Source organism: Prosopis cineraria, unplaced genomic scaffold (assembly GCF_029017545.1).
Source record: "Prosopis cineraria cultivar Desert tree isolate PC_DT_omini unplaced genomic scaffold, ASM2901754v1 PC14, whole genome shotgun sequence".
NCBI lineage: Eukaryota > Viridiplantae > Streptophyta > Magnoliopsida > Fabales > Fabaceae > Prosopis > Prosopis cineraria.
The window spans coordinates 9,477,600-9,621,778 of record NW_026555345.1 but is presented as its reverse complement, the minus strand read 5'-3'; the positions used below and the strand labels follow the sequence as shown (position 1 = coordinate 9,621,778).

The window sequence follows — 144,179 nt, the reverse complement described above, 5'->3', positions numbered from 1 at the left end:
TATAGTTTAATTTTTATTCCTTTAAATATGATATAGAGAAAAAATATGTATAGTATCCTTCTAGATAAATTTAATTGATGATAATAATGCCAAAAACTAATAAAAAAATTTGAACTTGATAACCAATCAAACCATCCTAAAGGGGAGAGGGGGTTATAATTTTTGCCATCTGTCGCAATGCATCTGTAATACTTTAAAGTTCATATCTATTTTTCACAATTTATGTAATTTCCTAAACAAATTTACATATTAAGCATATACCATGGTGGAAAAGAGTCTATTATACTAATAAAAATTAAAACTTACTTTTCAAAATACTATCATAGTAAATAAAGCTTTACATGCTAGAAAAGATTTTAGATAATATTTTAAAACCTTACCGCGGTAGAAAAAGGGTTACTATGATAATTAAGAGTCAAAATTATTTTTATAAAAGCATACCATGGTATAAAAAGCTTTTCTTACAAACAAAACATTTTTCAAATTAGGCTATCATGATAGAAAAGGTCCTACCATGGTAGAAAAGATTAAATATAATAAAGTAGAACTACTATGGTAAAATAGGGAAGTAAATAATTCAACTAGCGATGGGAATATAACATTAATAAAGTGTACCTTATAGGATCACATTAAAAACAAGTATTTAAATCCAATAAAATTATAGAAAAGGTAATAAAAGTGAAGCATGATTTTCAAGGGGCTAAACTGTTAAAAAATAAGTTTATTAGAGGAAAAAGAGTCCAAAAGAACCATTTTAGGAGTTAAATTATGAAAAATTTTACATCTTATGCCACAACATGTGATACAGAGAAGAAAATCCACCCTCTATGATGTATGTTATGGCATACATAAAATATACCATGTCTACACAACACATGTCGCGGACACACGATGCTGCATTAGCAAAATGACAACATAAATTTCAAATGGGCAAAGTTTTCTTTACAAATATTCAAATTAAGTGATTTAAGTTTTTATACAAAGTTTATGAAATAATCTAGCTAATAGATTTGGTTTGGTATAAAAATTCTTCCATATGAGAATTTTATCCACCAATTCCCATTATGGGTCAAAATACATTTTTTTTTCCGAACAAACACCCTTACAAAACCAACACCAAAGTCAAAGCCCAAGTGTGAACAATTTGACAACACACCAAACATGTTAGACAACACATAAAACATAGCCGTGCACTTAATTATATACAAACTCTCATAATTGAGTTATGGTCACCTAACACAGTTAAATATCATAACTTGTCATAAGCTAATAATTTATTTCAAGCTTATTGTAAAGCATTTAGTCATACTAAAATATGGCCACGAAAGTCAAAAACTATTTCACGGCAAATAAGTATGAGTTTGATCAAAAGTTGGAAGTTACATGCTCAATTACATAAATTATTCCCTAAGGTTGGCAAATACACATAATCCAAACAAAAAGAGGCTAACTCAATCTAATGGTTTCCATACACACCAACTACCTCTTGGGTGCTTTTTCAATTGGACCTTTTTCTATAAAAATTTTAGCCATAAGGAATAAGACACAAAGGTCTCAATAACAAAAATTGATATGCAAAGATGCATGTGATACAACTAATCATGCAATTGCTAAGTAAGCATATAATATTATTTTCGAAACATATGTCATTCAAACAATCCAAACAAAAATAATTTGCATGATTATACCCTTTTATCTATCATGCCCAAAACCAAGTCACTTGACCAAATGTGAGTTAGTCTAAGCTACGAGCTACTCATTACAACCAATGATGGCTTACCATATGGTAGATAATCTCTAAACAAAATCCCTAACATTAATATTTCAAAGCAAACTCGACAAGTCATGTGTATTTCAATCATTTCTACATAAGACATATCCAAACAAAAACATGCTTCCTCACAATAGTTATACCAAACATAGTACTCATATACAATTCATCCTACTTGACAATTAATTTTCCAAACAAGAATATGTTTTTTCCACACATAACATAATTTACCTAGCATAATAAAATCACACATGATCAATCACACACAAACACCCCATCACATATTAACAACAGTTATCTTAGTTCCTTACTAATAGAGCTATGTAAACAAGTTGACTATCACCTCCAACGGTGTCAATATTACTATCTATAAACAATGTGACACTAATTATTATTAATACAATACTAATTATAACTAATTAAAGTGTTTACATACTAGTCACACTCTAATTCTAGGGTTATGTTGTAACCTTTCCTAATATCTACTCGATATTAGGAAGGGCTAACTTAATTACTATACTAAAATCACCAAATAGTAATTAAATAATTTGTTTGAAAAGCTTGAGTCCAAGATTTGATTTGTAAAATCATCTAAATCATAACACATTAGAGCAACACGCAACAGAAATGACTTATATGCATTCATATCAATCATTGCATGCATTTAAAATAAGGAAATAAAGTCAAATTAAGGGCCATATGCTGTGGCGATTAACACATGTAATGTGGCATGTGGCACAAAGTCATACGCCTTGATCTTCTCTATGATATGCGTCGTGGTGTGATATGCCATGTATCGAGGCCCACAAACTTGTTTTTGCTATTGTCATTTAACAGCATAAATGATGAACCTTTAGCATGCACTATTTTCACATATGATGTCTAATTATAGTGATTCAAGCTCCCACACAAAGCTTAACTTATAAGCTAATAATGAGACAGGTTTAGACACGATCTAACGTTTCGATCAAAATTTGAATACTCATGGTTAAAAAGTTACTTTTTTTGAGAATTTTCGCACCTATGCGCTTAAATCGATCCCATTATCTCATCAAACCTTTTTAGGCCTTGAACCAAATCCAAAAGGACCTATTACACTTAATTGATCAAGTTATATAACTTATACATACATATGGTACAATTTGGCCACTTAACGATCCATTTCCACAAATATAAAATTTTCACCATATAGTACAATAATGCACTTTAGGCCACAATTTCCACAATTTCTCAACAAATTCACCTTATTTTTGCCACTAACACATCTACAACATATATACAACTAAATTTTAGTCTATATTACTTATTTCACTACATATTCACACAAATGGGCTAGGATTTACACAAAATCACTACAATTTCAATAGTTCACAACTCAAAACATGCATGCAATTCCCTATGAAAACTTATCTACACAATACTTACAAGGTTTAGATTCATTACACAAATTTTACAATCACACGATTTTAACAACTCTAAGCTGGTCCTAACTCTTTCCCTCACTTGGCTCACTATTCCATCCTATAAAAATGTAACCACGAGGTGAGATAATAATCTCTATAGCAAAATAACTCTCTACTATCGACTATCACATGCAACTATATGAAAGTATAGCATAGTTTAAATCAAACATAGCATATAACATATAATTTACTTGAAATCATATCAATAAATTATTTTGTCTCTTTTACAACTTCATTTTCCACAATTCACCACGTTTCTAACAAATAGTATGATTACTATCGACTAAACCTCTAAATCACCTCAACTGAAAACCATAAGCTCGCCTTAGACTAATATTTACTCTTATGGGCCCTAAGCTCTCCTTCAATGATAGAATCACTTGGCCAAAAGCATTTTATCTTACTTTAAGACTATGGTTTCTCCCAATACAAATAATGGAGTGTTGTTGATTCCAATTCTGCACCATATTGATACTAAGAAGTCCAAATTCGCACCTCATTAGATACTAAGAAGATAATCTCTAACACCACACCCTGAAAGGCACTAAGAAAATACAAATTCTTCGATACCACATCCCATCAAGTACTAAGGAGAATGATGTCATATGGTCTTTTACTACACTCCACACTATGGGTGAACTTCTACCCTTATAATTATGTTTTCACATAAATCACAACATTTGCATATTATATACCACCTTATACCAATATATATATAAATATAAATATAATATGAAATGTTCAAAGTCATAAGTTCAGTTCTTTACAAATTAATGCCATGCAACAAACATTTAGTTGGCAAACATGCGTATTCTTAAATCATTTCGTATAGTAATACTCATACTTTTAAGTAGTTACAATAGATAATCAAACAAAGAAAGTTATTCGGCTACTACAACCCTTATATCACAAGAAAGGTTAGCCATGTTACTTTCTCAATTGTTACTCATCTCTACCAAGTTCTTTCTCAACTCTACACTTAAATTATGCCAATCTACACACAATTGGCTCAATTAGTCAGTCGGTTTAATTGATTAAAAATACTTAATTGTTACTTAAAGCTACATTTAGCCATTCATTCCTTTCCACTTAGTTAATCTAAGTCCATTATCATCAATCACCACTTCCTATCACCTCAAATGCCCCCATTTCACTTACAAACAATTCCATCCCTAATTTCCATTAAATTAGGGCCAAATTTGAGCTTATAGGTTTAAAGCTCTATCATTCAACTCTAAACCAATCACAAAGCTCTAATTTAACTCTTGAAAATCTTTTTATTACTATAAGGTAAGAAACAAACCCCTTAAATTTCATCAATTTGATTCCTCTATGACTCATCGTAAGAGAAATTATAGTAGAAGCAATGGTAAGGGTTATATGAAGCTTACCTAATAAGTTACTAGTCAAAAGTGCCTTCCAATACTCTGAAATCTCTTGCCTTAACAAACCTTGATCTCTTCTCTTCTCCTTCTTGTGTTTTCTATAATGTCCGCCTTGACATTACTAGGATAATACACTTACACACCATTGTAATAACTAAGATTAATTAAAATTTCAAGTAAACATTATCATAATCTAAAGATTTAAAGGTAATTAGTTTAAAATATTAGGATTCTAAGAAAAAATCTTTTTTTAAAATATTGTTTGAGCCCAAACTAAGGTTTAAAATTAATCAAATCTGATAACAGAAGCATAGGTAACAATCATTACTTGGAAACAAGTAAAAAAAGATTGGAATTTTTTCAAAAATTGGCCCGTCCACAACGGCATAGGCCATACCCGCCATAGCTGATGGCACAGAGGGACGAGCCCCTCATTGAGCATTGTGCCGTGGCACGCACTTGCTGTCATGACAGCACTTTAAACTTTCAGAGTACACTATTTTGCCATTTGACATTTAATTTAAGTAGTTCAATTATTCACACAAAGCTCTTCAAACCTTCTAACTAATATACTAGTCTCACACTTAAATTCTCAACCATTAAAAAGATGAATATTTGAACCTAACATGGTCCGTTTTCATTTCAAAACACAATCAAAAGTGTCCAAATCACACCACCAAATGCCATTAGCTCCAAAATTACTTTGACCAACTCAAATGGACCACACACAATATACTTGACTAATCATATCACACAAATAATCATCCATACTCAAATTGACCACCAACCCCCAATTCTTAATAAAGCAAAGGGTGGATAAAATTTGACTAACATATAGTTTTAATCAATTCAACATATAAACTAATACAATTATATCACTTGTACTAGTATATTGGCTAAGCACACTCATTCAATCATAATCACTACAAGCTTAGCCCAAGATATGCACGCATTCAACAAATCCTCATATAAGTGATTACCAAAACAAATAAAATGCTTTAAGCTGGTATTATAATATAGGTTATTCATTATAAACCTCAAAAGAGGAAAGGGAAGAGCTATATAATATTGCTCTTCAATCTTCAATCGCCCCTTCCTTCTCCTTGCCCTACTGGAGCCTTCACCTGTAAAATATAATCACAGGGTGAGATAAACATCTCAATAATAATAATTTGCTGTTATCAATTAACATGTACAACCAAAAGTGAATAAAGCTTATATACTTCAAAACATACTTTTAACATAGTTTAAGATAGTCTTTTTCATAATCAATATTTATTTTCACTTTAGCATGATCATTCTACCATTTAAGCCTCCATATCACCCTCGACTAGAACTGTAGACTCTTGGGCCAAGTTTACATTCACAATGACCTAAGCTCAACTTCAGCAGTAAGATTGTAACATCCCAAAAATTTTAAGACTCGGATTTATTTAAAAAAATAAAATAAAATATTTATAATTAAATTAAATTTAGAATAATTTGATAGAAGTCCAAAGTTTGAATTTTTCTCAGTAAAAGTTTGGTTTTATTTGATTTTTAACTATGGAAAAAATATTAAAGTTGACCCGGGCTTTTGTGCTATAATAAAAAATGTTGGGCCCTTTATTGTAATTTTCCCCAAAGCCTAATATCAACAATTTAAAGAGCCAAATGCACACAGAAATGTAGAGAAAGAAAAAGAAAAGAAACGAATGTGAGAGAAGAAGAAGAGAGAAAGAGAGGGAGTTAGGCTTAGGTCTAGGAGGCTTTACGACCGTTGTAAGCTTGGCTACACAATAGGTAAACTTCCTACTTCAATCCTCTTCCCTTCCTCTTGATTTTCTTCAATTTTTGGAAGAGAAAATTTTTAGATTTTGATCCCCAAAGGCTTTATTCTTATAAGCTTTTGTTTCTTTGGATCCTAGGGAGAATGTTTTGAGTTTCTATATAGTGATCTAATATTTTGAGTAGATAATTAGATGAAAAGAGGTGTTTTGGGCACAAATTAAACCTTAAGAGATTGGATTTTACTCCTCAATGGTTTAAGCCTATTGATTTAGTTATAATTTTTCTATTTGAGCCTAATAAAATTTAAATTAAGGTTTGATTTTCATTATAAGGGCTAATAGTAAAAGTTGGTGACACTAAGTGAAGGTTTTTAATTGATTAAAAATTATATAAATTGGAAATTAGCCTAGTGATGGCTAATAAATGGTTTTGGTAGTTAAGTGATACTATATAAATGGTTGGTTTAATATATGGACCATTGGGATGGATTATGGCTCATAGACCCAAGTTGTGTGGTATGAGTTATAGTTTTCTTTAATGCTATTTGACATGATAAGTGATGTGGATCACTTATATATTGTAGGAATTGTTGGTGAAATTTGTTCGGAAGTTAAGGAACAAGTCAAGTGCTATTTTGTACAAGATAAACCCCTTTGGTACCAAAGGGTTGAGGTAACAAGAGAATTTATTATTCTTATTGCTTTTGTTTAGCTATTTTTGAGTAGATAATATTATCTAGCATGCATTACATGTTTTAAACAATTGAATGCAAATAAAAATGTGTTTTAAAAGGGTTTATAGAGTATTGCTTTAATAATAATGCATCTATGTTACTATTTAGTTAATAATGATGTTACTTATGGAAATAAGACTATTAGCATGCATTGTGATCATAAAAAATAAAGGAGTTGCACTTAGGAAAGTTCAACTAAGTTTGGTACCTTAGATAAGCTAAGGAACTGCTTAAGGGATGAATATGAGTGTTATACTACCTTGAGTGTTGAAGTGGTCAATGCTCGAAAGTCCGAAAAGGTAGAAAAGGGTAGCATGATCTCAGTGGGAGTTTGCCAATAAGGAGATGTGTGGTCTTGTGATATTCTATGGCTTACTGTCAGTACTTAGTGTTTCCTTTTGTATTGTGGGCTCAATACACTAAAGTGGTTAGTGGATTGAGTGTTCGACACCTCTCAGTGGGAGAGAGAATCCAGCATATAAAGTGTAAGGTTGAGTGCCTAGGCTAAGGTAGCCCTCACATGGAGAGTAAGTCAGGCTGGCTCTAAGAGGGAGTTAGCTTTGACTGCTCAGGATTCACGTCGAAGGGGCACGGGCGGTTCGGTGGATCATATCATGCCTTAGTTTATATGTTGTTGTGCCTGTAGAGGTACAGTGGGTACAAGGTTTACCTATAAGTTAAAGAGTACCAAAGGGCATTCTGTTGGTCAGGAAAAGCTATATCGGCCTATCTCATGCATTCAAGCATTTTTATTTAGTTAATTATATGTTATTTTGAATCTATTATTTATTTACTTGACCATGGCTTTCCTTGTAATAAGGAATATTGATTTCTCTGTTATGAGACTGTGGTTGGTCCACTCTTTCTTTTAATATTCTAGGTCCAGGCAAAGGAACCAATGGAGGATAGGGAAAGGAGCAGAACTAGGGGTTGTTTGTGAATGTAAAGAACTGCAACCCCTTTCTTTTGAGCAAATTTATTGTAATGTATTTAGGATTAGGGTGCCATAGAGGAATTAGATATGATTATGTATATGTGCGTGAGTATGTGTGGATTGTATGGCTTGTGTTTGAATTTTTGTTTGCTTGTAGACTTATGGCTAAGAAACTTGGCTATGGTATGTGGTTTGATGATGGATTTATTTAATACCAAGTTTCCACTACAAGAAAATATTTTTTTGGTATATATGTGATTCCACAAGCAAATGCAAGTGGTTGCATTGCAAATAATGTGCTATGGTCAAACATATACCTTAGATAGAGAGAATGGGTGCGTGGGCCTCATAGAGATCTCTGAGCTAAGTGAAAATGTTTAGCGTGTGTATTCATATGTGATATGATATTTTGGAATAGTTTTTGGCCACTCTTGTGTGATTTGTGCATTTTGGGGGTTTAGGGTCCATTTTGAAAAATGGCACCTGAGTGGTCAAATTTTGATATAAAGAGTTTTTTTATCATTTAAGTGTTTTATCAGGTGTTTTTAATCCTATTTGATGTGTCCAAAGTGTTCGAACAATTTTTTGACCATTAGAATGAGATTTGGACAATTTTGAAAATGGTTTTTTTACCAAAAAATTACACTTTTGCATCTGGGTGTCCAAATCTTAATTCGACTATTGGATTTCTCTAAAATTTGGATCACAAGTAAAACCTTTTACAAGCTTCGTGTGGGCTTTAGAATCACGTCGATCGAATATCAGAGGGAGAATGACGCACTCTAGAATTTGGTCCGGAGGAGCTATCATGACAGCAAAAATACTATCATGACAGCATAATTGATAATGTTGCAACATGCAAGAAATTCAATCCGTCCGTTGATCTTTCCAAAATTTGATATGTTAATAGTATTATTTAAAAGTGACAAAACTTATTTTCATTTGCTCTTAATTGGGTGGATGACTGAAAAATTTTGCTGATATGTTCTTTTAACCATCCATTATTGCAAGAATATGTTGGTTTCAAGCTTGAAATTTACTATTTGAATGCTGGTTTTGCCCACTCCCCTGAATTCCTAGTTTATTTTATCCTTTATTCCTTTTGAAACATCCATCAACTACTGAATATATATATTTCATATTTCAGGGGTTTACCCTGGGATCTCATGCTAGCACTTCAAGGAGTGTGCCTGAAGCATCTCTGGTTCCTAATCTTCCCCTTCTATCAAGGTATCTCCGATTTCTACCACAAATGAAAATAAGGGCGTTAGTATTATCGGATCTCATGAGGTTACTGGAAAATCTAGTACAGATGGGTCATCTTCAACTACTGGAAAAAGTGGAAACATCTCTCTTGATGCCTTAGCTAAAGCTAAGAAAGCTTTGCAAATGCAGAAGGAGTTGTCAGAGAAGCTAAAGAAAATTCCGCAGGTAATGTAGCCATTATCTGAAATCTGCTCATTAGTATTTGCTTTTGGATTGATATTTGCCCGTCAATCATTCTCAGACACTATCGTACTCTTTGGGAATTAATTTTACATATCCCTCTGAATGCATTAATTAGTATGCTTTTGGTTGTGTAGTTGAACAAGAGTTCTACAAAGGCTGAAGGAAGCACACAATTAGGTTTTCAGGATGAATCTAAGATGCCTTCTGTTAGTGCTGGAGTGGCAGCTAAAACTGCCACACCAGCTTCTGCAGGGCCTGTTGCAAACATTTCTAATTTTCCTGCAGCTGCAGCTGCTGCAATGCCACCAACTGCAACCGATACTGCTCCTGCTGGTATTGGTACTCTACCTAACTATGAAGCTGTGAGACGTGCCCAGGAGCTTGCTGCCAGAATGGTTTTTCGTCAGGATCCACAATTTGCTCCTCTCATAAACATGTTTCCTGGGCAGATGGTAACAGATGTTGCTGTCCCCCAGAAACCTACAAGGCCCCTGTTCTTCGTCTTGATGCTCAGGGAAGGGAAATAGATGAACATGGAAATGTTGTTAATGTGACTAAGCCAAGCAACCTTAGCACACTTAAGGTTTGTGGTTTTCTCAATTTTGGAGTAGTTAGCTTTTCTGGTTGGATTCATGTGTTAACGCTTGGATGGTTTTGCACTTTTCAGGTCAACATCAACAAACAGAAGAAAGACTCGTTCCAAATACTCAAGCCTGTTCTGGATGTTGATCCTGAGTCTAATCCCCATTTTGATGACAGAATGGGCATCAACAAAAAAACTCTTGAGGCCCAAGAGGATGACGTTCCAGTTTGTCGAGGAAGGAAAATGGTCAAAAGATGCTGAAACAATTAAATTGAAGGTTCCTCTTCCACCCTTTTTTGGTCTATAGGAAATTTCCCTTCGTTTTTTAAATGACGTATTAGTGAGATCCTGTGAATATGCCTTTCAGAGTAAATTTGGAGAAGCTCAAGCAAAAAACACAAAGCAAAGCAAGCGCAATTGGCAAAGGCTAAGGCAGCACCTGATATAAATCCAAACTTAATTGAAATAACAGAAAGAGTAGTAATCAAAGAAAAACCCAAGGAGCAAATTCCAGAAATTGAGTGGTGGTAAGTTGGTGGATACTTGGACTATCTGTTTTTAAAAATTCCTGTCTGAGAAGTCTAGGGGTTGTGTGATTTGTTAAGTACAGAAAAAAAAAAAAGATTTACGTGTATGTCTAGAGTGTTATTCGACCCTTTCTGATAATTATTTGTTCTTGTTATCATTGCGTATTATAATTATGGTTATGATAATGACTATGAATTCATGATTATATAAGTTGACAGGCTCTTACAGATGAGTTTTGTCCAAAGCACCTTATGCTGCCACAGCTGGGTATTTTAGAAGGTTGATTTGCTGGTTTTGTGGCAATGCTGATGATACTTAGTAAAATGAGAGTAAAATGACCCAATGGTGATGGCTAAAATCAACATTTCTAGCCAATCGGTTTGCAATTGAAATAGATACTTCGTGCAGTAAGAGATCTAAAACTTATATCTAAAAATGCAATGCCTATATTGAGTCTGTTCTACTGTGTGCGTGGTGTGGGATGTCAGAACAAAGAGATTAGAACCTAGAATAGTCTTCAGGAGCAGCTGGCTGGATAGAGAGTGGTGGCTGTGAGATTAATGCATTTCTTGGTTATTTGGATTCTCTTATCACGTTCTCTTTTTTTCTCTTCTTCATCCAAGAAAGCAGGACTATTATTTTGTCCGATCCTGTAAAACTGTAGGTCTTATTCTAAACTCCACACTCACATGAATTGCTACAAGGCTGAAAAGGTTGCCTACTTGCCTGAAGATTATGGATAATAAACAGTTTAAACTAGATATTGTGATATTGAATCCGCTAATCCTATTAAAATAGCATTGTATGTTAATCTTACAAGTCATAAGTTTTGATGACCATAGACGTCGAACTGCAAATTTAAAGACTACTGACAGCACAACACAATGACCCTGTAGAATAACAGAAATTGCTGTTTGTGGCACAGTATAGTGATTGCTTCAGTAATGGAGTTGTTGTGGTCTCCTGCCGCCTCACTTCAGCACCTTTGTGCTGAGGCAAGCATCTTTCACCACATTGAGTTGTTGGATGATTTGATCTAATGAAGATCAAATCTTGAATGGCCCCCTTAGTAACTGCCACCTTATTGGTAGTTTGTTCTTTTTGCTTAATTCTGATTCTAATTCTCCTGCTCATTTATGGTAGCATGCTACATGCCTGAGTAATAAACGGCTTCCCTTTCAAGGTTTCACTACATTGCAACCCATAAAACAATCTGCTTTATTTATGCTCAAACTGACTAGCCCCCTCATGGCTCCTGTTTCTTGCAGATTCAGTAGCACATTTTTCACTTTCTCCCTCACCCTATTCAGATATAACCATCTTATTCGCAGCTCCCCTGTCATTTGTGCAGCACATTTTTCTGATAGATCTAGTGTTCTGTTTCCTGCACGTATTATTTTTTATGTTCATGCCACTCTCTGACTTTAAGTTTACATGGAAGTATTATTTGTGTAATGTATTTTAGTTATATCATGTTTGCATTGTTTCTTGTATTTGTCCCACTTTAATGATGGGCTACATGGCCTCTATTTGTTGCATCAATGTGATTTGGTGCTAGCCCTCAACCTACTTTTAAGCTTGTGGAAACCTGTGGAGCAGGCAAGCTCTGTCTGGGAGTGCATGTTTGCTTTTCTTATTTCTTGTTTTTATTAAATGGTTTTTGGTCATGTTTCAGGGATATTTTTTAGAAATAGGCCAAGAAGTTAACTGGGCATTGCAACTAGATAGTTAAAAGTGGAATGTCTCCTTTAGGCACTAGACAATCTAAAATGCCTTAGTCAAGAGGCTTTAAGAAATTGCATGTCCAAGTGATACACATTGGTAAGGTAATGAAGTATGTGCTAAATATATATATATATAATATATATTTTATACCCGAAGGCTAGGTTGGGGTTGGGCTTCTGTGGTTGGGATTTATGGATTTCTATTTTGTCTGATCATGATGATTTTATTATTTGATTGGACTTGTTGTAAGCTTTTGTTGCTTGTAACTATAGAGGCTCTTGGGTTCGTGCCTGCACCTTGAACTTAGAAACCGAGCCAAAAGGGCTCACCTTATGGCCACTTAATTGAAGGCAGTGCCTCTGATGGTGTGAAGAGGTGCCGGACATAAATAAAGTTTCTTTAACATCATAAACATTAAGGAAAGTGCCTGACATCATTGGATTAAAATTGATAAAGTTCTTAAAAGCTGAATGACCCTAGATTGCTGAAAAGAACTGAACAACTGTGAAGGCTTGTATGTCTATTTTGATCACAGGCAAGGACATGAGTGACTGTTGGTAAATTAATTATTGCTGGGGGAACCTCGTCTCTTTTTCATCTGATCCTTAGAGAAAGTAAATATGTGCTATTGATGCTAAAAGATTTATAATTAGAAATGTGATTGGAATATTTAATTTTTGTTTCTTCCTGTTTCATATGTTTAATTCAAGATTCACTTAACTTTGTTTATTAGGGACACACTTCTTTGCGCTCTGGAAATTATGGTGACATTGCTGATGGGTCCATAAGTGAGGATAGTATAAAGATGGAAAAAATCACCATTTATGTTGAGCATCCTCGTCCAATTGAACCACCTGCTGAGCCTGCTCCCCCTCCGCCTCAACCTCTAAAGTTAACAAAGAAAGAACAAAAGAAACTCCGTACTCAGAGACGTTTGGCTAAGGAGAAAGAGCGGCAAGAGATGATAAGACAGGGTGTCATAGAACCCCCCAAGCCAAAAGTGAAGATAAGCAATTTAATGAAAGTACTTGGCTCTGAGGCAACTCAGGATCCTACCAGGCTTGAAAAGGAAGTTCGTAGTGCTGCTGCTGAGCGTGAGCAGGCTCACATAGACAGGAATATTGCTCGCAAGCTCACTCCTGCTGAGCGCAGGGAAAAGAAGGAGAAGAAACTTTTTGATGACCCAAGTACTCTGGAGACCCTTGTCTCAGTTTACAAGATCAATGACCTTTCACATCCTAAAGCCCGCTTCAGAGTTGATGTCAATGCTCAAGAGAACCGTTTGACTGGGTGTGCTGTAATCTCTGATGGTATTACTGTTGTAGTGGTTGAAGGTGGGAGCAAGTCAATTAAGAGGTATGGGAAACTTATGCTTAGACGCATAAATTGGGGTGAATTTTCCAAAGAAGATGAAGAAAATGAAGAATCTGATGATGATAAACCCGAGAATAAGTGTGTTCTAGTGTGGCAAGGGAGTGTTGCTAAGCCAAGTTTCAACAGATTTTTCGTCCATGAATGCATGACCGAAGCAGCCGCCCGCAAGATTTTTGCTGATGCTGGTGTTGGCCACTACTGGGACCTTTCGGTCAACTATGTAGAGCAATAGAAGATCATGTATCATTTTGAAAGCTGTACAAGCAAGCACCTTGTCTTCTAGCTGCCTCGACTAATTAGTGGTGAGTGATCGTTTTTAGAGTTATGCATTTCGCAATATTATATGAAAGACAATCCCAAGAAATAAGACAGTTGCTAGTGCTCTCTTGTCTCTGAATCCCAATGATGATTCTAGATTTGGTAGATGTAATGTAAGTGTTGTTCAGCGATTGTGATGATGTCCATTCAAGATCTTGAGGATCAATTGATCATGTAGGACGTCACTCTCACATATTCTTCCCATTCAGGACTGGCACCCAGATGTTTCCCAATCTGTATAGCTTCTTGAGGAATATGCTAATTTTCTTTTGATCTGCCCGTTGTATGCTCTAACATGATCAGGTTGGCTATGTCAATGAATCTGTATCTTGTATTTGGTCAAATTTTAGCCCTTTACTAGTCATGAATAATGCAGTTAGATACCGTATTACTTGTGGCACAACATGGTAAATCTTTTTTTCTAACCTATTTTTGCCCCCCTTTTTGTTTTTACCCTGAGGTGGTGTTGGTTACCAGTAGATCGAACGATAGTGAAGATCTAGAATTGAAAAGAATTTCAACATTAGAAGAGGACAGCTCTGGAAACCAGAACAGGTTCTTATGTTGCACGTAACTGAAAAATGAGACATTGTTTTATGTTTTATAAATAAGACGGGTTTTCTATGTACTGCACGCACACATACTGAATTAATGTATGATATTAGAGAGGGAGAGTGGAAGTTAGGACCCTAAAAGATTGACTTAGGGGAGATTAGATTCTTGATAAAAATCTAATTATAATTTGAGTTACGTTTAGAACCTTAATGTTTTGTCGTTAGTTTAAATTTTTGAATTGTTTAAATTGATAGTTTGGACTCAATTTTTTATTAGAATTTAATTGTTATTAATCCAACATTTAGAACTTAGGGAAAGTATCATTCAAAGATCATTAAAGGTATGTAATATCAATTAAGATTATGAAATATCACTATTTATTGGGGATTGATTTGAAAATAATTTTAAAGAAGAAAAGATTATAATGTCCTGTTTGTGTTTTTTGAATTGACAAGCAGCTATTCATGAATTAATAAATGTTCATTTGCATTTAACAAGAAACAAGTTGAATTTAAAAGAATTTAGTTGTGGGAAGGAATAAATGTAAATTATGTTTTAACAAATAATTATTGTCTCCCTCTTTATATATAAAATGTTTTTTAAAAGTTTATCTTTAAATAAAAGGGTTAACAATGATATTTTTGAATAATTTAACAAATTTATCTTTGTTTTGAAAAATGAAATAGATCATTAATTGTATATTTTCTCCATCATTATATTAATTATGATTTAAGGGGTAAAATTGAAAAATTATTATGTTTTTATGTGAGTTCAACTAAATGATAGGCTTTTATTGGTATGTGAGATTCGGTTGAAAACACATTATATATAGGAACATAGGAAGTATTTGTTACTTAATAAGTATTTATACATATTTAATAAGAAGCTATTCATTAGTTGATAAGTTTTTTTTTTTTTATAAGAAAAGTAAAGAGATAATCTTTCTCATCTAAATTATTTTCAAATCAATCCTTTGATCATATAGTGATATTTTAATTTTTTTTCTAATTTAGGAAAAAATATCATTAAGAACCACCGAGAGTATTTAATATCAATTAAGAATTAAAAGATTATGAAACATTTGTACTTCTCCATCCCAAATTATGAGAACTTTTGGGAGAGATTTGACATTTCAAAATATAAGATACTTTAATAAAAAATATTTATTAATGATGTACTTTTAATATTATCCTTTATATATATTCTCTCTCTTTAATATTCTTTTACAAACAATATATTAAATGATGGATATTTTTAAAATTTTATATTTTATTTTAAAAAATAAAGTTGTAAAATATATTTTATGAGTTTTATTAATATATATAATTTTATTTAAGAATATTTTATAATTTAAGATGGATAGAGTAATATTTATTCACTCTGTCATTAACTCTGCGGATATTTTATTATTTTATCATGGTTCGTCTCAGTCCTGAACCTAATAGTTGTGAATTCGGTGGATGGTCGGTCTGTATAGCTTGAATTCACTGTACTAACAGAAATTGAACAATTTTCAATTTCTTGTTTCATTTATCTTGTCGGGTCACACTTCCACGTGACCAATTTTCACAACACATAATAAATTAGCACTTTATTTAATCTCAAAATGTCTTCTTAATCAAAGAAATTAAATTGGAATGTGTGTGTGTGTAATGCTTGAGTGTTATTTGAACCAAGAGTAGATTAACGTAGAAGAAAAAAGTGAGCCAATAAAAAATGGGAAAGAAAACATAAATTGGATAGTGAAGAAAAGCAAATCAAAAGCCAGTGACATGGTTGACCAAAACCAAAATGACCTAGCCGGGAGGTAATAAAACTTTGAAAGGCTTGAAGATTACTTAGAAAGTAGAATAAAATGGAAGCAACCAAATCAAGTTGGCGAGCACCGTACGAGCTTTCATCTTGTAAGGAGAGCGATTGAATGCCGTTTAATCCTTTTTCTTTCTTTTTTTTTTTTTTTGTGAACAAAACTTAGTTGGAACAAAACTTAGTTGGAAATTCAGTACCTCCAGAGAAATGAGTTTGAATTATGGAAAAATATCAATGACTAGCCTCGTTTTGAATCAAAGCCTCTAAATTTTTAAAATATTATTATAATATAAGAGTTTTAATTTGATATTAAATTCTGAGAAAAATGATAAAATTGTCCCTCATATAAATTATATCAAAATTGTCTTATTTTACTTGTTTATTTACTTACAGAACATTGTTCGTTATTTTACTTCACTTGTTCATTTTTTTAGAATGAAATCAAATAAAAGTCTGGCAATGAACAAATAAAGTGAGGCAATGAATAACAGTTTATAAGTAAATAAATAACATACAATATAGAAACTAACAAGTTGTCATTAGATGATTTAAACATTTGGAATAAAATTAAGTGAAAGAAATGAATAACATTTCGTTAGTAACTGAACAAGTGAAGTAGGGCAATTCTGATATTAATATAAAGGAGGGGCAATTTTATCATTTTTTTTATAAATTTAATATCAAATCAGGACCCTTGAATTGTAGTGATATTTTAAAAAATTAAGAAGTTTTGATTCAAATAAGTCTAGTCAAGTGAAATTTATTGATATTTTCCCTTGAATTATAGGGGAAAATACTCCTAATGTCTGAATTATAAAAGGGCAAGATTTTGGATATTTACCCTTATACTTTTATCTGATTAAATCAAGATGAGTAAATTTTATCATGTTAATAATATAATAGCAAGAGTTAGTTGTATAATAAATAATTTATAAAAAATTCACATGTCTTGATTTAATTGACAGTTATTATCTTAAGTATATAAGGCTAAGTATATGAATTTTTTCTAAAAGGAAATACTTCTTTGGTCCTATTAATAAGCCATTCCAATATGTTTTTATCAAAACTAAGAAAATTTTAAAACTCATTAACTCTTTCTAAAAATTCAATACAATTTTAACTTTATCCTTATTAAATATACATCTTCCAATAAAATATTTTCGTTCACCAATATTTAATGAAGGGCAAAAATTATGATAAATGTGACTTATAAATAAAACAAAAAAAAAATTCTTGTCTCCATTTTATAAATAGAATCCATAGGAGTAGCAAGTAAAAATATACTCCTCTGATTTTATTTTTAAGTCACTTCCAACATACTTCACCGGAATCAAAGAAAACCTTAAAACTCATTAACCCTATCTTAAAATTTATAAAGTTCTCAACAATGCCCCTATTGAATATGCATATTTTTTTTCTTTTCAACATTCAATGAAGGGTAAATAAAAAAATCTGTGTTAAAAATTTAACGAGATAACTTATAAATAAAACTAATAAAAAATCTTTTCTTTCTGTTCCATAAATAGTTCCAGGGGGGAGAGAGGGGCAGAAATGAAGGTGAGATGATATAGGCAGGCAAGTGACAGGGACGGATAACAAGAAGGGAAGGGGAAAGAAAACAAAAACGTTTAAAAATTATAAAAGAAAATGAGAGTGAAAGTGAGGGAGGCAAAGCACGCAGGAGCACATGGTTGATGAAATGCTGTGTAGTTTGTATGAAAAGGCAAAGTTAAATGCGTTGGTTGTGATTTGACTTTGTCTTCTGCCAACACTTAGCTTCTCATCAGTCGGTGCCCCTCTTGCCCGAGGTAGCCCATCTGCATTAACTACCTTCCTTCATCTCTCATAAAAGAAAAATAATAATAATAAATTCATTTAAGAGTTACATTCTTGAAAATGTGTATAAAAAATATTGCTTAAGAAGGGACAGTTTCTTATATGATTCTAAGGTTTCTGGTTATGAGGATACTTTGGATTGAAAAAAAGAAAAAAAATATTACATTTATGTTTAAGCATTTTGGACAAAAGGAAAAAATCTGGAGGAGGGAGGAGGAATTGAGTGGACTTAAATTCAAATTAATTAATATTATCGATTGCTCCATTCATTCAATATTATAAAACACTTTTAGTTAGATTACACTTTTAATAAATTATTTAATTATTTTTAAAATTATATACTCTTTTATGTTTACTGTTATTTAATAGAGTGTAGAAATTAATTTCACGCCCTACTTAAGGGTATTTTTGGAAAAATGTCATTGACTGTATCTTAAAAAACCTAAAATATCTTATATTTTTAGCATCTTGCTTTAGAAAAAAATGATTATATTGTTTTTAATGGAGGGAATATTAAATAGTTTGTTTAAAAAATAGAGTAGAATTTATGATTAAAAAAATAGGATAAAATAGCAAAATGACTCGTAAATTATTAGTTCAAGAGTGTCTGAGACTCTAAACTCATTTTTTATATAATATTTTTTTTTCAACTTTTGAAAGCAATATAATCATATTTTTATTATTAACAAAAGTTAACTTTGACTATTAGTTGATAAGAAAATAATACAAAATAATCTCAAAAATTACAATAAAGGAATTACAAACAATAACAAAAAATTATAGAAAATGATCAAGAAAATTTTATTGGTCCTCAATAAAAAATTGTTCTAAATAACCAAAAAAAAATTAGAATATCTTTTTGGGTTTTCGGTTCTATTCAATTAGAAAACCAAATATTATAGATTGGGTTTTTTTTCCCTTTTTTTCTGGTTTTTTTTGCAAAATTTCTTATTTTTTTTTCCTGGTTTTACATACCTTCCATGAACTTCCTTCTCGTTCTTTCTCTCTCAAAAGTCAAAAACTACTTTCATGTTGGATTCTCAATAAGATTTTCCCCCCAATCAAGGCATCTTCTCTCCCATTTTTTAAAGTTTTACTTTTCTTTTCTAGACTTATAATTTCATTTTTTTCAATATTATTAAAGGGTTTTGAGTGTTGTTATTCAAGGATCAAAAGATATATTGTAAATTTTAAAATATAAATTATAACATTTTTATAAGACCCACATTTTAAAAATGTAAAAAATGACTTGAAAAAAAATCTCCCCAAGTGTGAACTCATTTATGTCACGCTTGACTTTATTTCATATAACGTAGGAAGGTTAGAAAAGAGAAATAGCCCATAATCAGTTATGTAAGTTAGGAAAGTTTGAATTCATAAGTAGATAGAATAAAAAATAGGCCTCTTCTTACTTTCCATGATTGTGTGATAAAGTCAAACTTAATATTATTTAGGAAAAAAAAATTATTTAGATAGAGATAAATTAAAGTATGGGCAAATGATTTAAATATCTCAAAACTTGAGAGATACAAATTAAAAAAAAAAGTCTTTCAAATAATAAAAGACATGTCAAAATCCCAAAGATGAAATATTTACACTTTTAGCCTAAGTTGAATAACCTTTTTTTTTAATTTTATTTTTTACACATTAAGTGTATTTATCCATTCATTTTATTAAATTGCATTATCAATTATAGGTATGTATCTACTATGTATTTTTCAATTTAAGGTTCCTCTCAAATAAAAATAAAATAAAATTATAATAGATGAAATTAAATGAATTATGATATAAGGATACAATGAAGTTAATTAATTAAAAAATATTTCATTTGTGAAAGGTTAAATTAAATAAATAATTATATAAAAGATTAAATAAAATAAAAAAAGATTCCAACACGCATCAAAATCAAAACAAACTTTTACGCCTTCGCGAATAATTTTAAGCAAAATTTTGGTACGCATGAAAAAGAACTGCTGGAAGGAAAGTGAAAAGAGAAATTCTTGCATCTCATAAACTTCGTTTACATCATCTCAGCCTCTAAATTCAACGTTTCACTTTCTCCACATTGGAAGGAAAAGAAAAGAAGATGAAAATGATTTAATTTCCAATTTCGTGATGGTTTTTTTAAAAAAATTATAAAAATTATTTGATAGATGTGTAATTCACCACAACAAAACAGAAACTTTGCGATTCAATCCCAAATTCATCAGTGTATTTGTCTCTGCTATGGAAATTTTGCAAGTACATCATAAAATCAAGGCTAAATCATACAAATTTTGTTCTAAACTTTGACTCGTGCAAAATAAACCTCCTATCTTATATTATTTTAGTGAAATAATGGACAAATTTAAAAAAAGGTGAGTTATTTGTATAAATATAAAAGTTTATCATGTTTATAGTACAATTTTAAAATTAATTAGTTAGAAAATCTATCTATACACAACCCAACTTTAGGGGAGTTAGGAATAATTCAGCATAAATATTGAAAACATTTTGTGACAAATTTATCCGGGGCAAATTTTTCTTGAGTTTTGTTTAAAATTTCATTTCATTTTTGCTTGTAATAATATTGTTTCATTATTCCTTATTGGGTTAAAGAAAAAATTTTCCTTGAAAATTTTCTAGAAGGTGTAATTTGTATCTTTAACTTTTGATTAATATAATGTTACCTAAAAGTTTAAAAAATGATGCATGTTATGCTATAATAATAATTGACCAATGTTAACAGTTAATTGAACAATTTTGGAGGTTAAAGAGCAATTTTGTTGCAAAAGTTTGTTTGAAGAAACAATTGGTATCCTAAACCTTTGATTAAAGTAATTTTGCTTCTTGTAGTGGATGAGGTAAGGGTTGCCTTAAAGAAATTTTCATAGAGCTCAAAGTAGAATCCTTTATTGACAACTTAAATGGCAGTTATTGTAAATATAAAAATTACCTTATTACCATAATCTATAAATATTAAGTCAAAATTACCTTAACAGAGCAAGTTTGTATTTGCTCATGGTTAAGTCCTTGCAAGCCTAGACTTGCGCATAGACACATGTCTAAACATACAGTTAAAAGAAGGGTAAGCCTTGACTTTGCTCAAGGGCAAGTCTGTGGAGTATTTAGGTATAATTGGTTTTGTACTTAGTTAACTTTAGGTAAGGCCTCTAGTCAAAATTCAGAAATACAAACCATATTTTAACATTGATAATAGGTTGTTGAGTTGTTCTTTTGATTTGAATGTTGATAACCAAAAAATATTACTCTAATTAAAATTTTATGAAACAAATTGCTCTTTCAAAAGAACTTTTGGGTCAAAATTGTTATTTAACTCGATCAAAATTATTCAATAACTATCAACATTGGTCAAATATTAATATAGAGTGATATTGTATCTTTTTTAAATTTCTGAGGTTACATAGGATACTAGTTCTATTTAATATAACAAACTTTTAGAGCAAATTCACATTTTAACCTTTCTTTATTTCAGCTTCTATTCCTTCATAGAGAAATTAAACACTCCATTTTAATTTTGTGCTTACCAAACCAAACGTAATTTTTTTTTTTAAGAAACAACGCTAATACAAAGTCTCTTTCTAATTCTCTTTGTTCTTATATTTTCCTTTGAAATAATTCCTTCCTCCCAAATGTAACATTTTGGTTTTTTAAGGGTCAAAGGGAAAATTCTTCTCGAAAATTTTTCTCTCTGTGTAATTGATTTTTGATTGGCACAATGTTATCTTAAAAGTCTTAAAAATCGTGCAATGTGTTCTTATGATAACATTTGACCAATATTAACCATTAGTTGAATATTTGTAAGAGTTAAAAGAGCAATTTTATTTTAAAAATTTGTTTGAATGAGTAATTGATATTTTAAATTTTTTATCGGACAATTTTGTCCCTTACAGTGAACTAGCCGTGAGGGATGCTTTAAAGTAATTCTTATCGACCATCAAGTAGAATTCTTTGCAAAGAAAAAAAAAATAAAAATAAAATATTTCTAAATTATATAAATGATAATTTGGTCCCTTGAAATACCATAATTTCACTAAAGTTCTTAGGGACTTCTGTGTTAATAAATTTTAAAGTGAAAAAATTATTTTACCCTTATTGAAAATAACAAACCTTAATCAAAACTTTTATTTAAGGAATAATAATTTTTGTTCTGTGAATTGCAAAAATTGAATAAGAAATCGTAACTTGTTGAGTGTAATTTTCATTATTAAAAAATAAGCCTCAATCACAACCTTTGCTTAAAGAATAACAACTTTTGTTTTGTGAATCGTAAAAGTTAAACAAGAGATCATAACTTTTCAAGTGTAATCACTACTAGAATCCCTCGCTAAATGCCATTTTTTGTAGCTAAATTGTATTTTAGCTACGAACTTTGTCCCTTTCTAAATTCGTAATTAAAAAAGGGCTCGCTAAATTTAGCGAAGAATTATATTTCCCTCACTAATTAGTGAGGGACTGAATCCCTCGCTAAAATTAGCTAGGGACTGAATCCCTCGCTGAATATGCTTATATTTAAAAATAATTATGCCACATCACCCACCATGTGTGATGTTAACTTGTGACATGTCATCAACAACCTCATGCTTTGTCAACCACCATGTCACCTACCATCTCGTGCTCTATCACCCACTACATATGCGATAACTCATGACACATCATTGTCCACCTTGCGCCATGTCACTTACTCCTTACCATATCATATATTCATCATGTTTATGTCAAAGCCAAGGTTTGAACCCTTGACCTCATACCTTCCAAGCTTTATACTTTCCTTCTTTGTCAATTGAACTGAAAGGCACCTTTAAGCATTATATAATAAATTAAATATATATAAATATATATTATTTAATTACATAAATATATCAAATAATATATTATAAAATACACACATATACATATTAAATTTTATTTTCAATTATTAATATGTTAAAAATATTTATATTTTATTTAAATTATTCTTTATATTATATTTTTAATAAAATATTATTTTATTAATGAAAATCAACTTAAAATAAATAAAATATTAAATAATTTTATTATAAATATTTTAGTTAATTTTTAAATGAAAATAATTAAATGTATAATTAAAAGTCATTGTTAAAAAGTAATTTTTTTTGTAGTAATTAGCTAGAGATAAAATCCTTCGCTAATTATCTTATTTTAGAGAGGGATTGACAGTCCCTCACTAATTTCCTCGCTAATTTTAAATCAAACTACGAAATCAACATCCCTCGCTAATTTCCTCACTAACTTGGTATTTTAGAGAGGAATAGATGATCCCTCGTTAAATTTCCTCACTAATTTATATTTTTCTAGTAGTGAATTTTTATTATTGAAAAGCAAGTTTTCAAAATATAATAAACCCTACTCACAACTTTTGTTGAAGGAATAAAAACTTCTATTTAAAAAATCGTAAGAATTGAATAAGAAATCACATCTTGTCAATTAGGATAAAATTATATTTTCAATTTAAAATTTTTTTACATAAAGGTTCTAGGAATTTTAGTGAAATTATGACATTTTGAGAAATCAAATTGTTATTTATATAATTCATGAAAATTTTATTGTTATTTTTTTTAAAAAAAGAAAACTTTAATAAGTAGTTGGGTATTGTAACTGGACTTGCTAACGAACAATTCAAAAAAATTCATTTCAAGATGCTTCAATTTGTCAGTCTATATTGCCTACAAGTAGATCTGTATTTGTTTACAATTAAACATGCACAAACTCAAATTGTCTCATAGACACATGTTTGAACTTGCCCGTGGAAAAAATAAGGGCAAGTCCAAACTTTCCTCGAGAGTAATTATGTGGAGTGCTCAAGAAGAGTTGATTTCGTGTCCAATCAATTTTGAGCAAGGACACTAGCCAAACTTTGAAAATACGAACTATTTTTATCATTGATAATGTATTGTTGGATTCTTCTTCTTCACAACATTGATAACATAAAAATATCAAAATAATCAAAAATTTAGGGTAACAATATTGTTCCTATAAAAAACCTTTTCGAGTAAAATTATTTTTTATCTCTAGTCAAAATTATTCATTTAACTGTCAACATTAATTAAACGTTATTATATTGTACTGTTCTTAAACTTTCAATATACCATTGTGCTAAACCTTTAAGACAAATTTACTCTTTAATCTTTATTTTTTTAATACAGAGGCCATGAAAAACCCACCGAAGACAAGAAATTAACCATGAGCACGTCGCTATTTACACAAATCAGCCAAAAGAAATTTTCCACACCTTAAAAAGGAGTGTACGGTATCCGATATTCAATCTCAATTCATACGATCGCTTAGCTTATTGTTGGGTAATTGCCAGTCATACATATTACTATTAGACCAATCAATCCAAATATATCATTAATTAATATGAGCTTGACTTTTATTTACATGCATTCCCATAATAGAGAAACTTGGAGAATTGAGTTGGAATCATAGAAGGTGGGTATCAACATCATTCAAGCATGCTTACTTGACAAGAAAGATCCTTCTGGCTTTGAAAATTGAGCATGTCATAACCAATGCTTCACATGCCAGTTCATCAACTTCAATGTTACATATTACATATAAAAAGAAATCTTTTTTTTCCCCCCCTTAGTGTATACGTCATTTAGGGCATGAATAATGTTAAAGGGAAAAAGTTTTTTTTAATTAAGTTTAATACTTGAGTTACAAGGGGAACATTGCATTAATTATAAAGGTTTTGTTGAGAAAAATATTTGGCTTTTTTTTTTATATATAAAGCTAGTTCAAATAGCTTATGAAAATAAGTTTTTTCAATGTTAATCTGTTTAGCTTAAATTCTTCTCACAACTGCTAACTACTTTTTCAGATTTAGTTTGATTATTTTTTTTAAAATTTTAAACAAATTGGCTCTCTTAGCGTTTTTGTATCAATTATATAGATGTATTAGGATGATCGCCAAAAAAATCTATTCTCAACAACTTTGAAGTTTTTTATACTTCGAATCATTCCATTTATGCTTTACTTGAAAATTTTCGCCATGGATTGAACCTTAATTTTTATAATTGTACTTTGATCTTCTTACTGTATATAAAATATTTTTTTTCTTCTCAAAAAAATATATGTATTCTATCAGTGTCCTACATATACGAGATGCGTAATAATTTAGAAGTTTCCTAAATTTTACGTTCATTTTTTTAACGTTAAAACTTTATTAAAATATATAGAGAAACATTGACGAAATAAACAAGGAAGTTGCATGATTCCTAAATATGAAAATAGGCTGGTTCGAGTCAAGCTTTGGCTAAATAGGCCTGAGACTACATAATAAATTTGAGAACTGACTGGCTTGAAGCCTGTATAAGGCTGGTCTCATAGCTCAAGCCTAAATCCACCTAAAATCTAACCTAGCATGAAAGCTTATTTAAATGTAAACCTTTTAAATAAGCTCGTATTTTATTTTTAAATGTCTCAAGTATACTTTAGAACTATTAATATAAATCTATAACATGATTTATCAATTACAAAATATAATAATTAAAAGGACTTAACAACTACAATACAATACAATAATAAAGTAATAACATTAAAGTCAATAGTCCAATATAATTGAAAACATAACTAAAATTAAAAAAAATAAATTGATTAAAAATTAAATGGTGAAATTAATGTATGTGTGATGTGTTGTAATATACATACATACATACATACATACATACATATATATATATATATATATATATATATGTAAATAGCCCAGCTTATTAGGCTCGTAGGGTAAGCTTTGAAAAATTAGGCCTGACCTATCCAATTAAATAGGCCTAATTAAAAGCTTAAATTTGGCCTGAGCTTATCTAATAAATAAATTAAGATGGGTTTGAAATAAGCCATTGTATAGGCTCTAGATGAGGGATTGACCTATTCTCACCCTTAATGATTCCCAATGAAATTTAAAAAAATTGAAAAAATAAAATGGTGGGACATCGTATAATTGTTTTTACTACTACTTTGTATCCAATCGATATGTCGACACACTAGTGAATTAGATTCAACAAATGGTACTTTTATAAATTTTACAGATATTTTACTTTCGATGCAGTTAAGAACGAACAAACCACATTTAAGTCTTATTCTTTAGTTCAATGAATGAAGCTCTTTTTCACTACAAATTTGTCATGCTGATATTTTGATCTTAATAATCAGTTTCAAATTTATGGTTTTAATAATATTTCTGATGTGACAAAAAAAATTAATTATTTAGTCCCTATAATTTTAATTCAATTATAATTTAATTTTTAAATTTAATTTGACTCATTATAATTCAAATTTTATAATTTTGACTTGACTATAACCTAGTCCCTAAGCTTTAATTTTTATAGCTCAATTTTTATGGTTTTAACCATTTAAAATATCAGTTGCTATATTTTAAAGAAGAAAATTATAAAGATTAAAACTACTTTAAAATGTTAATCGTTATAATCCTTACAAAGATTAAATGGGTTTAATAACTGATCAAAATATTAGTCTTACATTTTAACTTAATTTTAATATTTATAATTTTATTTTTTACAATATAGAGATTAATATTTTAAATGATTAAAACTATAAGAATTGAATTGTAAGAATTAAAGTTTACAGACTGAGTTAAAATCAAGTCAAAATTATAAGAATCAAGATACAAGAGTTGAATTATAATTTAGTCAAAATTACAAATGTTAAACAATTAATTTTCAAAAACAAAAAACAAAAAGTTACTCAGGTTTTCTCAAAAGAAAAAAGATACCGAGAATATAAAAGTATTCTTAACATTTTATCTTAAATAGCTACATCGCTTGGTTGGAGCCTGGAGGCTCTAAAGGAGGACGGATAGAATTATTTTCTAAAAAATGAATAAATTTTATTTTTTTAGCTCAATAAAAGGATTTTAATTTACTTGAAAATTAGGCCTCTAACTTCTCTCACAAGCAAAATAATCTGCTGAGTAGAGTTTTAAATAAGTTCAGATTTCCTAGTTTTATTATATATTTCCAAACTTACCTTTAAAAATATGAAATTAAATTAAATTAAAATTGTATTTTTTTAACATTAAAATACTATATATATGAATTTTAAAAGAATAGTTTAGACTTCATAATTTTTTTGAAAATAAAAAAAGTAATCAGGTATGAATTTTTCAGGAAGTTTTATTTGCTGAAACATTTGACTTTCGGAAATATTTGATGAATCCAACCAAGCAGCTGTAAAAATATTATTTGTATTGCTTCCAGGAGAAGATAACATTCCATTCTTTGGGCATGAAATTGACAGATACCAAAAACTTAATCGGCTAAGCAATCCAAAAATAAGTGATAATCCATGTGTGTGCCTATGTGTATGTAAACACATATAATATAATCTGTGTGTGCGTGTGGTTTTAATTTACTCTACAATCCATATGTGCGTGCGTGCGTGTGTAAATATATATAATATAGTGTGTGTGTGTGTGTGTGTGTGGTTGTAATTCACTCTCTTATTAGGTACAACACAGGTGATCAGATATTGAAATCAACGCATGCATAGTACACAGAATAGGAATTTTCTGGTATTTAAATTTGAGTGCCATTATATATAATATGTTTAACTCATCAAAATTTTTGAGTGTCCTGAATGATCTTATCTAGTGAGTGTTCACACTATTGTCATAGAATTTTATCAATGTTTAAAAATTTATACTTGATCAAAAATAAATGAAATGGTGAGTCAAATAAGACTGTATGAGGATGCACTTCAACTATTTCTTTACAACCATATGAATAATTGAATTAAGTTGTAGGGTATAATAAAAGGTAGACTTGTGATTTTGTATTTTCTTGGTATTTTGTACCAATATCTTTATCAATGGTTTGATTGAATCGACAATATCCACAGTGCTATATAAGCGATACTCATTGAGTGAGAGGGTTTGAGACACTAACATAATTCAGATCTTTTTAACTTAGTTATATTTAAAAAAAAAATTATAGAAGCTTGATGTAATATGTAGATTGGAGTAACAGATATTTAAAAACGTGATTTTATTAGATATCTTACAACTAAAATTCTTTTTTTTTCTGGTCTAATTCCTCCATTTATTTTGCAAAATTAAAATAGTATTTGATATTTTGAATTATTATTAGGCACTAAATGCAAGCACTATTCTCAACAAGGAAAGGACTAACCCTTCTGCTGTTAGTTAAAGTTAAAAGTAAAATATTATTGAACTTTGATATGATATTCTTACTATCGTTTTAAAGTTTTGAATCTATTAAATAAATTTGCAAAAAAAAAAATAACTAAATTTATTATTTGACATGTTAATTTCTTTATAAAGTATTTTTTTTAATCATAAACTGACATTATACTTAAATTCACTGAACCCACTTTAATTGTTTTTCCTCTTCATTTCTTCTCACTTTCCATTATTGTTTTTTATTATTTATCTATTAAGCCTTTTTTCCTCTTTTTTATGAGTGAGTTCAAACTTACCAATGTTTTCAATCTTCAATTTTCAAAATCTTGAATAAGCTCAATCAAAATTTTGAATGTATTATTGATCGAGGGTAATTAGTTGTTATAGCATGATATATACCCAACAATATTTCTATAATTTCCTCTAATAGTATACTGTTTTTTTTACAATATGAACACATTTGTAAGGACAATTCTTTTTTCTTTATATACTCAGAACTATCAATTAATTTAAATTTGAGTATTGTTGAATTTAAATAGGACTACATAACTCTCTCAATATCATTTTTCCCACCAACAAGATTTAAATATCCATGATCTTGCTTAAAGATATTTAACTCATTTTCTTCACATTTATTGTAACATCCCAATAATTTAAGGATGAATTGATATAATTGAGAAGTTTAATTAGTTAATTAAATAATTGGGAGTTAATTAAGAAGTTTGGATAGCCTTTTGGGTTCATTGAAACCTATATGGGGCTTAGATTAAGTCCTAGGAAGTTATTAGGCTGTTTTGGCACACAAATTAATGGAATTTAGTAAGGTTGTCATTTTGGACAATCTGCTGTGGTGGATGGTGTAATGTATCATAGTGAATGCAATGAATTTTAAATTCATAGAGATGCTTTTGGATAGACAAAAAGAGAAGGAGTTTGAGAGACAGAGTCTAAAGGAGGCATCCATAATTTTGTTAGGGCTCATAGGTTATGGTGATTTTGGCCTATTTAAGGGTGCTAGTCTTTTGGATAAGCTTCCTCTTCTCTTCTCTATAATCTTCTACGAGTTTTTCTAGAGTTTTCTAAGATGGCGAGCTTAAGTCCGAAATTGTAGTTACATTCTAGCCAATCATATGAGTTCTATCAAGTCTAATGATGGCTATCTACACTTCTAATATTGGATTTAAGCTAATGTAGGTGTTTAATAGTGGTAATGATGGGTTTAAGTTTAACCCTAATACTAATTAACCTAGATTAAGGTAATGAAAAGAGTTAACAATGTCTATTAAGCCTAATGAGGTTAAATAAATTAACAAAACTGAGAAATATGGTTGATTTTCCTTAATCACACTTAACAAAGTTTTAAGGCCTTAATTATAATTAAGGTTAATTAATGACAATTGTTCATTAATGTAGTCTTTTAATTATTAATTGGAAATTGATTGCATTGGAGCTAGTCGTGCTTGTTAGGAAGCTCCCTTCGAATTCCAATGATACTTTTGAAGGTAATAACTGAGGGTGAAGGTAACTGAGAGTTAAATTTTTACAGATAATAATTGTTTTCATTTACAAGTTGTTTGTTATTGATTGCAATGAATTTAATTATATGAATAGGAAAGTATGTTGACATTGGTGATTGCGAATTTTATGAGCAATGATGAATTGAATTTCATAATTGGGTTGTAATATGTGTTTAAGTAAATGTTTGGTATAATGATCAGTATAAACCATGATTAGTCGAGTGTCATAATCAAGTGGTAACATGTGCTTAAGTGGATACTCAATGTTATGACAAGAATAAGCATAAAGTTTTGGCATGAGATTAAGTATTGGTTTTATATTCTTGACTTGATAGCGTATAAGTTCATCAAGTTTGCATTATGACATGTTGTTGAATAATATGAGTATGTCACATGATCATGGATGGGTGTGAGTTCATTTGAATTAGCAAGGGTGTTATGAAATCCACTATTGTAGCTTCCATCAAAATTTATACATGGTAGTTGGCATATTTGATTATGGTGCATTTATGTCCATTATCCCTTGTGGATGGTATACGTAAGCACATTGCTTGGGATCATTGGTTCCTTTTGGGGACAGGATGAATTAGGCAAATATTGTACTCCAATAATTCAAGAAGGGGAAATCTATAATTTAAGAGTAGGGAGCAAGTGCCATGGCCAAGTAACTCCTATAATTGGAGAGTAGGCCTAATTTGGTCATATAGGTTAGTCCAATATGATTTGATATCTTATGAATTTAGTCAAAAAATATAAGGAAATGAATGAGGATTGAATGCAAATGCTCATGTATAATTGCCGTCATTAAAGTAGATGCTATGTGATTAATGAATAATGGTATTATGATATATGTTGAATAGCAATAGAATATTAAATGTGAATATTTTCCTTCATACTTGTATTTGCTACACTTTTATGTACTTGAATTTATGTGTCTTAGTTATTGATATTGTATAATCTTACTTCCATTTATTAACATTTTTACTAGGTGACATTAAGGGCAGAGCAAGCAGGAGAGATTCCAAGCTAGGGATGCATAGCTTTTGTTGTAAAGCCTCTAGCTTGTTGTGCATATGTGCGCTTTAAATACTTATTTGCCAACTTAGGGATTTGTCATATTGTTGACCAAGAATGCAAATGTATGTTTTGGAATGATGTTTCATTATAATGACACAATTTGTAGTTATGAATTAGTATGAGTTATGCATGTTAGGAGGAAATGCTAGTGGCTTGTTAGAGGAGAGATACTTGGTTGATGTGTTGTTTGTGTTAAGAAATTTTCTAGCCCTAAGTATTCGGAATCCTTGTTTGGTATCCGATTAAGGTGAAATTGAAGTATTTATTTATCTATGTGTGAATGCTTGGATCACCATAATTGAAGGTTTGAGCTAAATAGTAGGTACATTAAAAGTTAGAATTAATCTATTGTCTTTTTTGTGTTATTTTGGCCTATTGGTAGATGGATGAGGTGGATGACATAGTGGTGTGTCAGCCATGGTGGATAGAGGGTTTAGCCATGGAGAAGTTCCTTGATATAATTAGCTATGGTGGATTGAGGCTTGGCAGAGGTGAGTGGCCTTTGTACCAAAAGCCTCGGTGGATGCCAGCATAAGTCACGGTAAACTACATTGTTTTATGAAACGATCCTTTCATCTCTATTTGATCTGTTTCTAATGCTCTAGCTATTTTTCCCTATTTCTGCAATAGTACTTACTTTGATTTGGTTCACTTTCATGATTTCAACTTCAGATTTAATTTTAACGCTAAACCTCTTTTTCCAAGCTTCTATAACCTTATGTGTTGTGATTTTAAATGCCTTCAAGGGTTTTATCTAATTAATTAGTTTTAAGTATTATAATTAATTAGTTTTAAGTATTATAGTTAGGTTTTGATAATGATGGAAGTCATTATATTTATAGAAAAATTCTTTTTTATCTAAGGGCAAGACTTGTATACTTAGCTTTATATGCTTAATATACTTTCATTCAATTAAATCAAGACATGTACATTTTAATATGTTAAAAATATTAATAACAAGAATTAATTATATAATAAATAGTCTATAATACATACACATATCTTCATGTAATTAGAAAAAAGCACTTTAAGTATATAAGATTAAGTATATATATTTTTTCCTTTATCTAATTATCTATTAATTTTAAATTTGAGAATTGTTGAAATTAAATAAGACTACGTACTCTTAATTAGCATAGAATTTTTCCCCCTCAAAGACATTTAAACCTCTGATCTTTGCTTAAATAGATTGAAACTCCATACGACTTTAGTCGAACGTACATTGCTTACTTTATAGCAACAAATTTTTATCTAAACCTCATGAATATTATAATATCAAACAATAACAATAAGAATATACTATTTTCAATTAAAAGTGATTATTAAATTGAATGGAAAGGTACTTGATATAATGATCGATATCTATCAAAGAAAAAAGTATCGTGCGTGTTCAAACTTTTTAAACGAATGGATCACATTGAAGGATGCAGGACTAGCCGACTAGGTAACATTTAAATATACGAATTGGTTGCCATAAACAAATTATTATAGAAAAATAAAAACATAACAATATACTTTTATAATTCAATAAACCAAATCATTGTTCGCTAATAGGATTGAATCTAATAGAAAGAACTAATATCTCATAAAATGGCTAATCCTTGTTGAGAAAAGGTATTCGTATTTAATAACCGACCTTGTCTCATGCCTCAACATCATTGAATTAGGGGGAAAAAAGATTTTAAACTACTCTTCCTAATATTATTTATAAGTCACTTATACCATATTTCACTGGAATTAAAGAAACATTAAACATGATAGTTTTATCTAAAAATTTAATAGGTTTTCAACTTTACTCCTATTACTCTCTTCAATCCTTATTATATTTTCAAACAAAGTTAATGACTTATAATAGGAATCAGAAAGAGTGTAAATACTTTAAAAATAAAATATTTTGACATTTAATTAATAATTTTTCTAATATTTAATAAGGGGAAAAAGATAAATATAGACACAATAATCATTAAAGTATCCATGAAACCAAAATAAATACTCTTTACACCTTATAAATAAGATTATAGGATTATATAATTATATAATAATTTTAAAATATTAATGATGGCATTGATTATTCAATTTTATTGCCAAAAACACAATCACGTGGGTGTGTATTGCAGCAATTGGAATAACAAGCTATTTCGTGATGGAAAACATATAACAGACTGGAATGAAGAGCACAATCCACCTCTCATCAACTAAGAAGCCTTATAAGTTAGGGAATCAAAAAAGTTTTTTGCTTTATTATTAATGGTGCCATCACTCTCATTCTTCAATGCCAGGAAATACTTTTTTTATTTTTTATATACTATACGTTTTTCGAAAATTATATATTCATTAATAAGTCCCAATTAATTAGATTGAGTTGAGTTAAACCACATTAATTAAATTAGTGTAAAAATTGAACCAAAGATCTTATTTAATAAAAGTAAGTGTCATATTACCTGAACAAACTCTTGTTGATTACTTGGACATTATCTAATGTAAATGAACTTATTAGTTGAAGTAGCTAGGAATGAGAAAATAATGAAATATTAATTATATATCTATTTTAATTAATTTAATTAATTATGTGTTTTATATATGGTAACAAGCTGGTTTGATTAATCGGATTAATTAACCAGGGTATAGAAAGGATCTTTTATTCAATTCTTTGCTCAATGAATTGGCGAATGTGCATTGTATTCATGTAGTAAATACTTTGATCAATTCTTATAATGACTTCTCAACTAAAAAATGTATCATGAAAGTGATTTTTTCTTTAAAAAAATAGTAATATCTTCTCATGTTTGTGATTACGATCACTACTATATATATATATATTATTGTTATTGTAATTATTATTATTTTATATAAAAACTGCTCCCACCGTCCTATTTTATAAAACATTTTTGAATGTGGTTTGATATTCCAAAATATAAGAAGGTTTTGAAAAGAAAATAAATTTTTATTAATGATAATTATTTTAATATTACTCCTCATTATTCACTTGTTAACTAAATTTAATTATTTTCCTTTTTCATTAATCAAGAGTGTTTTTTGAAGTTTATAAAAAAATTATGATTGTAAGCTGTATTTAATAAAATTTATTAGTATGGTTAATTTTGTAAAAAAACTTATAAATGAGGGGGTATTAATGTATTATCATTCATTGATTTCATTCCTTCTAATTAGTAAATGAATCCCGAGGCTAAATTGGCTGCCATGGTCATTATGTTAACCTAACACGGTCTAATCCTCTCTCTCTCTCTCTCTCTCACAAAATTTTTAACGTTGTAAAAATAATATGAGCTCCATACATTATGCATAAAAATTGGATTTCATGCATTATTTTTAGTGGGACAAAGAGTATCCTCCACCAATAGTCAGATATGTGTCTTGAACTATAGCAACTTGGTTAATTGGAAGAAAATCAAGACACATATAATAAATATGTACTCCTATATGATATCAACATGGGGATTTTCTATATTTTATATAATAAATATATTATTATAAATTGTTGTTTTGCAGTGATTTGTACAAAACTTTTTGTAAAGAATTGTTTTGTAATTTAAATGAAAAATGGAAAATAAGCCAATTAAGAAGCTCACTAATAAATCTGTCCCGACATATTTTCTGACCGAATTCAATTTTAAAATAAACTAGGAGTATTCGTTCTATTTGCAATTGCACGGGTGTTTTGTGTTTCCCCACCGTGGGTAAATTAAAAAATTAATATAATATAATAATTCATAAATACTACTCCTCTCTTAAAAAATATAAAACATTTATGAAGTAAGATATTAAAAATTAAGACCTTTTTGATTTTTTAAGGTATAATTAATGATATTTTTAAAAAATATTCTTAATTGAGATTTGTAATTAATTATAATATTTTTTAATTGAGACACCTTTTTAAATAAGAATAAATATAAAAAAGTATATAATTTTAAAAATAATTAACTATTTTATTGGGTGTGTGATTCAATTAAATGCCTTGTAAAATGTGATATTGAAGGGAGTATAGATTTACTATTCTTATACATTTTGTATAATTAAATATTAATTAATATATAATATATAATTTACTAAAATCAACGTATTGCAAATTGGACCAATTATTAAATCAGATAAAGAACTAGTTTAATAGTTAATGATCAAAATCATAATTGATTTATATTCAAACTGATCATAAATAAAACATTTTATTATACATTAATCTTTTTTAATTTTTTAATACAAATATTATATTCTAACGAAAATGCAGTACATTTCAATTTGAATATATAATATTGTGAAAAGAATAATAAATGAAGTCCAAATGACAAGTGGATTATATTGTACAACAACGATATATTCTATTTTATTATATGTAGATTCAACTCGTGTGCACTTTTTATGTTTATTATATTTATCGAAACAGTCTACTTAATTAAAATACTCAATTTTGACAATATAATAGTTGGTAATAAAATGTGAACTCTGTATAAGATTATTTATGTGATAAAAATAATGAGGAAAAGATATAAATTTCAATTAAACAAAATCATAGTCAATAGTCAATAATTATTAGTTCATTACTAAATACTTTCTTTGTTAAAAAATATAAGGTGTTTTTTGAGAAGTTGAATATTTAAAAATGTAAAGTATTTTTAATCTTTTGAGGTGTAATCATTACCTTTTTTTAAAAGCGTCTCTATTGATGAATGACTTTATAATTATTGTGGAGTGTTTAATAGGGATAAATATAAAAAATATAATTAGTTTAAAAGTAAGTAATTACTTTATTAAGAGATGAGATTCGATTAAAAATATCTTAAATTTTTAAACGAATGAAATATAAGTTTTTTTCATAAAAAGAACAAAGATTATTGTGCAGGCTAGTCTCTATCGACATTAATATACACGTTTTCACTAACACCTATTGAGTATCGAGCAGATAACATAATTGTACATGGCAATGAAGTGATGAACAATTAATTGTTAAAACAATTGAGGTTGATTGGCCAAATTGAAAACCCCACCAATCCCTTCAATCACCGGCCAAATCTGTGATTGCAATGTTCATGATTTATTATAAATAATAGTACTTCGCTTGATATGATTTTTAGATCTTTAAGTTAAAAAAAAGTTTAATTATCTCCTAATATATAATTTCATTTTAGTTCTTTATAGTGTTTCTATTTTATTCCTTAACTTTTAAAATATAATCTTTTTTGCCCAAAAAAATGTAATGGACATGAAGTAGCTTATGAAGTTGAATTCCCTCCACTGAAAGACAGTGTGGAATTGGGTAGTCTAGAGATCCATATTTAAAATATTATTTTTTATAGTCCCTTTATTAAAAAATATAAGGTATTTTTTGAGGAGTTGAATGTTAAAAAATATAAGACATTTTTAATCTTTTGAGGTATAATCATTACTTTTTTTAAAAGCACCCCTATTGATGATCAATGATTTTATATTTATTGTAGGTTATTTAACAGGGATAAATATGAAAAGATAGAGTAAGTTTGAAAGTAAGTAAATACTTTATTGGAGTTGAGATTCGATTAAAAATATTTTATATTTTTAAACAGAAGGAGTATTTATTAAAAATTAATTATAAAAAATTTTAATGAATGCTTGATCACCAATCTATATAGTTCAAATTTAATATGAATGATCCAAAGTTAATATCAAAAAAAATTAATTATCTAAATATATTTTAAACAGTGCAAATTTAACATTAAAATTATAAAATTATGAAAAAATTTATAATTTTTATAAATTAACTATCCAAATATATTTTAGACAATGCAATTTAAAATTAAAATTATAAAAAAATTTAAATTTTAAAATTTTTAATCTTAAATTTAGACCATCTATATTAAATCTAGTCTATCCAAATCAGTTATTATATTTAATAATTTTTTATAATTTTTATAAATTAACTATCCAAGTATACTTGATGGTACATATTTAATATTAAATTTTTAAAAATTTTAATTTTTAATATTAAATTTAAATTATTTATATTAAATATGTATTATCTATATTGGTGATCAGATTTCATAAGTTTTTTATTTTTTATTTTTATTATTTAAATAAATATAAAATAAAAACAAAAACATTTAATCTAGAACTTGCAGATTATATTTAAACAGTCCAAATATTCTATGGGGCAGGAAGGAGGAGCAAAAGGGGAAGGAGGGAAGTCGAATATGGTAGCATGCATAGATAACGACTTGTGAAGTGAATTTTGGCTTTTTTAAGATTTTGACAATTAATTTTTAAGTTTCAAAAATATTTTAAAAGTAAGAAAAAGTTAAGAGCAAAATGAACTTAACTCCTTTTCATTTTACTAGAATTACATGGAGCTCCTATTTACACTTTAATCTAATTTTTAACACTGTTAGTAATATTCTGTTAAAAATTTTAAAATACATAATTTTTATTTGTTTTTATGTTGAAATTTTTAAAATTATTAATTTACTCTTCTAATCTAATTGTGCACTCTCCCCCTAATTTAAATAACTTTAAATAATTAAGCAAGTTTAATATTTAAATAAATAATTCAAACTATTGTATTAAAATTATAAAATTTAAAGAAAAGTCAACATAAGTTATATCATCCAAATTTTCTCTTATTATTGAATAAATGAGTAAATTACGTCATAAACTTTAAGTCCAATATTATCATAAATCCTAATACTCATTTATTGTGCATATTATTTTCTCAACTTTTAATAACAATACAATCTAAATCTTGTCCTTCACAAAAGTTAATTTTGATTATTAATTAACTAAAAAAATGATAGAAAAGGAGTTTAAAAATTACAGACAAATATAATAAAAGACCCAAAATTATATACAAGGACTCAAAAAATTATAGAAAATGACAAAAAAGTTTGATCTTTTTTATAATTATTGAGGTCACTTTCTAGTACTTTATGATTAACTAATAATTGAAGTTAATTTTTACTATTGGTAAGGGCAATATTACATCATTTTTAAAAGTTAAAAGAATAATTTACACAATAAACTAATTCAAGGTCTATAATGCTATCGGAGTTAAAGTTCAGTAGGTAATTTACTCACTTTTCCTTTACTATATTCAATTCCAATTTTATTAATTTTTTATACACATGTATTTTAAATATTATTTTAGTAAATTTATAAAAAAAATACTCAATAAATAAACTAATAAATTTAAAATGTGAACATAATAAGATAAAAATACATGCACTAAATTAATATTTATGTTTTAAGAGAGGTATTTTGATTTAATATACATGATTTAACGGTTAATTAACAGTTGAGTGGCTGAAATGAAATCATAAAAATATAATTATTCTTGTTTCATAACTATTGATTTTAATGGAGGTTGGTATATATTTTATAATAATATAAAAGAGTTATATGTAATTAAGGAAAAATGAAGAGGAGGTGAATGTATTTTAAAATTAAGCTGGACTTTTTTGTTTGGCTGAATTGTTTTACTGTTAATTTAATTAAAGGTGTCAATGAAGTGGAAACTTTTAACTATATATTGAAAGATATATAAAAAATATTAAAAAGAAACTTCATAAATGGTTTTCTCTTGTATTAAAAAAAAAAGAAACTTTATAAAATCAAAGGACTAAAGTGAAATTCCACATGTAAACTTAAAGGAGTAAAAAAACATTTTTGTCTTTACATTTCATATTAATTTGAGTAAAAAATTTAAAAGATAGCTTAAATAAAATAAATTTTATTAAATTAAATGAAGTCAATTTTATTTGTATTTCACGTATATATATTTAATTGCTCATGAGCTTCAAAAGTATTTCTCTACGATAACTTACCGTTCAATTATTCATCAAAAGTGTAATAAATAAAAAAGCAGCCAAAGACAATATTTTGAAAAGCTAATATATCTTAAAAAATTATTAAATTTTTTCCTGTTCATAAGTAAAGAATAATATAATTTACTATCAGATACTTGGTTTAATTAGTGGTGAAAGACTTAGGCCCCTTTGTTAGCTATATATATGTATATGTATATGTATATGCATATTAGGTGTGCTTGAGGATTATTAATTTCACCAAAGTAGTTTAAACAACTGAGTTAAACATATATTAAACTTTATAGGAGTATATATTTTTAATTTACTTTCTAATTAAAAGATGTCAGACTTATTCTATAATTTTACCTCTACTACATTCTCTCTATTTTTTGATCTTTTTTATTTGGGCTTGTACTTTTTTTAATTAAAGATCTCAAGTCTTTTACTCTTTAATTTTTTTATCTCTCTATTTCTTTTTAATCTATTTTTCCCCTTCTTTGTCTTCCATTCTTTTTTATTTTATTTATTTTATTTTCAATTTTTTTGTTTTTATCCCAAATGAACGAGCTCTTGATATCGTGTTAGTTATACACACACATATATGTAAGGTGTGCTCAAAAGATGATTTATTTTGCCAAAATAGTTATTTAGTTAAATATATCTTAAAATTTATATATTCCTAATATATTTTTAGAAAAAATATAACTTTAAATCTTTGCATTGTGCTCAAATTTTGTTATACATTCTTACACTTTTTTTAATATTTTAGATCTCTATACTTTTATTTTTTAATTATTTAGGTTCTTATAATACCACTAATAAAGGGACCTACCTATAATATAAAAAAACAATTGTAAGGATTTAGAGCACTTGAAAAAAATGTAAGGACTTATAGCAAAACTTAAATAAAGTATAAAAATTTAAAATTATATTTTTTTTATTTTTTATTTAGAAGATGTGAGACTTTTTTTCTAATAGTCTTATATCCTTTAATTTTTCTTGCGTATTTTGACATAGTGGACCAATCTCTAACCTAATCGTGACCTCATCAAAACCTGACATTTATAAATTGAAATTCTTAACTAAACATGCATAATATCGTCATGGTCATTATAATATATTGAGATGCTTCATATTTTTTTGACCAGAAAAATTAACTTCTTTCAAAGGTTGAAAGTTCTTTTTTAATAATACTTTCTAAGAGTCATATTTTGAAAGTAATCTTTGTGTACATTAACATGTTTAAAAGAAATTTCTCGTCTGAGGTCTAATCAAGTTGACCTAAATAGCAACTAGCTAGATTAACAAATGCTTTTAATTATTGTACAGATTAAACCTATATTAAAAGATGTCTACTCTTTTTATTTTTCATATTTTAAAGAAGATTATAATCTACACTATAGGCCGAAGATACTCCTTTATTTTTTTAATTAAAATTCATGTTAGTACTAACTTAGTGAAATGGTTTAGACTTATTAGTAATTTATTTTTTATTATAACATTTAAGTTATAACTTCTTTTCAAATATCAAATCTAAATAATTCATAATAATCAATTAGAAGAAGAGAGAAAATAGAGAAAGTGATGAAGAGGGGAGAATCGAAATCATCTTATATCATTTGCGGCTTATTTTGTTAGTTTATTACTAATATAAACGTGATTTCAATATTTTCTTTAACTTCCAATGTTGTATATTTCAATTTAACATTAAACATAACATTTTGGCTAACAAAAAGAACGTTCAAGTAAGATTTTATATATATGTGTGTGTTCATTACTTGGCATGACAATTTGATACCAAAATTCTTAAATTAATAGCCAAAAAATTCAAATATAAGCAATTGTTAATATTTAATAAATTTATACAGAAACCTTTTTATTGGAAACACTTATGAATAAACTTTTCTTACAGCACCTTTGAGAAGTGATTTTACACAATATAATTATTTATATAAATATATAGATATATACATACTAACATTTCAAACTCCGAATAAATTGTCAATGAATTCTAATCATTAATTTAAATGATATGTTTTTTTTCTTTAGCATGATGAAATAATACACACACACACTATTGATGATTATCATAATAATATCATCGTTATTTTTATTTGTGACATATTATATCATGTCCTTTACAGGATGATATAAACAAACTTTTGCAATTGTGAATTATTCAGTGAAAATTATTTACCTATTTCTGCAAAGTTTTACTTTCGCTTCTTTGTGTTACTTTTTGGTTTCTTCGTAGATATCGTGTATTTTTATACACGCACGCATTTTCTTCCTACTATATAACATACGATCATTACAATAGCAAACTTGGATAACTTGGTCCGGTTGTGTTTGGGTTCTCTTCAAAATAATTTACTATACATGAGATTATCAAGGTTAGATATTTTCACTACATTAATATATAATTAATAATTAATAATTTAATATATATATATATATATATATATAGTGTTACAGGCAAGAGCATTATAAAAATTAATCTAACCCGAGACCCCATATCTATGATTCACAATAAAATATCGTATCCGTCTATACTTTTAATTTTTTTAAAAAAATATAGGAAATGATGCATATGTATGATATATGTATATATATTTATATAAAATTCGTAAAACATGCTATATATATATATGTTAATCTAATTATTTTGTTTTAAATATTAGTTCTCTCATATTATAGAATATTTTGAAATAAAATAAAAAATTACAAACTAATTTACAACCTAAAATAGAAATACATAAAAGTAAGTATTAAAATATATATTAGCAAATAAATAAAATACTTATTTATGGAAAAATAAATAAATAATTTTTTGAATAATTTGAAACTTTGATTTTAAAAGAAAATCATAAAGAAGATATTAGGAATAAAAAGATTAATATGGAGATATTTAACAAAATTTAATTTTTTAAAAATGTCAAGAATATCGATTTTGAAATATCAGCTCATAAATTAAAAATATCGGATGCAAATTAAAAATTAAAAATATTTTTAATTATAAAATAATATTATAATACTTTACAAATACGTATAAAAAAAATTATGCTTCATATCCCCACATACATGTCGTTAAAAAAAAAGGAAAATTTTCTTTTCATCCATCTTTGCTCCATTTATTTTATTTTATTTTGTTATGCATACAAACACAAGCCATTTACAGAATCAGCTTTTGTGTATTTATTGAGGGGATCATGATAGAAATGATTATTTATTGACGATAAATGTTCACTACCAATACATTAATTTGTAAATGAACTACCTTTGGATCTATTTATACGAAACAATTTAATGTGATTGATCAGTAGAGAAGCCATGCATGTCTAACCCGATGTCCTCATCACGAACACTTGCATCGATAAATCTGAAATCAAAATCAAAATTTGAGCTCCAATTTAATTATTTTCTTCCATCTGTAAGATATCTATTTCTATTAATATTTATCATATCTTGTGTGGTGTTGACAGAATTTGGATTTGCCAACATATTGATTTTATTGTGATTGCACTAACAACCCAACTCTTGTCAATTGTCATGCTGTCACTTCTATGTCAATATCCATATAAAATATGGCATTGTTTTTAAAATCGAACCGAATCGGCTGACCGGTGAATCGGTGACCCGGCCATGTGTCCGGTCTAGTTTTCCTTTTTACTGTGATTTAAGTTAACCCGGGTTAGATTAACCTGCCCAACCCCTCGGTTCAGGCGGGTTGGGTGGGTTGAAATTTAAAAAAAAAACTTGATAATGATTAATCAATATGTATATTTATTTTTGACATGATAATGATTAATGATAGGTCAATAGGAGTCATAGGGTAAAAAAAATCATACTTATGTCAGATGAGGGCACGGAAGAAGCAAAAAGAAACCAAAAAGTATAAATATATATTATATTATATTATTTTTTAATTTGAATTATTTAAATAAATAATTTTTAAAATATATCACTTTTATTTATTATCTTTTATTTTAAAATAAATTTTTATTTCTATTATTTTAACTCATTGAAATTTTTTTATCATTTAGTTAACCTTATTTTAAAAAATTATAGAAATGTTGTTATACTTTATTATTGTTAGAATTATTGTTATATGTTATATGAGATATTAAGACTTGGATATGTATGAACGTATTGAGAATTAATATATTTTTTATTTAAATTATATTATTTTATTATGACCGGTCTAATTCCAGTTTGACCCCCGGTTGAACCCATGACCTTTGACCCTTGAGTTTGGCCGGTTTAATGACTGGTCCAGTTTTCAGTACCTTGAAATACGGTGAACTTCATATGCATTGATTTACATATATACCAAACCTTAGGGGAAAAAAAAAAGTGATAGCAATAAATATGTAATCAAATACTCTCTAGATCACAGTACAGGACTTTAGTAATTACTTTACGTTTTTAAGAAAATTAATTTGAAACCTTAACCTGTTAAATTTTTTTAATAACTTTTTAATTATACTCTGATTAAATATTGTATATTCACTATAAAAATTAATTTTTGGATACAAGTTTTAGCAATGACTGAAAAAAGGCTACATCCAAAGGTAAATTTTTAGTGACATTTTTTGAGGCCACAATTAAAAATCACTGTCAAGCATGCTGGGGCCAAATTGAATTTTATAAAAACATTAATACGGATTAATTCTTTTAAATTTTACATAAATTTAAAAAGATTAATATTATTTATTACTCATATAAAATATGAAAAATATCATTTTAACTAACTACTTTAATACGAAATATATCACTTTAAAATATTTTAAATAAACCTTGGTAAAGTTGAAATATCAAATCAAAATTCAGGAAAAATTAATAACTTGCTTCCTACAGTTTTCTTTTTTAGTAATATAGTTCCTATAATTTTAACTCAATTAAAATTTAGTCCTTAAATTTTTTATTTGGCATAATTCTGTCTCGATAATTTTAAGAAAAGACATATTTACAGGTCTTTATAGTTTTACTTAATTTTGAATTAGGTTCTTGCAATTTATTCTGTTTTAATTGAGCCTTTATAATTTAATTAATTAAATTTTTTAATCTCTAAAAGTTAAAATCCTTACATTTCTCCTTTAAAAAATAAAAATAAGAACTTTATATTTTTATTAAATAATTGTATGACTTTAGAATAAATTTTATAACTCAAAATTTATATAATTAAGTTGTCTTCTGAATATTTTTTATACGCATAGAATTTTTATAAAAAATATAATAAAAATATAAACAGTGAGTTAAATCAAAAATTTTATTTTAGCTAAAAGTATTAAATTAAATTTTCTGCAAGCTCCAAAAGTATTTTTGTTTTGTAAAATTTAATAATCCATTATTAATTTTTACTTTTAGAGGTCAATATATGTAATAGATGAAATTATAAGGGTTTGATTAATATAAAATAATGTACAGAGACCTAATTCAAAATTGAGTAAAATTATAATGACCTGCAAGTATATTTTTCCTAATTTTAACTCAAGTTAAAATTCAATTATAGAACTTTGATTCTTGTAACCCTTTTTTTAACCAAAATTTTGAGTCTTGTAGCTCAATCTTTATAGTTTTGTCTAGAGAAATTCTTGCATAGATGTGATATACCACATCATCTATAATTTATCTAATAAAATTTTACTAATTTAATTAAATAAAATATTGTATGTTATTATTTTTAATAATTTATTTTTAAAATAGAATAATTATTTATTTTTTATTTTTTATCTCTCTGTAGTAATTAATGACAGGATAAATTTATATTTACAGCTAATTAACATAACTTGTTTTTATTATATAAGCTACAAATAATGTGATATATTATGTCTATATAAAAATTTCTCATTTTATCTATTTAAAATATTAGTTTTTATATTTTAAAAAGTAAAAAAATAAAAAATAAAATACTTTTGAAAACTAATATTTTAAATTACAACTAGTGTGGTTGAATTGGGTTAACTTATAAAAAATGTTTTAGGGTATGAAACAAATTTGGCAATCTTAAGTATCTTCCACTGTACCATGCATGTGCCTTTAATGTGAGAGTACGGCATTAGAGCTATCCCAATCAATTTGGCAGATCGACGTATTTACTGCACCAACACGGCAACACCTGCATCAAAGAGAAATTTATACACGCCCAAAAACTCTTTTTCTTAACCCATTTTCAACTATTTAAAAATCACATTGAAATAATCTAAATTGATTTACGATAAAGTCAAAGAAGACAAAACTTTAATAACAAATTTTTATCATAGTTGCATGGCCAATGTTTCAATCTAAGACCAATTATAGTTGTTGTTGTTGTTGCTGTACAAATCTTGCTAAAGCCTCTTAGTTTCCAATAAATTTTAAGGTTAATGAATATTTTAAACTCTTCATTATTACATGAATAGTATTTTAGATACTGAACTCTTAAACTTTACAAAAGTTTTTCTTAACTTTTAAATTTTGAGCATTTGAAGTCTTACTATCAAGTTGTAAACAATGATAATTATTTTTAAATATCAAAATGAGTGCTATATCAATTATCAGTGTGCAACTAGGCCTCATAACTAAAAAGTAACAGTAGTTTTTTCCAACTTAATAATAAAGTTTCAAGCATTTAAAATTCAAACGTTGATAAAAGTTTTTGCATATTTTAAAAATTCATAACATAGGATACTATTCATTTAAAAGTTTAGAATTTATGATGCTCATTAATCCTAAATTTTTAATCCAATCTTACTAACCTTTTGTATTCTCTTTGTCCACCATAAATATACTTAATATTACTAGGGTGTTATTGAAAAGAATTATTAATTTTTTTGTAGATTTTTTTAAAAAAATGTCTTATAAATAAGATTATAAAAAATTTCTACAAGATGATCTATAAACAAGTGGCAGTAATAAACTAACACAAGTCACACTAATTAAGCTACCATCATATCAGTTAAGAAAAAGGAGAAAAAATTATTCCCTTCATTCAATATTATAAACCATTTTTTTCCAAAAAATCTCATATTAAAAACATAAAATATTTTAAGTTCTTTAAAGTGTAATTGATAAGATTTTTCTAAAAATATGTTTAATTAAATAGTGTGATTGTTGGTCAAAAAATAAATAGTGTGATTAATAAGATTTTATAACAAAGACACCCTATTAAATAAAAATAAATATGAACAGATTATGTGATTTTTAAAAAGAATTAACTAACTCATTAAAAATATAATTTCATTAAAAATATTTTATAATAACGATAGGAGGAAAGACTTAATAACTCGTTTGCTTTGGGCATATATTAGATTTAATATTAATTATTTTTAGCTTTTTTACAAATTTTTATTTCAGTAGATTTTTATAATAAAAGTATGAAGATATGATGATGTTTTAATTTTCAGTCTCCTAAAAAATAAATTTATTATTTAAAAATTATAGTAAATTAAAAAAATGTAAATTAGCTCGTCTAAACTAAATTTAATCTAGATCTATTATCTATCTCCTTGCCATAAATGATACAGCCACAATCGCCTCCCCGGCCTCCCTTTGAGACTTTATGTGAGAGAGAGAGAGAGAGAGAGAGTAACAGACAAAAAACTGAACAATTAGGAGCTGTGGGTGACCTCTCTCACAGCTACCTCAACTACATTACCAGTCAAAACCCACCTTCTCTCTCTCTTTTCTTCTTCCTATTCCCACATATCTCATTGCTTCTCAAACATCCTCATTTCATATCCATATAAATATGTAAATACAGAGAGTCACACATTACAATTGCAAGGCCTATCCCTACTCAACCCCATTAAACTCTCCGAACTACATTTTCTGATTCACTGTTTCCCTCCTTTCACTAATTAAATCCTCTCTCTCTATCCCTCCCTCCCTCTGAGTATGTCTTCTCGGATAGTTGCAGATCCGGAGAGCTCGTTTCCGGTGTCGGATACGACATCTTATCTCAGCTCCGTCGAGCTCAGCAGTTCTACAAGTCTTCCGACTGATCATTCCCCCACGCTTGGCCAACTTCTCAAGCATGTCGGAGATGTGCGCAAGGAAACCACCGGAGACGGCGGTGAGACGCCACTGCATCATGCACTTGACCTCGGTGATGGCCATGTCGGACTCGGACCTCGTTCCCTTCCTTTCGTGCTGTCTTTTAGTAATCTCACTTATAGCGTCAAGGTTCGCCGGAAAATGAACTTCTCGGCGTTGTGTTCTCGAGGAAGAAACCGTCTTGGTGCTGCTGCTGTTGATGATACAATGGGTGAAGAGAGCTTCTTCTCGAGCACTAAGACCCTTCTGGATGACATCTCCGGCGAGGCTCGCGACGGCGAGATCATGGCTGTGATGGGCGCTAGTGGTTCCGGCAAGTCTACTCTCATTGACGCCTTGGCCAACCGTATAGCGAAGGGAAGCTTGAAAGGAACAGTGGCTCTGAACGGCGAGGCCATGAACTCGCGGCTTCTAAAGGTGATTTCAGCTTACGTAATGCAAGACGATCTGTTATTTCCAATGCTCACCGTTGAAGAGACTCTCATGTTCGCGGCGGAATTCCGATTGCCTCGAACCCTCTCGAAGTCCAAGAAGAAGATGAGGGTCCAAACTCTGATCGACCAGCTCGGCCTCAGGAACGCTGCAAATACTGTCATCGGAGACGAGGGCCACCGTGGGGTCTCCGGGGGTGAACGCCGGCGCGTGTCCATCGGCATTGACATAATTCACGACCCCATCATCTTGTTCCTGGACGAGCCCACCTCCGGACTGGACTCTACCAGCGCGTACATGGTGGTGAAGGTTCTCCAGAGAATCGCTCAAACGGGAAGCATCGTTATCATGTCCATACATCAGCCCAGTTACAGAATCCTCGGGCTCCTCGATCGTATGATCTTCTTGTCGCGTGGGAAAACAGTCTACAGTGGCTCGCCGATGCAGCTACCGACCTTCTTCTCCGAATTTGGCCACCCCATACCGGAAAACGAGAACCGAACCGAGTTCGCCTTGGATCTGATTCGCGAACTCGAAGGCTCACCAGGTGGTACCAAGAGCTTAGTCGAGTTCAACAAATCATGGCAGAACAAGAAGCATATTGAAAGCAAAAGATCTGATATCAGTCATGGGCAGAGTTTATCTCTGAAAGAAGCAATAAGTGCCGGCATTTCTAAAGGGAAATTAGTTTCAGGCGCGACGAACACTAACACAAGCACAAGTTCGTCATCTTCATGGATGGTTCGAACATATGCGAACCCATTTTGGATCGAACTGGCGACACTGTCAAAACGATCCTTCACCAATTCTCGCCGGATGCCGGAGCTGTTGGCGATGCGACTTGGCACCGTTATGGTCACCGGATTCATCCTCGCCACCGTGTTCTGGCATTTAGATAACTCTCCTAAAGGAGTCCAAGAGAGGCTCGGCTTCTTCGCATTCGCCATGTCCACCACCTTCTACACCACCGCCGACGCATTACCGGTTTTCCTTCAAGAGCGACATATCTTCATGAGAGAAACTTCTCATAACGCTTACCGGCGATCGTCGTACCTCATCTCTCACGCTCTCGTTGCCTTCCCGCCATTAATCTTCCTCTCTCTAGCATTCGCCGTCACCACCTTCTGGGCGGTCGGCCTCGACGGAGGATTCTCCGGCTTCGCCTTCTACTTCGCCATCATCCTCGCCTCCTTCTGGGCCGGAAACTCCTTCGTCACCTTCCTCTCCGGCCTGGTCCCTCACGTGATGCTGGGCTACACAATAGTGGTCGCCATCTTAGCCTACTTCTTGCTCTTCAGTGGCTTCTTCATAAACCGAGATCGCATTCCGGCGTACTGGATATGGTTCCACTACATATCTCTGGTGAAGTACCCATACGAAGCTGTTCTTCAGAACGAATTCAGCGACCCATTGAAGTGTTTCGTGAAGGGGGTTCAGATCTTCGATAATACGCCATTAAAGTCGGTGCCGGAGCTTATGAAGATGAAGCTATTGAAGAGCATGAGCGAGACGTTAGGGGTGAACATAACGAGCTCGACATGCTTGACCACTGGTTCAGACATATTGCAACAGAATGGCGTGTTGGATTTGAGCAAGTGGAACTGCTTGTGGATCACTGTGGCTTGGGGTTTCTTCTTTAGGATTTTGTTTTACGTCATGTTGTTGGTGGGAAGCAAGAACAAGAGAAGATGATTAGATAATAATAAGGTAATAGTAATTAGTTAATTAATTAATTAATTTGTTTATGGCTTGTTAATTTGGCTGTTAATTCAAGCCTGCATGCCGTGGGAATTTCAATTAATTTGTGTTTTTTTTTATGTGGTTGTTAATGATGATGATTTTATTCATCAAGATATATAAATATATATACTTGATCAGTCGTGTAATTTGTGACAGAAAAGTAAGGTTTTCAAATGCTTATATTTTGCTGTTTGCATGAAAATATATCGATGATGTATATGAACATGCACGCATGGTATCCTCAGTGTTGGAGCCAGAAGCTAGACTGTCCCTCTTACTTAGTTTGTTTTGTTTGTTTTTTTTAATTATTATTACTTTTAAATATTCTGTGTGCGTGTCTGGGTATTTTTTGTATGATTAGCGGGTTTGGGATTTTTGATTTGTACCATCTCCATATTTTCTCTAATATAAAGCATATTTAGTTTTTTAAAATATAATTATTACTTTCTTTTAAAAGTATCCATATTGATAATAATTTTATATTTATTATAAGGTGTTTAATATGGATAAATATAAAAAAATAAGATTAATTTAAAAGTAAGTAATTATTTTATTGAGAATGAGATTCAATTAAAAATATTTTATATTTTTGAACGGTGCTTTTCATGGTCAATATCATCCATCAATCTATTTAATTAAATTCATTTGGTTTTACCGTGTAAAATTTTGACTTTTGATATTAAACTAAATATAACATTTATTTAATTATTATTGCAAAGAAATATTATGATCATGTTTTCAAAAACATTTAAGTAATAATAATAAATAAAAAGCCATTAAATAAAATAAGTAATTTAATTGATGGATAAAATTGAATATGAAAAGAGATATTGAGAGAATATGAAAAGTATCAATAGATGTTGGTCATGGTGGGAGAGACTACAGTCACTAAAGCATAGAGTATCGAGTTCGAATTTATATTAACGAAAAAAACACATTTGAAAAAGTTAATTTCAGTTAGACTTGACAATATTCAAATCTAACTAAATTAGATAGACTTATAAGAAAAAATATCAAGAGGATACAAATCCACGGGATTTAATTTTATAATGTACATGTTTAGAATATTTATTGCGCTAGTGAACAAAATGGACGTAAAAGTTGGCAACCAGTACCAATCTCGTTTATATAAGAAGCATTTATGTGATTTGATAACCTAACCTTATAATTGGTTAATGTTTCAATTTTTTATTTTTTTTAAAAAAAATAGTATGCCCACAGAAAAGTTGCCTGCTTGCTTGCAAGAGGAAACAAATTTAAAAGTTCCCCGCAATTAGGGAAAGTAGCTCTATAATGTCTGCCCTTCTTTCACAAGCTTCGGTAGTTATTGATAGAGTGGAAAGAATTAATTGTTTTGGCAAAATAAACAATGCGGTTTTTTTTGGTACTTGATGGGTGCTTTCTTTTTAATAAAAATTCAAGTAATAAGTTGAATAACAAATCAGATAATTAGGTTGGAAAATATTTTTGTATATGTCTTTGATCCAACTCTAAATTAAGAGGTTGTGGTTGATTATTGATGTTTTCGGCTAGTTTGGTCCTTTTGTAAACCGTTGTTGTTTGTTTATGAATGGATCCAATTCCTATTCAATCCAACAAAAAATACTTGATGCTACTAGTCAACAATAACGCCTTCACATCAATTGGCAAATATAACGAGCTAGCCATTTGATTGTTGAAAATGATGGGTATTGGATGCACTAAAAAAATTAAAATAAAAATAAGCTAAATTATCTTTCCCCCTAAGATAAACATGGAAAAACTTAATATCACATACTAAAAATATGATAATCGTCGTTCGCGTATCTCATAAATCATAACTCTGAACCTCATTAATTAAAGTATCCTTCTTCTTTCATGAACATGGTTGACCTATATATCTCTCTTCCACATTTTGATCATTTTTTGTATCTTATTTAGCTAGCAACTAAATAGGCCTTAAGTGTTGTTAAGAGTGTGCTAACATCAAGTAATTTAGTTCTTGGCTGTGAGTTAGGTTTGTAGCATTCTAGGAATTTTAAGTTTGATTAATTAGAATAAACAAAGGTAATATGGTAAATTAAATGGGTTAATTGTGATTTAGATCACTAGTGGGCTAATTGGATCCATTAGCAGCTTTAGATTGGGGGCTATAAGAGTTACTAGGCCGTATTTGGCCCAAGGGGATGACATAAGGTGAGTTGGGCCCTCTTGTGCCATCCTTCGTGAAAAATGGTCCATGTATCAAGGCAGATGGTCATTTCAAAAAATAAACCTATCGCAAGATAGATGCTGAAAGGGAAGGAAAAGAGCGGTGAGCAAGAGGGAGATTGTGGTATTTGGTAGAGGTTTAGCACTTGGAATCATCAAGGTAACCTCTCTAACTCATCCTCCTCTCTTCTTATCCAAATTGTAAGCTAGGTTTTTGGTATTATGATGAGCGATTTTTGACTATGTAGGGATTACGGCCAAACTCAATGAATCTAATGAGACTATTGGAATGTTTTTTTATGTCTCTAAATCTATGATTAGGGTTTTAATGGGGGTTTTGCATTTGGGTTTGTTGATTTGAGCAAACCCTAGACTTAAAATTGATAATGTGAAGACTAAATAAGTGGAAAATGGGTTTTGGTTAGGCTCATTGGAGTCTAAAGAGACTAATGGAACTAATGAATATCAACGTTAACTAGCTAGTGAATTAATTTTTAGGATTTTTGAGAGATAGATAATAGGAAATTATGAACTATGATAGATAATTGATGATGATGAGTTGTCTAAATTATAGACCAACTATTGTGAGCTCTTTGATTAAGTGGGAGCTTGGAATTGGCAAGTGTCCATGAGTTGCCCCTTTGACAACTCAAGGGGGTAGATGCAATTGGCAACCTAAATCCCTCATATACTTGTTTATGTATTTTTGATATTGTGAAATTATGAAAATGTATGCTTATATATGGAAATGTTATTTTATGTTTTAGAGAATGTTGTCAAATGGGTATGTGAATGGTTTGAGAAATTGATGAATAATTGATAATTGAAAGTTATGATTTGAATATTATATGAATATGCATCTATGATATGGATTGAGCATGAAAAATTATGGCATGAATGTGAAATGAAAAGAGTGGGAGTTTATCTTAGAAGGAGAAAGTAGTAAAATAGACCACGTGGCATTGTCATCATTTGGGTGACTCTAGTGTTATATTGACGCTTAGTTGTGTCTATCTTCTCATGTAAAGTAGATATAGTTTTGGCAAAATATGATATCCATTGGGATTCAAGAAAGGGGGAGTCCACAATCTTAGTTTGAGAGTAATGACCTTTAACCGGGTTACCCCTCAAATAATAGAAAGTTTGAGCTAGTCTAGTAACATAGATTAGTCAAGTTATAAATTATACCTCATAGACTTGATTAGAATGAACAATGAGGAGATAAAGGGGTAATATTGATCATGCACTCATATATCATGGTAATATATTTATATAAATGTTCACTCTCTTTGCACACACTTAAATATTTGTACTTGTATATGTTGGAGATTAGAGTTCTTAGTTAATAGTTACTAAGATTATTATCTTACTCTATAATTTAATATTTTATAAGTGATGATTCCATTAGTGGCAAGGAAATGGAACCAGAGGCCAACAACTAAGCATTCATAGTATGCAATGCCTCTTTAATATTTTGTGTAGATGATTAGGGACATATTTTCAACTAAGGACAATTATCTAAAATTTAAATTCAAATCAACCAATCCAATTGCTACATAATTTAATTTCCATATGCTCTCTTAGAAATCATAAAAGTAGGGAAAAATGAATTTCAACCCATGAATTATATATGGCCTAAAAATTAAACACTTATTCATTATGTGCCCGTTTGGATTTCAATTGGGTATAATATATTATGAAAATAATTAATTAAATGTTAGATTTTAATCATAATTAATTATGTTATAACGCAATTTTTTTAGATACTTTTTTTTCTAAAATTAATTTTAACAAAATTAAAAATATTTGGATAATTTAATCAGAATCAATTTTAGCTATATAAATTACTATAAAGAACATTGTTTTTCAAAATTAAATTATTAATATATTTTTATCTAATATTATTAAATTTTTTAAATTTTATTGAAGAAGTAAAATATATTATTTAAATTACATATCTAATTAATTATAAAAATTTAAATTATATTAATATTAAAAATTTAATTTATGTAAATAAATAATTCAATATACCTTAGTTCAAATAAATTTAATAAAGAGAAAAATTTAACTCTTAAATACCAAACGTTAATTTTACAATAACTAATAAAAATGATAATATACAAATTAATTTCTAATGACATTATAGATATGATCCACATCTGATGAAAATATTAAGCATTGCTTTAAAATTTTGGCAATATAGAAAATGTAACAATGTCATAAATGATGCAAAATCTCTCTCTGAACTTTTGCAACAATTTTTATCATGACTCTGAATTTTAAATTATTTTTTCTCTATTAATTAATATTTTATTTAAAATAGTTTTATAGTAAAAGGCGATGGTTGACAAGAAATTATGTTAGTAACTTTTTTAAGAATATAAAATTTAAATTTTATTAAAAAAAAAAGAAGAGAAGAGAGTTTATTTTATTTTTATTAAACTATGTGCTTTCTTTATAATTTTTTTTAGACTTTTCCTTATAATTTTTTCCAACCTTTTTTTATGGCTTTTCCGCAAAAGCTCAGATTGGGAGCTGCCAGAAAAATCGATTTTTCCTCCAAAAATCGATTTACCAAAAAAGTGAGTGTTTGGGTAATTGAAGTAAAAATTGATTTTTTTCTTCAAAAAATCGATTAACATGCTTATCCAAACACACACTATGTAGGCTCTGTTTGAAGTCACTCCAATACCAGACGAGACCTTGACATATTTTTTAAGACACTTTTATCAAACTTATTTCTTTTGGTAACACCGTACCGTATTTGACGTTTTGTGACAAAAACATCATTGGTCTACTACCACCATCATTTAATCAAAAAAGTTGGTAATAATTAGAAAACATATATTATTAGAATTATTATATATTTTCCAAAAATACATTGGAAGTCATTCACTTGGTTTGGTGTGGTGGACCCGACCAGCTGAACTAGATTGAAAAAATATAATAAATGTGTCAAGTAATGGAAGGCTCGTACACTACTGGAGAGGATAGGTGCGTAGCTTTCACAGGGCCACAGCCTTAATTAAAAAGTAATGGGTTCATTTAATACCACCTGAACCCCCTGGCCCAATTGAAACTTGCAAGTTTAGTGAACAACATCTCATTTAGTTCTCCCTAAAGTTTTTTAAAAAAAATCTGTCAATCAATCTATTCTTGATTGTTACAAGTGTTAAGTGACGAATAAAGACTCTCGTCTCATTAATAGCTAGTTAAAATCACACATACAAATGTTAGAAGACTTAACATGAGATTAGATTAATTTAGATCGAGTAGTGATAGACCTTTTATTGAAATATTTTTATAACAAAGAGATGTTTTATTGAAAATTTATATTCCTTTGAAAAGTTATATCTTTATAAATTAAGAAGTTATGCCATTATAAATTAAAGAATACATTTATAAAATATTATATAAAGAGTAATAATCACTAAGGTCATGTCTCTCTAAATTTTAAAGGCACTTTTGGAGGGTTATAAAACTAAAATGTGTCACTTAGTAAAATAAAATGTATTTTAAGAAAACGTTATATATTAAAAGGAGGTTTCTTTTCATAAAAAAAGTTATTATAAATAACCATTAGTTAATATTAATTATTAAATTATATAAGTTCATAAACTAATTTTGGCAATGTTTATGAATTAACATAAGATTGTTTACGAACTAATATAAGGGTTATGAACCATATTAATTATAACTTTTAAAAAAAGTTTTATTATTTAAAAGGTATTACCTTAAGACATCAATTCAGTATCTATAAATACACAACACTATCATTCATTTGGGACATAAAAAAAAGAAGATCTATTGGTTAAACTCATTGCCTTTATTCTTTGAGTGCACCAGAGATAAAATTAAATTATCACTTTATAAAAACTATTATTGTCTTGATTTGTGTCTTAATAATGCAAACCATAATCAAAGATCTTCATTCTATCTTGAAGGAAATTCATTATCAATCCAACTTGCACCCAAAGATTGTAATAGGTGGGGGCAAATTAAACTTAAAGAAAAATGCTACCCACGCCTTGAAGATAATGTGCATAACTTTCTTTTTCATCTCTACTTTTATTTTTCAGAGAGCTATCCCCGCAACACCCTTTAAGGCAATGGGTTCTACCACCAAGTTTTAATATTGCTATATTTTCAAGACTCAAATTCAAAAGCACAATTAGAACACGAGCTTTGTAATTCATTTTAGGGTTTAGAGAAAATAAATGCCACGTTTCAAAAGCATCTTTCCTATGTGGGTTCCCTTTGTACAATCTTCATTGCTTTCCAAATTCCTGTTAGTCAACATTAGTCAATGGATGGAAAAGGGTGACATTGCTCCCCTTTGAACACTTCCGGCATAGCATTACTTTTTATGAAATGTAAGGATACCTAGTGCTCTTTTGAAAAAACTTCCGAAGCGTATTTGACCCTTAACTCTTTTTCATTCCCAGGTTCATCGTTTCATCTTTGATTGGGTTTGATTAGCAAGAGATAGAGAGAGATGATAGATAGAGATGAAGGCAAAAATGATATTATTTTGGTTTGACTATATATCAAGTTTTCACATTACTAAAATGAACTTTTTTCTTTAGTTTTTCTCTATAAGTAGCTATGCATCTACTCCTTAATGATGAGTTGTCACAACAGCAACCTTACCTCCTTCTCTTGAAAGAGATTTATTTTGAATTTTAGCCTGATATTAACATATTTGCATTTGTATGTGTGTACCTCCTTTTCTTATAGGAAATAGCTAGTTTAGGACTAAATTTCATATGGGGAATTCAACTGAAGAAAAAATTAAAAAAGGAGGAAAAGATATTAAGTAAGATGATTTTGCTTACAATCAAGATCACTAATAATGTCAATTATTTTGATTCCCTAAATTAAAATTATTACCCAACTATGTGCACATAATCAAATGATGAAGCTTAGATAATCATTAACCATTTAATACCTCTCTCTCTCTATACTCACACATACCTCCAAAATTAATAAGAAAAGGATGCCACCAATCTCACCAATGGCAATGAATGTGTTACCAATAGAGATCACATATTGAAGCACCACAGCAATGCCAATAGCCTTGTGACTTGATGCCTTGATACTCTCATCTTTGGTAGTGCTAGCTTGTAATTAAGTTTGATAACAAATTTAAAAGTTCAACAGGTCAAGGTTTTCCCAGTTTAACTTATTAAATCAATGGTTAAACTTATGACATAATAATTAAACAAAAAATAATAGGGAGAATAATAGTTAAGTTCCAGAACTTTTAATTAATAACAATTAAGTCCACGACAAAGTTTTTTAAAAAATGAATTGAAAATATTGATCCAAATAAATGCAAATTTAGAAGTTTCAATTGCAAATAAGTATTTAAATATTAAATGTAACTTTTAAATTGTAACAGGAATTTATGTCTGTAACTATTTCAATTGATATTTATAACTCATTTTTTTTTAAATTTTGTCAAGGATTTAACTGTCATTAATTCAAGATTTTGGGACCTGATTGTCATTCTCCCAAAAGAATATTTATATGTATATATATAATAAAAATACTAATAATATCATTCTCCATTCAAAGTTGTTTATCCATAATATATTAGGTTTTAAATTTCTTTTTTTTTCCCCTATCTATACTTTTCAATTTTTCTACACTTTAATTCATATAATGTCAATAAACAGATCATGCACTCAAATTTTTACTATAACAACCATGAAGTAAATTGGCATTAATATTTTAAATTGAATAAAGTTTTGTCACTACAATAAGAGTTAAAAGAAAAAATAGTTCAAAATAATATACTTGTTTCATGTTAATTCTGGTTCTATCAAAACTAACCTATTCAAAACGTGCCAATTCTCAAAACAGTTTAATAAATTAAACCAAGTCATTTTTGTATCTAAATGGTGGTTAGTCTAACCATCTAGATCAATTTGGGTCTTAAAAAACCAATTAAAAGAGATCATATTCGAGGTAGGTTAATTATTTTCTTATTTTCTTTGGGGCCATTGAACATTCGAGCAAGTTGAATGGATGGTCATAAAGTATATAATGGGCCTGACATACAATTGTTCAATTATGTGGCCTAATAAATGTATTTTTGATATCCATCATTTTTCATTTGATTTAAAAACATAATAAAATATCTTCACCATCATTGACCTTCAATATTATCATAGCTATTGAGACCTCTCTAAGTTGGATTAGTAACAAGCCCAATAGCCTTATATATATATATATATATATATATATTCTTATTCTAAATCCTACAATAACTCATCAATTACTCTCTATTTTTACAAGATTTAGATCCTCTTTATACTCTATCTCAATACATTTTTTCATACACAATCCTATCCATTTATTTAATTATTATTTTAGTTTGATGGTTTGAGATTGCTTATTATAACATTAAAATAAATATAGTATTCATTTAATGGTTATCATTGATTAGCATTGTGATCTTATGTTCAAAAAGCATTTAAATGATGATAGAGAATAACCTATTTATTTTAATGCCATAATTAGCAATCTCACACCATTTAATCAAAACTATAATTAAATGAATGGATGAAATTGGATATGGAGAGATGCATTGAAAAAGAGTGTACAAAGGATCCAAATTCATATACTTTGACTCAAGATAATTTTCATTAACATATTCTTTTTTTTTAATTGAAATTGGCTAGCTAACAGCTAGAGGAAAAGGTTACAAAGCAACAACAAAATCTTAGAATCATAATGGTCCAAAACTGTCCAGCTGTTTTGGTTCCGGGTTTATTCCATGTCTTCAAAACAGTTCAAAATGGGTCAATTGCTAAAACGAGTTAATGAATCAAACTAAACCGCTTTTCTATTGGGGGGCGGTCCGATCATTTGGGTCGTAAAACACTTGAAAGGACGTAGGAATAATCTTATACGATTCATTTAAAATAAAACCATTGACCGACAACTTTATTTTCCCATGAATCATCTTCCCTCAACATAAATTCTCATTTCTCAGAATTTCAAGAGAAGAAAACATATTTTCTAAATATTTTTATTCAATTATCACCAATATAGCTATCATCAACTTCACCGAACAATATTCAAGATTTAAGAGAGAATAGGGAAAATGAGAAAATATGAACTGAATCTTATTATTGATAATACACATAGGCATGATATACATACATTGTGTAGTGACTCAAAGAACACGTGTGAGGTAATTCAAGAGAGTAAGCGAGTGGTTCAGTAATTATAACAGTCTAATTATTCTCTAATAGCCTCCCTCAAACTCAAGGTGCCCTGAAATTTGAGTCTGGACTTGAGAAGATGAAAGTGAGGACTCGAAAGTGGCTTGGTAAAAATATTTGTAACTTGTCGAGTTGAGGGAATATGATGAACTAGTAATTGATGCTGTAAAGCTTGTTTGACAAAGGAGATATCTAACTCCATATGTTTTGTACGATGATGAACTGGATTTCTGGATCAAAAAAAAATTATATTAAGGTTATCAGAGAACTTGAGGAACATGACGAAGCCTTGGAATCTTTAATGTAAACAATAAACTGTAGAACCATAACAATTTTACAGTAGCGCCTGCCAAAGCCGATACTCTACTTCAGTGCTTGATCGAGCAACAAGATGCTTCTTAGCAGCCCAAGAAATTAAATTGCCACCAAAGAACACACAAAAACCAAAGGTAGAACGCCTTTCGTCGAAGTCACTACCCCAGTCAGCATCACAAAATGCCAACGGATCAAGAGTAGGTTGTTTAGTGAAACCCAGTCTATGAGTAATAGTGCCTCGTAAATATATGAGAATGCACTTAAAGAGCTCTCCAGTGACTTGCTTTGGGAGCTTGCATATACTGACAAACCATATCAACATTGTATGTAATTTATGGACGTGTAATAGTCACACACTGGAGGCCACTAACTAATTATTGATAAAGCTAAGCACTAGAAAATGACTCAGGATCCTAGTGAGTGAGTTAGGCTGAAGTAGTCATGGAGTTGGGACACCCTTGGAATTCAACATTAATACATTTATGTTGTGATAAACTAAGGACACTAGAATCATGATGTTTGACCTCAATATGAAGCTGACCTAGATTTTTTAGAGCAAATTCAAAATAAAGCGATTTTTTGAGTTGCTCAATATAAGAAGAATTAGTACTAGTCAACAAAATATCATCAACATAGACCAAGATATAAGTTGGGTAAGAGGAGGAATGATGAATGACCAAAGAAGGATCACACTTGCTAGAGAAAAAACCCTATTTGTGAAGAGCAGAAGCTAATGTGAAACTAGGTTGGATCCCTGTTTAAGATCATAGAGACTCTTGTGGAGACAACATACCAAATGAGGATTTTTAGAGATAAAAACAGGCGACTCATATAGACTTCCTCTTCAAGAGTGCCATTTAAAAAGGCATTATTAACATCAATTTGGGAAATGGACCAAGAATTATGCAATGCTAGAGTGAGAATAGTACGAATTGTGGATGGTTTAACAATAGGGGAGAATGTCTCATTATAATCAAAACCATAGGTCTGGTGAAACCTTTTTGCAGCTAAGCATGCCTTATAATTGTTTATAGTACCATTAGGATTTTCTTTTGCAGCTAATCATAGGTTTGTCATGAGGAGGTGAAACAAGGGTCCAGGCTTTATTGTTAAGGAGGGCTTAATATTCATCAGTCATAGCTTTATTCCAGTGTGGAATTTAGAGGGCTTCATGAAGATCAGTAGGAATATAAAATGACGGAGAAGGTTGAGAATCAGAAGAGGCTTTAGTAGTAGTAAAAGAAGCTTGAGGATAAGTAGGAACTTTGCACTAATTTTTTCAAGCTGATTTTTCCTTCTTCAGGTGGGGAAAATTTTGCTTGGGTTAGTTTGGGCATCTCAGGTTTTTAGGCAACCTACTTAGCTCTAGTGGCAACCTTACGATGATAGCATGGGTATTCATGACAATGGGGAGGGTTTTAATATGTAGGAATGGAAAGGGAAAATGAGAGGAAGGGGTCTAAGATGGGTTAGATTTCGTGCGAAAATAAAGACAAAATTTTTTAGAATTTTTTTACAAGAAGCAACTGATATTCTTACCTTTTTATTGGTGCAATATCACCCCCTTCTTTCAAAATTAGTGCACAGCTGACTTGCCATTAAAATTGGAGGACATTGACCGTTAATAGGAAAAGTTCAACTAAACATGGCATTCTATGTCAGAAAATTTATTAATAAAAAATAAAAAACTAAACCTCCTTTCTCCATTCTCAAAACAAGACATTTTTTCCTCTTCCTCTTCAGTCTTCACCTGCTTCAAAAATTTAATGATGGCGTCACCCTCAGCAAGAAATAGAAGATCTTCTACAGGTCATCGTCAACCTTCCCTTCTAAACCTTCAAAACATGAAAGGAAATACCCCCCAGAGAAATTTCCCTATTTCATTTCAAGGTCTCTTATGCAAAATCCCATCATCGTCTCCTCAAGCCACACCTTTGAGTGCTTTACTAGCTTCTTTAGACCAATTGTGATTTACATAGTGACTCGCTCAAAGGTGTAGCCTAAGTAGATGATGACAAGATCTGTCAAAAGAGACAGTACATTGTAAAAGAATAGAACATGCAAGTGTGAGTGTATAGGATACTCACTACTGAACTTTTTCTCATCAACAAAATCTCCGACCATGGAAATCGATTCCGATCCTAATACCTGTGCACCTCTTGTAATCTCCTTCTGCCATATGACTTCTGCTTCTTATGACAATGTCCTTTTCTTCTCGGAAAGCCACAACTTCAACTTATACACCACCCTTTCCTCCTTCTTCAACAAAAGCAGTTTTCTTCCACATTTTCCTTCATTGGCTCCATTGATGCCTTCTTCGGCTTCAGTGGATCCTTTGTAAAGGACGACCGCTCAAGATGTGGATCCCAAGGATCCTTCTGGAATGACTGTTAAAGGAACTCACAAGCTTTCTAATATGAAACGGTGTTAAGAATTAAAGGTTAATTGGGCCAGTATTCTTGCAACCTAATATATGAATATGGGTTGTTAATGGTTTTTGGTTGAGTTCCTTTTTGGGCACGCGTGCCTTGCTTCCTTATTTTCATTTTATTGTATTTTGTTTTTTTTTGTTTTTCTTGTTTTCTTGTTTTTTAGCTGGGCTATAATAGTTTAGTTTGTGCCCAGGTTTAGTTAGAGTATGTAACAGAGGCAAATGCCTGACATTGTATTTTTCATCCCAAAAGGCTTGAATGAATGAGATTAGTATTATTCAAAAAATTCAAAATTATTAACTTCATAACATCATACTCGAGCCAGGTTTGTTTATCCTAACCCGATTCTTCATCAACCCAATACCTCTCTTCCCTAGCTTTGAGATTTTTCTTTCGTCATTCTTGATGTTATCGTTGTCTTCACACCTACTCTGTCAATTCATCATCGATCATCTTTTTCTTTCTTCTCACTGGACACTGTTACTTCTTCCCAAGCCACACTATGCTTGAGACTAGAAACTCAATCCTTTGCTTCCATGCTAGATCTAACTCACCCACTTGATCTCCATCTATTGAACAATCAAGCCTCTACTCTTATCGTTCAGTGGCTTATCGAAACAACCAACTAGGGGATCTGGAGTAGTGAAATACGGATAATGCTTAATGCGAAGAACAAGATTGGACTGTGGATGAATCTCACAATTGAGAAGGTCAAAACAAGCAGTTTCAAGATTAGTGGGACCACTGTAAGGCGTCGTTCTTTCCTAGATAATCAACTCAATCTCAAAGAGATTTTCGCAATTATCACCTTTTCAGAAAACGCACATCATATTTGGGAAGACTTGCACAAGTGTATTAATGTTTTGAACAGAATGAAGAATTACAATCTTCATTTTCTCATCAACTCTCTTAGTCAAGGTGGTATGTCTATTTCTAGTTATTTTACAAAGCTAAAAGAGTTATGGGAAGAATATGCCACCATTGATCCCCTTCTATGACATGTAAATGCAACTCCTCTATCAAGTATGTCAAGAACACTCAGCAGTAAAACGATTTCAATTCCTCATAGGGCTCCATAATTCATACCAACCAAAGAAGTCAGATTCTCCTCATAAGTCTTCTGCCTTCGGTTAATCAAGCGTATTCAATGATCTCACAAGAAGAGGCTCAATGATCTATTTCCTCATCGTCTCTCTAATCTTTTGAGTATTTTGCCATGACTACTAGAGGTTGTTCTAAAGGAAACTACTCCAATGAATGTTCCTATTACCACAAACAGGGACACACAAGGGACAATTGTTTTCAAATTGTTGGGTTCCCCTTAATTACTTATGAGGAGGAGGGTGTGGTACTCAATTTAGACCAATTAATCATGTTGAAGGCTTTGCATCTCAACATGCGTCCAAATCACAGTTGAATTCCTCATTTGAATGCCAACTATTAACCCCCAAGGACTATGAGAAAATTATAGAGAACCTGAAGAAAGAATCAAGAGCCTCTCAGTTGAAGCCCTCACAATAAGAGGAGCACCTTCTAAAGACCCAGGATACTCTTCAGGTTTGGATACCTTTACTCTATCCTCTTCACATCACACTTACGCATAATGGCTATTAGATTTTGGAGCCACTTGTTATGTTGTGAACACTTTAGATTTCCTAGATAATTATGAGAAATATACTAGACCCCCTTTTAAAATTAAAATCCCTAATGCTGTAAAATTATCTGTCACACGCATCAATAGTGTTAGGCTTTTTGATGATATTTTGCATAATGTTCTATATGCTCAAGGAACCTATTATGATTTGATTTCTATATTTCACCTAACAAAAGAACTGCAATGTGTTATGGCATTTTTCCCTAACATCTGTATGCTGCGAGATCTCTTTAGCAGCAGAACCAAAAAGATTAGTGAAATAAAATCAAGGCTATATGTGATGTATGGCAATCTTCCTTCATCTTCTACTATTTTTCCTAGTAATCATGTTTCCAATAATCATGTCTTTGAAACACCATATGGCATTTAAGACTTGGACACCCCTCAAATTCTATACTTTGGCATGTAACCCCTTTACAAGACAAATTATATTCTCTTGATGTTTCTAATTGTGATGTTTGCTATAAAGCAACATAATTGATTGCCTTTTCCTTCTAGTCAAACAAACATGACTTCTTGTGTTGAGTTGCTTCATGTTGATGTTTGGGGTCCATACAAAGAGCCAACCCATCAAGGGTACAAATTTTTCTTAACAATTGTTGATGATTTCTCTCAAACAATATTGATTTATCAAATGCATAACAAGCATGAAACTTTTTACCATATGAAGAATTTCCTTTGTCTCATAACTAAGCAATTCAATACTAAAATCAAGCACATTCATAGTGATAACGGTACTAATTTTGTAAATCATGATGCTTCTACTTATTTATTTTAAAATGGTATCATTCATGAAACCAGCTGTCTTTACACCCAACAACAAAATGGGATGGCTGAAAGAAAACATAGGCATATACTAGATGTTTCTAAGAGATTAATTTTTCAAGCCAAAATCCTACTTAAATTTTAGGGGAAACTATTAGAACTGCTGTTTATATAATAAATAGACTCCCTTCTACAGCTTTGCATTATAAAACTCCTTATGAGATTTTGTACAAGAAACAACTTAATTTATCAAATTTGGAAGTTTTGGGTGTTTAGCTTATGTCAAAATTCTAGAAAAACTAGACAAGTTTGAACCTAGACCTGAAGGATGTGTTTTCTTAGGGCATTCAAATAATCAAAGAGGCATCTTATATACAACATTAAAAAATGACAATTTTTTTTACAGAGATGTTGTATTTTTTTGAAAATAAGTTTCCTCTTTCAAAAGCTAGTTCTACTATACAAGGCCATGTAAAGATAACATCTCAGGATCCCTTTATCTTTGATGATACTCTTGGTTCATAAATTAGTTTTAATTCTCCCTTGCATACTGTTCATGAACCCGTGTATGGTATTGATGATAATAACAATGCTTCACATGACAGTACATAATTAAGAAATGCTAAACCTACTAGTCATAGGAAAGCACCCACTTGGCTTGGAAATTATGACTATTCTAGCTTAGAATTTGTTGCTCACCATAAGTGCATGAGTTGTAGCAAATAATATAATGAAAGTAAAGTATCGTTCTTTCAAGAATTTGTTTAAAAACAATGATCAAACAAAAAATTAAGTACATTCAATCAAGTTGAGCCAAAAACAAGTAGGAAAAAGTTGATTTTGCAAACTAATTGGGACCTAGGATAATTTATCCCCCTTGCATTTCATAACACCAAAATTATCCCCTCTCATAAATGCTTTTAATGAAAATAAGTCTAACATTAGATTCTAAAAATACTCGGACAAGCTTTCTTAAGTTGTGAACAAGTGTTTAGTTAAATTAATTGCCCAATCTCTTGTTACAATTAATAAAATTCAATTTTAAACACCAACCCTAATGTAGTTATGCAAGGCTAACAAATATATTTCTATCTTACTAGTAAAACTATTCATTCAACATGCAAATATTAAGTTCTTGCACTATTTTATCCAAGTTTTACACTCAATCAAGCCCTTTCAAGTATCAATCAAGTAAATCCAACATTTAAATGGTGGCCAATCGCTTAGAAGCATTAAGAAAAGAGTAAAATAAACACATACACATCATTAATCACAAAAACAGAGGAAGAACTTAATGCTAATTCATACAAGGGTTCAAAATAATCCTAGAGTAAAGAATTTAGCTACTCATAAATATTAAAAAGCTACAAATACATAAGATATTCACATGCATGACAAGATTACAAGAAGAGAAATGGAGAAGAAACAAAGGAACCAAAGAAATGGAGCTTCAAATCTCTTCAAAACTTTAACTCTTGGATCCAACTCATCCAAAGCTCAAACCCTAGCACAACAAAGCTCCTAAAGTGTCTTCATGTGAGAAGAATGCATTCTAGTTTGAGTTCACAGCATATATGCATCATATCCAAGCATTTTTAGATAAATAAAATGGAGCATTTTGCTGTCAGTGGTGAAAGTCCGATTGAAAGTCGCGACTTTGGGACAACTTTAGCAATTTTGCACTATTTTTGCAGCTAACGAAAATTATTCATTTTGTACTTGATTTTTTTCATTCAAAAGCCTTCTAAAAACATCAACAAAAGTCCAAAAATGCTTTTAATCAAACCTTGACCCAAAATAACACAATGTAAAATTCTCACTTCACTAAACACATTTAACATTAGAACTCATGATAATCAAAAGATTAATACAGAAAAGTGATTACCAAGTTTTTGTCTAAATTTAAAGGATCCTAAGTTTTCTAAATAACAATGAGTTTAAAACAATCAAATCCTTTATATTAGAGGAAAAATAAGTTTTGAAAACATAGGATACCTCAAAGGAGTGAAAGAATTCGAAGACGGCTAAAAAATAAAACATATGTTGTGATCTCTTGTTATGGTGGAAGGCAAATGCATCTACATATAAAATTCTTTCTCTTATGGTCAGAGATGTGTTGGCTATTCCAATGTCAACGGTCACATTTGAATCTGCTTTTAGCACCGGAGGGCGAGTAGTTGATCAAAATATAGGAGTTCACTATCTCCTCAAATAACTGAAGCACTGATTAGTGCTCAAAATTGGCTCCTACCTGGAACATCTCTGATGGAACTTGCTAATAAGTTGCGTGAATTTGACAAGTTTGAAGAGACAGATCATGTTGTTCAATCTGATAATATTTTTAATTTAATTTGATTTTTTTCTATTTTTTTGTGCTGTGAATATTGATTTTAGCTATTGTTTAGTGTTGGACATATTTTTAATTTGATTTCTTTTTCCTTTAGAAGTAACTACTATCATTGAAGGAGGACAATATGATACTATGACTGTGGATGGTTGAAAGAGGGACAAAGATTGTTGCTTGAATGCTCAATATGGTAGTTTTGTTAACTTAATTTATTTTTCTTCTTATAAATTGTCATTGAATTTAATTCTTTTTATTGTTTTATTTTAGATTCTTGATGGTTCAGCAGTTTAGCTTTAGCCTTAAAGGAGGAATGGCCAAATGGACATTGGCAACTCAATTTGTCTAGTTTATGTTGGATTTTTTTTTTAGGATTAACTTTATGTTTGAACTTTGAATTATTAGACTATTTGACTTGTAGCTTTTGAAAACTTATTATGGTGATGGTTGATGGCTTGATGGTTGATGTTTATGAAAGATAGATCTATGGCCTTTTAAAAGGCTATTTTTGTTTATGGATGACTGGGACCATATTTGAATTATTAGATAAATCCCTTTGTGTTGTCATGCATTTTATCATGTTATGCTTATCTTCTATTTTTCACTTCTTTTATTGTTGTTAGTGGTGGAATATCATCCTATAAGTTATTTATAAGTTTAGTTGTTTGATTGTATTGTCTACTGTCTACTATGCGAGTAGTGTATTGTTTTAGGCTTTTTCATGTTGAATTTTTGGATAAGGCTAAAGACCCTACTCGAGACGCCTGATCCTTGCTTGCCCGACCCTTCTAAAATCGAGCATTTTTCAAGTAGGGTCAAGCTTTAGGTTTGGTTTGCTTGCCCAAAAACATTTAGGGCAGCGCATCGGGTTAAGGGGCTGCCCTACCCGACCCTGCCCATGCACAACTCTGACACATACCAAGCAAGTCCAAATAAACTACACAATAATCATCACATTTTGCAAAACTATTTTATCATTTGCAATACCCAATGCAAATAATGTCGTTTAAATTTTTTAAGCAACGAAGAATATTACATGAGAGAGGAGAATCCTTTAAATGAGGTTTAAATTTTTTAAGAAATTAGTCTTTTTATGGTCGCCACATAGATACCTTAAGAAACTTAAAAAAAAAAATGTGTAGGAATACCTACAAACAATTAAACTTAAGTTTAAAAAGTGGGCCGAACAAAATATTAAACTAATTATTTTAATGCATAAAATTCAAAATAGAGGATTTTTTTTTATTTCTTGGCCAGAAAATTCAAAATTATCTCGACCAAAGAACACAGAAGAGAGAGAGAATACCGTTGGTGAAAAGGAGGGTTATCCAAAGTTCCAAACCAACACCAACAAGCTCGAAGATGGCGACCATTATTACATCACTATCTCTGTCCATGCCATTTCCAAAACTCTCTCAGCATTTTCCTTCTTCTTCTTCTTCTTCTTCTCCTCTCAAAATCCTCATCCACAGACCCAAACCCTTCCGTTCCTTCACCGTCCAAGCCACTGAATCGGAACCAACTCCCTCCGATTCATCAGACCAATCCGAATCCTCCGCACCGGCTTCCGACGAAGACTTCGACACTCGCATGAACGAATTCCGCCTCCGATACCGGAGCGGGACGGGCAAGAAAGCGGAACAGCGAAAGGTGAAGAAATCGAGGAAGGGAACGGCATCGGCGTCGGGATCGGGAGTGTACCTTCCGCCAGTGCCGCTGAAGGAGTCAGTGTCGGGCGGGTTAAAGGTGGACATCGGGTTCAGTCCGTACAGCGAGCGGCTCAACGGTCGGATTGCGATCCTTGGCCTGACGGCGCTGTTGCTGGTGGAGCTAGCGACGGGGAAGGGTGTGATCAACTACCACACGCCGGCGATTGTGCTGATTCAGATGTACTTCGTGGCAGCAGTTTCAGCTCTGTATGTGAAGTATGAGAAGGAGAAGATCAGTGTGTGGCCTCAATCTTCACGTAATGAATAATTTCTTTTCCTTTAATTTTAATCAATAAGTGTGTGTGTGTATTGTTTTCTTTCTGACCAATAAGTCACTGAGATTTACAAATTAATTTCTATTCGTTTAAACATGTGCAGTTTTGTGGTAGATAATATTAAGAAAATAGTAATAATTCAGTGGCCTAGTTGACTTTTTTCTTTTTATGCGATTTTCTGTTTTATTCCCATTTGTAGAACTCTTTATTATTAATACTATTATTTGATTTTTTTATTAAAAAAATAATTTTTTCGGATATTATGGGTATTAAAAATTAAGTTAAATATAATTTAATTAATTAAATTGGTATAGAAGCATAATAATTTTCTGAATTATTACCCCTAGTTAAATAGTTTTTAGAGAACTATATGGAAAAAGTTGTCATTTAGTGGTCCACACAATTGTTAAAAATGACATAGTTTGGATATAGCAATTTAATTGAAAGAGATCTATTTATAAAAGAGATATTCTTTATTATTAACCTACTTCTTATACTTATGTTTACTAGAAAATGAATTTGTCAATAACTGTTATAAACTCCCGCTGTTCAAAAATATAAAATATTTTTGGAAGGATTGAATGTTTAAAAATATAAGATATTTTTAATCTTTCAAAATATAATAATTGACTTTTTGCTTAAAAGTATTTCTATTGAATAACTTACTTTTTATTTATTTTAGAGTAAAACATCTTTAAACAAGGGTAAATATTGAAAAATAGAGTTAGTTTAAATACAAGTAATTGCTTAGTTTAAGGTAAAATTTAATTAAAAATATTTTATATTTTTAAATAAAATGAGTACTTTTTTTTTTTACAAACTAATTGTCACACACACAAGAGAATATTATACACATAAGACTAAATTTTGAATCCTATCAGAAGGTTTTGGATTGAAGAATAAGGAGTTTTTGCAGTGACATGAAAAACGAGACTAAAAAAGCGATGAGTGGAGTAGGTATTTGAGAAGTTTTAAAATGATCTGGAAACAAAGAATGGAAAAAGAAAATTTTATAAAATTGCAAAAAATAAGCAAAGGAAATTAAGAAACTTGGAACTAACATATTAAAAACTAAACTAGTCATTGAATTGATCAAAATCAGGGGTCAAAGATTAAGGGTTTAATCAAGATTAAACTGAAACTAAATTGATCATAATAAACTAATATAACTTAAGTAAAAACACATTATCTTATACTTGGTATCTCATAAAATGCCACGTATAAGTACAATAATTATATTTTTCCTTCTTCTCCCTGTTCTATTTTCATTTGTCCATAAAATGGAAAAAAAGACAAGAAAAATATTTATAATACCATTAATATAAAAATATTTGAGAGACCCAACGCCTTGCGTTCAAATCTCAAACTCTGAACCTTTTGGCTATATTTCACTACTTTTAGTCTTTTCCATATGACGCACGCAACCTGTTAACCTGCTTGAACATGAATTGAAGCAAGAAACTCATGGAAAGTGGTACAAACTAGAAAGAAAGGCAACGAGAGTGAGCAAACAACATGGTGGAGGCCGAAGGGGGTGATGCAGAGTCAATGCCGAGTGAAAGTCAAGGGATGGGAAGCTGCTTGCTGGGTCAGCATTAAGAATGCTGAGGGAAGGGAAACTGCTTGTTGGCTCTAAGCTAAGGTCAAGGAAAGGGAGGTTGGGTTTGCTACACGCGTTTTAGAGCTTTAAAAAAAAAAAAAAAGGTAGCTCACCCAACCTGCCTGACCCGTGGGATTGGATGAATTAATCTAGGTTAACTCAAATTGATTAGTTCCCAAAAAAATCTCCAAATGAAACGGGACAATTGGCTAGTTTACTAGTTTGACCTGTCAGTTCAATCTAATTTTACAAACCATGCTTGGAACAAGTACATTGCATAAAAAATGAAGGAAAATTCTTGATTACAAGTGGAGATATTAAAGATAGATGAAAAGTCTACTTTTACAAGTTTTTGAATGATGGAGAGGGCTTCTAAGATTTAGTAACTTAAGAAAACATTCCTTTTGAAGTATGAGAATATTTAGATGAAGAGGAGGTATTATAGCTAACTAAGCTATTTAATGAGATATTTTAGTCCAAGAAAATATCTTAAAAATGAAGGAGAAACACTTTAGTTCATATTTACAAGAATAAAAGAGATATTTAAAATTGTGCAAACTATATTGAGATTAAACTAATGAGTCATACTATGAATTGTATGAAAGAGTTATTGAACTTTGGTTGTGGTCGAAGACTTGTATTTTTTAGAATTAATTTAGTTTTGTACTAGGAAAGGCTATGACAGAAGTGATATATCTAGCTATTATCTACTAAGGAAATTGATAAAGTAGTATTGAAGCAAAGGTTGAGACTTACACATTATTTTCAATGATTTAGAAAAAATTTATGATCACGTATTAAGAAAAATACTTTGAAAATTCTTATGGGGGAAAAAAGGGGTTCAAGTCGGTTATATCAAAGACGTGCAAAATATGTATGATAGGGCGGCAAGTAATATAAGAACATTTGATGGTGAAAAAAAGAAATTTCCTATATAAGGATTAGATTATATCATAGATCATCTTTAAACCCTTACTTATTTGACCTAGTTTTAGATGTTCTCATTTAGCATGTTTAAGAGGAAATTCTCACTTGTTTTTTGCAAATGATATAAATTTTACTGTGGAGTTAGTAGAAGAAACTAACTCTAAACTTGAATCATAAAGAAGAACCTTGGAGTTGAAATGTTTTTGCCTAAATAGGAGTGAGTTGGAGTATTTGCATTGCAATTTTGACATAGGTTAGTTAGTAGTGACTTGAAAGTAGGATTGAAATATCAAATCATACCACAAGTGAAAAATTTTAATTATTTAAAAGCAACTATTCAAAATGAAAATAATGGGAATATTGCACATAAAACACAAGCTAGGTGATTCAAATGAAAAAAGATTGCAACAGTTATTTGTAATAAAAAAAGTATCTCATAAGTTTTAAAAAAAGTGTTATTTAAATGTTACAAGACTAATTACATTATATGGTAGTGAATACTGAATTTTAAAAGGACATCAAGAATATAAAGTTAGGATAGTAGACATAAAGATATTAACATGGATAAATAGACATGCACAAAAAGATAAAATCTATAATGAATACATATAAAAAAAAGTGAATATTACATCTATTGAGAAGATAGTAGAAAATTATTTAAAATTTTGACATATATAAAGAAGATCATAAAAAGCATTGGTGATAAGAGTGGAACAAATCCTTTAAGCCTTGTAGAAACGGGCAAAGAAAGCCTTGCAGAACGAGACTTAAATGCTACATTGTTGATAATATGCACAATGACGCAATGCAATACATATAGTTGACCTCTCTTATTAATGAGGCTACTTGTTATTGTTATTGTGATCAAAAAAAATTGTCACAAAATCACTGCTTAATAATATAATATAATAAGTAAACTGAGATTCAAATTTGAAATACAGTTAATTAAATAACGATCGTTATTTTATTTTTCTTAATAACTCGATGACAACAAGCAGTGGACAGAAATAGATGACGCAACATTTAGGCGAGCCAAAAATACAGGGAACTTGGAAGTTGTATCATAAAATTGATTTTTCATACTTCTTTTTTTTATAAGCCGGAAATAAAAATCATGTAATCGATTATAAATACTTGTTAATGTAATATGTTTATCGTATTATATCAAAACATCTCAGAAACTGTTGATGCCATAAACTATAAACTTTTCTAGAACTAACTTATAGAATAATCTTACTAATTACATGTTTAAAAAACTAAGTAAACAAATTCATGCAAATTAAACAAAATTAGTTAAAATCAGTTGATATTCTTAGAATTATCTCATATTTTAAAACAAAAAACCTTTCTTTATAAAAAATGAAACATTTTCCATTTTCAGTTAGTCTATATTTGCCAACGGTTTAAATCAAATTTTATTAACATAAATTTAGTTATTTGTATAATATTTTCTGCCGACGATGTTACATTATAATAATAGTTCCATAAAATATTGAATCTAAGCTGTTCAATTTTTTATCACATGATAAGAAAAAAAATGAGAGGAATGATCTAATGCTATATTTGTATATACATGGATTTGGATTTCAATTTGAATTTGAGCCAAATTCATTATTTGAATAATTAAAAATGTATATATTTTGCATTGCCCCAAATCCAAATCCAAGTTCTATTTCAATCTCTTTGTAATTTAAAATCCTTTCTAAACTCCTATTATTTCAAATTATAATTCAATCTCTTTTGTAATTTGACTCAAATCTATGAAAGCTTGATTGACCAACCAACGATAATTAGACCAGTCCGCCGAAGTTGATGAAAACAAGCTTCCACTGTTGATCGGGACTAGACAACCGACTTCCTCCAGGACTAGACCAACAAGGACAACCGGGATGAGACAACTGACTGTCACTGGGAACGGACTGATGACGACGATTAGGACGACTGACCTCCACTAAGACCAAATCGATAGTGATGACTGGGACCGAACATGTGGTGACGATCAAACTGAACTGGCTTTCGAGATTGAACAGACAACGACGACTGGCACCGGACGCCCAACTTTCGCCAGGACTGGATTGACAACGACGACAGGGACCAAATGGCTGACTTCCACCTGGATCAAACCTACAATGATGATGGGGACCGAACGGCTGACTTCATCCTGAACCAAACCAACAACAATGTCGAGGATTGGAGGATCAACTTCCACCAGGACTAAACCAATGACAATGATAGGGACATAACGTCCTATCCTAATTGTCGCCTTAGGTTTGGCCTCGATGGCCATAATTAGTCCAGTCTCGGTAGAAGTTAGCCTTTCGATCAAGGTGGATGTCGAGCATCAAATCCCGGTGGAAGTCAATCGTCCAATTCCCATCGTCCCCGTCAGTTCGATCCCAGCTGAAGTTGGTAGTCTGTTCTCCATCGTTGCCATCAGTTCAATCCCAATGAAAGTCAATCGTTCGATCCCAGTGGAAGTCAAGTTTCTTTTAAATTCAAATATAAAATATAAAATATAAAATTTTATTTTAGAACCAAATAAAAAATTTTAATATTATAATTTAAAATTTTTTATATCATTTAAATAAAGAATTTAAAATCCATGAATTTCAAATACGAAATTTCAAATATGAGAGTCTAAATCCAAATTTCTAACTTAAATCCACCTATCCAAATACAACCTAAATTCATTTTATTCGTCTTTCTTAATTCATTCCCCATCATAATCATGCAACAATGTAATTGAAATATTAATGACCCTATAGATTTAGAATGAGACATGTAAATATAATTGAAAGTGACATTAAGCATTTACTCAATTTTCTTCTTCTTTGGTCTCTCACTACTCCATGGTAAAAAATACACCCGCTCAAAGGACATACAATTTTACAAATATGCCAACCAATCTTGTCTCAGCTTTTTCTGCAGACATGGGTTTTATTTCATGATGCATCGATTATGGCATTTGTAACTGAAAATAAGAGAGAGAGAATCGTGACAGAGAAGGCAATTTTATGTTCTTTATTGCTGCAATTTTAACTCAATTACATTAATTAGTCCTGTCCACACCAGGAAAGAATGGCAACCATCTTCAGAACACTCTAAAATTTTCATTCAACTACAAAGGCTTAAAAAGCCAATTTTCTTTCATTTGGCAATGTGGATACCTTTTCTCTCACATCATAGTTGACTCTACTTTACAATTCCCTGACCTGATGAGACTAAAGTTACATGAAAGCTCAGAGATGGCCTCTTCCTAGTCTTGTTTGAGATACAACCTACTGCTACGATCTGGATTGTTGAGGGTCGCACCAGAATTTTTGCATTAGCTCACTGAATGATCTCAAAATTATTATGTATTCAACTTGGAGCAACCAACCTGGTTATAATGGCGCCCTTGCTAAGAAGTCATTAACGGCAAGATTGGCGTCACCGTGGGACACAGCATCCTCTGGTTCTGGCATGTATAAAGTAGAAGATGAAGCCTGCAAAACCATTTTTGGAGTCAATGAGATATCACATGACTAGAATATTCTCTCATAGCTACTATATTAACTAGGGGTGGAGCCAAACACAAGCCAATTAATATTAATATGTCACTTAGATCACATCGGCTTCCTACATCTTTTACATAGATATATAGATTATATGGAAGACTGATTTCTCAAGTCAAGGAGACACAATCTGAAGGTTTTACAAAGTAAGAATTGAGTGAAACACTCTTTTTTTAGCAACAAATTTTCAAACGAGTAACTTCTAAATTAACAGGGATCAGCATAAACCAACAAACTAAAATAGTCTAATAATAACTCTTTAGTGTAACTAGATACGATTTTCCATGCACTGCACAAAGTCTAAAGTTGAATTGCTCTATCAACAACTTACAAATACTTCAACTTTCTGTAAATTTTATATATTGACATATGGATGAGGGAAGAGAAAGCAGGTACTCAATGCCCCCACAAGTGCAGATGCTCCCTAGGGGTAGCAATACCTCACGAAAGTGGAAAGGCTAAACCTATAGATATATAGCTATGTTATGTTGATTCTAGATTTGAAATTAAAGCTCATATATTGCTACGGAGGTACTAGGTTAGATCTGACTCAATTAGTAAACTTAGTAAGGAATGGAGAGGTAGAGGCCATAACATACTTTCGTGTCAAGCAGAGTTTCTCCACTGCTATCAGAAATAACTATGGCACCGTGTACTTTCAACCATTCTACACACTCCTCAAATGCATCTGCATCCTTCTCATTACTTTCTACATCTGTAGCCATTGAAGTTGAGAATCCAAGAACCTGAGCAACATATGAAACAGGTACAGTAGGACGGTATGACCGGCACATGCAAGTCACAGCTTTATAACGCATCTTTTCAACACAAAGATCTGTGAAAGGGCAGAGAAATAAGTCTATTCCTTGTAAGGTAGAAGTTGTGAACAAGCTATGTCAAAAGAGATAAATTACAGGGTACCCACCCATAAGGCAGGTGTTCAAGTTAGGAGCTGCTTTGTATAATCTGAAAAATGCAACATAGTTTCCCGAAGTTACAGCTGCCCGGACAGCAAGGGCATGTTTTACAGCCTCATCCTCTTTTGCTTCGACAGACAACCTGGCATCATCAACATTTGACGTTAGAATCCTAGGCCTTCTATATGCATTGGAAGATGACATATATGAGCATGATTAACGCCTAAGAACCGCAGTTTGAGACTTGACATCATTATAACAAAGTCCACAATGATTTCTCAATAAATTATTTTTACAGCCTGGGGGAGGAGATCCAGCTTCATCCAGGCTACCTTCGAACTATGTTTTATACTTAAATTTGAGTATCTTGTGAACAATAGAGCAATCAATGGCCTCCAAAGGGTTAGGTCATAGCACAATAGTTGAGTGTAAATACAAAAAATAAAACAAACCATTTGTGCAGCCATCAAACTCTGATGTAACTAACCTTGACATTGATGATACGAGATCTCTGTTATTATTTGAATGCAATATAACACAAAGTAAGTTGTAAGCAGCAAACTCCATATGAGATCCCTCAATCCCTTCAGCATATAAAGCTTTCAACTGTGATTGGCACTGATATCACAGCCCCCAAAAAAAAAAAAATCAATATCACAAGCTTCAATATCATGCAAATAAATAACATCAACAAAACCATTAATTAAAATACTATTTTAAATAATGGATTCAGAAAAAATTACTTGATTCTACCCATTATTTCAAATTAAGCAATCAAAGGAAAATTTTGTTGTATAAAGCCCTATTAAGGCCATTAATTGAAATTTCAGTACATAAATCATTTTAAATTCTACAATAGTGAATAAGTGACTCACTATGATCATGTTCACTGTTTTAAGTTAAAAATTATCATGCTGGCCAAAAAAAGTTAAAAATTATCATAATTAAAAAAATTACTACATTTTGCATTAGTATACAAGCCATCGACCACCTCAGATTTTAAACATGTTCTGCAACGGCTGATTTATAACAAGCAACCAAAACAGTTATCCCCAAGGTTAGAATAGCACATAAAGGCCACAATATTATCTGAAAAGTTTCATAGACAGTGGATAAGTGTATGACTTCATTAGGAATAATACATACAGATAATAAATGACCATTAAAAGAAGTAGCGACAGAGAAGTCATCAAAGGACAAAAGGAACTTAAACTAGTTTAGTTTCAGTTAGAAACTATCAAAGATATAACCTGATTATACTCAGGCAGGTCCCCAACTTCCAGTGCAAGCCGAGCATGTGTTTCATACACCTAAGCCATCAGAGACTAAAGAGTTAGAATGTGGAAAATGAAATGCATGAAAAAGAATGGGGAAAATATAAAAAATAACATAAAACTTGATTGGGAATAACAGCTACAACTGAAGTAGCTCTCCAAAACAGATAAGGAAAAATTAAGGGGGCCAAAAAAATTCAAATCTATAGACTAGGAATTCAGCTGAACAAATATACAACACCCATGCAATTGAGCAAGAAATAGGAAAAAGAAAAGGCAGTCAGAGATAATACACAAGTTTATAAAACTCAATAATACCTTGACTGTTAGTTGATTGTGTATCCGTTGTACTGTTAGGTCTTGGCGGATAGACTTCAACTGATCACACTTATAGAGGTAATTCTTGTGAGAATTTTGAACCATCAGTAGAGCTTTTTCAAGAACTTCTTCAGGTCTCACCTGCATTTTAAGAATTACACAATACTTAGTTATTCTGAGGCAGGGAGAGATCAGATCAGTAGGAAGTAAACAGATAATTACAGTGGCAGGATCAGGTGCAGATGTAAGGCGTAGGTAACGCTTCTCAATTTCCTGGCAAGTACCCTTCACAGTAAGAGCATCCCAGTCAATATCCTCAACAGCTTTGTTGCTACCATCTTCAAAGCTTTTGCTTAACACCAATGCACTAGCTCTTCTGTTATAGAGATTTCCAGCTCCAGCATTTTTGGGCCTCAAGCGACTGTTTTCCGAACGATGCCCTTGCCCTAATTCAAATCGCTTAGAGCGATTTTCTCGTCTCTTTCTCTCTTCTGGTGAATCTGCAAGAGCCATTGCACCAGAATAATATGCCGTCAGACCTTGTTCCTTATCACTATCACTAGATGCATCACCATTTTCTGAGGGAATGGGAGCTTCAGCAAGACGCTGCTTCTTAAACACCCTTTGGGGAGTTTTAATAGAAGTTCTCTGAAATATACTAGCCCATTTATTGTTTCTCAGACCATCCTCCTTGCCCTCTTTGTTCTCCACTACCACCTGCATATCATAAAATCAGATAAAGGACTTACTGCGCAACATATGCCTGAACATGATCGCCCTTGGAAGTATTTATTAAATGAAAAATAGAAGTGCTTTTCCATCTAAAAATAAGGCCATACTATTAGAAAGTACATATACACAAATTCATGAAAGTTTGTATGCATTTTGGGAGCAAGGCAATCAAAATGAGAAATGTCGTGCTACTGTTATCCATCAAAGGGACATATTTGATAGAACTAAAATTATTAAAAAGAAAAAAAAGATTAGCGGGTAAATTAAATTGCAGCAAAAAGAGCGAAGTACAGCTTCTGTTCAAGATATAAATAAAGCCAGCCTCAATTTAAGCTTCTATGTTCAAAGCCTCCATAACTAAGTGATCAGGAGTTCAATCACAAACAAAAGGTCTGATGTATGGCCCATACTTTGTCCAGACTACAATAAGCCCAAATGTACAAGATACTAGTTAGAGATATTAATAAGGGACAATGTCATTTGGGTCCCTTGAGGGAATTATTAACGCTTCAGTTCCACTTCCCAAAAAAAATTATTAATATAGTATATCATAGTTGCCAATCTCAAAAGAGTCGTGTTCAAGGGAGATAAGTGTCAATAATTCCCTTACAAGGAATTCAAACGATACTCCCTATTGATGAAGTCGACACTAGGCCCTGACCTATCAGCTTGTGCTTTCAAAAAGGGTTCATGAAATCAATACAAAATTTCTACAACAACAACAACAACAACAAGCCTTTATCCCACTAGGTGGGGTCGGCTACATGGATTGCAAGACGCCATTGTGCTCTATCATTTATCAAGCTTTTAGAAATATTATTAATTAAGAGGTCACGTTCAACAACTTCCAAGAGTGTTCTCTTAGGCCTTCCTCTAACTCTCTTAATTGGACTCAAAGTTATATGTTCCACTCTTCTCACTAGTGCCTCCCTTGGTCTTCTTTGTACATGCCCAAACCATCTCAACCGATTTTCTACCATTTTTTTCTCAATAGGTGCCACCCTCACTTCTTCGCGTATGTGCTCATTTCGAATTTTATCTTTACGTGTATGTCCGCACATCCATCGTAACATTCTCATCTCTGCTACTCCAACTTTATGCTCTTACTGTCATGTTAGAGCCCAGCATTCACTACTATATAACATTGCCGGTCTGATAGCAGTACGATAAAACTTTCCTTTAAGTTTATTAGGCACCTTACGGTCACAAATAACTCCTTTAGCTTTTCTCCAATTAAACCACCCAGCTTGAATTCTATGTGAAATATCTCCACTGATTTCGCCATCATTTTGAATAATGGCTCCCAAATATCTAAACTTTTCCACTTGAGGTATAATTCGAATAGTCCTTTACCAAATTTACAATATAAATATTCCGTCTTACTTCTACTCAGACGAAAACCTTTCGACTCCAATGTCCTCCTCCATAACTCAAGTTTGCAATTAACCTCTTTTCTTGTCTCTGCTATAAGAACTATATCATCCGCGAAGAGCATACATTTTGGGATTTCCTCTTGAATATGTTCCGTCAAAACATTTAAAATCAAGTTGAACAAATAAGGACTCAGAGATGATCCCTGATGTAGTCCAATCTTTATAGAAAAATCCTTTGTTTGACCACTAGGCGTTCTTATACTAGTTTTTACCCCCTCATACATATCTTGTATGGCTTTAATACAAGCAATCCGTACTCCCTTTTTTTTCCAACGCTTTCCAAAGCACTTCTCTTGGTATACGGTCATAAGCTTTTTCCAAATCAATAAAAACCATGTGTAGATCTTTATCTTTACAACGATACTTTTCCATTAATCCCCTTAGTAGGTAAATCGCCTCTGTAGTTGATCTACCTGGCATAAAACCAAATTGATTCTCAGAAATACTTGTCTCCAATCTCAACCTGTGCTCAATTACTTTCTCCCACAATTTCATTGTGTGGCTCATGAGTTTAATCCCTCTATAGTTAGTGCAATTCTGAATATCTCCTTTATTTTTATAAATAGGAATTAATATACTTCTCCTCCACTCATCAGGCATTTTCTTGGACCGTAAAATTACATTAAATAACTTAGTTAACCATCTCACCCCTTCTTCACCTAAACATTTCCACGCTTCGATAGATATACAATCAGGTCCGTTGGCTCTACCATTTGCCATTTTCTTAAGAGCTTCCTTTACCTCCTTATCACGTATTATTCGATAGAATGACAAATTTTGTTCTCCTTCACCAGTTACTAAATCCTCCAAGTTACTAGATGAATCCTCTCCATCATTGAAAAGTTTAAAGTCTCCCATCTATTTTTAATTTCATCATCTGTAACTAAAATTCTTCCCTCTTCATCCTTAATACACCTTACCTGTTCTAGATCTCTTGATTTTCTTTCCCTACTCTTGGCAATCTTATAAATATTTTGCTCTCCTTCCTTCGTCTCAAGGTTCTTATAAAATTCTTCAAAAGTTTTAGAACGAGCTTCACCCAAAGCTCTCTTAGTTTCCTTCTTAGCCATACGGTACCTCTCCCAATTTTCCTCATTATTACACAAATGTATGGCTTTAAAACAGTTCTTCTTATACTTGATTTTGTCCTGTACACTATTATTCCACCACCAAGACTCCTTATCTCTCGGACCAAAACCTTTCGATTCTCCCAAAACTACTTTTGCAACCTCCCGTATCTTTTTAGCCATATCCTCCCATATGATGTTAGCACTTCCCTGAGAATCCCAAATTCTTTTATCCAAAAGATTTCGCTTAAAAATATCTTGCTTCTCACCTTTTAATTGCCACCACCTAATCCTTGGTGTTACTACTTGTCGACGTTTTTGGATTTTACTCATAATACACACATCAAGAACTAGGACCCTATGTTGTGTCGTTACAGCATCTCCGGGGATCACCTTACAATTTTTACAAAGTTTTCTATCTGTGTTCCTAACCAAAAGAAAATCAATCTGCGACCTTGAGGCTCCACTTTTGTAAGTGATGAGATGCTCATCTCTCTTCTTGAAACAAGTGTTGGCAATCTTAAAATCATACGCCAATGAGAAATCAAGAAGAGTTTGTCCTTCATTGTTTAGCTCTCCAAAACCAAAACCACCATGCACCCTCGCATACTGACCAGCTTCCCTCCCGACATGCCCATTAAAGTCTCCTCCAATAAAAATCTTTTCACTTTGTGGTATATGTCGAATCAACCCCTCCAGATCCTCCCAAAATAATTCCTTAAGACTGGCTTCTGTCCCGACTTGCGGCGCATAAGCGCTAACAATATTAACAGTCTCACGTCCAATTATCATTTTTAAAGAAATAATTCTGTCTCCAATTCTGCTAACTTCTACAACGTTCTTCTTCCACTCCTTATCTATAATGATGCCTACTCCATTGCGTGCACTTACTTTTCCTGTATACCAAAGTTTGAAACCTTGAATATCCTTAGCTTCTTCTCCACGCCATTTTGTTTCTTACAAGCAAAGGATATTGATTTTCCTTTGAATCATAACCCCTACAACCTCTACAGATTTACAATTTAATGTCCCAACATTCCAAGTACCAAATCTAATTTTGCTCTTATGGACTAACTTCTTTAGCCGCGTGCGTCCAGAATGACACGGTAGCCCTTGCTCATTTAACACTACATTCGGGCGCCGATGCAGCGGCTCTAACTCACTTATCACTGTACTCGAGCCATGCAGCGCGTTACTTACGGGCAACGACCAATACAAAATTTCTACACAGAAAATAAAATAATACATGCTAAGCAGAAGGCACATGAAGGCCAAGTTGTCATTATTTTGTTTGCTGCCTTGGGGATGACAAGGAGGCTTTCTTTCTCAATTCGGTTAGGCATTTGTCTTTCTACACATGGTTACACCCAGCTTAAAAGTTGACTATTTAGACTGTAAGAAAAGAAGGTTCAAACGAAAAAAATAAAATCATTTTTAAAAAAGGCTCAAGTCTAATCAGAAAGCACAATAACAAACACCATATAAAAGTCATAATGATATGCTAATGCAATTAACACAACGCTGGCTGAAGACAGTTCAAGTCCTGCAGAAGAATAATAATACCATAGATTTAAATGATACAGCACACAAACCAATAAAAATCTTCAGTGAGAACCTTCAAATCCATAAATTACTTGTAAAAGACTATGCTTACCTTTCTGTCCTTTTCAACATGTGCCCAACTACTGTATTTTTCAGTATGATTACTGTTTGGCATCAGAGTGACAGCAGGCTTTTCCTCTGGTAATGGTTCCCACCTGCTTTTAGATCTTCTACTAGGACTTCTTTTATACTTTGGCACTAAGGAATCATTTGTGGAGCACTCTGAACTACTGTTTGAATAGAAGACAAATAACACTATTAATTGCACAGTAATGACTGAGCTTAAAGGAGTTCAGAAGTGAGAGGAAAGACAAAGGCAAGGACAAGCTGAGGGCAATTTCATTTTTCCTAGTTCAGTTGTTTGAAATTAACAAGAAAAAGAATATGGAAGACTGATTAAAACAAGGGGAAAAAAACAAAATGCATTTTACAAATTTATCTTTCATAAGATTTAGGATGATTAATTAATTTGATTTAGTTTCTCCACATTGAAATTTTAGGAAAAAAAATAATAAACGTTATAAACTCCCAGAGCATAGTTAAATCAATTCACAGAAGCCATTAAAGGCCAAGGGCATATTGAAGGACAAATTGATCACCAAAATGTTCACAAATTTCTCACTTAATGATAGATTGTTGCATTGATAGTCTATGTTAATGACATAATTACTATAGGAGCTTTTGATGAAGAAATTAATTTAAAAAAAAAAGATTGAAACGTAAACTGGCTAAATATTGAGATCAAAATCCTCAACCTAAAGTACTTCTTGGAAATTGAAGTTGCTCATTCAAAGGGTAAAGTTGTCTCTCAAGGAAAATATACTTGATACCCCCCAGAGGAAACTAGCATCATTACATGTAAAACCAGCCGCAAAAGCTATGGAAACCAATTACAAGATAGATCCGTGAAAATAGTTAACCAATTGAGTTTTCTTTTTTTTTTTTGGCTCCCCTCTTCTTTTTGGTCAACAAATCAAAGGCTAGTTCAAAATCTGAATTCTCACATACCAAAAATGACAACTACTTTCCTATAAGTCAAGTTAATCAATACATGAACAAACAAACAGAAGTGAATATAGAAATTGTATACGAATTTTGATATATTTGAAGTTGACATCTGATAAGGGAATTTAAATTAGGAATGGTGTTGAGAGAGGTAGAGAGGTGCAAATTGGTGTTGAGGGATCGCTCTATAACTATTGGTAGGTCAACTATTAGTGACAAGAAGTAAAGAACAATCTCTTATTATTTGCAGTGTAACGTTGGGTGTAAGATCCAGTCTCAATGGACTCGTTAAGGATTGTTGTTAACAAGGTCACTTTAGTGAGACTAGAGTCTCAATAGAGGCCCCAATGGGTTCTTTGCGATGACGTGGCAACCATAAGTATCATGTAGAACCTGGTTGATCATGATAGAACCATACATAGTAAGTTAGACAGACACCTTATAAAAGGGAAGCTTCATTTAGGAGTCCAGTCTCAGGTGGTTCATTTGTTGACAAATGTTTTTGAAAGCCAAGCAGCAAGCTAAGAATGATCATTATTAGTTTATTGGCTCATGAAAATGTCGAAGTTCTTGTGTGTTGGCTTCCAAACATCCTGCTCAGCTCATACTTTTTATCATGTTGCATGTTTAACTTCAGTGTTTCATTATTTAGTTCTGTATTTCACAATTTTATCCTAACTAATTTTGGATTATTTGTTTGAGTTCAAGTCTCGCTTGGATCAGGAAATTGGTGTTTTAGAGTGACTAAAAATAGGATGTTGGCCTGTGCTGACCATAAAATACTGGTTTTGTATTCAGCAGCCAATACCCACCTAGTGGGATAAAGGCTTGTTGTTGTTGTTGTTGTATTCAGCAGCCACAGGAAGTAAGAACAATACAGTCTGAAGTTTATGTTATTCCTCTTCTCCTTTTATTATTCTCTTGGAATATACAAACAGAAAGCTCCTTGTTTTCCACTTGAATACTGGGAGAAAAGTAAAGAAGGCAGAAACACTAATTTATATATGCATAAAACCTCAACAATGAGTCACCATAGACTAGAACCACCAGAGGTGCACGTATAACTACACTTGATTGATGTCAAGACCTGGTAAAAAGAACTAAGAGGGTAAAAGTCATACTCTTTATCGACTGCATCCGCATCTGGAATTGGGAATAGTGGTTCAATTTCCCAATTTTTTGTGTACAGGGTACTGTCAGCAGTTGCCTTAGTGATAATCTGCAATGAGGATGAAAAATCTAACAAAATTATAGATCCAAAGTGCAAACATAAACAATCTTTCAAATGAGTTTGCATCTCATGCTAAAGTTCAATATGAAGGACAAACAAACTAGAAGTGAACATCAATCCAGAAAACTAGATCATGCTCAGATTAGGCTACAATTTGGTTTTATCTGGGCATAAGATTTCAAAAATTTTATTTCCTGGCTACACCCAGCTCTCTATCTCAGCATTTTATCCTCCTTGCTCTTTCACTCCCTCACCCTCTCATTCTCATTCTACCCTACTCTCCCACCTTCTCTCTCTTCCAACTCCCTGCTCTTTGAACCCCGTTATGTAATTTTTCCAAAAAAAAAAAAAAATAAACTATCTTAAAAAATTACAGTACATCATGTTGAAAAAGAATAAAGGAGCCTAAGACAAACTACAAAGAAACATGACAAGGGGTGGTAGAAATCAATGAAGATTTTGATGAACTAAGGTCTATTGCCCAGTCCTTGTTTACGTAATTATATGCAAATAAAATAACTTTAACCTGAATATCTGATATGGTCAAGACCTTATTCAATAACAATCAATTATTTTAACAACATATTAAGGTGAGGAATGCCAAACAACGGCTGCAAGCAATTGTTGGAGTTCACAAGAAAAGAGAGCTGTTAAGCCTGCCATTATATGCAGAAGCTGTGTACTTTTACTTTCCTTTATATCTCTTATCTGATTGTTATATATTAGTATCCTTTATATTGTATTTCCGTTCCTACTTTTCCACTGCTGTCAGGATAAGTTTTATTTTATTCAATTTTGCAAGCCTATCTCTTGGGATCTTATAGGATAAAGCTGTTAATATTATATCCCCATAACAGGCATCCTATTTCATTCAGAAATAACACAACATCACAGAGCTGGGAACTCTGATTGTTCACATGATATCAAAGCCATGATCAGCTTTGTGTGTGTTTGGATCGAAAAATTTACAACTAAGGTTAGGATTCAACTGAAGTTAGCAAACTGAGGTTAGAAAAAAAGTCAGTAAATATAACGTGATTTATGTTTGGATACCTTTTTTTTTAAAAGTCAGTTAGATAAATTAAAATTTGTTTGGATGATTTAAGATAAAAGTCAGTTGAAATTTTTAATGATCAAAATAAATATAAATTTTATACATATATATATAATAATAATAATAAAAATTTGATGTATTTATACCCACTATTTTTATATTTTCCTTTTAAGTTTTTCAGTTACTTCCTTCTTTTCAATCCTAATCCGCCCATTCATTTATTCCCTCCTTTTCCATTAATCTCTTTCTGTATTTATACCCACTATTGCCTCTCTTTCTTCCCACCCACACCCAAAACCCCTTTTGATCCTTCTTTTCCCAATACATGATACATAAGCACTCTCGCTTTGGGATTTGCCTTCAATTTGCGTATGGCGATTCAAGCACAGTTATGTCCAAACAATCTCAGCTTCCCGTTTTGTGGGTCTCAAGATTTGATGATCGAGAATAGGTTAGCTCAGTCGTGTTTCAATTCCCAACAGACACACCAACAGCAACAGAATTTGCAACAGTTGTACAATGAAAGGTAGAGGAATCAGAACATGCTTGTCGAGGCGAACCTTCTCTTCTCTGGTGATGCCAAAGCAAGCCACCTTAACCCATCTTCACTATCCATTTCGAAAGGCTCTTCAATTTGAGAAGCAAAGCCAGGATATGGATCGCTTCATCAGATTACAGGTTAGGACCCGATATTATTACATGTGTTTATTTGTTTGTTTCTCTCTCTTTGTTTTTTTTTTGGTCAAGTGTTTTGGATTGTGCAAGGATTTGAATGTTACTCTTATGAATGGTGTAGAATGAGAAATTGAGAATCGTGCTACAAGATCAGAGGAAGCAGCAAGAGGCGACGTTACTGAAGAAAGTGGAATCCGACGCGATTTACACGCTGAGGCATAGGAAGACGAAGATGGTGCCAGTAGGAAGGAGCATGATGAGACGACGCACAAGAAGAAAGTGGAGCTTGTGCCAGATAAATGAGGAGAGAGAAAGCACAAAAATATGAAAGGAAAATTCCTTCAACGGCCAAACGTTAACACTGAGAGTAAAAAGCCAGGTCTATTGGCTTCTAAAAAAACGCTCATTTAAACATAACTTAGGTTGGAAATTTTTGTTAATCCAAACAATACTTTTTGAGTTTTTTAGTTTCTAACTTCAGTTTACTCATTCTAACTTCAGTTAGAAATTAATCCAAACATACTCTTTAGCATTATGCCAGACATGAATGTTGAAGCTCAAGCTTTTTCATCCAAGACACCAACTCTGAACCCACACAGCAACATCTCATCTTCACATAGGGCTAACGAGATGTCCAGTGTCCTCATTAAGCCACTTGAATTAATTGGCACTAATAAGTAATTAGCTCTAATGATCACGAAGTTTCCCAATATTCATCCCAGGGAACGGCAAAGAAAGTTACATCACTGGCCATGTACCTTCACTAAATACATGCGGTCTTAAATTTGCAACTTGGGTTGCAGGAAACAACCAAGTCATGGCTACTAAACTTGATGAAAGTTCAGGATGGAGGAAACTTCATCCAGCGTGATGGAGATCAAAGCAAACCAATAGCCAAGGACTGGGAAGCAGTCCCAATTACAACTATTTTTTTAGCTTATACCGATTTTTGTTTCTGGGTAACCTGTGCAAAATATTAAATATTTCTCTTTCTACTACACATAGGACCTCTTGAACTCCACTCATAAAATTCACATCCCCAGTTTGAAGTTAAATTGTTTTGAGTCAATTCCTACTCTCATGTAGAAGATAAGCCCTTGGAAGAAAAGCTATGAAGCTAAGACTATTTGAAGAGGGGAGTCATTGCATAGGGTAGGTGAAGGGAATGGCAACAAAAGAAAGACAAGAATCAAGATCCAACAACTCCTAAACAAATTCTCCCATAACCAAGACTTTTACTTTGTAGGGAAAATTAATACAGAAATCTAAGATCTGGTAAGCAACATATTATGGTTTTGATTTAGCATTTGTTCATGTCAATTAAAGAAATAAAAAATAACCAGTGCGCATGTAAGTATAATCAAGGAAATTATCAAGTAGGACCTTCTGGTGAAGGGTACATCTAAATAGTGGGGTGTTAACAAGATTCCATATAAAGACTTGTTCAAAAAGGAAACTACAAAAGCTAATTTAAGTCTGATTTTATTCTTGATTTGAATTTGGAATTATTTAGGAGAGATTTTATTTAGATATGTAGTTATTTAGATTTTATTCAGTACTTTATCCAGTTATTTATATCTTATTCAGTATTTTATTTAAATATAGATTTTAGGAGATTTTATTCAGTTTTTATTTAAGAATCTAGTTATCTAGATTTTTATTTAATATTTTGGATTGTATTTAGTATTTTTAAATATGCTTAGCAACTGAGAAGCCAGCGTATCATGAATGAAACAGTATTTTAAACCCTTTAAAGATTCTTCTAAGTGTGGCTATTAAAAAAAGTAAAGAACAAAATTCTTGTTCTATACCATCTTAATAGATTTGTTGCTTCTGTTTCCTTTTATTACTTTTGAACACCTAACAATCTGACATCAGAGCCATGGCTACCATAAGTTCCACACAAGAATCTAACAATGCTCCCTCACAAAATAACCCTCCAGAAAATCACAACCCATTCACACCAGATCATCTGGCTATCTTTGCTTCAAAACCCGAAACTCTTGATCTGTTAAAAGAAAAGGTAGAGGTGCTTAAGGCCTTTGCACTCAATAAAGGCAAAAAGCTAAAGGAGAGTCATCACAAGCACTCTCATTGAGATGAAGAAAGTGACAACGAACCAAAAAATTACAGGCATAACACAATACCTCACCAAAATTGAATTCCTCAAATTCAATAGAGGTAACGCTCAAGGTTAGATTCTTAAAAGCAAAAAAAATACTTTAGCATTATGACCCTGAAAAGCACAAGTTGGACATTGCATCAATGTCTTTGGAAGGTGATGCACTTGCTTTATTCACCTAGGTCAACAACAAGCGAACACTTCTCTACTAGGATGGGATGGTTACAGCTCTACTAGGATGGGATAGTTACAGCGTTATAGGAGAATTTCGGACCCTTGAAGCACTAAAATCTAGATGAATTCTTGTGTAGCATCAAACAAGAGGGTTCAATACGAGAGTACCGCACAGAATTTGCCAAACGTTCTACACAAGTAAAGTATTGGCCAAAGCACTGCTTGCTTGGCATTTCTCTCAATGAGTTGAGGGAAGAATTACATGCAAACATGCATATTCACAAGCCAAGGAGTGTCTCTTGTGCCATGAGCCTTGTCCTAGAGTTTGAAAGTAAGGTAAAAGTTCGCAAGCCCAAGCCCTTTGCACATGACCAAAAGAGAGCATCAAAAGCATTCTCTCTGACCACATACTTGGACATCCAGAAGCCAATGACGTCACCCTTCATCCTCAAACCAACTACTAGAACGCCTCATGAAAGCCCAGCAACAACGATAGAGAGATAAGGGCCTATGTTTTCATTGTGGTGATTTGTTGAGGCCAGGACATCGCTATAAGGGATCATTCTCATTGCTAAAAATTACAGAAAAGGCCGAGGAAATCATTCCTCCTCTTGCAAATGCTTGGCTCAATGAAACTGAACTTAAAAGGGCAAAAATTTCGCTTAATGCTATTCTGGGAAGCAATATTGGGTCTACAACAAAGCTTAATGGTGTGTTATGCACACGCAAAGTATTGTTGTTGGTGGATAGTAGCACTACTTACAATTTTATCTCAGATTCACTGGTACAAGATCTTGACCAACCTACCCAGTCTGTTTCTACTTTCAAAGTCCAAATTGGTGATAGTATTATTGTACGTTGCAGCCAAATCTGCAAAGATATAGAAGTTCAACTCACTGGGCGAGCCATTAAGGAAGACTTCTACCCCTTTACTCTCAAGGGAGTTGATCTAGTTCTTAGTATTAAGTGGCTAGCATCCCTCAATTCAATGCAAGCCAACTAGAATGAGCTCTTTATGATCTTCTGGTTGAAAGGCAAAAGGTATAACCTCCAGGGAATCCCTAATAGTCTAATAAGGGGGCTCAGCTTTGCTTTATGCAACATGTAGATGCTTCCACCGAATATAATACTTTCAAATATTTCAACCTAGAGTCTTTCTTTGGAGAATTCCCCACTATTTTTGACAAACCAGCCAATCTACCTCCATTTATAAGTCATTCACATGCCATCCCACTACTACCAAGGGCTAAACCTCCTAACTTGTGACAATACAGGTACCCACGTTATCAAAAGACTAAGATTGAGAAACAAGTTGAAGAATTGCTTCAAAAAGGGCTCCATCGCCCAACTCCAGTCCATTTGCAAGACCAATTTTATTAGTTACCAAGAAAGATGGTTTGTGGCATTTTTGCATGGACTACGAAAAACTAAACAGCATTACAATCCCATATATTGAATGCGATGCTTCCACAGAGGGGATTAGGGCCATCCTATTGCTTACTTTAGTAAAGGTTTCTCTTTCTCTAACTACTACAAATCTACTTATGATAAGGAACTCCTTGCCTTAGTTCTTGCAATGCAAAAATAGTGCCACTACCTCCTAGAAATGCATTTCTTTGTGAGACTAAACATGCTAGCCTCCAGTATCTGCTACAACATCGAATCACCACAAATATCCAACAATGATTGATCATAAAGCTCTCGCCTTTTGACTTTACTATCATCCATAAGGCAGGTGCAGATAATAAGGGGGCCGATGCATTGTCAAGGCAACCCTAGCATGCAAACTTTTTCCAAATGGCAGTGCCTTTCGCCTTGGAGTTGCACAATCTCTCCTCCAAGTTGACACTAGATCCCTATACCAATGATATAATGTTAGATTTGCAAAGGGATTCGTCCTCTCAACCAAGATTCCACTTGGCTAACAAAAAAGTTCTTCTATGATAACCAAGTAGTCATTCCTTACACATTACAATTGAGACCAAAGTTACTAGCAAAAGCTCACTCACCTGCTGCTTGTGGACACAATGTTTTTCTTAAAACTTTCAAGAGGCTCACCGGGAACTTTTATTGGCCTTTGATGAAAGTAAATGTAAAGGCATATGTACGGCACTACACCTCTTATTAGCAGAATGAGTATCAAACCTTAGCACCAGCAAGTCTCCTTCAACCATTACCTATACCCTCTCAAATTTGGAAGGACATCTCACTTGATTTCATCACCAACCGTCCAAAGTCAAGTGATTTTGAGGTCACATTAGTAGTGGATCGTTTGATTAAGTATGCTCACTTCATTGCTCTTGCGCATCCTTACACTACAGAGGTCAAGGCAATTTTGTGTGAGGAAATTATTCAGCTACATGGGGTGCCTCGCTCAATTATATCTAATAGAAACCCTGTCTTCATGGGCTCCTTTTGGCAAGAGTTATTCCAGCTGAGCTAGACCAAGTTAAAGATGAGTAATACAAACCATCCCCAAATGGATGGTCAAATGGAGGTGGTTAACCAAGGTCTTAATAAAGCCTATTTGCGATGTTTTGCAAATGAACAACCTCATCTGTGGTACAAGTTTCTTTGTTGGGCTGAATATTCTTACAACATAGGTCATTATACATCAACCAACTGTTCTCCATTCAAGTTAGCTTACGATAGGGACCCTCCTCCCTTGCTTCCTTATGTGAAGGGACAAACACCTATCGCTGACTTAGAAGACCAATTGAAGACGAGGGATGCAATGCTCAAACTTCTAAAGGATGACTTGCACAAGGCTCAAGATCAAATGAAGGCTTATGCTAACAACCATAAGAGAGAAGTTGAGTATGTCGAGGGTGATGTTGTTTGCTTGCAAGTACAACCCTTTCACCAACAATCATTCACTAAGAGGAAGTTTGAGAAATTGTCATTGCACTTCTTTAGGCCATACGAGATCCTTAAGAAGATTGGGAAGGTAGCTTATGAATTGGAACTTCCCTCGAATGCTCAAATTTCACCCCATTTTTCATGTCACTCTCTTGCGCCCCACTCATGGGCTAGATCCACCAACTATCCCAGCTTCTTTACCGCTCTCTGCTGATTTTGACTTGCACATGGTGCCCACTCAAGTCTTAGCTCATTGCTGGACTCACCATAGCTCGCTTGAACCATTGGTGTAATGGCAAGCATGACCTATGGAAGAAGTAATCTAGGAGGACTACGACCTCTTGCAAGCTCAATTTTCCTCTTTTCAACTTGAGGTTGAGGACAAGTTGAGTTTCCCCAAGGGATAATGATAAGATTCCATTAAAGACTCATGCAAGAAGGAAACGGCAAAGACTAACGTAAGTCTAATTTTATTATTTGATTTGAATTTGGAATTATTTAGTAGAGATTTCAGGAGATTTTATTTAGATATTTAGTTATTTAAATTTTATTCAGTATTTTATCCAGTTATTTAGATTTTATTCAGCATGTCATACGGATATAGATTTTAGGAGCTTTTATTCAGTTTTTTTTAATTATCTAGCTATTTAGATTTTTTTTTATATAGAAGTTATCTAGATTTTTATTCAATATTTTGGAATTTTGGATTGTATTTAGTGTTATAAATATGCTTAACAATTGAAAAGCTAGCATATCATGAATAAAATAGCCTCTTAAACCCTATAGAGATTTTCCTAAACGTGGTTATTAACAAAAGTATAGAACAAAATTCTGGTTCTATATCATCTTAATAAATTTATTCCTCCTATTTACTTTTATTACTTTTAAGCACCTAACAATTGTTGTAGTGCACAATGATGTCGTAACATTCATGTGGCCAACCTCACTTAGTAGGATAGAACTTCTTGATGTTTTGTGTCTTTGTGTCTGCGTAGACAAAGAGATAGAAAGAGATACGTACATGTCTCTATCATTCAGCATGTTACATTTACATATACATTATGTTTGTTAATCAGATTTTAAATAAATATTTTTAAGAAAAATTGAAGCCAATTATATACTTACATGATCTGGAAGTTTCTGGCCCCAATAGAATCCCAGACCACATCATGGTTGAAGGAAGGTTATATAAATGTGATGAATCATCTTAAAACATTTTCAGCAATTATATTCCGAGAGCATCAGATAACCACCTTTGTTAGCAGTTTAGTGCCTAAATCAAGGGCCCATACTGTTAACCATGTTCTGTCAGTTAGATGCTTATTTTCCTTTCCTAAAATATAGGAAAGGATTGCTTTTATCTTTTTGCTGCTATTTTCTCTCCCTTCTTTCTTGGATTAAAGTAGAGTAGCAGGTGTATACCTTCTCCAATTCTGGTACATATTCAATTGAATAATATAAAAGGTGAACTAAGCTTCTGGGCTTCTTCAAGCTTCAATATCAGCATAGTGCAAAATACAGAAGGAAAGGGACAAAACAAAAGGCTATTTTAAAAGAAGCTGCAAAGAACTCAACATTTTCTTGTTCCAAATAAAACTTACTTCCTTCATCACAGCCTGACTTGCAGCCATTTGCTTATCATCTTTACATCGAGCCAAAGCTCTTTCAACATAGCCCCGTAGAGACTTTGGGAACATACCAGGCTGCAAGGGAGAATATTTTAAGCAATTAATTCAAAGATAAAATCACAGCCAACTTGGTTACAGTGCCAACATGATTTATCATATTTTTAATCAACTCCTGAGAATAAAATGCTCCCAATACAAAATTAGGCTCTTTGCTCCAACTCTGGCCGTATTACTAAGCCTTTGCATGAAATGTTTCCAAAATAGATTCTTTACCATATCAATGAAGACTAGTTCTCCAATTTTCAATTAAAATGGCACTTAGCAAGCATGTTGACATGATTATTGGATCCACAAGAAGCTTCAGCAAATTCAAAAGCTGGACTTTCTATAAAGTTCTAGCATAATGCTACAGTCAAGCATTTCTAAGCACCATTTTTCTATAAATTAATTGGTAAATGATAATTAAACTATGCATATTTAGCATCAATATCAGTCAGTATCAGTGGTTGGACAAATCTCACCTTAAGTATAGAATTGACAGCATCATTAGAGGTTACTTTCTCCATTGGCTTTGGCAGCGAAACACTGATATAAGCAGGTTTTGGTGCTGCACTGTTCATAGAACTATCTTTCTCGGCTTTGGGCAATCCTAAAGTCAAATTTGAAGCAATCCGAGGATTTGTTGGAATCTGCAATTTGCTTACCCTTCTTGTATCCATAGATGGAGCAGCTTGTATGGGAGTCGAAGACACCTGTTGCGGAGAAGGAAACTGTAAATCTGTTCCTTGAGAAGATGCAGTCTTTTGTGGATCCTGAAATTTATCATAAGAAGATTTTAAATCCAAAGGAGTTTGATAGTTTGGCTGTATAGTATTATTGTGGTGAATTTGAGAACTTTGAGCCCCATGTTTCCAGTAACCATCATGAGCACCATAAGTTACTGCACCAGGCTGACCATAAGAAAAAAAGAGTCAGTAAGTTAACCAAAAAAACTCTAAATCAACAAAACCGAATGAAAATTTCCTAGGGCATCAAAGCCAAACAAGTCTAGTAACGTTCACAAACATTTATAGCACAACTATTTGTGCACTTTCACATCTCAATCCCAGCAATCATGTCCTATTTTTACATCAATTCTGGTACATATAAGACATGGCAATGAATTATAATGTGATTTATCATACATATTATGAATAACAATTTATCAGCAATTTTTTGGCTAATTTTTTGTCTGTAATCTTGATTCACTATTATTAACAGAATCTATTTTCTGACTCTATAAGGATTCTCCAAACCTGTGAAGAAGCCATGGTAGATGAGTTAGATTCTGGCCTCCAATATTGTGCATATGATAGCACGGGCTGGCTATTAGGAGTTACATAGCCACTACTAGCTTCAGGAATAGGACAACCTAAAGTAGACGAACTAGTGACAGATAAGTTCTCTGTCCCTGGGGCACAACTGACTTCTGTTTGGCTGTAATAGTCTGCCCACTGTTTGTATTGTTGCTGATATTGCAGTGATGTTGTTGCAGTACCAGAACTATAAGCACCTGTTGAATCTGGAGCGTAATTTGTATATGGATGAGATGAATAACTTGAATAATTGCCATTATTCCACATTGTTGTCTGATTTCCATAGCTGCTATTTTGGTAGCCTCCAGGAGTCTGATAATCACCAGGATTGTAATAAGTGCTTGGATAACTTGCAGATCCAGCATAAGACCCAGTATTCTGAAAGGAGGAAAGAGGCTGATAAGGAGCACCTGCGTTTTGATATGCTCCTACAGGCTGTGAGTAGGTATGATTAGGTTGCTGCTGGTAGTTGCTATAGTAGCTTGCGTATCCCATGCTGCCATAACCATATGGATTAGAAGAACTTGGGTATGATGTGTATGCATTGTAATCTTGTGGTACATTAGCTGTTCCCAAATTTGATGAATTACCAGCAACTGATGATGCATTTTGACCATCTTGCATGCTTCTTCCAGGTGGTGGCTGTGTTTGCTGATCATATTGGTAAGGGGCATTGGAATAAACTCCATTTTCATGAACAGTCCAAGACACAGCTTCAGGCCCAGTTGTTGAGTGGGCATATGAAGAGGACTGCTGCTGGTTTGCTTCAATGTGTCGATTCTATTAAGAAAAACACATGGCAAGCAATAATTAGTACCAACAACATGAAAAGCAACGGATAAAGATATGTAAATTATGCCCAACAAGAAGCTCAATAAGAAATGAAATTACACAACTGATGCAAAGATGATAAAGCACGTATTGTCAAAGCAGAAAGAAGGTGTGAAAGTAGGCAACAAGACAAAACTCAAAGAAGGTATTTAGTAATCATTTATGGCTAGTAATAACAGAATTTGCATTAATCTCAAACATTAAATAGTGATCCAATAATAGCTAATTACTCCTTTACATATGAGGAAATGGCATGAATGCCCATGAACCATTTCAGTTAAGAAATGAGGGTTTTTTTTTTTTAAATCAAAACACCAAAGTGGAGATTGTGGAGGTTAACATTCCCTGTGCATGCATCTTGCCATGTGCATCATGTTCGAATCCAAATGTTTTAAAACTTTGCTTATCATGACAAGTCCTTCCAAAACAAGGAGGCAAAAATCACAGACTCATTAGCTCAAAAAGCTTGAAAATGCTTTCTAAATTCACAAGAGGTTGAACCTCCAAGAATAAACCGTTAGCTGAAACCCACAGAGGGCAAGAAAATAATTTCCCCAAATTAAAGGCATGAGAAGAAACTTCTGATGAAACACTCATATTCTATTCTCACTAAAATAGCTTTCATATCTAGTTTAAATCCACAATAGATGCCGCCCACTCTCCCACCCAAAAAAAAACAACAAAAAGAAAAGAAAAAGAAATTTTATATAAACCAATAGTTGAAACCCACAAAGAGGCCTATAAAATAATCCTCTCCTGAATTAGACGCGTAGGGAGAAACTTCTGATTAAACATCCTCACATTCCATTTTTAAACAAAACAGCTTTATGGCTTATCCAAATCTTTGAGAAGATATAAAAAATAAGGAAAATGTGCCCATCATAGGGCTCAAACCCATGACGATATGGTTGAGGACCTTATGCTTAATAAATAATAAATTAAAATCTATGTAAGAGTAATCAATTGACACCTGTGTTAACCAAAATTAGTCTTAAACCACTCTAACTTTTTCATAAGACGAATCTTTTACAAAGTGAACCATTGAATTAACAGCTCTTGTCACAAAAAATTATCATAAAATTTGACAAGTCTGAAATTGTCTTATGCCCTATCACTTAATAATGTACAACATAAATGTGAGCATGTCTGTGGGTAAATCACACGCAGAATATTTACAATTATTTGATTGCATAGTTATAGTTATTCAGTTTCTATAAAATTTCATACTGATGACCAGCATAGTAATTACTTCTAAATCCAATGGTTGGATCAATGAAAATCAAATCCTAAAATAAAATATCCAAAGATATAAAAAAAAATGTCAAATCTTAAGTCAGTTTATATACATTGACACAAATGTATCACCTCGAAATATTAAAATTTTAGAACTTCTTTCAAGATCTAAGGAAAACATAATCAGCATTGCCATGACATTCTAAGTACCTTACACTATTAATCTTCATTTAAAATGTGTGTTCGTGTGTGCATAAAGAAAGGACATTAAACTATATATTATTCAAAAAAATTTTGTACAAAAAAGAAAATAAAAAAAGAACGTCGATTATCTCATCAAGATAATCCATTCTATTCCGATCTTCTTAAGATCCAATTTCCATGTATCGGGGCTGATGATTGAATCCAAAGCAAGTTCATTTGGACTCATCCATACATATGTGATAAGATTCCGGATAACATTCAGACTTATTTACGAAGGAAGAAGCAAAAGATAAATTAGGATTAAATTCATTTAATTTAGTATTTTAATTTTAGATAACTAGATAATTAGTTTTAGATATTTCTTCAGATTCTATTATTTAACTTTTTAGATTCAAATTTTATTTAGTTAGATTTTATGCAGTATTTTAGATTTTAGGAAATTTTATTTAGTTATTTAGATTTTATTCATTATCTTAAATAGTTATCTAAATTTTATTTTAGATTGTATTTAGCATTATAAATATGACTAGCAACCTTGAAGCTAGCATATGAGAAAATTAATAAACTGTCTTTCAAACCCTTTGGAGATCCTCCCAAGCGTGGCTATTGAGAGAAATATAGAACGAGATTCTTGTTCTATATCATCTTAATAGATTTATTCTTATTATTTCTTCCGGTTATTGTGAGCCCTATCAATTTGGTATCAGAGCCATGGTTACTACTCGTACGGGTCAAGAAACAAACCATCCTGACAATTCATCCAATCACTCCCCAAAAAATCAAGACTCAATAGTTTCAGATCTAGCTGCCATAGCCTCAAGACTCAAAACTCTTGATTTATTAAAAGAGAAAATAGAGGCACTTGAAGCCTCTATACTTAACAAAGGCAAACATGCCCAAGAGGGCTCCCGCAGGCGTTATTATGAAGATGAAAGTGAAGAGGAGCAAGAAACTCTAGACGTAGCAGATTTCATCGCACAAAAATTGAATTCCCAAAATTCAGTGGAGGTGATCCACGAGGTTGGTTTTTGAAGGCTGAAAAATACTTCAAATATTATGGCACACCTGAAGAAGATAAAGTAGATGTAGCCTCATTGTCTCTGGAAGGTGACACCCTCGATCTATTTGCTTGGATCAGCCATGAACGAACGCTTCATTACTGGGATGAATTGGTGTCAGCTTTTCAGGAGAATTTTGGACCCCCTGAGTACCAAAACCCCGACGAATTCCTGTGCAGCATCAAACAAGAAGGAAGCATGCAGGAATACAGAGCAGAATTTGCCAAACGATCATCACGAGTCAAGAATTGGCCGAAGCACTGCCTCCTCGGCGTTTTTCTGAACGGATTGAAGGATGACTTGCGCACAAATGTACGTATTCACGAGCCAAGGAGTGTTTACCAAGCTATGAGTCTAGCACTGGAGTTTGAAGGGAAACTTCTCTCTCGTGGGTCCAAGCTGAACAGTCTACAGATCCAGAATCGATATACTTCTTCCTTTCCCTTCGCACGAGAACAGACGACTCAGGCCCAGAAAGCTTCGACAGCGTCTTCGAACTCGTACAGAAACCCAGCAACGTCTTCTTCATTCAACAATACATCGTCGAGCTTGGCCAGACCAGCGTCCATGGACGCCGAGCACCTGCGCAGGAGGGAGAAGGGTCTTTGCTTCCGCTGTGGGGACCCATTTCGACCTGGGCACCGATGCAAGAGTTCATTCTCTTTAATAGAGGTCACTGAAGAGGGCGAAGAGATTATCCCTCCACTCGAAGACGCTGCACTCGAAGAAATAGAACCACATGGAGCTGAAATTTCATTAAATACTATCCTAGGCAGTAATTCTGGGTCAGCAATGAAACTTAGTGGAAGATTGGGCTCTCGACAAGTGTTATTGTTAGTGGATAGTGGGTCCACACATAATTTCATCTCTGATGCATTAATCCAGGAACTTCATCTACCTACTCAATCAATTTCTACTTTTGGAGTTCAAATTGGTGACAGTAGTATTGTGCGCTGCAATCGAATATGCAAAAATGTAGAAGTAGAACTGACAGGTCTAACCATTAACGAAGATTTTTTCCCCTTCACTCTAGGGGGAGCTGATCTGGTTCTTGGTATTAAGTGGTTAGCATCTCTTAACACAGTGCAAGCCAACTGGAATCAACTTTTTATGATTTTCTGGAAAAATGGTAAGAGGTATAAGCTGCAAGGAGTCCCTAATACCACTAGAGGTGCTCAACTTAACTCCATGCAACAAATTGAAGCTTCCGCTGACTCTAAATCTCTCCAATATTTCAACCCGGAACAATTAATTGCAGCTTTTCCATCAGTTTTTGAAGAACCCACAAACTTGCCACCATTTAGAAAGCACTCACATACCATTACCCTACTACCAGGGGCCAGTCCTCCTAATTTACGACCGTACAGGTATCCTCATTATCAGAAAACTGAGATTGAGGCGCAAGTTGAAGAATTACTAAAAAAGGGATTCATTCAGCCCAGTTCCAGCCCATTTGCCAGTCCAGTCTTGTTAGTTGCAAAGAAGGATGGATCATGGCGTTTATGTGTAGATTATCGAAAATTAAACAGCATCACAATTCCAAACAAATATCCGATTCCTAATATTGATGAGTTATTAGATGAGCTACATGGGGCAATTTATTTTTCCAAATTGGATCTACGATCTGGATATCACCAAATTAGGATGGCACCTGATGATATTTACAAAACGGCATTTCGAACCCACTCTGGGCATTACGAATTCACAGTCATGCCATTCGGCTTAACTAATGCTCCAGCCACTTTTCAAGCGGCTATGAACGATTTATTTCGTCCTTATTTGCGAAAATTTATATTGGTATTTTTTGATGATATTTTGATCTACAGTTCCTCCGTTCAACAGCACCAGGATCACTTGCACACTGTCTTGCAAATACTATAGGAAAATGTGTTCTGTGTCAATTTAAAAAAATGCTTTATAGGGAGGCCAAGAGTTCCTTTTTTAGGACACCAAATTTTTGCCCAAGGAATAGAGATGGAAGCTGAGAAGGTAGAGGTAGTACGTGAATGGCCTATCCCAAAAAATGTCAAGGAGTTACGTGGTTTTTTAGGCCTTGCTGGATATTACCGACGTTTTGTGAAGAATTTTGGGATTATTGCTCGACCCCTTACTGAGTTGACTAAGAAGGATGCCTTCTTATGGTCTGAACCAGCTCAAAAGGCCTTTAATCGCTTGAAACTTGCATTAATGACGGCACCTGTTCTACACTTACCCAATTTTGAAGAGGAATTTACAGTTGAATGCGATGCATCCACTGACGGGATTGGGGCTATACTATTGCAAAACAACCACCCCATTGCTTACTTCAGTAAAGGGTTTTCCTTCTCTAACCGCTTCAAGTCCACTTATGATCGTGAACTCCTTGCATTAGTACTGGCAGTGCAAAAATGGCGTCATTACCTCCTTGGGAGGCATTTCTTTGTTAGAACAGATCACGCCAGTCTTCAATATTTACTCCAACAACGTATCACCACCAACACTCAACAAAGATTGATTATCAAGCTTTTACCATTTAATTTTACTATCATCTACAAAGCAGGAGTGGAAAATAAAGGTGCTGATGCATTATCAAGACGACCGCAACACGCAGATTTTTTTCAGTTGGCAGTCCCCTTCGCGCCTGAGCTACATGACCTCCCCTCTGAATTAGCCTTAGATCCATTCACTAATGCAATAATGCAAGATTTGCAAAACGACCCAATATCCCATCCTAGATTCCACCTGGTTAATCAAAAACTTTTCTATGATCACCAAGTAGTCATTCCCTATTCATCCCAGTTACGATCAAAGTTACTAGTAGAAGCCCATTCTACTACCATTGGAGGACACGGCGGTTTTCTTAAAACATTTAAACGTCTCTCGGAGAATTTTTATTGGCCGGCAATGAAAGCAGATGTGAAAGCATATGTGCGACATTGTGCCACTTGTCAGCAAAATAAGTATCAAACTCTGGTGCCAGCAGGCCTTCGTCAACCAACCATTCACCTTTCAAACTAGTATATGGGAGAGATCCTCCTCCTCTACTTCCGTATGTGAAAGGAGAAACACCTGTAGCTGACTTAGAAGATCAACTTGAAACCAAAGATGCAATGATCCGACTTTTGAAGGATGATCTGCGTAAGGCTCAAGACCGAATGAAGGCTTATGTTGACAAGCATCGAAGGGAAGTCAAGTATACTGTGGGTGATGTTGTGTGGTTGCAAGTACAGCCATTTCGTCAACAGTCCCTTACCAAGCAAAAGTTTGAAAAATTATCTCCGCGCTTCTTTGGGCCCTACAAGATTCTTCGAAGAATTGGCAAAGTAGCTTATGAATTGAAACTGCCAGCAGACGCTCGTATTCACCCTATTTTCCATGTATCCCTCTTGCGCCCGGCTTATAGGATGGATCTACCGCTTGCACCAGCTGCCTTACCATTATCAGCTGATTTTGAGTTACATGTACGACCTCATCGAGTCTTAGATCATAGATGGACTCGTTATCATTCGCTTGAACTATTGGTGGAATGGCACGAGCGACCTGTGGAAGAAGCAAGCTGGGAGGACTATGACCTATTGCATGCTCAATTCCCTTCTTTTCAACTTGAGGACAAGTTGAGTTTTCAAGAGAGAGTAATGATAAGATTCCGGATAAGATTCAGACTTATTCACGAAGGAAGAAGCAAAAGATAAATTAGGATTAAATTTATTTAATTTAGTATTTTAATTTTAGATAACTAGATAATTAGTTTTAGATATTTCTTCAGATTTTATTATTTAACTTTTTAGATTCAGATTTTATTTAGTTAGATTTTATGCAGTATTTTAGATTTTAGGAAATTTTATTTAGTTATCTAGATTTTATTCATTATCTTAAATAGTTATCTAAATTTTATTTTAGATTGTATTTAGCATTATAAATATGACTAGCAACCTTGAAGCTAGCATATGAGAAAATTAATAAACTGTCTTTCAAACCCTTTGGAGATTCTCCCAAGCGTGGCTATTGAGAGAAATATAGAACGAGATTCTTGTTCTATATCATCTTAATAGATTTATTCTTATTATTTCTTCCGGTTATTGTGAGCCCTATCAATATGCCATTAATTTGTCACGGTAATGAGGCATCCAACACGCCTAAAAGTAAATGTGTTTATGCCTCATCAGTGAGATGAAAATTAAATAAAGGAATATCAAAGGAAGGTAAACCTCAACTATATCATCGAGATCATGCAATCAGATAATAACAAACCACACATTGAATATAGCATAACATTCGGGACCATGATTAAGCAGTTAGATTAGACATTTTAGATTTTAATTATAATAATATACAAAAAAAGATCTAAAAAGTCATGAACTAGCCCAAGGCTGCTCGCACTAGCCAAGGCTTGCCCAGACCTTGTCCAGACATGGCTCGGACTTGCTTTTGGTCTTCCATGGGATTATGCTTAGCTTATAATCCCAGTCCATAAGAACACTAACTTCTACAATAAAATTTGGGGGTGCTTAAATAGTCCCTACCAATAAAACTACTTTTTTATAATTAAGGACCAACCCTTGCCGTTATCTGATCCAGATGTCTCCACCATAATTTGTTTTGATGAAATAGTGAAGACAGTTGGGATCATGAAACATAAAATATGATTGCAAATCATGTCAGTGGTTCACATGTACTTCCACAAAGCATTGAGTCTTCCAAGGACGGATGTACATTTAAGAATGAGAGAAAGAAGAGCCTCCTTTTTAAACCACAAGATTGGCCTAGGATGAGCCACAACGTTCGGGGCTCGTGAACAGTTCAGGACTCTATATTCTTCTATTTTTATATTTATAGTGATGATGATTATCATTATAAGAAAGTAACTAATAGTTCCCAATAGTAAAAATAAGTTACTCCAAAAATATGGTCAGGAAAGGTGTGATGCCTAAGGTACCAGAGGAAGAGGCAATGGCGCAACTAAGAGGATTTCCCTAAGGGCCCTAGGTCCCTAAAGAAGGCTGCTAACCGGCATCTACTACCAAGAGATCTCCCCAAGAAGGGTTGACCACCCAGCGAGACTACTGGTTGAAAAAGGAATAAGGATGCATAGGCTTATCTTAACCCCTTCTACATGTTGATCAAACTGGCATTGCATGGAAAACTAGAAACTTCATTAAACATAAATTCAGAACGAGACAGTGATCAACTTTTTAAACTTAATGTAGAGAAAGTTAAGAATGGATAAGTATTGCAGTCAACAAAACTTGCTATAACTTACATGCATAGTAACTTTTTGCAAAACACATAATGATGGTGCAAAACAAAATGAACATATATTCATAGACCATGGATTAATGGCATTTCCAGGAGACATGGCACAATGTCACAGGAACAGTGACACCGTAAGGGTTCTCTAAGCAATCCAAATAAATTTTTTCCTTCAAAAAATACAAACGGACCATTGAAAACTGTCCAAATAATACATTTTAGCTCTCAATAGAATATGGATGAAAATGGAAAAGTTCAAAATAGACATAAAGATTCACTAATTAGCATCACAATTCCCAAACCCCTCCAATAATGCCGAATGCAGCTTCTTTCACAACCTTTACCATGAATTAAATTATTTCCACAATCCAAATAAGACAGACAAAGATATTTCATCCCTTACCTCGAATAAATGGGGCTCCACAGGAGCTAAGGTCTCAGTATTACTTCCTTCGTTCGTCATCTCGCGAACATCCTGATCGGCAAAAGCAAAAGCAACGTAAGAAAGCACACAAGTTGCATAAGAAATAAATCAATCACCCATGGCAGTTCTCACAAATTTCCCAAAACCCTAATTAGTTCATAACAGATAGCATCGGTTCTAACCTCCGAAAAGCTCAGAGAAGGGAAGGTAACAACTTCAACGATGCCAAATCGAGGGATCAGATGCACATCGGACGATACAGAAAATTAAAATTTGGGAGCAGAGAAAAAATTTAGGAAAACAACAAAAATTAAAATCAAAAAGAAAGATATTTATGAATGATTAACAGGGCAACAGACAGAAAATGAAAAGCTGCAAGGCAATGGTTTTGCAATAAACTGCTATGAGGATTGTTGGGGGCTACGGTAAACTATTTTTCTGTTTGGTTTGTGAGCAAAAAAAGAAAGTAGAAGACGAAAAGCGAACAAGCGACTCAACAATGGCGAGACCGGGAAGACTTGATCTGCGGTAGAGGAAGATAATTATTTTATCGTTTTATGCAAATGTGTGCTTAATAATAATCATAATCATAATATTAACATTATTAATATTAATATTAAATTTATTTTAGGGACTCTTAATTATTAAAATTTCAATAATTAACCATAATTCTGACTTTGAATTAAAATAATATATGAGTTTATAAAATTGTTCTCATTTAAAAAATAACAAAGAAACTATTAAAATTACAATGATAAATTAAGATTATTAATTAAAAAAACTAATATTTACACTTGAGAGTCAGTTATTTTCTAGTATAAAATTAAAATTCACTTGTAAAACTTTTAAAATGCAATTATAAAAATATGATATTTATTTAAAAATTTATTAAAGTCACTTTTAAATACAGAGTGAATCATTTGTGAATTTTTATACTTCTCAATATATAGATAAACTATTTAAAAAATAAAGAAAAGGCACTATTAAAATTTCTATCATGTGTTTGAACTATTGTTAATCTTAATTGGAAAGACCATGATCTAAAATATTATGATTTGGGACTACTAAAATTACTATTATAAGTTAAAACTATTGTTAGTCTCATTCTCAAATGTAGATTCTAATTTTTCCAACTAAAATTAAAAATAGTCCTAACACATAATAATAATTTCAATTCTTGTAAATTGTCCATTATTGGGATTTCTATAATTCAATGTTCATAATTATAATTAATTAATCATTTTATAGAGTTCCTAATTGTCATTTTTCCCTAATAACAATAATAATGTAATCTCATGATAACTTTTTTATAAATTTTATACTATGTATATTTACATATTAATTACATTAATATTAATGTTAAGAGGTTTTTGCATATATATCTCATATTATAGGACTAAACCAAGCAAACATCCTAACATTTATTATATTTTACATTATGGCTAATTTATTATACTTGTCAATGATATACTGTTGCATATCAATAATAAATCCCATGGTGTTAAAAACCAGACCGGTCGATCCAACCAATGACTCAATGTCCAATCCGATCCAATTTAGCTAAGCAAGCTAGACCTAGTTGACCAGGGTTAACTCAAGTAACCCATCCAACACCTCGGGTCAAGCAAGTTAGGTAGGTTGCTATTTTTATAAAAATTTGACCCCCCACAACAACATCATTTTAGGGGTCATAATATAAAAAATTAAAAGATGAAAAAAAACATAAGCCTTAATCAATTAATCAAATTCGTTTATGCCTCAAAGAGCCTTGTCTCATCTCTGTGCTCTGAAGTCTGAATATGAACTCGTGAACTAAGAAGGCGAGAACTCTAGTCTGAATCTGATGTCTCGTCTCTACCCCTCTGAACTTCCTGCTTTCCTCTTCATTGTTATCTTGTTCTTGCCTCTCGAATCTTCTTTCACCTGAACCTCTTCTTGTCGGACCTCTCCATCGCATCGTGCATTCGTCAAGCTTAGAAGGTCTCATCTTGTTTGTTATCGTCTATCATCCTTAGAAGCTTTGATGATCCATCATCAAGTAGCTGCTCTCCCCCCCCCCAACTTGATTCAAGTAGCTTCATATTGTTATTACTTTGTATCCTCAAGCTTCATTTATGTACTATATTTTGATTTTTAACTTTTGAGTATATTAATCCTATTGTATATAATCCTAACATATTGAAATTTACTACTCTACACTCTTAGAGTAGTTGAAATTAAATTACACATTTAGCTATAATTTAGCTGAAACTAGTCAAATTACACCTTCGAGCTTCATATGTTGGTACTTGGCATGATTTGAAATTACACATTTAGCTATTGCTCTATTGGCATGTTCGAGCTTCACTTTTTGAACCTGCACACTTTGATATTAGATGCATGCTTTAATTATGTTAGCTTACTTTAACATATTCACTGTCATAATTTTTTATTGCATTACATGTTTATTTATATTGAAATTATCATAGCTTGCAGGTTAAAGCTATAACATAGATATTAGAAGTAATTTTAGTAGTGATGGAACTGAGAATCCCACTCCTAATTCCAATGATCCTACTCCCAATTCCAGTAATCCCACCCCTAATTCCATTAATCCCCTTGCTAGTCATAATGACTCCATATTTGGAACCCTATCGGTTCATGAGAAACACATGTTGCCTCAAGAAACACATGTCTTTATTGTGCACTAAGCTATAAAGGAGGTGAAATAAATAGATTGAAGCATCATTTTGGTGGTATAAGTGGAAATGTAATTTCCTGCCGTGAAGTTCCTTTTGATGTTCGTCATTAGATGCAAGAATATTAAAAAGTGGGAAAAAGAGAAAGCTTGCTAATGTACAAGCAGACATGGGGGAACATGTATTTAATGCTAATGAACCCAATGCTCTTGCTCTATCTAAGTCAATCCCTGAGAGTAGTGCCAGTAAAAAAAAACCTTCTAATTTTCCAGTTAAAAATTATTTTGTCCCTAGAACAACTCCAGGTTCCCAGCTAAGCATCAAGAGTGCATTTACAACTAAAGAAACAAAGCATAATACAAATATGGTAATTGCTAAATGGCTTATCATCAATCGCATTCCATTTACAAAATTAGATTGCCCTTTCTTTCAAAAAGTTATAGATGTTATTACTCTAATTAGGCCAGGGTTTAAGGGTCCTAATATTTATGAATTTAGAGTCAATTTGTTGAATGATTGAAAAAAAGAATGTCAGCTCCTTATTGAGAGTCATCGTTCTAAATGGAGAACCTATGGATATACACTCATGGCGATGTGGGGCAAAAAACTTTAATAAATTTTCTTGTCTATTCTACACATGGCATAGTATTTGTGAAATCTATTGATGCTTTTGATTTAGTGAAAGATGCCAAGACTTTATTCTTATTATTTTTTGACGTGATTGAGTGGGTTGATCTTAAAAATATTGTGCATGTGGTGACTAATAATGCTGCTAATTATGTAGCATGTGGCAAGTTGATTAAAGAAAAATATAAAAGTATTTATTGGTCACTTTGTGCTGCTCATTGCTTGAATCTCACTTTGAAAGACATTGTAAGCCTGTCTTATGTGTCACAACTTGCAATAAAGGCATCAAGATCACTGTGTTTGTTTATAATCATATGGTCTTCTTGTCATAGCTCAAGAAAAGAAAGGGTTGGAAAGAAATTGTGCATCCTGGTGTGACAAGGTTTGCTACAACATTTATCACATTGCATAGCATATATATGCACAAGCATGACTTGCAAGCTTTAATTATTGATAAGCATTTTGTGGATCACAAATTATCAAAGACCGAAGCCAGAATAATTGTTAGTGCCATCATATTTGATAATCGATTTCGGAATAAATGTCTTAAAATTGCGAAGATTGTGTTTCCTCTCATAAAGTTGTCGAGAATTATTGATTCAGATGATAAGCCTTCTTTGCCTTATGTTTATGAAGGCATGCAAAAGGAAAAAAAAAAGCAATTAAGGCGGTCTTCAACAATAAAAAAGACCAAGACATGCCTTATACAGATATTATTTAAGCCTAATGGGATAAGTACTTGAAAAACAATCTTCATGCAACAGCGTATTTGTTGAACCTTGCCTTCTTGTATGATGATGACTTTGTTCATAAGAAAAGGTTAATGGATGCAATGCTTTCAGTGTTTGAGTCAACTGAAAATGACAATGTTGATTTTATTGTGATGATGAAACAATTGAGTTTGTATCGTGATTGTAAATAATCTCTTGATAAAACTTCATGTTATAAAGTAGCATAGAAACTAGACTATTGTAAGTGTTAATATTTAACACGTCATGGTAATTTTATTTATCATATAATATATAACTAATTGTCCTTTATTTGCAGATGAATAGTAGTCGTTTTATGGAAGTTCTGCTCCAGAATTACAAAATCTTGTAATGCATATTCTTAGCCAAACTTCTTCTTCTTCTTCTAGTTGTGAGAGAAATTGGAGTTTATTTGAATGTATTCATACCAAAAGAAGATATAGATTGAAACATCAAACACTAAATGATTTAGTTTTTACAAATTACAATTTACGATTGAAGCATAGGTGAAAATGAAAATTATGAATGTTTTTAATAAATAAGAATTTTATTACTATTTTATGGTTGATATATATACTTATAGTTGATTTCTTTGATCTCATTGAACGAGACAATTGAAGAAAAAGACAGATTTTAATCCAATTGATTATGAATCTATTGACAAATTAGATTTTTGGATTGCTGAAGAAGAACAAGAGCCAACTTCAGAGTTTGATGTTGATAATGTCACTAATTTGAAAAGTGCCAAGCATATTGAAAATGTTGTAGCTTCATTAGCTTTTTAGAGAAATAATGAAGGTTTATACTTACCAACATATCTATATTACATAATATATAATACTTTTTTACACAATGATTAATGTTAATTCTTATCATAAATAAGTAAAGAAGATATGAATATTTTAAAGCATCTACATTTGAATGATGATGTTGAAAGTAGTTCTAGTTTCTCTCAATCATCTCCTAATGTTTCAATTCCGACTATTGGACATTTGAATGAAATTTATGAAAATTTTGGTGTTGATTATTATTAGTTTTAGACTTTTTGATTATTGAAGGATAGTAAGGATGAAATGCTATGTTTTTAATGATGTTTTGATGATTGTGTTGGACTTGAATGAGATATTGTATAAGATATTAAGTCTAAGAGAATTTATTTTTATTTAAATCATTTTATTTTATTATGTTCAAGTTTACCTTTAGTTGAACTCTTGACCCCTGACCTTGGCCAGTTTAATGGCTGGTCCAATTTTCAGTACCTTAATAAATCCTTTGTAAATTTTAAATTTTTAATAATAAACCTCTTATATATCATTGATAAATTTTTTGTAAATCAATGTAAATCGATGATACTCTTAAATTTTTAAAAATTTGGTCCATATTTTCTAGAGACAAGATTTTTTCTAACCAATGAGCCAATTTATCCTAACCTTAATGATATATATTAATAACTAGACACATCTCTCTTGAATAACCAATGACCTCTATTACAAACAGCATGAATGTGAAAAGGTTTATTAATATATTGATTGATGATTAATGATTTATAATTGATAACTAGTTTTTCTTTTGCCCATACGAGGATGTATTGAACTACATAATGGACACATTAGAAATCAATATATCAAATATAATATAAAATAAGTAAAACTGCATCAATGTAAGAAAAGAATATAATGCAAATATAAAAAACTATGATTTTACTTGTTATTCATAATATATATATGGGCAGGATTATATTAGGAAAGTAAGTGCAAATATAAATTAAAAGAGTAGTGATAGAACATATCAAGCCGTTGCCATAAGAAAAGAAAGTAGAAGGTCACATGTATTGTGCATTAATGTTGGGAGAGTGAGAGTTATCATTTGCTCATCTTAACGACATTTAAAGTAGAGTCTTATGTTTTGTAATGTATTCTAAGGTGGCATTGCATAGTTCTAATTAAAAAAAAAAAACAAACAAACCAATCAATTATATAATTTGCGTGTTTGGATAAGCCAATAATCAATTTTTTGGACTAAATAATTGATTTCACTGAAAATTACCTAAACAATCAAATTTGCTCATAATCAATTATTTGACCTAAAATCAATTTTTGGCTTAAGCTGGGGGGGGGTTTTGAATGAGTTTGATATTATAGTATAATACCATGACCCCATCACATGGCACATTAAGTTTGTTTATTAGATGAATCGTGTTTTAAAATTAGTATTGCCTGTTAACTTTTTACAGAAAACACTGATAATATTACCCAAATAGCCAAAAAAGTTGATAATTAATTATTGAGCCAAAATTACATTTTGAAATAAGTTCTAAAAAGTTGCTTATAAATTCAATTTTACTATTAAATAATATATTTTATTTCTTAAATAAAGTTTAACAAATTTGATAATATTAAATTTAATTTTGTCAATAATTTAATTTTAAAAAGAAATGTCCTTTATGATAATTTATATAGTTAAAATTAATTTAAAAAATACAAACAGATCATGTTATAACATAATTAATTATAATTAAAATTAATTATATTTATTAATTATTTTTATAATCAATTATAGCTAACTAAAATCCAAACAAGATCAATATCTACATAAATTTTAATATGATTTTTAAGTTATTTTGTGTGCGCCCAAAGCCCAAACAAAAAAAAAAAACTTTGTTTATAATTTTTTGACGTGCCTTAAGATTATATTAGAATGTAATCTTTTTTGCCGGTTGTCAAATTTGGGGCAAAGGCTTGTATATTTTAACATTTCTTGTACATTATATGACGACCACGGACATATAAATAGGAGGCATTATAACAATTATTGTGATTTCTTTGTTGTCATCTTTTTGATATGGAATAAAGTAGAATTTTAGCATGAGTAAAAAGCAACACTTCCTCTCCACATAAATAAATAAATAAATAACTAAATTTCATACATGATGTTAGCCATCAAATCAGCATGTGATCTGGTATCACCTTGCTATTCAAATTTTCCATGTCTTCAAACATGAAAACAGATCCTCTCATGAACCCTTTTCTCCTTTTTCTTCTCCTTATCTTATCTCCACCCTTAAATAATAAAATCAATAGTTCAAATTTAATTATTATTTTGCCAAAAAATTTAATGATTTTATAAAATAATTATCATATAAAAAATAAATAAATTTAAAATGTTAAAATTTAACCTGTACAGTTCACAGTTGTATATTGTTACTGAAATTTTTTATAAATTAAAATTTTATTTATTTATTTTATTGCATATATAAATTGAATAGGTTAATTTTTAACAGTTTAAAATTATTTATTTATTTTACTGAAGGCATTTGGTTAAATTAATTGAGATAGTTAAATCACTTTATCTTGTAATTTTGAATTTGATTTTTAAAATATACAGTTACTTTAAATATATATGACAAAAATATCTCCTAAATATACATAAAGCCATCATTGATAATACGGTCCCATCTAGTAGGAGTTTGGACTAGTTTGACATTCACAATTTGAGGGTAAAAATGGGATGAGGAGAATTTAAAAAGTAAAAATAAAAAAAGAGGGCAGCGCAGCATTTCGCTGTGTAGAGGATTCGGACCCCTTTAAATATAACTAGAGAAGTTTTTTGGGCAAAAATACATCAAGCATTCAACTTTTTTTTTAAAAAAATATTAATCAAAGATTGATTTAACATATTTCTATCAGTTAAGGATCAATAGATTTTAAAATTTTACTGTAGTTCCTTAGATGTTGACTGATATTAATTTTTATGTGAAATGATTGAATTGCTCTTAAAATATACAATAAAAAAAAGGGAGAATGATATTAAAGTCCCACATAAGGGAATTAATTACTGTAAGGTCCATTGACAACTGAACTAAACTGCATTGACAACTGGTTGTGTTGTCAATATAGTTTAGTTCAGTTGTTTGCAATAATTAATTTCCTTGTGTGGGACCTAAATGTAATTCTCCAAAAAAAAAAAAGCCACCCCATTGCAACATCTTAATTTTTTTTAACTCCTTTAAACAAGCTGCACTCATTGGGGTCACTTTGAATCTTAATGATCTTCAAGTACTAAAGACCATAAATTAAAAAATGCCAAATCAATTTTAAAAAAAAAATGATGCATATTTTAGAATCTTTCATCATTTTACAAAAAACACAACAAATTTTATAAAAATCATAATGAGGTAATTTAAGTCTCTAAATCAAGTTTAGGAAGCCCTTTTCAATGCAAAAATAATTCCCGATTTCAAAATACAACCAATAGATTTATTGAAAAATTTTTGTTCCTCATTGCTTCAGTTACCTCCAAGAATTTTTCCAAATTTTTTTATCTTATTTTATAAAAATCACACCTTTTAATATACAATTCCAAATTCAATGAATCAAGACTTCATTTAAAACTTGAAATGTCCTCTATAAGTGACAAAAAATTCAAGGTAAAAATCACCATTTAGCTATTATAATACCTTTACTAATTTTGTAACTTAGATAAGTATTTTATCTTGATAACACCCACCATACATAAAAATATTTACATACTAAAATAAATTTTATCCATGATTCTAATTGAACTATAAACACATCGGTAAACTATCTTTTATACTTACAACTTCCAAATAGAATCATGGATATATATATATATATGTATGTATATTTACAATCCTCAAAATATACCAAAATATATTAAAAGCAAGGTAAATAAATAAACATTCTTCAATGCTCTTTTTATTTGCTTTAATTCTTAGATGAACCTACATCTTTAATTTGTGATGTGAAGAAAAGAGTGAGATTTTTAAAAAATTTCAATAGCACTGGACTATTTCAATCTTCAAACAATAATGGTCAATTTATCAAAATAAATAAGCTTAGATCATGAATTTATAAAACTCAACAAGTATAGACATGCATTAGTCAAAATGTCATACAAGCAAAATAACATCTCTTTAGATCATAGATTTTCTGTAGTTCATGGTATTAAAATTTTATAACATTAAATCAACCAAATAATGTCATCACAAGAATTTGAGAAATGCTACTTTAAATCATAATACTCCATTGTCCCAACTTCTCTTAGAAATGAAGTCTAATGTCAAAACCTAAAAGAATTTTCCAATTATCACCACATCATTTCTACAATCCAGAATAAATTCATAATTCCATACATACAAAATTAAATTTTTCGATAGCCGATGAATTGCACCATTAGTGTTGGCTTCTTCACTAATAGTTAGAAATTTTGAAAACATGCTTTACTTATTCCTAGCTAGTCACAATCGAAGTTTAATCCATTCATCTATTAATGATGAATTCTATTTTCCCCACTTCATTTTGAAACAGCAAAACCGTGACTTGAGTGGGTATAATGAAACAAAAACTACAAGACATTGTTCATCAATATTAATTACCGAACAAAACAGAGCATAGGAATACAAACAACTAAATTTATTTTCTTGATTTCATCTTGAGTGTGTATTAACCTGGTGCCTTACAATCATTATTCCTACCTTAAAATACCCATATATAAGCTTTAAAAAAATCTGAACAATATTTTTCAATCACACATTTTATCTTCTTAAACTCATTAATTCATCTAAAAATTCATAAATTTATACTTATCTTACTCCAAATATTCCACAGCCTTGAGTTATAAGTCTTTATTTCTGAGTTTCTCTTCGAAACTTAAGAGTCCTGAGAAACAACTTTAATCGTATGAAAGCTTAAATTGAGTAAATCAGGAACATGTATTTGCATGTGGAATTTGAGCCAAAAAAGGAGCGTATGTGGCTGTCTAGACTCTCTCTCTCTCTCTAAACTTTCTTTGAGACCATGGAAGCTAAAGCTCTCTTTCTCTCTCTTCACTCACGTTGCTGTATCCACAATGAGGAAGAAAGAAAGTAGAATTTTGCTTATTAACTTACCTTTTGCCATCCAAGTGTTTTGCATCGTCACTTCCATGTGGCGCATTATTTGTTAATCCAAATAATCTAATTACAAGCCCAATTTCCTTTTTTTATATTTGCTTAAGAAATAAGCCATTTCCATTCATGGGCTCAAAATGGGCCATACTAATTTTTATTGTGGAATCTTAGAAGAAGAACAATGATATTAAGTCCCTAATATTTCAAATCTTATAATTAATTCTTTTAGATATTTTTTAATCACTAATATTAGTATAATTCTTTACAAAATTTCTTTCCATCATATTTTAATTTTTCCTTTTGCTCCCAAAAATAATCTTTATTTATTATTCAATCACTTATGAATATCTTTGCCCAATGAGTAATCCCACTATCTTCTAAAAATATTTCTTATATTTCTCTGTATTTGACTAATATCATTGTTTAAATCTTATTCCTAAATTCTCCATTAATAGGTATATAAAAATTTGAACATGACACCCATTATCACACTATCGACTATCGGAGATAGTCGGTGACACTTTTATTTTTTAATTGTGCAAAGGTGGTCAAAAGGAGTTTGATTCCATAACCCCTTCACTGCCTAAAACGTTTAGTAGCCACCAAGCCTATTTAATAATATATAGCAATATATATGTGTGTGCGTGCACATGCGAGCAGTGACGAAGTTTTTAAATTACTTCCATGTTATAGTATAATGATATATTATTAATTTAAAACGATACTTGTTATTTTACTAATATTAGTTGTTAATTTGACATAGTCAATTATAAATTGAAAGCTTTAAAATTTAATACATTTTACTTATTAAAGTCTGAATGTATTATTAATCATGAAATGGTTGTTATCAAAACATAAATGGATACTTGTTAATAAATGACTAACACTTGTATAATTAAACTCATTTTATTAGCTTTTTGTTCAAATCTGAATGAATTGTTGTTAACTTTAAAAGAGTTGTTATTAAAACCTGAATAAATACTTGTTAATGAAGTACTAACACTTGTACCATTAAGCTCATTCCATATGTTTTCTTAATTTGTTAAAGCTTGAATGAATTATTGTTAATTTTAAATGAGTTATTATTAGAACCTGAATTGATATTTGTTGATGAATGACTAATTTGTATAATTAAACACACTCTATTCGTTTTTATAACTTATTAAAGCTTGAATAAATTGTTGTTAATTTCAAATGCATTGATGTGAAAATTCGAATAGATATTTATTGATGATGAACTAACACTTATACAATTAAGCCTATTCTATCTATTTTTTTAACTTGTTAAAGTTTAAATGATAGTTATTAATTTCGAATGCGTATAAAAGCTCGAATGATATTTGTTGATGGAGTAATATTTGTACAATTATGCTATAGCTGTCCTTGATTGATATTTTTCTTTTTTTTAAGAGATTTGACACTTGAATAAAAGTAGTTAATAAATAAATTAAACAGCATATTTTAACATAAAAAATTTCTACATAATGCATCAATATAAAATATAAAATTTGACAATCTAAAAAAAAAAAAACTTAGTATAGGATCACAATAGATAATTTATTGATACATTATAATCCAAGTACTGTGTCTCCCTAATAGTAGATAATTTATTTTAAATCAGGCCCAAGTGATTCTAATATTATATTGTAGGATTAAAGGATTAAACTAAAATTATATTTTATAGAAAAATGGCTAAAATATCCTTCAATTGTTTTTTTTTAAATCACCCCATCCGTTGTTGCTGAAGCTGGCTACAGCTTTGTGGCCACTGATAGAATAATTGCCCAACAATGACCAATTGGGGTTCGAACTCATAACTCCTTGATGACTTTTGATTATGTAAGATTTAGCACAACTTGAGATGTAGTTTGAAAATACTATAGATTATATTTTGTTGTTTGAAATTTGGTTTAGTCCAAATCTGATACTAGACTTGGTTAGGTTTATTCTCCAAGCTGGAAGACCAGTTAGCCAGCCTTTGTTGCTTCCCCCCCTTGGTGGTTGATGAACAAGGAGGGAGAGGGAGAAGGAGAAGAACTTGTATACAAATTTATTTAGTCAAATTTTTTTCAAAAAATTAATAATTAAATCAAAGCAACTACCACAAATTAGCCAAAAAAAAAATCACAATAATACATTTCTATTGGCAAATGTATTACATTTATAGGATTAGAAATAGAGTAATTTTAAAACACTAAATGAATTGTTATTTTAGTAATATCACTTGTTAATTCAATAAATGAAATTGCAAATAACACATGTTGCAAATTCAATCTTAGTGGCTTCCTACAGTATAAAGTGTACTTGTTAAAACAATAATTTAATTTGTCATTTTACTAATGATATATGATTAGTTTAGTCAAAAGTTATCTTCATGTTGTAACAATGTTGTAACAAGTCAATAAGAATGAATTAACAAATAACAACAGTGAAATAATATGATTTAGGGTTCAGTTTGAAAATTTAGTTTATTTTTCATATAAGATTTTGCATATGTTATTAAGAGTCATCAATGGCTCGGTATATTGCTTTTGGTGAACGTAATCAAGGGTTCTTAGTTCAAATCTCCCTGGATCACCTTTGACCACTTATTCTATAGCTAATCACTAGAGTTTCAATTGGCAACAGTGATGGTCTAGCCACTGGAGCTTTGGTGATAATAGATGGGTAATTTTTTGAAAAATTAATTGAAATGTAATTTGATCATTTTCTTATAAAAACATAATTTCAATTTAATCCTTTGATTCTTCTGTGTAATTTCAGAATTATCTGGGCCTCATTTGAAGTAAATTTGCGGCCGTGGTCTATAGTGAGATTGTTCCCCTTTTAAAACATTGAATCCTCATTAGTGTGAGTTGGCAAGCGGCTAGTCTAATCTTTTGGGCTCTAGAAACCAGTGAGTTGGACGACATTAGGCCCAATTATTGTGTTGGATTAGCCCAAGTCTCAATGCCCTATGGACTATTTATTTTCGGAGGGGTTATTTCACCTTTTCAGGGTAAACACTATAATATATAATAAAGTAAGATAAATATGTTTTTAATGTGAAAATAACACAGCTTACAATTATCATTAATTTATCATTTGGGAAATTCTAACTCAAATGATATGATATATAATCAAATTGAACAACATTCCACTATGATGTCTGGATTAAATTTTGTAAAAAAGAAAAAAAATCATAATAACTCAAATTCATGTCAATTAAGCACAATTGATTCAATCGTTATTTTACACTTTAATTTTTATTAAAAAATTTATCGACTCTAATTCCCCATATTCAAAAGCAAGTATTACTTTCATCTTTCTCATTTTCCTTAGAGTTAATATACAATTTGAACTATAAATTATAAGTTTAAAGATGGTTTGAATCATAAACTTTTAAAAAGTGCATTTTAAATTTTAAATAATTAAAATTGGAGCAATTTTGTCTATATTATTAAATTTAACAAACGTTTGTCAGATTTGAGATCGTGATTTTTACCAAATTCTACTCTCCAAAAATCACACATTAGACTCTAATTTGATGGACGTTTGTCTAAACTTAATGGTGGGAGTGAAATTGCTCTAACTTTAATTGTTTAGAATTTAAAATATATCTTTTAAAAGTTTAGGGCTCATATAACCTCCTAACCTATAATTTAGGATTTAAATTATATATTAACCCTTTTACTTATATAAGAAAGACAGATATAACTTGAAAAACAAATATACAAAACTGAAGTAAGGAAATTTTCACAATTATTTTACTCCTATATTTATTAGACGTTTATATATGTGCTCTCTCCAATCTAGCTCATTTACAAGATACTTTTAATCAAATTTTGCAAATTAAGAAAAATAGTTAAAATTGGCTAAGTGTCTTTTTCCCCGATAAATTTCTATAAAAATCTCAAATTACTCTTAATTAAAATTATTAATTTTATCCCTTTACAGCATGGTGAACTAAAGTTTGAATTCTTGCTAGGAGAGGTATTCACATTTTTTATCAGACCGTACCTCAAATAAAATAATTAAAATTAATTGATGCTCTTTACCATTTAAAAAAAAATCCTATCCTCCAATATGAAGGCATGTGTGAAAAAAATTATCAATGGTTAATATATTTTCTTATTTTTAAGGAAAAATTGATTATTTGGTCTTTGTAGTTTTGACTTAGTTGTGACTCAATACCTGAACTTTGACTTTTTATAACTCAATCTTTAAAATTTTTATTTGATTGTAAACTAGTCCTTGAATCTTACCTCTTATAATTTAGTTTTTGAAGTTTCAAACTTTTATATATTGATTCTTATATTTTTAAAAATAAAATTAAAAAATTCAAATATTTTAAAATTTATTACTAATATTTTAAATTATTAAACCTTTTTAATTTTTATAAATATTATAAAGATTAAAAGTTTAAAATATTTTTAATTTTTATAATTTTATTTTTTAAAATAGAGAGATCAATATTTAAGAAGTTGAAATTTTAGAAATTAAGTTGTAAGAATAAAAATTTAAAAATTATTTTTTAATTGAGTTAAAACTTTAAAAATTAAATTATAATTTGTTAAAGTTAAAAAATTAAATTATAATTGAGTTAAAATTATAAAAATTAAATGATTAATTTTCTTATTTTCAAAAAAATGGCGCGCAGTACTTCAATATGAACGAGTATCAAAAGTTTCTGATTGATGTTGAAGAAGTCAACATGCAATTGGCTTAACTTCTTATCACATTTATGGCTTTGATTTAAGAAGTCAAGTTGCATCGCAGTTCGTTTAGCTAACAGATCACATTTATGGTTTTGCTTCTTATCCATATATATATATATATATATATGTATGTATGCTTTAAGAAATTTGATTATCTTTATGTAGCTGCAAATGCAGTTGGAAGCTAGAATTGGCTTCAATTATTTTCTATTTTAAAACACAAAAATATTTTTCAATTAAAAAAAGTCAAACAGGATTTAACGTTGTTTAAGAACAAAATAATGGAGGAGACTCGGTCTCACAACAAAATGATATAATGCCACTGGTAACAAGGAGGCAGTGCATGATGTCTTATTATTTCTAGCATTGTTAATCATGTCCATAATTCCGAGGGAAAATGATACTTAAGTCCAAAAGGAATTATTTTATTCCAGTAAAGATCAAAATAATTTCAAAATATAGAGGAAGTCCTTTGGTTCTTAATTAATCTTTGACAAAATTTTAAACTTACAAATTTATAACCTGTTTTTTGAAATTTGTAACTCTTTCTACTTTGATTTACAACTTGGTTTCCTATTTTAATTTAAGAGCAAAATTTTTTATAAAAAAATAAAATTTTAACATTTAATCTTATAAAAAATTTTATTTAGCTTCAGGAAATTGCAACTTATTCTTTTGAATTTGTAACTTTATATACCATGATTTGCAACTATATTTCCCAATTTTATTTATGAGCACAATCTCAATCTTTATTTTTCTCACGATAAATTACTTATTTCATTTAAAGATTTTGCAACTTACTCTCTATAGTTTTTAATTTCATTTATCTTAGTTTGCAATTCAAGTTCCAAATTTATAATGTTATTTTGTGAACTATAAGTATTTGCAACTTACTTTCTGATATTTGCAATTTTATATCCTAATTTTATTTAAGAACACAAAATTTCAATATTAATTTTATTTATGAAATTTTATTTATGAATTTCCTAATAATATTTAAAACTTAATTTGTGAACTGAGGTAATGGAATTGCACATTAGGTAAAGTAGATTGAAAATTCATGGAATTGAACAAATAATTTCTCATAAAAATAAATATTAAAATTATGTTCATAAATAAAATTGGAGCATAGAATTGCAAATAGATAAAGTTGCAAATAAGAGAATAAATTCTAAATTTTTGGAACTGTATAAATAAATTTATAAAATTTAATTTTAAAAATTTGTGTTTTATAAAAAATTTGTGTTCTTAAATTATTAAGAGATTGAGTTGCAAATTAAAATAACAAAATTACAAATTTCAAAAAATAAATTGTAAATTTGTAAATTTAACATTTAGTCAAAAAATCAATTGAAGACCAATAAAGTTTTTTTATATTTTGAATTTTGTTGGAATTTTTCTAGAATAAAATGGTTCAACGACGATTTAATTGCCATTCTTGCAAATTCCAACTGTCTCCCGATTTGACGTGTCCTAGTCCATTTATGGAGTTCTGTCCAGTTCTCCTCTTCCATTCCAAAGTAATTAATCATTTTGAATGTGTGGTCATCTATTAGGAAAGCTAATAAAAAATCCAAAATTCAACAAAATGTAATGATATTTTATTTTATTTTTTTAATCAGCTGCAATTCTATTTTATTAAAATGCCTTATCCGATATAATGTCTTAAACTAAGATATTTTTTGTTTATTGAAGTTTAAGTTTGGAAAAAGACAGATATATATATATTTTTGAAAACCTAAAGTGATAATTATAATTTTTGCAATAACTTGAAATTAAAATTTCCATTGTTACCTTGCAACCTGTTTAATGATTATTTTCTATCTAAAAGTAAGAAAATCATAATAAATTAATATCAAAACATATTAAGAACTAAACTAAGCATCACATTAAGTACTCAAAAATATATCACAACCACGCTAAAATCATTCAAAAGTGTATAAAGTAATAATCAAATATTTTTACCAAAAAAAAAATAATAATCAAATAACATCATAATGACTAAACAAAACCATAAACTTCATTTACGTGCGAACAAGATATTAATTGTTTTTTTTAGTAATTTCTAGGCTTTTGTCACTGCTCATCTATATAGATGCAAACTTCAGGTTCATCTTTCTCAAAGCATTCACATAGTTTTGCCGCTCATTCTCAAATTTTAGATGGAATCCTATATGATAAGAGGCATCCCCTACAAAATAATAAGAAGCATGCATGATATATATGAAGGAGCCTTGTAGATCTGTTTGGACTAAAATATAAAATATTGCTTAGATAAGTCATAAGACTAGTTGGGCTAAGTAATTGAAGAGTCATGCCCAATATGAACAAAGGGGCTGGTTTCAAAGCTCAATAAAGGTCACAATAAAATAAACATGTTGAAATTTCGCCAGTTACAAACATTGGACTGTTGGCACAAGAAGACACAATCTCGAGTAATTTTGAAACCTGCAGACATCGTGCCCAAGTATCTCGGTGAGACGGGCTGATTATCAAAAATGAAGAACACAGAATAAAGACTATGCCATGAGTTTTGTGAGATTTTTGATTCCTCGGCAAAACGTGTTAGGTCTTAAGGAAGAGGCTACTACCACTCTGACACTATAAATAAAAGACAAAGACATAGAAGAAGACAGTCAACACTCAATCAAAAACTAGCATTTTCACACCTTGTAGCCTTTAGTTTTATCAGTTAGTTTTACTTTCAATTTAGACTTATAACTTCTTGTATTTCAATAAAATCAAACACTTGTTCTACCAAATCCTTGTGTATCTTTTACATTTGAGTGAACTGTGGCAAGGAAACTCAGGACTTTTTTATTATTAATTGAGACTCAGCATCTCTGGCACGCTTGATATTCATTGGCTCGGGGGGATTGATAATGACAGAGTTAGATGGATCTAAAGTAGTTTGGGACTGTTTGGGGGAGTCGTTTGGCAAATTCGACTTCTTTATCAAGTACTCAGCACCATCAAGAGTAGGTGAACCATTCACGAGGATATTGACAAGTTAGGATGTAGGCCCTGATGACCTACCTTTACCCCTATTAATGCCATCAAAAAGCACAATAGAGCTTCCTTCAAAGCTAAAAGTTGTTAAGGGCTCAGGCAAGTTCGTTATGCCACTTGGCAACGTGTCACCTTGAAAATGAAGAGTCGTAAGGCACAAAACCAGGACTCAGAAATGATGTCTTTAGTGAAAACGGGCTGCATAGAGATACCTCAAGCAACAGAAAACTGAGGTACAGGAAGGCCCTGATGTGCAGGAAACTAACAAGTTCAGAAAGAAGTTTACCAAGGATCAAGACGAGGGGAGCGAGAATGAAAATTAATTTGATGGGACCATTCAAGTTGGAGAGATACCACTTAATCTATGCTGTGTGGTTTCACTAATGCTCCCTTCTCAGTTTCAATCTACTATTAATAGGACCTAGGATAAGTATGAACAAAACTCCTTAGGGCCGAAGTACGTGGGCCCCTATCAATATTGCCTAATGGAGCCAAGGAAAGAGGAGGAGTATGAACCAATAAGGACATGGACACAGAAGGAGAAGGCCGCAAAGCTTGTCTGCCAGGTCACCTTACAAGCTGTAGAAGGAAAGCCAAAGTAGGCTATCCTAGAGAAACCAAGCGTTAAGATGACTTAGCACTTGAAGCCTTTATACATTAAGGCATATTTTGATGAGAAGCCAATGACTAGGTTCCTAGTGGATAACGGCTAGGTGTAAACATACTACTAGCCTGTATGATGCCTAAGATGGGGTGAGAAGAGCGAGATCTGAGGCCAACTAAGTGTCTGTTGTAGGGTTTACCAAAATTACCTCTAAGGTCCTCAGCTTATTACCATTACAGGTTGATGTCAGGACCAAATCCTCTCTGATGGCCTTTTTTATGATCAACACTACAGCACAATATCAGTCCCTCTTAGGTCAAGATTGGATCCATGCTAATAAGTTGCGTACCTCCTCACTACATTAAATGCTTCTCATGTGGAAAGGGAAAGAGGTAAAAGTGGTCTGGGTTGAAGATAAGCCATTCATAATAGTCATTAACTTTATGGATGCGAGGTATTACGATGCTGATGTGGGCCCATTTACATTTTGAAGGGCATAGGGAATCCTTTCATGCAAAACAACAATGAATGCTATAGTACCTTTAACATTACAGAGCTGTGAGCCCATCATAGAACTGGTAGATGACTGAGTCAGATAAGAGAAAGGCCGTAGCAGTCATGGCCATTCAAAAGTCATAGTTGCACAACATATAAGAGACTAGAAGATTATGAACTCAAAACCTTTAGGGTCGAAGTTATATTTGAAGATGAAACTCAAAGTGTAATACAACTGCATGGGCTAGACCCTACACCTCTGAAATTTGAAGACATAGTCCTGGAGGTTCAGGATCCACTGGAAGAAGTAAACCTTGGATCCCTAGAGGAGCTAAGGATTACTTTTATTAGCTCACTATTAAATGAAGAAGACAAAAATGCCATCAAGCAAGTATTATAGGAGTTTAAGAATTGCTTCACATGGGACTATGATGAAATGTCAGGGTTGGCGAGACAGCTGGTAGAACACAAGCTTCCTATAAAGCTAAATTACAGACCATACCAATAGCCCTCCAAGAGAATGTCAATTGAGATGGAGCTAATGTAAAGGAGGAGATTAAATGCCTCTTACGGGCTGAATTTATACGGCCTTACAAGTATGCCTGGTGGCTCTCAAATATAGTCCCAGTAATCAAGAAAGATGAAAAGCTGTGAGTTTGTGTAGATTTTTGAAACATAAATATGGCCACACTTAAATACATGTATGCAATGCCCATTGTAGATAGGTTGTTAGATGATGATACCGAAAACACTTTATTATCATTTATAGATTGCTTCTTTGAATATAATCAAATATTTATCACGAAAGAAGACATTTACAAAATTGCTTTTAGGTTCCGGGCTCTATTGGGACATTTGAAAAACATCAGGGCTACCTATCAGTGGGTTATGAATTCCATCTTCTATGATATGATAGGAAAACATCTGGAAGTATACATAGATGATGTAATGATTAAATCTAATAAGGCACACGATCATATTGAGCACTTAAGGACGAGTTTCCTCTAAATAAGGGAAGTAGGCCTTAAATTAAATCCACTTAAGTGTTCTTTTAGTACAACTGCAGGCAATTTCCTTAGATTCCTAGTCCATAAAAGGGGAATTGAAGTAGATCAAAATAAAGCACGGGCTACTTAATGCATCAAGTAATAAGAAAGAGTTTCAAAGGTTCTTGGGTCAGGTCAATTATCTCAGGCATTTCATCTCGAATCTAGCAAGAAAGATGAAAGAGTTTTTTGAGCTCCTGAAACTTAAAAATGTTGAAGAATTCATCTAGACTGGACACCATCAGGCAGCCTTTAATAAGATTAAAGAACACTTGACAAAGCCTTTAGTCTTAGCAGCCCCGAGGGAGAATGCACTATTTTTATTGTGTTAGCTTCCACTGCCACATCCATAGGTTGTATGTTAGCCTAAAATATTGATAGGAGATGTGAGCAGGCGGTTTATTATTTAAGTAGGTGTTTAACTCCCACAGAGACTAGATACTCAGCTATGGAAATAGCGTGTTTAGTGCCATATTATGCTTGTACTAAATTAAGGTATTATATAATAAACGCAGTTGTATATGTGGTTTCGCATTTTGATTTAATTAAATACATGCTTAATTGATCAATCATGATGGGCTATATAAGAAAATGGAGTTTGGCCTTAGCAGAATTCTCATTAATATTCTTGCCTCAAAAATTAGTAAAGGGCCAAGCATTAGCAGATTTCTTGGTTGATAACCCCCCAGTCAGGCTCCCTAAAGATGAGTAAGAACTGCTTGTGTTCTCAATAGATCCATGGCCCTGGGTGCTTAAGTTTGATGGGTCTAGTACTGAACAAGCATCTGGGGCTGGGATAGTAATAAATTCTCCTATTAGGGTAAAAATGATATTATCTCTTTAACTAAATTTTGAATGTATTAACAATCAGGCAGAGTACGAAGCATTACTCACAGGGCTCGAAATCCTTCAAGAAATGAGAGCTCGTGATGTGGTCATAAAAAGGGATTCTCAGTTAGCCATGAAATAGTTAACTAATGAGTATAGGTGTACGAGCTCGACTCTAGTAATGTATTACGCTAGGGCTTCTCAGATTTTAGAAGAGTTTGAGATTGTAGCGTTAACTCATGTTCCTTGAGCTCAGAATTAGGAGGCTAATAAATTGGCTCAAATAGTATCAGGGCTAAGGCTGCCACCCAAACTCACCAGGAAAATAATTGTGGTAGAACGAAAAGAACATCCTCCAGTCTCTTAGCGTGATTTGATAGTATAATGTAGTGCGATCTCGCAAGGGTTAGCTCGAGATTAGCGAAATGGTTTCAAAAGTCATCTACAAGATCCCAGCCAATGATATCCTTACAGAATGAGGATACGTGCTCAACACTTCATTTTAATTGGAGATGAATTATGTAGGAAAGGCCTCAACGGGTTATTACTTAGGTGTTTGGCCTTTACTAAATATATGGAGGTCTTAAGACAGGTGCATAAAGGAATATGTGGGGCCTATCAGTCAGGGCCAAAGAGGTAGTGGTTGGTGTAAAGGCATGGATTTTATTGGCCATCAATGACTAAAGATTGCATCGAATATGTGAGAAGATGCAAGAAGTGCCAGCCTCACGGGCCAACACAATAGGTGCCAACATTAGACATGCATTCAATTATCAAATTGTGGCCTTTTCGAGGATGAGCTATGGATGTAATAGGAAAAATCTATCTGGCCTCATCTAAGGGCCACTCACTCATCTTAGTGGTCATGGATTATTTCACCAAATGGGTAGAGGCCGTTCCTATGAAGAAAGTGGAATAGGACGATGTCATTAACTTTTTGTGTGAGTAAATTATGTTTTGACTTAGGATTCCTCAAATGATTATAACGGACCAAGGAAAAATGTTCATTGGAAGTGACTTTAAAGCCTTTATCGAGGAAAGTGAGATTAAATTATTGACATCCTCACCATATTATCCTCAGGCAAAGGGGCATGTTGAAGTTTTTAACAAAATAATCCTTGAAATTCTAAAAAAGACAAAAAGGAGAACCCAAGGGAATAGCACGTGCAATTGCCCAAGACATTATGGGCATATTAGACATCAAAGAGAAAAGCCACGGGCATGAGCCTGTATATGTTAACATATGGGCATGAAGCCGTTTTGCCTATGAAAATAGTAATCCCTTCTTTACACGTTGCGAAAAGTTTAGAACGACCATCTGAGGACTGTAATGAGGCTATGATGAATGAGTTAATTTAGCTAGATGAAATATATTTACAAGTGTTGGATCATATGATCGCCCAGAAGAAAGAAGTTTCAAGAATATATAATAAAAGGATAAAAAGGAAACACTTTTAGGTGGACAAGCTCATGTGGAAACTTGTATTACCACTTGGTTCTAAAGACCGAACGCTGGGTAAATTTTCACCTAACTGGGAAGGACTGTTCAAGATAAGCGAAATGCTTAAAGGAAACGCGTATGTGTTAGCTAATATTTATGGGACTCCGCACAGATGGGCTATAAATAGAAAATATTTAAAGAAATATTGGCCATTATTATAATATAGTTTGAAGAAGTAAAGAAATAAAGGAACTGAGGCCTATAATGGCCTTAGGGCATACGTAGAGCACATAATAATAAAAATAATTTTGCTCTGTTACAAGGAACGTATAGTACAAATTAAAGAATAAAAGTATATATGTCCTCTATTTACAAAAGGTCTGGAGAGTCTCCCACGTCACTAAAGTTGAGTCTAGCTCATCAGGTAGGGTCTGATGTCGACTAAGGGCCATCTCAAATTCAAGCATGGAATGAAGCATTTATCTAAAATGGCCTATGCATCATCCAAAGCTTTAGTCGTGACCTCCAGTTCGGACTTAGTTGGACCATCTTCAACTTCAGCCTTTGCCAGCTCCTCTTTAGTTGCTACTAGCTGGTGCCTCAAGTCTACCATCTTAACCCATAGCACCTGGAGATGATCCACGCAAAGAGCAATCTCTTTGACTCGATCAATGGCAGCAGTCATTTGGGTCTTGGTAGCTAGATACTCATCCCTTACAGACTAATAATTTTTCAAATAGTCTGAAAGAAGGGAGAGCTCTTTACGACAACGGTTGATGATATTATAGCACATTAGGACTTGAGTGCGAAGGAGCTCCAGCTTAAGCATTGAGACCACCTTCTCCATAGCCTCGAGAGCCTAAATCATCTCCTCATAATTTTGCTTGGGATGAGGGGTGGTTCTCAACTGAGTTGAAATTGCATGACCCTCCAAACATGCAACACCATATCCGTTTCAGGGATGTAGATGTGGGCTAGAAGGGCCTCAGTAGGAACTGCCTCCATTAAAGCAAACTAAAGAAAAAGAAGCAAGGTTAGTAATGAGAGAAAAAGAAATGGATTAAGAAGGAAAGAGTAGAACAAAATGATACCTAATTTGAGTCCATGAGTACCTTGTCTTTGCCCATGGAATGAGGAGGGGTACGTGTAGACTATGCAGCTGCTCGTAAGGCCTTCTGCATACGGCTCGCAAGTGTGAAGGAGTTAGTCTGGCCCTGTATTAAGACACCTTGGGTGGAGGCTAGGGCGGCTATCCCATTCTCTAAGGATGGGATGCTTGCAGCTGCGACAATGGCGACAATTGCTGGCTAAAATCCTTCCAAAGACCTCTCAGAGCCCCCGACTTTATAGGTGGTTTTCTAGCTGGTAGATGGGACCAAACTGATAGGGGGACCATCCTTGGGGCCTCAGTAGAGGCAAGATCTTAAACTTCATTAGCCCCAAGCTCTAAATCATTACTTGGGGCTACAGTGAAAACTTGCTCTTGACCAATAGTAGCCCCAAGGTCTTCTGGGCTACCAACACCATTTAGGGCCACGGCAGACATGGCTCCCCAAACCTTAATGGTAGCCCCTAGATCTTCTACATGATCTATTATCTCCCGAACCGTGTCCCAAGCAAACTCAAATGGATTCGCTGGGATTGGCTTAGGGATTGCTGTAGAGGTAGCCCTCGGGAAGTCCAGGTTGTTGAAGGGATGGCAGAGGTGGAGGAGGTGACTACCTGAGGGTCCGGTGTGGGATCAGGTGCGGTAACGGAAGTAACCACTAGGGGGTTTAGGAGCTGGGTCTTTACGCCTCAACGTTGAAGGGGACTCACCCTGCCGTTGTCTGACTTTGCTGACAGGATCATTGAAACCTCCCAGAGGTTAAATCATACTTAACTCCAAATTATGGTAATCTAGGGCTTAACTCACAAGAATTACTAAACTATAGGGTTTCTAAATGAATTTCTCAAAATCTATTTCAAAGAATCCCAATTTTCAACCTTTCAAATCTCAAATATAATTTAAGGACTCCAAATCAAAGTTTTGAAAATAAAGCGGAAGCTTGAAAATCAAGTGGGACCAAAATAATGAGTTTTAAAACTCAAAATAGATTTTTACATAGAATTTGACCCGTGCACTGTGGCTTACAGTTCGTGCACCACGGCGTGTCTCTTTTATGCCATGTGCCATGGCACATTGCATGAAATTTGACAAATCAGTGCTGTCATTTGACAGCACAGGGAGCGAACTTCTAACGCGTCCTAAATCTCTGTCTGACGTCCGATTGAGGTGGTTTTGATATCTACACGAAGCTTTCTCCTAGCTCTAACTAATGGCACTAGTCTCACACTTAAAATCATTTTCTATCAAAAGTTGGACACTAAAATCTATTTTGACACATTTTCATAAAATTTCCTAAATGGGGTATCCCAACTCAACCACACATGCTAATAGCCTACACTAACCCTCCGACCACTCTCAATAAACTCTTGCGGACTCATGCAACACACCACTCACAACTAAAAACACTAATTTCAAAAAATCACCACTTAACCCCAATTTTCACAAAATATAGAGGGGGAGAAAAAATTGCACAAAACCAACCCTTTCATTCATATTTCTCAAAAATATATATGTTTTTACTTGCACAAGTATTTTGGCCCTATCAATGGGTTTACAACAAAAACTCACTAACCTAGGGCACAAAATACACTAGTTAAAATATAAAATTATGCAAGTAGTGCATCAATTATGACAATTGTTCCTAGTTGGCAAATACTACATGTAACTACTAAAGAGAGATATTAATAGGATTTACTCTACAAATCCTAAGTCTCTGTGTGTTTTTCCCGACTTGGATCTATTGAGTTGGTCCCTGAAAATATTGAGAATTGAGGGGTGAGTACAACCACTCAATAACCAAGTTTCACTTAACCCTTATAGTTACATATTAATTGTAAATAGATGTAAATAGGCACATAACGCATATATCACATAGTATTGGGCCACGGTTTACAAAATTAATAACCATGTGACCGGAATTGCCACAAAACACTATATCATGTTGTTTGCAAAGACATAACTCAGGGTCACAAAAATAACAACCATGCACCCTTATCACGTGCCGGATCACAAACGAATAACTATGTGGTCGGGCTTATATGCATGATCGTGTGCCAACCTTATATCTTCTTGTTACCTCCAACATGAAACCGGTGGCTATTATGTGGCTACGTCCTTCATGAACTAACCCAGCCTTCTACTTGTGAGGAGCTACAGGGCCAGGGTTAACTCACTCACTTATGTAATTCGATTCCCCCAAAACTAACAACCATGGGGTGTCGTACCCCTAATCTAGCCTCTTCATGAACTGATAGAGACTAGTTAGGTTTGAGTCTCTCATAGAACAAGTGAGATAGTCCTGAATCAACCATAGGATAAGGGCTACCTCTCGATTTTAACAGTCGGTGCCAAGGCTAGTTCCTGATTCTAACGGTTACTGCCCATACCACGTGGATTTCATAACAAACTACTCCTCTCCCTAGGTGAACTCCTGCCAATGATCATGCCATGCACATTTCACACATTTTATGTATTTCAACATTCATTACTCAACACATAACCTTATATAACACGTATACTCCACATTTTTAACACATAATTCTTCACAATTCTCCACCCATAGTAATAAATCACAATTAATTTCATAAAACATTAAGGGTAGTAGAATCAAGGTTTTCTTTCTTAAAACTATTTCATGCTTAAGCATTTACCAATGTGCATAATCAAATTAACTCTCAAATCACATTTTACAACACAATTAACATTTAACTATAAAAATTAAGTTTTCTCCAGTTACTTCAAACCTTTGAGAGGTCAAAGGTTTACCCCTCACTACAGTAACTTTTCCAAGCTTCAACAAGCTTGAAAGGTGCCAAGACAAACTTCTCTATAACCAAATCATAAGGATATCATCATCATCTAGCTCTTCAAGCTCTATCAATATAAAAACTCCTCATACACTATTTTAACAACTCATAATCATTACTCATTCATACCTAATGGGCTCATTAGATTCCACTAATGCACATTATCATTAATAACACCTCAAACCATCATTAATGCACATTAACCTCTCCTAACTATCTTATAAATACAAATTTTTGGATATTAAATACTCTTATAGACCAACCACTTTTAAAATCATTAATGTGGTGTTCTAATACATTAAATCACTCCCATTAATTTCATTTTAACTAATGGAATTGGACTCATACTCTTATGGACTGAAAATCCATCTCCCAACTAAAATCCTACTATAAATAATTATAAATGAGAGAGGAAAGGGAAGAAGGAAGCACCATAATCTTACCTTGGGTGTTTGGAAGCTTCAACCTATCCACAATGGGGCCAAATATTGTGCCCTAGTAGAGCTAAAACCAAGCTTTTCGTTTTCCTCTTGTTGAGCCCATCTTCTTTGTTCGGGTGGCTTAATGAGTGGGTCTTCTTAGCCCCAGGCTTCATTATAATTGAGACATGGGAGGATACATCATTTTAATCTATCGCTTAGACAACAGTCCTCAATGAGGGGGCCATTTAAGTCTCTGAAGTAGCGAGGGCATCGATGTTTCCCCTTAAGAATGTCATTAGCACGTGAGATTGCATCTAATCATAGCTTAAATAGGTTAGACTTTATTATAAGGTAAAAGAAGGAAAGATGGAAGGAAATTGAGCTTATGAGATAATACTTACAGGTATGGCTCTTCATTATACGCTTAAAGTATTGGGGCCAACATTTATTGAAGTGAAGATAGGCATCTTTATCTACAAACTCTACCTTGTCTTATTTTTGGATGGTGTGCGGATGACTATCTAGTCGATAGCCTTTCGGTCTAGCATCTCCACTCTAATCTGGGGGGACATCCCCCGATAGATATACTGATTCAATCCAAACTAGCCTGCCACCAGTTAAGAATGATAAGATTCCAAATAGACCTTCAAAGATGTGGAGGAGGAGCTAATGTACAGTAGCCATATCTTTCTGGGAGTAGTGGCTGAGAAGAAAACTTCATCCCTTAGTAATGAAGCAGGCTTATTCTTTCGATCCACCAGATATCTGTACCAGGTGGGAAGACATCGATTAGAAATGTTGAAAGCCTTCAAGGTCCTTCGCAAGGACCAGCTCTGATGACTAAAGAACTCGAAGAAGTTCTTTGTGTTGGTTAGCAGATGACCACCCAGAAGGCAAGTGAAGGGATGATTGGTGTGGGAATCTTCAGGGAAGGGTTCCTGATAAAGAAGAGGAAAATGGGCCATCGTCTACAACTTTAAGAACCATATAGGCCCATGGAAGTTGCAAAAGGGCTTCTTCATCAATGACTCCTTCATGCCGTCATAGAGACGGCATAAAAACATCATCCCCAGGGCTATTTGATTGTTACAGAGGAGGGACTAGGCAATCCTTAGGTACAACTGCATAAGCTTCCCACCCCCGGGCCAGGATCCACTGGCTCAATAGAATCCAGACGAAGACCAGATGTGTCATGCCCTGAAAATAGAAGGTGACCTGCATGAGTGCGAACAATATTGCGCATACTCATAAGCCTCAAAATAAGAATTCATTCCGTTTTAAAAATAAATAATCAAATTACATGAAAATTCTAACATTTTTAATACTATTTGTCATAGCAAAGTTTCAATGTTTTTATAAAAATTTCAGCAGAACCTCCCCTATAAATAAGATCTCTCAAAAATTCTACAACACTAAAATTTTTACAAAATATAATATCAGTCAGGAGCTTAGCTCCTTCCAGCCAACAAACAGTATATAAATCAAAATAAAGTTCTAGCAGTAATCTAGATAGAACAACTAATCCTTTCTTTAAATTAAAATACATAAGACTTAAATATTTACATCAAAAGATAATAATACTAGACAAAATTTCCACCCAATATAATTGTATTACCCTTTTAAGGTAGACAGTAGGATCAACATCAACTAATGAATTTGAGACCAAAATAAATTTTTCAGTGAATAGCATCCCTGAAATAGAATTTAAAAGAATTAAAATAATAAACTCAAATATGCAAAATAATTGAAAAAAATGATAATTCAACATAATAATTTCATAAATCTATAAATCATAATAATAACTATAAATGAGAATGAATTGAAAATACTTTATTCTATCTTGGTTAAAGAAAACAATTTACTCGTACACAAATCAAAAGACTACACTTGTTAATTGAAATCATTGGAATTTCGAATGGGTAAGTCACTCGTACACAGAATGGGTAACAAATGTGGACACACAGTTTACAAGGGTAAATAACCAAACACAGCTCATGCCACGAAAACAAATGTGGACACACAGTCTACGAGGGTAAGTAACCAAACATAGCCAAAGCTATGAAACAAACGTGGACACACAGTTCACGAGGGTAAGGCTAACTAAACACAGCTCAAGGCCACAAAATCAAACGCGGTTATAAAGCCCTTAAATAACAAACGTGAGAATAAAACCCACGAAACAAACTAGCTAGTTATTAACCACAGCAATCTACGGGCTAATAGAACTGTCGTTAGCAATAGTGTTCTATTTAAAATCCTCTTGGAACTCACATTAAAAATAATTATTTCTACAATAAAAATTTCATTCTTAATGCCAAACTTGCATGCATTGTTCTAAATCTCAAAATTTGCCAAAATAATACTTTATAGCTAATGTACAGGCTTGTATTAATTGAGTAACAAAAGAAATTTTAGATTTTAATAAACAAAAATGCTTTCATCAATTTTGAAAATATATTTCTTGAAAAGAATAAATGCACATATCAAAATTTAATTATCCTTCATCAATAATATGTAATTTTCAAAAAACTATTATAATTCATAAGAGTAAAATATTTTAGTAAAAGACAACTAGAAATAAATTAAATGGGATGCTATTCACTTATCTAAAATCTTCATAATTCAAATTTCTCCTCCCATTTTTAATCAAATTTCTCCTTTTCCAAACTCCCTCAACTTAGCTAGCCTGAATAGTAGCGGACAGACAAAGAGGAGAAGAAGAGATTCTTGAATGCTGAACAGGGGAGAGGAAGAACTCAACTTAACAAACTAAACAGAGAAGTAAGATGAGAAAAGGTCCTATATAGACGAGCTAAGAGGAGGAAAGGAAAAAGAAGATCTGCTGCATGACTCCAATACCATTAACAGATGAAAAAATGAAAAGGAAGCCCTTCAATAGTAGCAACAAGGTTCAACTCTTCGATTGCAGCAGCAATATTCTGAGTGTGATAAAATAACCCTCCCAGGCAGCAATCAATAGTGACCCAATGCAAAGGGGAGGGGAAAAAAATCTATGCCTTATGTTTTATACATCAGCGATTGAAATCTTTACTCACGCACACTAATGATCTCCAGTAATGGTGAAGGAAGAGAAGGAGGAGGCAGAGGAAACGGTGAGAGTTCTAGATCTTTCCTTCTCTATTTCAACGTAACTCTTTGACAAATATGAGAAGAGAGGAAAAATATCATATTAATAGAGAAGGGCCTAATGGTAATTTTATCGGACTATTTACACAAAAATAAAAATGAAAAATTCTCCTCTTGCCCCAAGATTGTTCGAACTTGAGACCTGTATGATAATTGACAGGATAGTGTCCACTAAGCTAATTTTTCTTCTTGCTAAATTTATCTTAAAATTAATATAAATATGCTTAAAACACAATATCATAAATTTTATTTTTTTTAAAATTCCTAGGTTATTACAAGATGCTTCGTAGGGGTGATGAGCTCATCGACTGACTTCTTGGAGAGTAGCTCCATGGTCTTTGTATAAGAGGCCTACTCCTAATCTTACTCTCCAAATCAGTTGAGAGGGTGATGTAGGAGTCATGCTTCTCGAGGATTATGTAGAAGTTTTCCTTTCTAGTGATAGGCAACCCCAAGTACATGAAGACATGCCATAAAGTAATAGACATGGGACTTAGCTTAAAAATGAAGGTGTTACAGCTCGAGGCCCAAAAACTTAAAAGGGCCATCAGAGGTTGATCGGTATGCATTAGCCAAAGACAGCTAAATAAGGTCATAGAGACCCATGTCATTCCATTGGGACACATAAATTTGCTTTAGCACCTCCCCAATTGACCCAAGCACGAGGAGACCGGGGCTAGTTCCTAAGTTTTTGGCAGGATGACTTGGGGAAAGGTGAGGTAGTTGGGCCAAGTCCAAGTCGTGGATGAAGGTTAGCGATCATGGATTTAGTTGAGTGGGGGTAGTCACTTCAGACAAATTGGGACATATGGTTAGGTACCTGACGTCGCTCTTATTGGAAATTTAAAAACTCCGAGGAGAAGTACTGGAGAAAAATAAAGAATAGTTAGTATATTTCCCCCAATAGAACATAAGGGCTAAATAGGAAAAGTAAAAAGCTTACTAGAAAGGGATGGAATCATGGAATGAAGAGTTCTCCTATAATGAAAATAAAGAAATATCAAAATGAGGACCTAATCTAGGGGAAATAAGGGTTTTAATAATCAAGTATGTACTATTACAAATTCACCGAGTGAGGCAACATGATTTTGGATAGTTGCCAGAGAATCAAGAAAGCTTTCAATATATGTGGAAGACATAGCAGTAGTAGAGGCAGTGGCAGAAGTGGAGGAAGCCATTTGAGAGTGAAGGGAAGATTGGAGCAAGGGATCTTGAATGTCAAGAAACGGTAGAAAGGGCAAGAGAAGTGACTAGAAAAAGAAATGAGTTTATACTAACAAAGGGCACTCAAATACAAAGTGACGTTTTAGTTTTTTCAAATGTGCCATTCAGCTTATGTCATCAGCCAATAGCACGCGGGGGGTATTGCTTGGGCTAAAATATGAAACATCACTCAGATAGATTACAAGGCTAGTTGGGCTGAGTAATTGAAGAGTCAGGCCCAATATGAACAAAGAGGATGGCCCTGAAATTCAATAAAGGCCACGACAAAATAAACATACTAAAATCCTGCTAGTTACAAACATTAGACTGTTGGCACAAGAAGACATGATCTCCAATAATTCTGGAATTCACGGACATCGTGCCCAAGTATCTCGATAAGACAGGCTGATTAGCAAAAATGGAAAATACGAAATAAAGATCGTGCCATGAGTTTCGTGAGGTCCTTGATTCCTCAGCAAAATGTGCTAGGTTTTTAGGGAGAGGCTACCACCACTCTCACACTATAAATAGAAAATGAAAACATAGAAGAAGACAATCAACACTCAATCAAAGACTCACATTTTTACACCTTATAACATTTAGTTTTATCAGTTAGTTTTACTTTCAATTTAGACTTGTAACTTCTCGCATTTTAATAAAATCAAACACTTGTTCTACCAAAACCTTGTGTATCTTTTACATCCGAGTGAACTATGGTAAGGGAGCTCAGGACTCTTTTGTTATTAATTGAGACTCAGTATCTCTGACACGTCTAATATTTGTTGTTCACCATGAACAAGATCCAAGCCAATTTCAAAAAAAAAAATGAAACTCTTCCTATTAATGTAGCTAATAGCCTTTAACAAAAATTCTATATCATTCTTCAAGAGTTGCATCCATATCGATGAGCTCTCCCTGATCAGAGGATCTATTAGACCTTTTTAGTATCATGTAATGTTACTATAGAAATAACTATTAAATACATTAGATTCATAAGTGATTTGTAGCTCCAAGTTATTTCATGATTATATTGATAATTGTCAAATTTTCTAGTATCAAATATTCAAATTTTTGTAATAGTGTATCTTCTCTTAGTTTAGTTAAAAAAAGGGAAAAATGAAAATAAAATCCTTCAAATTATATAAATGACAATCTAGTCTTGCGATATCATATAGTTCCACTAAAGTTTCTATGGACCTATGTATCAATAAATTTTAAATTGAAAAGACCATTTTACCTTTGTTGATAAGTTATGACTTCTTATTTAATTCTTTCAATTTTTTGAATAAAAGTTATTATTTCTTTAACAAAAGTTGTGAATGAAATTTGTCATTTTGATAACTAATTTTTCAATAATTGAAATTATGTTTGATAAGTTGTAACTTTTTTTTAACTTTTGGGATTTATAGAATAAAAGATATTATTCTTTAAGTAAAAGTTATTATTAGAGTTTGTTATTCAATAATAGAAATTATATTTAATAAGTTGTGATTTCTTGTTCAACTAGTACGATTCACAAAATAAAAGTTATTATTCTTTAAGTAAAAATTGTTATTGAAACTTGTTAATTATTAAGGATTTCATTAAAATTATGATATTTTAAAATATTAGATTATCATTTATATAATTTTGAAAGATTTTATTATTAATTTTTTTAAAAAATCCTCCCCTTTTATATATGCCTCCCCTTCAAACCATGAATGGTTGGGAAGCTGTATGTGCCTTAAGGTCCTCACGTGATTCATAAATCATAACCAACTCAGTTCATATACTTGTTCTTCTGTTCCTGTCCCAGCAACTTATAAAATTGTTAGCCACATTCAAACGAAACAAGATAAGGAGTTTAGGTTAAGTCTGTTTTCAGAACAATTGATGAACCGGCAATTGAGAGATACAAAGCAATAAATGTGCCAGAAGGTGACCCTCCAATTGCCTTTTTTTATTCGACATATTGGGCCTAGCTACTCTCACTGGACAAAAAGGAGAATGACAGTGCAATCTTGAAAAATTAAATTAATAACAATTGATTCCAACGAAATTTATTGAAAAAAATGACTCACAAATGTAAATTCATACAATGGTAAATAGAAATCTCATTTATAAATAAAAATTCACAATCATTTGAATTAATATTTATAATTTATTCTTGGATTATATTTAAATGACAATTGCACCTTTAAATTATATTAGTTTAGGAGTGTCTAAAATTTTAAACTTATTTTTGATACAATATTTTTCTTTAATATTTGAAAACAATGTAACATTACCTTTATCATTAATAAAAATTAATTTTAATTGTAATTGGCTAAAATTTATAGAAAAGGATATAAAAAGTTACAAAAAATAAAGAAAATTATAGAAAAGAATTCAAAAAATTACACTTATAGTTTTTGAGGTCATTTTTTTTTGTAATTTTTTATCAATTAACAGTTAAAATTAACATTTATTAATGGTAGAGATAATATTGCACCATATTAAAAAAAGTAAAAAAATGTTATATTAAAAACAAGTTTCAATTTCAAAAGCTCTTGGATCTAATTTAAAGGTAAATTTGCCACCTTTTATTCTTCATCTGAAAATTTTGTTGTGAAGTAGTATTTGTTATTCAACAAATTTTTAGGATTTAATTGTCATTCTTCTCTGCACAATTTTCTATCGAAGGTACATTACGTTACATCCATGCATTGATGCTTTTACCATCTTAGTGGGTATGACAGTAATGGACGATGTTGAGTAGACAGCTCCCTATTGAAGAGGTAATGTCTGTGCGCACACACACACATGCATGTGTAAGTGGCAGAATTAATTCAATATCTACTCTTACAGACTTTGACCCATTTTCTTCGTTCTTTTCTTCTTTACAACAAGAAAATATTTACTCCCCTTGAATGTCTTTCAACCAAAGTAATTTATTTTTGTTGCTTTTCTGTCAAGTAGCATTAATAACTTTTCTCCTTTATTAATTTATTTAAATTTTTTTGTTTCTTTTTTCTTTTTACTTTCTGTATACAAATTAATTAAATATTCATGCTATGAAAATGAAACAAAATGTAATTGAATTTACTGATAAAGATATAACTTTTTATTTGATCAATAACACAATACAAAGAGTTTAGAACAATAATCAGGAAACTGAAGTACACTTTCCTATAAAGTTCTCTACTTTCAAGCATTGACCTGAAACCAACATGTGTATAGTCTGTGTGACTTCATCTGTCTCTCTCTCTCTATATCTCTCTGTCTCCTTTAAATTACATTTCAGAAATGGTAATCCACAAAGATAAATTATTCCGACACTATCAATACCACCAATATATGATAAAACATGTATGGAATCTCCTTTGAACCCCCACACATTAAAAACCAGATTTAATTAATTATAATCTATATCTCATCACCTGCTTTTCTGACGCTGATCATGATCAACATAGTTTATAAACTATACTTCTTCATCATCAACCCTAATTGACATTATTACTATTATTAGTCGACTGATATTTTGCTGGTATCGAACCTCACAAAGTTAAGATACTCGTCATGGAGCCAATCGTACTTTGCCGTGAAAGGATTCATCACAGACGTTGGAGGATAGTTATCGATGCAATCTTTCCAAACATTAGGGTCTTCCATATCCTTCATCACTTCCCAAACACAGTTATTACACTTAAATCCAGCACCGAGGCTTATCATGAGTATCTTGTCACCTTTCTTGAGTCTCTTCTTGGCTTCCATGTACCCTAGAACGTACCAGAGACCACCTGCAGATGTGTTACCCCACCGGTGAAGCGCCATTCTCGCCGGCTCGAGGTCGTACTCGGTGAGCCCGAGACCTTTACCGACGCCGTCGATCACGGCTCGTCCTCCTGGGTGGACACAGAAGTGGTCTATTCCTGACTTGAAATTCAAACCTCCTCCTGCTACGGCTTGGATTATGTCTTTCTTCGTTTTCCTGCTGTGACGCAGAGCGACTGATAGAAAGCGAATGAGTTCCCAGAGAGGAAGAATCTTTGGAGCCAAGGATTCTAAGTTCAGTGTTAGGGCTTTTGCTGCGGATTTAACTAGATTCTTTGTGAGTTGGAATCCTCGGTACCCTTCTTCGTCTTCAACCTGCGAGGAAATGAAATTCAAAACTTATTGTATAACGCTTGAAACGTGTATGATAGCGCAAAAATAACTTTACTTGACAGTTTTTTTTGGACTTTAACTAACGATTTTTAACTGTCAAGTAATATAGCACCAAATATACTGAATGACCCCTTATTTTATTTTATTTTTGTGGCAATTTTCCCTGGTCGCTAATAGCATGAAAGTAATTTATTTTCTGCAATTTTACTCTCTCCCTCTACATACACTTTGAATGTTTGGAGGGAGTGGGGACCAATATATTACATGTAAAAAGAAGAGGGTGCGGCCAAGGGAACTCACTTTTGACTTTTGACTGAACAGTCTTATCTTTTAATTATAGCTGGCCAACAGTCTACAAATTAAGCAATTTTAATTTATTATCTCCCATTTCAGCACTTCTAGCTAAGTCAGTAAATTTATCTACAAATATAATAAATTTTTAATTTTATTTATATTTAAATAAAAATTTTTAAATTTTTATTATATTATCACTCATATTTAATGAATTTAAATAGAAATTTAAATAGGAGTAATATTAAAAAAAATGTAATCAATACTTCATCAAAATCTTATATTAAAGATCAAAGATCCCTATTATATTAATAATAGGGATGCGATGGGTGCTAATTAATGAAAAGTCTTCATTGAGTTGAGACATAAGAATCTTGTAGTTTTTTCTTTTTAGCTTTAAAGTGTTCTTTCGAATTCAAGAAAGAAGTAAAATAAATTAAAAGTGGGTTAATTCTCTATTATTGTCTTTGAACTTTTCGATCTTTTTCGAACTTGTTATGCGATCTAAACTGATGGTCCCATTCTTATTTGACATGGATGTATAAAGTCAAGGTCACAATTAATTTAGTTAGTCCACGCATTTAAATTTCCAGCTGAAAGAGACATACTACTATAGCGTAACTTTGAATTTACTATCAAAATCTTAATTATATACCAAACATAACTAAAAACATAACCATAGACCAATATTTTGTTTATTTAATAATATTTAAATAAAAAAGTCTTCAGTTTAATTAAGAGATAAAAATCATCCGAACATGAAAGGACATATATACCTGCATGCAGCATCCATAGGCTTCATCATTTGCACCAAACTGGGTTCGTTCCATGTGCTTGAGCTTCAAGATGGCAAGGTGCTTGAGGGAGGGCTTGTTGGTGAAAAGCATGGAGCATCCGCCGGAGCGAAAGAGGCAATTAGAGAGCAGCATCATCTTGTTCTTGCCGCAATACCAGTGAGCACCGAGATCTTCGGTGCTCACTACGACTGCGACAGAGTTCTGGTGACTCTTGAACAACCGTTGCACCACATCCATGGCCACCACGCTCGCCGAACACCCCATTCCGGCCAAGTTAAACGCCTTTATGTCCTCCCTCATTTTGTACCTATTTATCATATTTATATATATATATATATATGTATGTATGTATGTATATATTCTTTCCAAATCACAGTATAGAGCATTTGTTTAGAAGCCATGTTTGGTCTAATACATAAAGCATTAGGTATATCTTTTTAACTATACCTTTATTTCATTTATTACTCCTTTTAAAAAGAATAATGTATTGAAATTTTAATCGTCATTATTATGCCACTTATATAAAATATTTAATAAGAGTATAAGTAAATTGTAAACATGTATTTTTGTTAGGGTGTGAATTCAGATGAGTCTTAAATACCATGATAAAGAGTTTTGAGAACCATATTAATACGTTTCCATGATGGGACCAACACAAGCCACAACCAACTTGATGACGTTTACTATATTAGTTCAGACTTTCGTTTAAGGAACACTTAGCTTTATATATACGTAAACGTTGTTGCTTCATATTAAATTCAAATGATTTAATCTAACAACGAACATTAAATTAATGTGTGCTTGTGCGTGCGTGTGTGTTAAATAGAATAAGTAAATCAGATAATTTCATATAATATTTCGTAGTATTATATTATGAAACTTCAAAGAATACCTTTTCTTTTTTTACCAACAACTTCAAATAATAACTAAAGAAGTTAATTATCTCTATCTCTCGTGACAAGATGAGAAAGTCATTTCCTTTTTAGAAATTGGATTGATATTTTTGTGAGATTTAAACAATAAATGCATTGAATTAATATGGTGAAATACGTACAGACAAAATTTCAGAACACCCTGGCCTTATTGTACCAATAAGAGAAAGCTATATGCATTATTCTGAAATGAAATTAAATTTTGACGTTAACACATTATCACCCGTCCTGACAAATTAATACGCCATAAAAAACTTGCAGAGTATATGAGTGTGAAAAAATGAAAAAAAAAATACAAAAGATTTTGAACCTATGAGATTTGCTTCACGTTTATGATAATAATATCTTTTTCTTTCCTTTTTTCTATTTTTGAATGCATCATATATAAATAAATAACGTAATTTAAATTGTTTATACCTGTTTATAATACGAGCTGTGAGGGATGGTGCAGGAGAGAACAAAGACACATTGACCACAAGGATGTCAATGTCGGAGGGAGAAAACCCAGTTTTTCGGAACAGTCCGTCGAGAGTGTCGAACATGATCTCATCGATCTCGGCGTAGGAATCTTTGAGCGTCGGGCACGCCGCTCGTCCTTCGATGACGTTACGAGGACAGTAAGTGCTCTCTCCTATGCCTGAACTCACCATGGTTTTGAGCAGAAACCTGTATTCCTCTAGCCCTAGGTTCTTGTTCCTCATCACGATCCTCGCCGCCAAGTCTGTGTCGAGCTTTGTGTCCGCCGGCGGCATAAAGCACTCGTAGGCCAGCATGTAGCAATTCTGGCCTCTCCGTTGAAGGATCATCTTGAAAAGGGTGAAAAAAGAATATATCAAAGGAAGTATTAGGCACAATGAGACTAAAACCTCCATAGCTAGCTATGAAGAAGAAGAGACAAAGCCGAAGCCGAAGAGGAGAACGAGGAAGAGGAAGAAGAAGAAGAAGCGTTATGGTGTTTTGATTTATGAGGGAAAACCAGCTATATGAATATGTATTTATATTTGTACAGGAAGCTAGTTAAGGGAGAATAATGCGCAAGTTGTACAAGCAAGTTGCATAACATGCTCTTTGATTTTTTATTTTATTTTTTCTATGTACCCCACAGACAAACCCATCACTATAATTGATCAGCTTGTTAATTAGGATATGTCTTTTGGCATTTCAAAAATATTCAAGTCTAACGGCACGTAGTTATGAGCAGTGAGCTATAATAAATTTCTTAAGATTTGATTAATATATATATTTCAAAAAATAATATATATATATAAATATATATATATATATTATTTGTTCATCATAGCAGCTGGCTGAGGTTTTACAATATTTGGCACTCTCTTCAGATCACAATATAAGTCATAGTTAATTAATTTATAATTTATAAATCATAGTTAATTAATTTATAATTTACGAACAATATTAATTGAAACATTAAATTCTTAAAAATATTCATATTTTTTCATTCATCCCTATATAGAGCCTTAATAATAGTGATTAAAATTTAAATGTATGAATTTTTTCAAAAATAGTAATAAATGAAGTAGGTATATAATTCAAAAAATAAAAAATAACATATGCATTGTTAAAATTAGCTTAATTAAATCGAGGGAGTATTATGTACTGTATTAAAAATCTTTGCACAATTTATTCTTTGTAGTGAAACTAGCTGGCCAATCAGCATATGTATTGTTAACATCAGCTTAATTAAATTTTTTGGCATTATGTTAAATATATAAATATAATCTTTTTTCCAATGAAATTAAATGTATAATCATAATTTTATATTAAGGATAAATTTTTTGGCATTATGTTGAAAAAAGTAATTACCTATCAAGTGTCTTATATTAAGGATTAATAAATCCTTCTACAAAGCGTTCTATAAGAGGGATTGGAGAGAGTATTTTTATAATGTATACCATATGTTAAAAAAATAAAAAAAAACTGTAATTCTATAGCTTGAACCATGTTTAAAAGGAATTTATTTCCTTTCACCTGGCTCAAGTGGTATAATAACTGGATAATATTTTAAAATAAAGTTAAAGTTTACATTTAGTCTTTTAATTCTATACAATATTTATTTTAATCCTTTAACTTTATAAACTATTTTTTTAGTCTTTTAATCTTAACAATGTTAGTTTTATCCCAATAAATTTTTACATTAAATTTTTAAATAGTGAAAAAATATTTTTAAATATTGACATATTAAGTTTAATTTTTTCAAAATGACAATGATTGGCACAAAAAATAATCATTAATTTGAAACTAAAGATGTTAGGATTAAAAGACTAAAAACATACTTTACAAAATTAAAAGACTAAATTAAAATATTATATAAGGTTAAAGAATTAAAAATATATTTTAACTTTAAAATAATGGTAAACAGAAGGGAACTATATATAGATAAAAAAAATTTAATATAATTTACATAAAAAAGAAAATTTATTCCAATATCTTGTGACTGTCCGCAGCATTATTCCCTTCCAGTCTGTAGATATGAAAAGTTATTTTTCCTTTTGGACTTGTGATTATGACTCATCTGTACATCCGGTAGATGCTCGTTGGAATTAGGTAGAAGTTTTTAATTCTGGGTGGAGCAATTAATACGAGCCTTCCAATCAATTAATATTACAAATTTCTCATTTTTCTAATGCTTTTGATCTGGATTGTTGTTGACTTCTTTTAAATCAACTTACGTACGTGATCTTCATATAATTTTAGTAATTATTTATTTAACCAAAAATTTATAAAGTATTAATTATTTATGGTATAAATAAACATAATATATTATGTTAATAATATTAATGTATGCATAATATGATGGAATTATAATTCATGCTCAATAATTTTACCTGTCAGAAAAAATTTCTCTTTCGATGATCAATGAAATGGTTTACAAAAGTAAATATTAAATGTCAATTCGTGGTAGCTAGAGCCTAGTTATATTTTATAGTTCACCTTTAGTTGGATACGTGGGGAAATTTAACACTTAACGTTATTTGCAATTAACATGAAAAGCTGATTTGCTCGCATGAAATTGCATAGCACATATTATTTTGGTGTCCATTTGTCGCACTGAAAATAATCGGGATAGAACAAAAAGGTAAGGTGTTACCTGTACACACATCCAGTGATTTAAATAACAATTTGATGAAAAGGTAAATTACTTATTGTTCGGATGTCAAAGCGTGGGAGTAGGCTTGACTCGATATAAAAAGTCTCACATGAAATAAAATTAAATTTAATAATTAATATATAATAAAAAAGAATGATCCATCAATTTAAATTTTGAAAATATTAAGATGTGGCAAGTTTTGATTTATGTGTAATTATAACAATTATTGCCAACTAGTGATGCATTTGATTATATACTTGCACTATAGGGGATTACATGATTTGATTGTTGTATTTTGAACCTTGAAGTTATTGCACGTAAATTTAATTATTTTTAATTTTAATAAAGCTAAAATACTAGTGCAAGTAAAGGAAAAAATTGTGGTGTTTTAAATGATTGAATATTTTGATTATATGTAATGTGAACCTTCCCTTATTGTTTTTTATATTGAGGATTGAAAATGTGGATTTACTAATATATGAATGTCGTGGTGCGTTGCATAGGTAATCCTAAATCTATTTAGTGTGGTTTAGGTGTTGGTGGTGGCTTTTAACACATGTATTGGGTTTTGGACACCTGTTTTGTAAAAAAGTGTGTAAAAGCTTGAAAATTATGTTTGGGAGTCCAACTTGCTTATGTGAAATTATTTGAGAGTAAAACTCATACCATTAGCTAGATTATGTGAAGATTTTTTTTGTAAATACCTAGGTCATCTTGATCAAACGTCGAATGGAAAAATTAGGCATGTCAAAGTTGACCCTAGGTGTTGTTAAACTTTTGTGTAGTGCACTACAGTGCATAGTGCCAACACCATGACACGCCGCACAAAGAGGAACAAGCTGCAGTGCATGTGCACATGTCAAGGGGCATCTCTTAATTATTTTTCCCGCTCGATATTTTTCAACTGTTTTAAGGTTTTTTGACTATCAAATGGTATACCATGATTCCTTATGTGTTTCTATTATGATTTGAACTTATTGGAACTAATTTGAAGTATTTTATATTTATGAAAACTTGGAATTTCACTTTTATTACTTTTGACCTTAATGAGTTTTTAAAATGAGGAACTTGTTTGGAATAATCTCTGAATTACTAGAATGAGTTAGATTGAGTATTGGTTTAGTAAAGGTAAACTTGCTTGCTTTGGGTTTGCATATTTGATTTCAATTTGACACTTTTGGACTAAATTTGTGTTATTTTGGTTTAAGGTTTTGTGAAAAACATTTCTTGACCCTTGATGATGCTGTTGAAAGGATTTTAGATGAAGAAATTAAGTGCAAAAATGATTAGTTTCATCAAATGAGAGAAATGTGAAAAACAGGCCAAAACCATCACTAAAATTGCTGTTGTTGACAAAATATCACATTTTATTTAATTGAAAATGAGTGGTGTGTAGAATACATATACGTGGCCTTATCAACTCAAAACTAATTCTACACACTTGAAGACACTTTAGGATTGAGCTTGGATGTGCTAGGACTTTGGCTTTAGATGAATTAGGTCTAAGAGTTGAATCTTTGAAGAGATTTGAATCTTCTTTCTTTGACTGCTTTGTTTCTTCTCCACTTTTTTTCCTTGTAATCTAATATGGTTGTGAATATTTTGTATATTTATAGCTTTTGAATGATTATAAGTAGCTAAACTTTTTGCTCTAAGATTATTTTGACCCTTGTGTGGATTAACACTAATTTTCTCCTCTTTTTTTTTTATGATTAATGATCCATATGTGTTTAT

The 144,179-nt window shown here is 31.8% G+C and overlaps 4 protein-coding genes, 1 long non-coding RNA gene and 1 pseudogene across 9 annotated transcripts; 3 read left to right on the top strand and 3 right to left on the bottom strand.

The window, feature by feature from the left end:
• The first annotated feature begins 9,268 nt into the window (after positions 1 to 9,268).
• Positions 9,269 to 14,421, top strand: LOC129292314 (protein RDM16-like; annotated as a pseudogene).
• Positions 14,422 to 46,539: 32,118 nt separating this feature from the next.
• Positions 46,540 to 49,336, top strand: LOC129292503 (ABC transporter G family member 6). Its single transcript, XM_054930059.1, has one exon. The coding sequence runs from the start codon at positions 46,670 to 46,672 to the stop codon at positions 48,950 to 48,952; it is 2,283 nt and encodes a 760-aa protein (XP_054786034.1). The 5' UTR covers positions 46,540 to 46,669; the 3' UTR covers positions 48,953 to 49,336.
• An 8,971-nt stretch (positions 49,337 to 58,307) lies between these two features.
• On the bottom strand, positions 58,308 to 67,379 carry LOC129292910 (uncharacterized). Its single transcript, XR_008589035.1, has 2 exons — positions 67,239 to 67,379; positions 58,308 to 58,652 (listed from the first exon to the last, which is right to left on the bottom strand). It is a non-coding gene; the product is annotated as an uncharacterized LOC129292910 (long non-coding RNA).
• Positions 67,228 to 69,824, top strand: LOC129292909 (uncharacterized). Its single transcript, XM_054930611.1, has 2 exons — positions 67,228 to 67,898; positions 69,371 to 69,824. The coding sequence occupies exons 1-2, from the start codon at positions 67,295 to 67,297 to the stop codon at positions 69,550 to 69,552; spliced, it is 786 nt and encodes a 261-aa protein (XP_054786586.1). The 5' UTR covers positions 67,228 to 67,294; the 3' UTR covers positions 69,553 to 69,824.
• A 3,614-nt stretch (positions 69,825 to 73,438) lies between these two features.
• On the bottom strand, positions 73,439 to 102,945 carry LOC129293755 (SAC3 family protein A). Of its 5 annotated transcripts, XM_054931853.1 has the most exons (15): positions 102,605 to 102,945; positions 102,402 to 102,473; positions 93,384 to 94,223; positions 92,610 to 93,038; positions 92,062 to 92,163; positions 83,467 to 83,564; positions 81,393 to 81,570; positions 76,729 to 77,223; positions 76,507 to 76,647; positions 76,165 to 76,224; positions 75,402 to 75,532; positions 74,923 to 75,056; positions 74,597 to 74,832; positions 73,823 to 73,928; positions 73,439 to 73,734 (listed from the first exon to the last, which is right to left on the bottom strand). In XM_054931853.1, exons 2-14 carry the CDS (start codon positions 102,459 to 102,461, stop codon positions 73,827 to 73,829), a joined length of 3,006 nt encoding a protein of 1,001 aa, XP_054787828.1. In that variant the 5' UTR covers positions 102,462 to 102,473; positions 102,605 to 102,945; the 3' UTR covers positions 73,439 to 73,734; positions 73,823 to 73,826. The 5 variants fall into 5 exon arrangements, with proteins under 5 accessions (XP_054787828.1, XP_054787827.1, XP_054787830.1 ...); XM_054931852.1 differs by having other exon boundaries at positions 73,439 to 73,928; XM_054931855.1 differs by lacking the exons at positions 102,402 to 102,473; positions 102,605 to 102,945 and having other exon boundaries at positions 73,439 to 73,928; positions 93,384 to 93,755; positions 93,854 to 93,939; positions 94,034 to 94,089.
• A 33,305-nt stretch (positions 102,946 to 136,250) lies between these two features.
• On the bottom strand, positions 136,251 to 140,301 carry LOC129292072 (3-ketoacyl-CoA synthase 19). The gene is made up of 3 exons (XM_054929580.1): positions 139,754 to 140,301; positions 138,384 to 138,711; positions 136,251 to 137,298 (listed from the first exon to the last, which is right to left on the bottom strand). The coding sequence occupies exons 1-3, from the start codon at positions 140,206 to 140,208 to the stop codon at positions 136,675 to 136,677; spliced, it is 1,407 nt and encodes a 468-aa protein (XP_054785555.1). The 5' UTR covers positions 140,209 to 140,301; the 3' UTR covers positions 136,251 to 136,674.
• Between the last annotated feature and the right edge of the window lie 3,878 nt (positions 140,302 to 144,179).

Excerpts from the sequence above, each read along its gene's own strand:
- LOC129292503 (XM_054930059.1), top strand. The coding sequence starts at position 46,670 with ATGTCTTCTCGGATAGTTGCAGATCCGGAGAGCTCGTTTCCGGTGTCG.
- LOC129292909 (XM_054930611.1), top strand. The coding sequence starts at position 67,295 with ATGGCGACCATTATTACATCACTATCTCTGTCCATGCCATTTCCAAAA. Across the intron at positions 67,899-69,370 it reads TGTGTGGCCTCAATCTTCAC|CAAGAAACTCATGGAAAGTG; the intron begins GTAATGAATAAT and ends CATGAATTGAAG.
- LOC129293755 (XM_054931852.1), bottom strand. The coding sequence starts at position 102,461 with ATGACGAACGAAGGAAGTAATACTGAGACCTTAGCTCCTGTGGAGCCC. Across the intron at positions 75,057-75,401 it reads CTCGTATCATCAATGTCAAG|GTTGTCTGTCGAAGCAAAAG; the intron begins GTTAGTTACATC and ends TGATGATGCCAG. Across the intron at positions 74,833-74,922 it reads CTTGAACACCTGCCTTATGG|ATCTTTGTGTTGAAAAGATG; the intron begins GTGGGTACCCTG and ends GCCCTTTCACAG.
- LOC129292072 (XM_054929580.1), bottom strand. The coding sequence starts at position 140,208 with ATGGAGGTTTTAGTCTCATTGTGCCTAATACTTCCTTTGATATATTCT. Across the intron at positions 138,712-139,753 it reads ACAGCTCGTATTATAAACAG|GTACAAAATGAGGGAGGACA; the intron begins GTATAAACAATT and ends TATGATAAATAG. Across the intron at positions 137,299-138,383 it reads CCTATGGATGCTGCATGCAG|GTTGAAGACGAAGAAGGGTA; the intron begins GTATATATGTCC and ends ATTTCCTCGCAG.